General features: G+C 27.4%; 10 protein-coding genes across 25 annotated transcripts; 3 read left to right on the plus strand and 7 right to left on the minus strand.

Moving 5' to 3' along the window:
- Positions 1–507: 507 nt before the first annotated feature.
- On the minus strand, positions 508–19,485 carry LOC132929808 (uncharacterized). 3 transcript variants are annotated; one of them, XM_060995386.1, is made up of 10 exons: positions 18,978–19,485; positions 8,290–8,334; positions 4,685–5,548; positions 4,485–4,615; positions 3,184–3,474; positions 2,677–3,044; positions 1,899–2,606; positions 1,642–1,828; positions 1,293–1,576; positions 508–1,228 (listed from the first exon to the last, which is right to left on the minus strand). In XM_060995386.1, exons 1-9 carry the CDS (start codon positions 19,036–19,038, stop codon positions 1,310–1,312), a joined length of 2,922 nt encoding a protein of 973 aa, XP_060851369.1. In that variant the 5' UTR covers positions 19,039–19,485; the 3' UTR covers positions 508–1,228; positions 1,293–1,309. The 3 variants fall into 3 exon arrangements, with proteins under 3 accessions (XP_060851369.1, XP_060851368.1, XP_060851370.1); XM_060995385.1 differs by having other exon boundaries at positions 4,485–5,548; XM_060995387.1 differs by lacking the exon at positions 18,978–19,485 and adding an exon at positions 15,170–15,188 and having other exon boundaries at positions 4,485–5,548.
- A 12,727-nt stretch (positions 19,486–32,212) lies between these two features.
- Positions 32,213–36,639, minus strand: LOC132930800 (protein arginine N-methyltransferase 1). Its single transcript, XM_060996860.1, has 6 exons — positions 36,474–36,639; positions 34,466–34,720; positions 34,221–34,391; positions 34,023–34,155; positions 32,667–32,836; positions 32,213–32,605 (listed from the first exon to the last, which is right to left on the minus strand). Exons 1-6 carry the CDS (start codon positions 36,507–36,509, stop codon positions 32,222–32,224), a joined length of 1,149 nt encoding a protein of 382 aa, XP_060852843.1. The 5' UTR covers positions 36,510–36,639; the 3' UTR covers positions 32,213–32,221.
- Positions 36,640–37,045: 406 nt separating this feature from the next.
- LOC132930799 (sodium/potassium-transporting ATPase subunit alpha) lies at positions 37,046–53,933 on the plus strand. 5 transcript variants are annotated; one of them, XM_060996856.1, is made up of 17 exons: positions 37,046–37,269; positions 41,933–42,013; positions 42,088–42,231; positions 43,172–43,375; positions 43,522–43,635; positions 47,080–47,332; positions 47,419–47,640; positions 47,714–48,071; positions 48,136–48,268; positions 48,328–48,917; positions 48,978–49,120; positions 49,198–49,454; positions 51,282–51,370; positions 51,534–51,708; positions 51,769–51,899; positions 51,960–52,061; positions 52,121–53,933. In XM_060996856.1, exons 1-17 carry the CDS (start codon positions 37,237–37,239, stop codon positions 52,239–52,241), a joined length of 3,150 nt encoding a protein of 1,049 aa, XP_060852839.1. In that variant the 5' UTR covers positions 37,046–37,236; the 3' UTR covers positions 52,242–53,933. The 5 variants fall into 5 exon arrangements, with proteins under 5 accessions (XP_060852839.1, XP_060852840.1, XP_060852841.1 ...); XM_060996853.1 differs by lacking the exon at positions 51,282–51,370 and adding an exon at positions 50,926–51,020 and having other exon boundaries at positions 37,047–37,269; XM_060996855.1 differs by lacking the exons at positions 43,522–43,635; positions 51,282–51,370 and adding exons at positions 43,790–43,903; positions 50,926–51,020 and having other exon boundaries at positions 37,047–37,269.
- Positions 53,655–57,021, minus strand: LOC132930801 (ecdysteroid-regulated 16 kDa protein-like). The gene is made up of 4 exons (XM_060996861.1): positions 56,812–57,021; positions 55,369–55,479; positions 53,875–54,071; positions 53,655–53,820 (listed from the first exon to the last, which is right to left on the minus strand). The coding sequence occupies exons 1-4, from the start codon at positions 56,900–56,902 to the stop codon at positions 53,731–53,733; spliced, it is 489 nt and encodes a 162-aa protein (XP_060852844.1). The 5' UTR covers positions 56,903–57,021; the 3' UTR covers positions 53,655–53,730.
- Positions 57,022–60,449: 3,428 nt separating this feature from the next.
- LOC132928673 (uncharacterized) lies at positions 60,450–68,521 on the plus strand. Its single transcript, XM_060993498.1, has 6 exons — positions 60,450–61,323; positions 62,113–62,235; positions 62,378–62,521; positions 65,193–65,443; positions 65,944–66,052; positions 66,577–68,521. Exons 1-6 carry the CDS (start codon positions 60,450–60,452, stop codon positions 66,837–66,839), a joined length of 1,764 nt encoding a protein of 587 aa, XP_060849481.1. The 3' UTR covers positions 66,840–68,521.
- Positions 68,522–72,555: 4,034 nt separating this feature from the next.
- On the minus strand, positions 72,556–79,059 carry LOC132929458 (116 kDa U5 small nuclear ribonucleoprotein component). The gene is made up of 13 exons (XM_060994818.1): positions 78,810–79,059; positions 78,514–78,740; positions 78,162–78,445; positions 77,972–78,096; positions 77,784–77,908; positions 77,138–77,684; positions 76,718–77,078; positions 76,477–76,656; positions 75,534–75,711; positions 75,265–75,436; positions 74,784–74,895; positions 74,416–74,714; positions 72,556–72,840 (listed from the first exon to the last, which is right to left on the minus strand). The coding sequence occupies exons 1-13, from the start codon at positions 78,921–78,923 to the stop codon at positions 72,637–72,639; spliced, it is 2,928 nt and encodes a 975-aa protein (XP_060850801.1). The 5' UTR covers positions 78,924–79,059; the 3' UTR covers positions 72,556–72,636.
- Positions 79,060–79,851: 792 nt separating this feature from the next.
- Positions 79,852–80,352, minus strand: LOC132928674 (uncharacterized). The gene is made up of 2 exons (XM_060993499.1): positions 80,202–80,352; positions 79,852–80,147 (listed from the first exon to the last, which is right to left on the minus strand). The coding sequence occupies exons 1-2, from the start codon at positions 80,350–80,352 to the stop codon at positions 79,852–79,854; spliced, it is 447 nt and encodes a 148-aa protein (XP_060849482.1).
- A 599-nt stretch (positions 80,353–80,951) lies between these two features.
- On the plus strand, positions 80,952–90,415 carry LOC132929217 (cellular tumor antigen p53-like). Of its 6 annotated transcripts, none has more exons than XM_060994405.1 (9): positions 80,952–81,071; positions 81,216–81,368; positions 86,068–86,138; positions 86,449–86,581; positions 87,498–87,653; positions 88,743–88,941; positions 89,400–89,619; positions 89,710–89,971; positions 90,034–90,415. In XM_060994405.1, the coding sequence occupies exons 2-9, from the start codon at positions 81,291–81,293 to the stop codon at positions 90,181–90,183; spliced, it is 1,269 nt and encodes a 422-aa protein (XP_060850388.1). In that variant the 5' UTR covers positions 80,952–81,071; positions 81,216–81,290; the 3' UTR covers positions 90,184–90,415. The 6 variants fall into 6 exon arrangements, with proteins under 6 accessions (XP_060850388.1, XP_060850387.1, XP_060850392.1 ...); XM_060994406.1 differs by having other exon boundaries at positions 81,050–81,071; positions 81,223–81,368; XM_060994404.1 differs by having other exon boundaries at positions 81,036–81,368.
- An 87-nt stretch (positions 90,416–90,502) lies between these two features.
- On the minus strand, positions 90,503–91,959 carry LOC132929219 (large ribosomal subunit protein uL3m). The gene has a single exon (XM_060994411.1). It carries the CDS (start codon positions 91,789–91,791, stop codon positions 90,667–90,669), a length of 1,125 nt encoding a protein of 374 aa, XP_060850394.1. The 5' UTR covers positions 91,792–91,959; the 3' UTR covers positions 90,503–90,666.
- A 661-nt stretch (positions 91,960–92,620) lies between these two features.
- Positions 92,621–106,888, minus strand: LOC132928934 (TATA-binding protein-associated factor 172). Of its 5 annotated transcripts, none has more exons than XM_060993888.1 (33): positions 106,483–106,874; positions 105,033–105,086; positions 104,603–104,847; positions 104,398–104,544; positions 102,641–102,771; positions 102,194–102,385; positions 101,315–101,476; positions 101,067–101,202; positions 100,853–100,989; positions 100,278–100,543; positions 99,988–100,216; positions 99,764–99,919; positions 99,528–99,663; positions 99,119–99,462; positions 98,659–98,825; positions 98,476–98,593; positions 98,279–98,407; positions 98,090–98,146; positions 97,919–98,023; positions 97,455–97,614; positions 97,254–97,360; positions 96,032–96,299; positions 95,569–95,942; positions 95,355–95,506; positions 94,863–95,212; positions 94,304–94,404; positions 94,111–94,245; positions 93,895–94,043; positions 93,713–93,838; positions 93,485–93,647; positions 93,276–93,412; positions 93,122–93,203; positions 92,621–93,057 (listed from the first exon to the last, which is right to left on the minus strand). In XM_060993888.1, the coding sequence occupies exons 2-33, from the start codon at positions 105,041–105,043 to the stop codon at positions 92,887–92,889; spliced, it is 5,343 nt and encodes a 1,780-aa protein (XP_060849871.1). In that variant the 5' UTR covers positions 105,044–105,086; positions 106,483–106,874; the 3' UTR covers positions 92,621–92,886. The 5 variants fall into 5 exon arrangements, 4 of the variants coding, with proteins under 4 accessions (XP_060849871.1, XP_060849870.1, XP_060849872.1 ...); XM_060993887.1 differs by having other exon boundaries at positions 106,348–106,874; XM_060993889.1 differs by lacking the exon at positions 106,483–106,874 and adding an exon at positions 106,035–106,283.
- Between the last annotated feature and the right edge of the window lie 37,291 nt (positions 106,889–144,179).

A 144,179-nucleotide genomic window follows, 5' to 3' on the forward strand; every position in this document is an offset into this window, starting at 1 on the left:
CAATTGTTAAGAGGACATACTCTCTGCATGTGTTGTTTCTATCTTATACGACATACCAAATTTTTGTTCACCAATTTCATTATTGTGCTGTTAGTTTTGATATTAGAGTGAACTAACCTTTTATTGATATTATTATTTTTAATAATCTTTTTGAAACTGTATACTTTAAAATTATCATAACTTAAAAATAATAATATCAATAAAAGACTACATGGGACCCTATATAATAATCTTACCTTTAAATTGTATAATAGGCCAATTCACTCTATTATCAAAACTAACTGCACACTATTGAAATTAGTGAACAACAATTTGCTATGTTGTACGTGTGCAAGACTGAGACAACACATACCGGTACTATGTCCTCTTAAGAGTGATTGTTAGAATTTAGATCCAACTACATCATTGTAAATCCTAGTTATGCCACTGTATGAAGCATAATTTATTTATGAGGTTTCCTAAGACAATGAACTTAAAGTAAAAAGTAATGACACAATGTAATCAAAATTAATTTTCCAAACAATTTGTAAACTGATGATAGTTTATTAAAAATCATAAAACATTTATGTTCTTCAACAGTTACTGAATTTATTTGAATTATGTCAGTTTATCGATAGATATTATCAAATTCCAGTAACAGTAGATCAAAAAATAATACATAGCCACAATTCAACTGAGCATTATTGTTGCCACAAAAAAAAAAAGTATATAATATAATTACCTATAGTTAAATATTTAAATCAAATCCCTAAAAAATAAAAACCAAAACACAAATTTAAGGAAGATCATCATGAGAATTGACATCATTTAACAGGCTACATGTTCATTTGTCTTGCTAGTACAATAAATACAATTTTGACCAAATTTAATTGGACTACATTACTATTTACTATATGTATAATATATATTCTTACTTAAATACATTAAAACTTATTTCTTATGCATAGTTTTCCAAATTCTTTATTACATACCCAGTTTTCAAATATTATAAATATAAGTATAGATTATTATTTATATTAATAGATTGGGTAAAAAATGTGTAACCGCTCAGTTTTTTTGTAGTCTGTGATTAAGCCGAAATCCCTTTGGAATACCTCTTGGGTAGTTCTCTTGTTATCACATTTTTCTAGTTGTTCAATCCCTCGAACTCTAGAGATCAGTCTTTTTTTTCACGTTGAGCGCTTTAAAAAATTTCCACACAAAAATTTAACCAATTTTTAACATTGACCTAGAAAATGCATTATGTCCAATCATTATTACATTCCTGTTTAATAAACTTAATAAAAACTCACTCTGATTGATTATATTATTATGTGGCTTTTTGGCTGGCTTGTAAACTTTTTAATGCACTGTCACAGTCAGTAGTATCAATATCATTTAAATTCAACCCTAAGCGTTCAATTTCAGCATATGTTCCAAATGGTATTTTCCCCAAACATTCCAATTTAAGTATATGCATTTTAGACCGTAAATGTTTAGCTAAATGTCCATGAATTCGAAAACCGACTTGGCAATCAGCACATTCAAATGGTCTTGGATTTTTAACAATGGGCCCTTGGGTGGACATCATATTCACCTTAAAATAATTAATAATAATTAAAAATTATAGATTAAAGAGAATTAAATTATAATAATCCTCACCTTATTCAAATGTGAGATAGAGTCCAAATGTTTTTGAAGCAAATGTTTAGTTCGGAATGATTCTTTACAGCCTTCACATCGGAATGGTTGTTCGAAATAATGTATATTAATGTGCAATTGTAATTGACTAGGTTTATTGAATACCTTATCACATACCATACACTTACTCCGCCCATCTTCTAGAATACTAAAATCCAAAAATATTTATTAGCAACAGTTATACTAAGTATTTTTACTGTAAAGCATGACAAAAATACCTGGTATATTTTTGTGATGGACCATTTGTTGTAGGTTGTCGAAACAATGCTTTAGGTTTTTTGGGAGACTGCAATATTACTTGTGGTTTATTTATTTGTTCTGATTCATTACTGCCTCCAAAACGTGAAAGATCCATTGGTTTATTAACCGTGGCTTTTGGACTACTAAGAATCGCATTTACGTTATGCCTCAAATCTGCTGTTTTTTGAATCACCTCTGGGTTATTAAAAACAGTTGTAGGTGGAACAGGTGATGGTGATACTAAGAGACTGCTTCCAGATTGTAAAGGTGGACTAATTTGTTTCTGATACTGATGATTAGTTTTTAGCTCAGACTCAGTCAGTGTTAAAGGAGATTGATATGGATATGATACAGGCCGGTGATCATAAGGCAATATACCAGCTTTCGCGTGATTTGACTGAGGTATTTGTGATGGGCAGACTTGTGAAAGTCTTAATAATGAACGTGCAGCATCAAAATCAGATTGAGTTTTACGCCACCCATGTCTATCTACCGCTTCCTCTTCATCATCTTCATCATCGATATCATCGTCTTCGTCCATATTATCTTCAGAGTAGTCTTCCATATCTTCAGAATCAAGTTGTTTAATATCATCCATGGACATTGGATTTTGATCCTGTTCAACTCCTTTTTTGAAATGTGCTTTTGACTTCATATGTTTCGTCAAGTTACCTTTAGTTTTAAAACTATAAAAATAAAATAAAAATATTATTTAAAAATATGTCATATAACTACTTATTTTTCAATAGATATTACCTGAAAGTACATTGCGTACAAGTATATGGCCTTAAGTCAGTATGGGTTCTGATATGTTTCTTGAGCATTGAAGGCTTTTTACAGCGAATTCCACAATCAGCACATACATATCGCCCCCTTCCCCTGCCTCTAACATATACATAATCTTCATTGGATTCAAACCCTCCAGGGCAGATCTTTAATTTGCCCAAAGAATTAGTTTCAACTTTACTGGTTTGATCAGGCAATTTTTGATGCTTGTAAGATGAATGAGCAACTATGTAATCATGAGATTGACCAGCTTGTATATATCTGTGGTTACGCTGACTTGAGTCATATAAATCCATACCTCTAACACCCAGCACATTACTTCCCATATCGGAACAAATCTATATGTAAAATGTACATTTATCATTCAACTAATATATATTCACATAACAGAAAAATAATAATTATAACGATTTGTTTTTAGTGTTATTACATATATGTAATGAAGTAATTTATAGTAGTTCATCAATATTTATATACCTTCCAATTTGAGTACATTGATATAGTATTAACTTCTGGAAGAATTGTATATGTGGGTTGACATTTGGTCAGCGTACAAAAAAACACTCTTGTTGTACACTTTAAACCCAAATAAGTGTATGCATGGCCATTAAGATATAATTGTTGGTAGCTCTTTTTTGGTCTTGGAGTATCAGGACTAACCATGGGCAGCATACGGTTAGTACTGAATGTTCCTGGTTTGAATGCTAATGACGTTGGTCGTACAAATTTCTGGGCCACTGTACTAGTAGTTGTAGTAGTTGTTGTAATCTAAAAAAAATGTTGTTTGTAACTTCAAGTTATTAAACAAATATAAATTGTGTAAAATATAATTCTTTTGAGAAAATAGAACCATTAATATTTATCATAAATAGGTCTTGTTGGGTTCAATAATACAAATACAATATATAATTCAGTATACATTTTTTTTATAATATATAACGTGCCATACGTGTTTGACTTCATATTAACAATATATTATTGAACCATTACTCAAGGTGATGATGACTGGGTCACAAAATATAAAATCTATAATAATATAGGTATACCTTACATTAATTACTGGTTATCAAAACCATACTAGCACTATTAACTTCAATGTCAACAGCTAACAATATAGTATCTTAAATAATATTAAAAGACTGATTGCTTCAAATTAAGAATAAATGATGATAAATGTTTAATGTTTATCAATAGTTATTGAAATTAAAAACTTATTATTTTTATAAAATTTATTACCTTTTTCACAGCATATATATGTTAAAATTATTTGCTTTGGTTAAATGTCTGTCTTATTAGTAACAAATTATAAACATTTATATGATTATTAATTTGTTATTATGTTGTACAATTAATTTACATTAATATAGATAAGAGAAAGATTTAAACATAAAATACAATATAATAAAAGTTTTAGTTATTAATATAGATTCATTAAAAGAATTGAATTTGATTTAATGATTTATAAGGCCATATGAGTAGATAAATTTAGTTAGTTTAAATTAAAAAGGTATACAAAATGAATAACAAATAAAAAAAATTAATAAGCTATTTAACTAGAATCATATTTTGTTATATAACCCTGAGAATTAACCCAACATTATAATATTTGGATAAATTCCAAATTTAAAAATACTTATACATATTGGTTTTTTAAAGGAATAATTAATATAAAATAATATTTTGTACTAACATTTTCTTATACTTTAAAAAATAATAATAGAAGCATAATTGAATATACCCGATACCCCAATTAATTAATCAATATGCACTATTATTACCTGATGATGAGATGTTGAAACAATAAATTTGTCATCTACTTTTGGTTTTTTCGGAGGTGGAGGATCAGTCTGTTTCAGTTCATACTGAGGTCGGAGTTGATGAGGTATTGCCGTATGTGGTCCTGGAATACCTGGCACAAAAGGTACAGCATGACTACTTTGGAAGATGGCAATCATTTCCTGTTGTTGTATCAAGTTACCGACGCGCAAAACGACTGGTTTTTGTACATCAGGTTCCTTTGGTCTGTGAAACTCAACTAACGGTGTACGCCCTAACAATGGTCCTGGTGATGGGAGTGGCATGGCTACAGTCTTAGACTCTGGATATTTAACTCCATTTGGACTTCGATCACAAATATGTCTGACCAAGTCTTCTTGACTATTAAATTTTAAGCCACACATTTCACAAAAAGGCTGTTCTTTGTTCTCATTACATTTAATTATTTGGTTCAACAGCAACTTATATACACCTTTTAGCTCGGTTTGACCATTTACTGCAACAGGAGACATTTTTTGCTGACATTTTTTAACTGCATCTACCACAGACAAATTCAAAGGTTGAGAAGAATCTTCTTCTTGTTTATTTGGTAATACTTGAACCATTTCAGAAACCGGTTCGGAATAGTCTTCTGGTGTATTAAATTCTTCCGATTTTGTGTGTATTGAGGCCGTACGAAATTTTGGTTTGTATATTTTTGGTTTTACCTCTTCTGGTTCTTCTTTTGCTAGCCGTTCTGTATGGGATTGGGATTTACAGTGTTTCGATAGGTTGCTCTTTGTTTTAAAAGCAAATCCGCACGTTTCGCATGGAAAAGGACGTTCATCGGAGTGCACTTGTAAATGTTTAGCAAGCGCACTTGGCTTAGTGCATACAGTTTTACAATATGGACATTTATGTCGCCATACACCTTCAAGAGAATATTCATCAGTAGACATCACAGGCGCAGGAATAGCAACTTCAGGATAATCGTCCGCCGTGGCAATTTTTTTGAATTTCTTATGTAAGTAGTTTCCACCCGATAAGGGGGCCGAAGGCGAAGATTTGTCAGAGTGACACATTACGTCTAAAAAAAAATAAAAAATATATATATTTATATAATACATAACGTATATAGGCAGTAAGGTATGATTCTATGAAATTATCAACAAATTTGATTATCAAATAAACAATTTGATATAACTACATTCTACAATTTCTAAGGATACCTATTACCTAATAACTTCTTTATGATTATGATTTATATAGTATTTCGCTGCATAGAGTGATAGAAATTTGTGATTAAGGTATTAACATTTGACTCAACTCTATCTTTCAAGGCATTATTTAAATATTTCAAAAAAATCGTCATCGATTCTAGGATTCATTAATAAATATTGGAACGTGACAACGTGTAAAGATTTTACTAACCTCGTAACTTTAAAAACTTTGTATTTTTAACCAGTTGTCCAGTTCGTTCTACTCAATAATATAATTCTAATAATTCTATAGTCTGGGTTACCCTCTGAGGCTCTGACAATATTCATGTGCAATACTGCAATGCTTTGAAGCTATCCAAATTTGTTTCCTTCACTTTATATCATATAAATTTGGTGTTTCACGTTAGTCTCATATTCTCATTCACGATAATATGTATAAATCATTGTTATATATACGAAGTATAGGTACAGTAAATATCAGTTGCTGTCGAGAGAAATATAATATGATAACTAATTAAAAATCTTAACTCATAAACTATTATAATATTACCTATGTTATGACTTTATGAGCATTTAAAATGAGTAAACCATCTTTTATTATATTACTATTATACAATATTTTTAATATTTAAAAAAATATTCCAAATATAATGATAATATTTCTATTTAAAAAAAAAAAAAAAAACATTAATGAATAGTGATCATTCTTGGTTAGTGATTAACGTATTGGATTGTTGAATATTACATTTATAAAACTTATACTTATAAATGTATACATGATAGTTTATTTAATTATTTTATAACATATAATATAATATAAGTAATAAGCATATTATATTATATTATTATGTAATACAGCCATAGGTAGGTACTAGGTAGGTACGAATGGTACTATACTAGTTTCTAATCGATTAATTATATCATTAACCATAATCTAATGTCAAATGACAAATAGTCAATACATACCTACCTAATATAATTATTTTCCTAATGTAATTATTTTTATTTTTTATTGTCATATATAAAAATAAAATCAATTAGATGTATATCTATGTGTATCTGAAAATTAAAGCAAACACGCCAAAAAAAATATGTTAAGTGTATGTTTTCTTATCGGGATTTAGAAGTAAACACATAGTAAATTATACGATGTCGAGTGCACACTGCACATATACGTATATTTACTTATTAGAATGATAGGAAATATTGACCTACCAATTAAAAAATTTAAAGTTAAAGCCTATTAATTTACTTATTTTTAAATTGAAAAAACGATTCTGTTATTATTGGTACACCGTACCACACTACCACCGTACACCTATGGGCAGCGGTAAGTATTGGTAACACCATTATTTAATAAAAATTAGAATTATATATATATTTAAGTAATAAAACAAAAAGTATTTTATTATTTTGTTACAAATTATAATATTTTAGAACAACAATTTAATCAATAACTTTTACTGTAGTATTAGTCTGAAGCCCACCGGTTGGAACTAAGTACTTATACAGAATATAATTTTACCACGTGATGTAAGATGTAATTGAGACTATACAGACGCAGATAACAATTTAGCTTTAAATCCCCTCTTGGTTCTTATGCCTACTGGTTACTACACATGATATGTGCGTAATTACGTTAATACAATAATGAGCTATTAAAATCAAAGTACCTATAATCATTTCACTTAAGTATATAAATTATTTAGTTTTGTTCTACATATATCGCAGTATCTACTATAGGTACATTTAATAATTAAATAATTTTAACTAGGTAACAAAAATACATTCCATTTTATGTTAAGCTAATATTATTTGAAATACACACTACTTGTAGAAAAATTAATATTATGTACTAAACTATTAAAATTACATTCTCATTAAGTTTGAGTACTTCTCACTTAGTCACTTATAATTAAATGCTAATGCTTCATAGTTAGATATCTGGTTTTTCTATATTCCTCTATGACTCGATATCAATAACATTATCATTTATCACGTCCCCCTATCCACGTTGTAAAAGGCTCTTGGTGTTGTCAGCTTAAAATGTTATGAAGTTTTAATTTATAATTTTTAATACAAACTAAAGAACAAAAAAAATATAATATGTACTATTGTACTAGGTATATGTCTATTATTGTATTCATGTGAATAGTATGCACCTTGTATCAATTGTCAGTACCTAAATGGTTACAGTACCCATGTGTTAACTATAAAAAAAATAGCATGGATTATTATTTATCGAACATTGTTTTCTTTTAGAATATTTATTATCTATAATAGTTTTTTCCCCGAAGGTGAGAATAAAAATAATACCTATACATTATAAAAAAATCGAAAATATTTTTCATTGATATAATTTTGACAATTTGCAGGAAAAATTTGTGGGCCAGTTTACAGTTTATAGTATAGTAACCTATAGGCCACTAGAGAGCTTGATTTATTAGTCACTGGGTAAACTAATCAGATTGTTATTACTGACTACTGACTTGTGGGTCATACTTAACGGATAAAAACGCAATATACACGAGTGTATTGTAATTTATAAATATATTTATGTGTAATATTTTATAAATGTATTATTGTAGATAAATCTTTTACAACTCACTTTTGTTCTCGTTGTTGCTGGGACTCATCTTGATCGTATCGTCCACTGAAACGTAAAAAGCAAACACAATTTATAAATACAAATCATAACAATATTCGGACTAAGCAGAAATAATATGTAGCGTATACGACGAACTTGGCGAGGTCAATGGAATTGTACGCGCGAACATTATTTAGTGTATATAATATATAATAATATATAATAATCACTGCTGCGCGAGTATATACATACGCATTCGGGTACGTGGGCAGAGCGCGCGCATAACTTAGACGAGCCAAAAGCTAATATTAGCGTCGTTGCCGAGTGAAAAGAAAGAATACTATTCAAATACCCCACGGGCTCACCTCCACCGCGGACAATATACATATTACGCTGTCAACCGCCGTTGCACCACCTACGTGCAAGTGCAGTGCATCACACCACCGCCGACCGAATTCGATTTTCGGGCGGTCGGTCCGATCTCGGCCAAAAACAACAACAATATAAACACTGCCTAGAAAATAAAAACCTATGAAGTTTGCGAGTGTATACGAAAACATTTTACACTCTTCTCAGATCCATCGTTGTACTACAAATTGCAATCATATTATTATAATGATTATCGCGTGTATTTGTTTCTATTAGTGTATGTGACGGAGTTGAACAATTTCACAGCGCGGTTGTTCCGTTCGGCGCAAAACGAGATTAAATAGGTAACAACAAACGATACAGGCGAATAAGACATGTTTTATTATGATCATAAAAGACCTATCGTAATATACAGAATCGTAATACATTACAATGTGAAGATATTTTTTTCCGATTCGTACGCAGTTCAGGAAGAAAAAGTAACACCGAACGATCTCGCGACAGGTTTAAATTTTTATTTTATTTTACGTTTTTAATCCTTTTCGTTTCTGTTTTCCCGGATCGGCGCGTGCAGTAAGACTGTATCGGCGAAAACCGGTTTGCCATCTGTCCTCAACTGCCTATACGTACACGCACCCGCGACAAGATATAATAATATAATAACAACGAAGATGATGATAGTAATAGATATGCGACGTTACTAAACTCAAGACGACGACCGCGAGGGGGTCGTAACAGTTTTCAATTGGCCAGTGGTGAGAGGGATTGCGACTGGGGGACGTTTCGACTGTTTCGGGTTTGAGCGCCAGTGGATGGAATTTTTCGCTAACGACCGTCTTCGGTTTTCTGGAAAGGCCTACTAAAGTCTTTTGAATCGGGACTCATTGTATTTATAATTATTTTCCAGCGCTTTTAATGGCAACATAATATTATATTATGATGGAAACCCTAGTTTATTATCGATTATTATTATTATTATGTTATTTATACGCCTTATACGCATTCCATTCCCATTTTCCATTCATAAACAATAATTATATATATGATATGACGTACGTACAATATACGGTTCAGTTAGTGTGTGTACATTCACGTATTCTACTATCTTTGCAGTGCAACACGACTCCGGCTAAAAAATGTACCAACGTAGTTTCGATATTATAATTCCGAAAGCTTCTACAATAAGATTTTGTCGTTTACGTTTTTCACAACGTAAAAGAAAATTAAAAACAAATAAGACATTATAATACTTGAAAACTTAAAATCGTATTTTTTTTAGGTACAACACAGTACGGACGATTGAATGAAAGGTTAGGTTAATAGGATATATTGCAATAGAATCTTTATCTGCGGGCGTAGAATTGTGTTAAGTGAATATATAAATAATTTATATATATATATTTTTTATTCGAACTAAATTATAATATTTACGCGTATGACATCCAGTCAGTTTTTAAACGACTTTTGGGGGCTCTGAGACATTTTATTGTTAAATTAGACACTTCATTGTCAATTTATTTGTATATTCGAACATATTTTCAAATTTTCAAAGAGCTAAACCATTTATTATAAAGTTATAATTATTCAACTTTTTATATATCAAAATATTTGTACATATTATTTTATACTAAAATAATAAATGTTTTTAGGCCTATTGCCAAAGTGTGTTTATTTGTTAAACACAATTTTCATGATTAATTTGTGTGTATAGGTATGCTCTAATTTTTTTTTTTTATAATTGTAATTTGTTCACTAATGCATACCCAAAGTACAGCCCGCGCACAAATAATATTTTAATATAACCTACCTGCTTACTTACTCTTCATATTAGACAAATTACATATTACATATGTAATGTATGGACAGAAATACGAGTAGGTATACGGTATACCCATAAATAATAGCTACGATAAACTTCACAAAATAAACGTAGTTTTCGTTTACGCAGATCATATTTTAGTTTTTTACGCATACATATGTGAAATATTACGTTCTAAATAATAATAAAGTAAAATATCTTATGTATCATTTTGTTCGAACTGATCATAAAAACATACACCTATTATTATTATTAATACCAGATTTTGCTTTCCTACTGCAGATGTTTTTAATTATTAATTTATTATATTTATTAGTGATTAGCGTGGTGTTTAACACTTTATGTACCTACATCATTAATTATTATTAATATGTCTAACTGATATACAATTATAATTTCATCACACTGTTAACGTAATAGGTCATCATAATTTATAAATAAAACTTAAATTTTACTAATAATCATATTCATCAGAAACCTATAAAAATTGGTTGTTTAATATTTATTTTTCAGCCCGTAAGTTGGGTTACGACTCCAACTTTCCATTCTAGTTAATTGTTCTTTTAGTTCCTTAAATATATTATGATTTTTGTTTAAAACTAAGTCTACTCAATTATAAAAGGAGACATAAAGGTAATTTGGATGGTATGAGAACTCTTAAGATGTTTATAACAAAGAAAGTCTTTTATCGTCGATTAATCATTTTTTTAACTTGTATAATTTATAAAAGGTGTTTTATTATTGTTATTTTTTTTTTCAAATTTTAACTAAAATCGATCACACGACAATTCAAATACTGCAGCTGCTGTACACTAAACATTGTTGAGGTTATCTGTCAACTATTTATATTTGTAATTTTAAAAGTGTATAACTCATGCTATATACAAAAGTAAATACTATCTTAATTCATGGTCTTATTCATTGGTGCAAGTTATTTTCTTTTTGATTTTAGCTGGCACTAATCCTTCATAATTTATTATTTTGTATTGTTATTTATTTTACTGTAGATTTGACCCTTCAAACACTTTGGGTCTCTCTTGCAATACTTCTGAGTAGTAATGACAATAATAAAATGTAACGTGAAAATCTTGTAAGATTAAAAACAATTTTTGAAGGTAAGCTTAAGAATGGTGTAGGGATGTTATTGCCCCCTAAAGACTGTTTGGTGAAAACTATGCATACTAATTGAATCTTCACTTTTGGATGAGGAAAAATAATATGCTAAATAAAGTAAATAAACTAATTGAATCCCGGGTATAAACGATAAATATATTAATAATTAGTATATTTTATTAAATATTTTAAGTTCTAGGATTATTTTTAGTAAAATATAAAATCAACCATAAATATACGTATAATACAGAGTCGATTAATTGATATCGTTCATATCATTTTTATGACTTTCGCCAGATAAAAACCATAATAATATAATAAGCTTATAATTAATAACATATATAGGGATAGACTGGATATTTTGGCATTATTAATATCATGAATATACATAATATATTATATACATTTATCAAATTTTTCAAAATTAACATAAAAATCATTTTTAATCAAACATAGTTATAACATTTTTTGTGATATTCCCAAGTTGGAAAAAATGATAAGGAAGGTACTTTTTTTTAAAGTTTGACTGACGCCTGATGGGATTCAGTTAGTATTTAAACGTGCTCAATTGGTAACTCAGGACTCAATTCGTTCTATGAGGTTTAATGACTCATTTCGTACGCAGTCGGTAAAACTTTATTCACCACTCTCTTAAAAAAATTGTACTAAATATTTAAAACATGTGTATTATAATTTAGTATGATTTAGATATATCATATATATATATATATTAAAAATGAATGTTCTTGATGATTTATACATTATATATACATCATTATAATATACCTATCTACATATAAAAGATAGCGTTTTCTTAATCACAATATATACACGTTAATATAACAAATTATGTTACACCGATTCCACATTTCCATTCCATAGCACGCGCGAGCGCGCTTATCATGGACAATGGTATTTAGACATTTTCTCCCTCCATACACAGGTTTTTTTTACAATACTGGACAATGCAACCTCTTGTCAATAGGCACCAACCATTCGCGAGGTACCATATTATATACTATTCAATAAGAATCAAAAAAAGTGTATACCCATAGACATAATATTATGTCCATGTGTATCCCATACACTATATAACTAAATAGATAGTACATTATTTGTATATACCTATGTCCTATATGAATACCTATTATAAAATTAAGGAGGTGGGATATCCAAATCATTAGTGCGAGATGTCCTAAATTCAATATTGATTGTCCCCGAGTAACACATCACACTTAAGTTTACATCGAAAATTATTGTAGTCATTGATAAAATTAATCACTTTCTCCTTTTTTATGCCTATGTATAATCACAGATATATAGTATATATCTGTGTGTATAATATACTCAGAATCAGGCAACCAATATGGTCAAGACTTGTAACAGTTGTAACCTACAGGTTAAAGGTTGATTAAACGCGCAGCTGATTTACGAAGTGAAGTCTTGTTGCCTGTTTGAAGTTGGCGCGAAAATATATATATGTATATACTACCTATACTATAATATGATATACAAGCAAAACATCAATCCAGATCCCCTCCACGACCATCACGTTCACCCATCGGAACGGCATCGACTGTTTACTTTCTATACAGCATAAAAAAAACCTTAACGTTTTTTTTTTTTTAACTGAACGGCGCATACAAAATATAATACACAGTAAAGAGCTTTATAAAATACGCACGGTACACCAACAGGTGACCTTCGCCGCACTTCGCGTTTAATACACCACACCACATCGTGGCGCGCGTATATAATAATATAATTACGTTAATATGACGATTGTGAAATGAAAATGGATTTTTAAAACAAACATATTATGTAAAATGGATGCGTAATTACGAAACTATGTCTGTGGGCTACCGGACCGGGCAGCAGTCGTCTGTACTCGACAGTGCGACTAATTAGTTATTTATATATATATATAAATGAATGTTCTTTCATTATCATTATTATAATATCTAATATGTATTGCCATAATAGATCATGTATACAGCGTGGTGTATGAGACATATATACGTAGATAAATAAACATAATACATACATTGGATATTAACAACACGTCGACATATCTATTACATGCATTTTATAAATATAAGTATATAATCATGGTCGAATAATATGGTTGACTATTGGATAACGAAATAATAATGTTTAATTATTTATAAGGGTGTAGTCTTTGAATCACGATTAACAGAAGAACCATCGTTAGACGATGATACAAATGCGATGCAGTATTTCAGATTTCATTTAAAACCGATTCAATTGAACATCATCAAAAATTAAACCACAAAAATAAAAATAAAAATATAGTAAAAGATAAAACCTAATCGTACGTATAATACACAATAAAATGTGTGGAAGTAAACACCAAACATACGAATATTTCGAATAAATTAACGTTAACTAAAACAATCCATAGTTCTACAGTACGCAAATGACAAAGTAGGTATAATAGCTAACTCTAATATACAATCAAATATAGTTCATAACAGAAAGCAAATCACTGAAAATAAATAATATAACTCGAATAAGTATACTATTTTCATAATTAAATTAAATTAATATTATTTTAATTAAAATGCTTAGTTATATATTATAATAAGCCAATTAAGCCATTATATAAAATCAAACAAAAAATAATATGTTAATAATAATGATTATGCTTTAACACTGTCTATAATATAAAATATTTTTTCGTAAATTTATTTGTATTTTATTAATTTAAAATATAATAGGAATTTTTAATAAATCATACATATAGTAATTCGTGAATTGAAAACTATGTATACAATATAAACGTATAATTTTGTGTAAATAATAAAAGATAATTTTTAATAATTGACCATTTTTTTAATGTATGGAAATGCAATACGTGTTTAATGATTGAATATCGAGTCTTAAATATATTTATTTCAATGTCGCTACTCTATAGTATTATATCGCCTCTAAGTTATCAACTCAAACTACACAAACGTAGGTTATAGAATAGAGAGAAATGAATAGCATAACGGTTGATTTTAGATTATCATTGTATAGGCGTGGTTAAAGTGAGAGAGCATAACCGAAATTCAAAATGGCATGCTAAGTGGTAAAAAATATAAATTCTCGAAGAGCAATGATTTTTCGTATGGCAATAACATAATATTTTTTTAAATTATACGAACCTTTTTATCTATAAGCATCAGCTTACTAGCTAATTACTAATCGAAAACTTAACAAATAGACAATATATAATAATAATAACAACAACAATAACAATAAGGCGATACTGTTGTATTGCTATTGCCTGTGGTTCGTGATTATATTATTATAAACAAAAAATTATTCTAATGCATTTATTTACAATAATATCACTCCTCAACACGCGCATATACCCGAAGTCCAATCGACCGGGGTGGTGTCCACTGCCACATCAATTATCACGTTTAAGAACAATAATTACAATTTATAATATAAAATCTTACAGGAGGACCTTCACACTATCTTCACCGCTGCCATTAATGCTTATTAAAAACAGTAAAACTTCTAAATACTGGACACTCTTGAACGATTAAATATTGTTTGACATTCGAAAGATTAAGAATATAATTTGCTTACAAAAAACGTCGCTAAGTGGATGTGTCAGTCAATGGAAGTTTCACTGAACGTATGTAGACTTGACGGTTTATGCAACGAAATAAACAGCACGACACGACAACGGAATCTGCTGAGCAGGAAACGCAATCATAACAGCGGGTCCACGTGCGCAAGTCAAATGACGGTGGTGTGTACAAAACAATCGCATCATATAAGAGTGGGTTTTTATCATACAAGTATTTAGCGGATAAGTAGAAGAAGTAGGGTAAAAAGCAGTTGGTGAGTCGTAAGCACCAATAATCGTTTCCCCGGAAACCCAAGCGCGGCGATGACGCGCGTCCGATGATATCGTTGACCCGTTGGGCACAGTGTCGACTTGTGGCGCGGTGGTGCAGGTGACAACCGCCGTACAGTCGCCTGCACAGCCGTGCCGACGGGTTCTGAGACTAGACGAATCTCTCGTTGTTTATACACCTCCTGTTCCAACGTGCCGCCCGGCTGGCGCCGTCCAGTCCACGGATAATGAAAACCGGTTGACCGTACACTTACCTCTCTCCAAGCCGAGCCCGGTCGACCCACCACCCGCCGAGTATCCGGTGTAAACCCGTTGTGTGTGTGTGTCTGTGTGTAACACCAATAACACGGTCGCCGCACCTTTTTAGAAAACACCCTCCCGCATCATGACCAATTCTTATAAAAACTAAAAAGTAAATTATTATACACTTATAATACCTAAACGTGATAATATTATACACTCATTTAAACATTCGAATCAAGGACAGAGAATTTTTTTTTCGCCCAACATAATATCATATTAGTCACTAAACGTAGTCGTGCGTGTTTTTTATACTGCAGTGTAAGATCTTCATGTCAAAACTCAAAGGCCGATTTAATATATACCTCTATATATATTGTAACGATAACCTCGGTTGTATGCATCACAATAAACCCGAACGATGATTTTTCGAAAACAGTTATCGACACAATAATAAAATGTATTGATAAATAGAACTTTGTACAATGTCCGTATGAATTTTCGATTACAACCAAAGAACGCGTGAAATTTGCTCGACAGTCGACACTCGACACACATTAAACAATAATAAACAATATGATTATCTATAAATACTATGAATATAAATATCTATATTTCATAAATTAGTATTTTAAATTACAATGCATAAATATTAATAAGATGTATGCATATATCATGTTCGCCATGATCGCTTCCGATTCGTGCGATAATAATAATACATTACGCGGGTAGTAACACTACGTCATAATTAGCTGAATAATAAAATTGTATTTAGTAATTCATTTGAACGTTTACACGTTGTAACGTTTTGTAACTCACCTGCAAATGTTTTATGTCAATTGAACGTGTAAAAATAATAGCCTAGTCAATTTCAAACAAACGGCGCGTAATATGATTTTTATAATAAAATACTCGAAACTGCAACACCATTACAGAATGTTCTAAGCAGTTTAATTTCAACGTGTCCACTTTAAAATAAAAAACGTAAGGTGACTGAATGAAACACTTTTTTTAACGGCTCATCGAGTGTTTAAGACACTAGTGAATAACGAATACGAATAATCGGTACAACAGTACAAGCAAATGAGATGCACTTTTTAGTTCTAGACGGTGAATTGTATGGATTTAGCAATTGTTTGCTGATCATGCAATATAATATAAATTATAATGAATCAAGCTCTAGGTATACCTATATCAAATTAGTGTGAGTAATAAATTGAAGAGGTAAACCGTCGTTCCGATAACGCGGCACAGCGTGTTGTACAATATTATTATAATTTGTCGATAATAATACTTTATGTTTGCACATTATAATATTATTTGTGTTGAACAGGTAAAACTATTGTATAATTAACGAGTAACGCACGTTTTACCATTCGGTTGCAGCCCAAACGCGTTTATTTCAAAAAATGTCCAAGAAAACGGCCTGCAGCGATGGGTCGGCGTTGAATGATGACTAATAAGCTATAATAGTATCAATAACTAATGAGTGATATCTGATAAGTAATAGCTGTTTACCAATTAAACGCATAGTATAGCAGTAATAATACAGAAACCGAAAATCGTCTCGAAGAACAACGTCAAACCGTACGCTGTTATTATTATTACTCATCGGGCCGAAACCACTTGTTAGAATGTCCCTCTCCTCTCGTATCCGCTCGTTCCGATACGCAACCACGCATTATTATTATTATTATTATTATTATTTATTACTATACGATATACCGCGTGCGTGATAGTTGCGCGTTACAATCGTTTACGGCGCGCCGCCGCGCTACGTCACGTACCGAGAGGACGTGTACACACACATACCTGTACATTAAATTATAATATTGTTGTTATTTTTAATATAATGTAATCATGTGCGCGCACACGCACCGAAGACGAGAGCGCCGCGGCCACGTAAGTGGTAGGCGGGTGGGTGTGTGTGGGTAACGCATACGCGCCGCCGTTCGCCGTCTGGGTCTCGCGGGTTATTCACAATTTTATGCGTAAACGCGGCGGAGAACAGGTGCCCGGGAGAACCCGGTTGTAAACATTGGCCGTTTGTGTACGCGCGCGCGCTCGAGCAAGGCGGACCCGTGGCCCCGCAATAGGACGCGGGGACGGCGGCTAGCGTTGTAGCGGCGACAATGTGGGTGTGTGGAGGGGTGGGGCGGTCGACCGGTGTGTGGCGACCGGCGAGGGGAGAGGGACGACGACGCGATATGCCAATAACGCAATACAAGGAACCTTGGTGCCGACGACGTGGCCGTGACGCGGGGTAGGGGGAGGAGGAGACGACGACGACTGTATAATGATGCACGCATACATGTATGTATATAAATACATGTGTATGTGTGTGTGAGAGTGTGTTTTGTGCACAGCGGCAACGTGGGAATAATGTGTGTGTGTGTGTGTGTGTGTGTGTTGTGAGTAAGATTCCGCTGGGGACTCCTCGTGACCCGTTTGACCGGGGGAACGGTAGTGAAGGGCGATGAGGTGGCGGCGGACAGTGCCGGGGATAACAACACACGCACAGCGCCTGCCATGGCGATGTGACGGCGGTGGAGGCGGTGCAGCGGATGGAGGCGGTGTGGCGGTCGGACCGGGTCAGGGGGAATCCGCACATTTCTCCGCGTACTACAGTACTACAGTGCATACTTCTACGGTAACTATACAATATACCGCGTGTCGAAAACCAAACGAGAAAAACATAAATATATATATATATATATACATGTACACAGAACGCAATAATAATAATAATAATAACAATAATATACCGTTTGTTGTTGTTGTTGTTGTGGTCGTGGTTGTCGAACCGACGACGTGTGTTATGGTAGAGCGATTAACCGCGGCGAAGAGAAAAATGACCGCCAACGTTTATGATAATAACGTAACATAATATGAGAAAAAGACGCGGTTAAAGGTCAAAATTGGGTTTCGCAAGCCGCAGTAACGTATTAATATTGTATGGTTGATTTGCGTTTTTAGTTTTTACAGTCAGTATAATTGGTCTCGTATACATCACGAAGCGTTAAAATGTTTTCGAATACATATTTACATATAACTAGTACACTCTGACGGATAAAAAGACAATTTGACAATTTAATATTTCATTTCACCGCATCCATTCGATTGAATCTTATCGCGGGCATCCGGGAAGATTTAATTTTTACCGAACAATTTTAGTGAACTCGAATCCACACGACTCTAAGTCGGTGCACTATACAGTGAAAAGCGCATATCATTAAGCAGTATATTGTTATTATACAATCGTCGTGCGACAAGAAAGATGAATCCGATACTTACATTTAACAGGGACTTCCCCTGGAAATCTTTTTCGCAGCATAGTTTTACATGCCAAAGACATCCGGATCCCGGATTCCCAAAAAAGTCACCGTCAACTGTGTGTGCGCAGAGTGTACTCGGTGATGACCGCAGTTTGTGCCCATAATTCCGGAGTCATCAATCGAACCGTAAAACAATATATAATAGGTATTAGGTACTGTGAGTTGTACCGAAGAGAACGAAATCAAAATCAACGAAAAACAAAACAACAAATAAACAGTAATAATAACAATTAATTTTTATTAGATAAACAACGATTAACGGGCTTCTTGGGGAGGAAGAGCGAATGAACGACAACGATAAATATAGAAAATTGATCAGCCGACGGAAGCACTAACGACATAAGCGGCGTGCTCGCATACTGAACAAGTGTTTACTACTGGTGGCCGAGACCGTCGGAACACGGGAGTCGGGACTTGGGGATAACGACGACGACGACGACGACAACGACGACTACGACTACTACTACAACTGTACTACGGTACGGCGTACGTGCGCGCGCGGGGGGAAAGGCATCGGGCGGTCGGTGCGGCGGTGGTAACGGGCGATCGCGGTCGACGGGCGGACGGGTGGCGGGGCCGCGTTCCGATCGTCTGGCCGCGCGGCCGGTGGTGCGGCGGGGGTTTGCGCACAACGGTGGCGCCCGTTTCCGCCCGTCCGTCAAGCCGTGTGCGCGGTACCCGATAAACACGTGTTGGTCCGGATCGCCGTGACTGACGCGGCGGGCGGGTACGGGGCGGTGTTGTTGGGAAACACTCCGGGATATCCCCCGCGCAGCCGGCAACACGCCGACGGCCGCCGTGCTCGTGCACGCCACGCGACCGCAGCGCTGTCAGGCGTGCAAGTCGGACAACCGATCGACTCCTCGGCCGTCGTTGTCGCCTTGGTGAACTGACCGCTTTGGGCGCGCTCGGAGTCTCAAGTCTCAACACAGAATGTGCGTGTACCAGTAAGCACGCAAAATAGAGGTATACTGCGTAGGTAGTTGATTTTGAAAGATTAGAAGAAAAAAAATAGTCGGGACAATAATATTTCGGTCGATCGACGCGTAACGGCGGACCGGATAGTGAAAACTGCGATGTTTTTTTCTGTTATGTACAAAACGTATATAAAATGCCCGTGACACATCATTATTAACAACACGAAACAAAAACCTCGGGCTCTGACAATGGCCCCAAAACTGCCCCATAATTGTTGCCTGTAAATAAAATCATGATAATATGTATTTAATATTTATAAAAATACGTAACCTTTTGCCGGTTAATCGTCCGCTAGTACATTCAACTCCACTAATAATAAAAGTACAATAATTATTGTTCTTTCATAATGCTTCAGCGATACGATTTCAAATTTAAAATGCAACAGTTTATGTTTTACGTTAGTGCGCCGTTGTATTAATAGAGTATTATTATTATTATTATTATAATCGTATAGTGCTTGACCATAGTTTTTAATGTTTTTATGTAACTCTTAGTTTTGTTTACGGAATCTCTCTAGTTATCTTTTAATTTTTATGGCCACATTTTAAAATAAAAATACTTTTGCATTCCTCGAAAAATTTGATTTTAGTTGTTTAATTTGAATTTGCTACTCATTGTAGATTATATAATATTATTAACTATTTTTCAGAAATAAACAGATTGCATTCTTAACATTCTGATAATTACTGAAAAAAATTCCTTATAGATATAGGTACCTACATAAATTATAAATATTATATTATTATGTATATTATATATATAGATTATAGATATATTCATGTTACAATTAACACATTCAATAATAAAATACGTAGTAGCACTAATGACTGGACTGAAACCTCATGATACATCATATTATATAGGTAATAAGTACACATTAATATATAATATATATATATATATATACGAGTATTTTATATATACAGTATTTTACATTATATAATTGTTATTGACTTTCAGTGACATAGCCAGGATTTTAAAATGGGGGGGGGGCAAACCCAAAATACTAAAAAAAACATAATCAACAATTATTAATAATATTATAACAGTTCGTTTTTATATTAAGTTGATAAAGCCGATGGGGAGGCATGGCCCCCCTCATGGCTACGGCACTGTTAAGGTATGCGTGTATATAACATAATTATAGTGTTATAATAATAATTAATAGTTTTATATATTTCAACTGTGAAACACACTATATGTAGATTATTTACGCATAGACCTGATTTATATTCGCTTCGCAACTAAGCTTACACGCTATAATACTAAACACAATTTACGCGACTAAATGCAATTATTATCATTAATTATAAAACGATGGGTATACCTATAATATAATCGTTATCTGCGGCTATCCGGGCTATCATCGCATAAGTACTGACTACTGAGTATCAATCACGACTACTGTTTAATCTACTGCAGACACACACACAACAGGCGTGTTTACGTGTATCATTAGCCAGACCAACAAATTTAAATTGATTCATAACTAAATAACTAACTTTTAAAAATGTTGTATGTAAACTTATTTCATACTAGGAACTTTACCAAAAATTAACATATATGAGATTACTCAAAATTTGCATGTTCAAAAAATATATAATTTAATACCACGATGTGTTGATGTATATATCTATTAAGAATACCTATTTAAAAAATTGAAAGACAGTTTTTGCTTTAATTTGATAATTTTACTTACTATATAGTATATAGGTTACCAGTTATTACTATATACATAATATTCTATAACATTTTTTTTATTTACATTAATAATTGAAATCTTGAATCTTCTACATCTGAACTAGTAAATAGATATTTCAAATTTTACCCTATCTGGCCTACTAACCTCTTTGAGTAAATGTCATTTCTTACTTTTCAAAAAAATTTGATGTTTCAAAAATTATCTGCAATTTTGTATTTTTGACAAATCAACATTATATATTAATTTTCGTAGTGGTATACCCAGGGGAGATTAGGGGTTATATCCTGCGTACAGAGCCATGCCGTCATAATTTTGCGCCTTCTCAAAATTTGCGTCGAGTGCACAAGTCCCCTTGCCCCCTACGGCACGGCTCTGCCTACGTAGATTGTATTTTTGTTTATATTACCTAGTTATATATTATACGTGAATTCATTATAATTAATGGACTTGTGATGCACATTTAATATGCTATACAGTATACACAGTACACACTATATAGTTAATAGTGTTAAATTAATGTTAATACTCCATTCCCTTGACAAATTAAAATCGCATGAAGTGGACAGAAATATGTTTTTCAACCCTGTTCCAAGTAAAAATTAAAATTTTCGAATAAAAATGTTTACGAATATAATGTAAAGAATACCCATGATCGCGCAAACTGAGAGTTTTGAAATTTATTCAACAATCCTTCCCTTTATTTAGAATGAAAAATACATGTAAATGACAATAGCACAAGATCTCATCAGTCCCGTAATATTATAAACATTAAAATTAAAAACTTTTGAATTTTTTTTGCGAATATAAAGCATCAATGCTGTGAACATTCAAGCTTGTTTTTTAAATTTACACGACACTCCTCATCCTCTCATCACAAAATCAAAATCATACAAAGCGGCCAAACGCCAAAAATTATGTTTTTCCAGTCTTATCCAGGTAACAAATGTTATTTATGAATATAAATATATTGTACACCAGGGCTCTCCGACCTACTGCACGCCAAGCTAATTTATGTTTTGAAAATAATATATTCGTTTTCATTGTTTTTAATTTATTAATTTCTGACTAAAAATAAACAATAAAATAAAAGGTGTTTATTTTAATGTTTTTCATAACGACTTATAAGTTATAATAGTCAGACTTATATAAGTATATAATATATTATTTTTTAGGCTAAGTTAAAAGACATTCCTAAAAGATTTTAATATTTTTCAATTGCATTGGATCTACCGACGACTCTTCAGACTCCGCACAAGTGCTTTATTCATCCGTTGAGTCAATGAATCTTTTGAAATAACTGTAATAAAATTGGCTGCCAAGTGCCAACCACTCAGACTCTGCAATACAAGACAATACATGTACTAGTAACTAAATTTTTCTGAAGGTAAAAGAAAATATTTTTACTTAGGATTTTGATTTTAAAATTTTAAAAGGCGTAACAACTGATGAAGAATGCAACATGTGTGGAACTTAAAACAATTTTGTTGGAAATATGTATTTGTAAAGCTGTATTAAAGACTGGATCAACAGAACCAATGGCTATTCACTGCAATATCCACTTGTAAGCTTTGTGTGGGAAAATGACCCAATAACTGAAGTTATAAATATATTGTTTTGATGCATTGTTCAGAATGTAAATTATATTCGAAAAAGTGCTCTCAGTCACCGTCAGTTTAAGAACTTTCTCGCTGAAATTGAAAGCGAGTACCCACTACCCAGATATTCCCTATCGGCTATCACCTTATCATTTTGAAGTTGGTTGATTCAGCACTCAGCAAAGATTATGTCTTGAAAGCTTTTCGAAGCCTTAAGTAGTAAATTTTTAGATTATTGATACTAATATTGTTTTAAAAGATCTAACAACGGTTTGTCATATATTCTAGCCTATTTATATAAGTCATCTAATCAGCCTATACACTCAAAAAGACGTAAAATAAGTTTTTGTTTCAAAAAACTGTCAACAATAGTGACCATGGGCTATATGAAAAAATGTGACTTTTTTCGTTTTTATATGTATATTGCATATGTTTAAAAAAAAAAAAATTATATTCTATTTGCATTATCTGAGTGAAGGAATTAATTTTGATTTTCGTATCTTCACATCCATTATAATTAGGTGTTGCCGAAACGATTTAATATAAATATAAATCGAAAAATATAGAAAAGTCACATTTTTATTTCTCATATGACCTACGGTCACCTGTTGTCGGTTTTTAAAAAAAAACTAATTTTACATATCTTTAAGAATGTGGGGTATTACTGTGTTAGTTATACTTCTACAAATATGCTAGAATATTCAAGGAACTACCGCTTAATTTTTTAAAACAATAATAATTTATAAATAGGTTAAAATATTTAACGGGACGGCGCTCCATCTTTTAATAATACACTAATACATTTCACTATTTTACTGTGGTCTGGTGGTGGAAAAATTTTGTCTACTTAAAAATGTAGCAGCCTTATTTTAAAATTAAATTGACACCCCTGAAATATCATAAAATAGTTTCAATTTAATCCAAAATATTTTTTTAGAACATATTATTCGTATAATCTAACTCATTCAGGAACTAATTAGTAATTATATAGTTAATAAAAGCGGTTGACTAATCCAAAAAAATTAAATAAACTGCCAGTCTTACTGGCCCCGACACTCTACCATTACTCATTAGAACATTTGAGGTATCAACAAAAAATTGGATATGTCTACTCGTAATTTCTCTCTTTACATCTATGATATTATTTAATATTTATTATTATATTTACTAAAACCGGGTTATCTAATAATGTAATTAATGAACTTGTACTTTGTCCCCTTTACACTATTTTACGATTTAATCATTGCAATACTCATGACGTTGTTGATGTTAGTCGGTGGTGTACTGATTTTAGTATAAACTGGTTGTTCTCATGGCGTCGACTTCCCATCTGTAATAACTCAATTGAGTTATTATTTATAAAAATTAGTGATAAACTGATAAATCTTCCTCTTTAGTTATTGGTGCTGTTTATAGTCCTTTACTTCTGATATACATAAATGTTTATAATATACATACATATTAATATTATTGATGTTATGTTAATAATACCTAACAATTGTGGTTCATAATTTTTTTTTCGTGACTATAATTTACCTAATATTAATTGGCAATCTGTTAATGGTTCAATATTGTCTCTGCTGTTGCACGTGCCGGTTCTCTAGAATTTAATGTGTTAGCTAGTTTGTCTTATTTAAATCTTTATATCCGGTCGAAAGCAATACGTGAAATTCAAAAATCATAACTCGTATATCCTATATGTACAATGTTACTTTTGGTGTTCCTCAGCCTTCAGGGATTCCATCTGGCTCCTCTTCTTTTTAATATTTATGTTAATGATATTATAGACATTATAGTGTTATAAATTTTCATTCTACTGTGCCTTTGTTATATCCATTTTAGATAATATAATTAAACAATTTGGTCTCCTTACACTTCTGGTCCAATTCATTCTCTCAAAGTGATTCAAAATCGTTTTTTAAGATTTATTGTTATAGTAATATACATGTAATATTCAACGTATGCCTCACACAGTCACATATCATACAAACTTTTACAATTATGTTTGAACTTGATACACTACAAGTTAGAATGATATAACATGATATCTGTTTTTAATACAAATTATTGAATGGCTAATGGCTATATATTATTTACTGTCCAGATCTATTATCGAATTTAACATTTCTTGTTCCTTGTCATATAACTAGACGATCGATAATTTTTATGTGCCATCTCAGCGTATATTTCATATGGTAAAAGCTTTCCTTTAATTAGAACCATGCAATATATAAATAATTTTAATATTGATATTTTTATTTCATTATTTTTAACCGTCATTTTTTTAATCTTAGTAATTTAATCATTTAAATCACATTGGTATCTTTCCCAACATTTTATTCTGTTTATTTTTATTATGTTTTCACATACCATTATAATTGGACTCACCCGTTTAATCATAATAAATAAATATAGTATCTAGATTCTAGACAGTTGATACAAACACATTTACTCTAGTTTCAACAAAGATTTATGTTTTAAAAAATTGCAGTGCTGTTTAGAAATAAAAAAATATTTTAATTTAAAATACCTACGATAGTTAAAGAGTCAAAGAGATCAATAAGACTTGCTAATGAAAAAATTAATATTTATATGAATTACAAATTTTAGATACCTAACAGCCTGTCACTTTACCTTGCCCTAGAAAAGCATTTGACCGCATAGATACGCATTAAACATAGTCATCGAGGATTTAAAAAGTGGTTGGAGTGATTGAATTGTATATTGATGAAATGATGACTATATACACCTATTAATTATTATATATAAAACAAGTAAATGTGTATACATACCTAGCTATGTATTATGTATAATATATAATTACGATATTGTTTTTTGAAGAACAGTAGAACACTAGTATCGTTAGAACTTTAGAAGGTATACCGTATATACCGTAAACTACTACGGGCACTACGCAATAAAGCCGAAAATCGGCATTATTGCAATGATAAATGACAATAATAGCCTGTAGTAAATTTCACGCATTATATCTATTGAAGCATTTGAAGCAATGCAGAACGTACCTGATGACGATGTGTCGATGTACACCTTTGGAGTTTGATTATAGGAATGATGTACTATGATATGTATAAATATAATATTGAATGTGTATGATAATATAATTATACACGAGCTGCATAGCATATTAATGATTACGTATATATTATACACCGCAGTACACACGCGATATAGCTGATAAAGGCATTTCGAATTGACGTAATTAAATATAAATTAAACGGATCTCAAATTTTTCCAAAATATAATACTTCCACAATATAATGTATAATAATGTACCTATCAGCTATCTATACGGTTTTACATTACAGTGGTTATAGGTCAAGGAATTATAAAAAACTAATAAGCACTCTGAACGAAAATTGTTTGCAGTTAATATTTAATAAAAAATCATTTGATACATTTGAATCATTATTTTCGAATGACCTATCGTTGGAGGGAGTGAGGGGAGATTCTAATATTTTTATCGTCAGCTATCTTCCGGAATAAAAAAACTCTGCGTATGTGCCACTAGTAAGTACTAATAATATGTCTTGTATAATATAAAATGGGAACCGTTTGGGCTTGATAAAAAATAAAATATACATAAACATAACGGATGAGATTTTTGATAATATCAATAATATTATCGTCTGTAAATAATGTGAATCGTGTGCGGGTAGTCGGGTACCTATACTTATATAATAAAAATATTATTGTGTACATAATACGGTCGGAAATCCAAAGAAGTCCAGGTGAACCTCGGCATCAGCAACGCAGTTATCGGAACAACTCGCACGAGTCGACGTCCCTCTCTCTACGCAATACGGCGCATAGATAGATACTTACCTACAATATAAAAAAAAAAAAAACCCATAAAAACCATTATTCACCGGCAAAACTCGTTCCGTGACTTCTCATCTGCAGTAATACCATCGGTTACGTATTACGCGTATGTATAGTATACATATACATTATGTACATGTTATACGAGTTATCATTATAGCACCGCCGCAGCGAGTAACCGGCTGACTAACCGCGACGACGACGACGACCCACGTACCATTCGTGTGACCGCGTGCGTCGCCTACCGCAGCCATTCACCGTTTGACGCCGCCGGTCATATTATATTAGCCAGCACCACGCGCGCCGCGGACCATCGAGCTCACGCGAATGACGGCGGCGGCGGCGGCGGAGTCATAGCAACCTAATCGCGCGACTACGCACTATATACGCATAGTGAATATAGTGAGTATAGTGACCATACGCTATGCGCAAGCTACATTATAATACTATATATATATATATACAATATATATTTAAGATTTATATTATGTTGTCGACTGCAGCGACAATAACATTTAACCACGACGACCGATCGAGATGATGAGACTACGCAGTTTTTCTATATGCAGTGCGTATGTGCAATTTTATGTCGCGCGAGAGGTTTTCATGCCAACGTTATTATTTATTTTCTTGTTATAACTATACATCACAGGACCGAGACGACGAGACGTACTTAGGGTAATGAACCTTAGCGTCACTTTTTGGTTATACCGACATAATATATTTGTACTTATAAATACCTACAATTATTAATATTAGGTATTTAGGTTTAGGTTTTAGGTATACTATATAGGTAATACACTAATGCATATATGATATATATAGCCATATAAAGTACCTATACCTAATACAGGTTATATTTAACCGAAATTATTATCATTCGAGCTTAATTTAAATCATTAGAAATTCATTTTTACTGTCTATATCTATTGAATAAATAGGTATATTATTAATAGTTTCCTCATATTAAATGTAGGTATCATATTACAGTATTACATGCATAGGGCCAAGAGGGTGGCTCATTTTTCACCAAGTCACTAATACCTAGGCACCTACGACCTACCTGTAATAAACAATTTTTTTGTTCTTAACGAATTTCCAACAATTACTTAGGCACTTACTTTTTACTTATATAGTTATATCAGTATCGACAATATCAGCTACAGTAAGCCCTATTCATATATCTCACCTAAAATGATACGTTCTTTTTTGGTTAGCCCCTAATCTCAACCGAACATTTCAATTTTAATATAGTTATACCAACATAATAAATAACATGTTAAGTAAATTAATAAAATATAACTATTAATTTAAAAAACTACTAATATATACGATATACTTATGTCTTACGACTCCTACGTGTATTCTGATGGACATGTATTAAAAATTGAGTACCAGCCATATGACTATTCTCCAGTCCTTTCTTCTCTACAATTATTATTTTCGTTGGCTGATAAAATAGAAGGTACCTACAGGCTACAAGTTAATTTAACTTTTCTTTCTATTTACTCTCAGGTAAATTGACTACGCAAATCTCCTCTCTTGTATTAATTTCAACATCCCTACTCTGGTTACACGTAATATAACTACCTATCCATTTTATATTCCTGTCTATTTATAACACAAATTATGCTGCTTATGATACACTTGTAAGAATGATGAGGATTGCCAATACTGAGCAGTCTCCTTCTCCTTCTCATCAATATTCTATAACTATACGTATACCTACATATTATCTTATAAATATTTTTCTGTTCATTGTCAATTTATGTTGTTTTCTGTTTCTTATATAACAATAAATTGTATTTTAATATTCAATTATGTGTACTTAAAACTTAAATATTTTTTGTTATAACTTATAAACCATTTGGTCATCAGTCCGTACTTTCATTAAATAAATAATAATAATTTACAAGTTTATGTTTATATTTTTAATCTAGTCAATGTATTCAATGGTAGCAAACTAGCAAAGAATATATTATAACCGAGATGTAAACTGTCCATTGAATTTCCTCTTTGGCTCTTTGGGCAGTTTTAAACAATGCCACAATGGGTGATATTGTGTCATTGTGATATGTTTTGGTTGGGATTACCGCAGTCGGTGTTCGGAAAAAAAGCCCCGTACCAACTAAATACATTATTCGTTATTTTATTATGATTTACATAATTAAATATAATCATTAGATTTATTTATATAACACTTTTACATAATATCTAAAAGTATAGCTGCAATTTACATTTAACATTGTTGATAGGTAATTGTCATTTGTCATATTTTGTACCTACATAAATACATAATTTAAAAAAATTAAGGGTAAAAATTTAATTAGTTTAAAAAAATGTTATGGTAAAAATATAAATTAATTTAAAAAAATTTTAATCATATATAAATGGCAATTATTTTAAATTTTAGATTCTGTACGGAGTGATCGTCGGGAAAACCCTTAAAAAAGGTTTATTATAAGTTGTACTTATCGTAGTAAAAAAAAAAAAAATCAAAAATTGTTAATCATTTGAAGTTCAAATGTTTACGAAATGTCAACATCGCGAAAATTTGCAAGGAATTTTGAAGTTGAAAATTCATAACATTATTGTGATTTATACTGAACGTTAAAAAACTCAACACAATAGATTCTCCATAACTTTTCTCATAACTCCCACCTCACCGAAGATTGATCCTAGATACGTGTTTGAAGTCATATATTCCGAGGAAGGTTGTGAGTTGTAAAACCACTTTTCTGGTTGGATTATAAAAAATATATTATATATGAATTACTTAGCTCTGATGATACCTATTCGTCTCAACAGTCAACATTGTTATTAGCAATATTTATCATGGAAGTTTACGAGTTTGTATAGTGTCATTGCAGAATTTCGAGTACCTATAATTATCAATTGGTAAGGTGGAGTAAGGTACCTAAGTATTGTTATGTGTATCTATATTTTAAATGATTTAAGACTTTTTTCCGGTGATGTTGCATATAACATGTAACTATGTAACCATTCAAAGAGGGTAGATTTGATCGTACCTGATATGATGAGCACACTTCGATTTAGTTGAGTGTACACCTTTTTGACTTAACCACTATCTACTTCGGAGCTCAGAGCTACAAATAGTAAACCAGAGCAATAGTCAAAGTTTTATTTCAAAGTAACATAATGAATAGTATTATAGTAAACCCATAGATTATGAAAAAGTGGTCTACCTAATTGTTAGTGAGGTAGCAAGAAATATCTAAAGGGACTTCCAGAGGTACACGCAATAGATAAAAAGCAGAATACATTTTAATTTATTTATTAACATCATAAAGTGAAAAAAAATACATTATAATTCAAATGTATTTATTTTTTTTTAAAAATGTAGTAGTAGGTAAATTTACTAATTTAGTAGATAGATGAAGTGGGTACCTATCAATTTAACCCTATACTTCTCTCAAGTCTCAATTATTTTATTTTAATATGCAATAGTAATTTTGTAGTTGTATTCACTGTATAGAATTCTTATGAAAATTACTACAATTACCTTTACTGATACGTCATACTCATTTATATTGAAATTATTAAAACGAGACCTCACATAATTTATTGTAGAGCATGACAATTAGGCAGTAGTTAATTATATTTCAGTAAAATCTTTATATTTATTACTTATTACATTAATAGAATGTGACATGATAATGATAAACCTTACATACAATTGCATATTTATGATAATAAGAATGAAAAAAGTGATGTGCAAGTAATTAGCATTAAACTTTGGAAGTTTGACAAAATTGAATAATTAAATGAAAAATAATGATTTTAGTATTTTTTTATAACTCAAAATATAGTATTTATAAAGTTAGTAAAATTTTGCCATTATATTATAATTATTTAATAAATATTGAACATTTTTGATTAATTTTAAACTATATAAAACACAAACTAAATTATTATAATAGTTTATGGTATTGATAATAAGATTAAAATAGTTACAGTAATGTTATATTATGAAAGAATATTATAAAATATATATACTAATAGTTTTTTGAAAAAGTAATAAGTTCAACCTACCTATATATAATATTAAAATGTATAAAATAATAGAATAAGCTAATAACTGAACACCTCTGTTAAGAAATGTTGTCCATCATATTTACATACATTGATTGGTAAACATCCTCTATTCCCATTACCAATGAGGTAAACATTCACCAGATAAAATTGTTATCAAAAATATATATTGAAGAAATGAAGACAATTTTATAAATCATTACCCTGCGATATTAAAAGGATGACTAAAAATGTATGTCAATAAATATATATTTTTTTAAAGTTACTAGCAAGCAAACTTTATATTACACAACAACAATAAATTGTGATTTTATTATAAATATAATTTTTAGAGGAAAGATCCAATTATTTTTGCAAGCAATTTATATGAACCATACCAATCAATTTAGTTTGCTTATGTCGATGTCTAGTATCAACTCTAGTTTCGCCCTGGGTAACTAGTAAAATTATTTTAAATCAATTAATTACCTATAGTAAAATAATAAATTCAATCATATGAATTATAAAATTTAGTAACCTAACGTCGGTTATATTTAATTATATTTCTCAGTTAATTATAAAAAGAAAATATAAATAATTATAGAAAAAAAATACATAAAATTTAATACCATATTTCTTTTTATATATAAAAGCCAGACTAAAAAATTAAAATTAGGAACAACAAACATAGGTGAATCCAAATAAAATCACTATTATTAAGTTCGTAAGTTACCTATATACAATGAGTATTAAAATTTTTTTCTAAGTAATTATTTTAATAATATACAAATTACAAGATATCACTTAATTACGGTAAAGTGAGCATCTAATTAATATCAATTATAAATATAACTGATGTTGGAAAATCGAGGAAGAGTGAATAAAAAAATATATATTAGAAAGAGAATATCATAATTAAAATTACTTCTCAATGAATGCTATTTTTGTTCTTCAATTAAACATAATTGGCATTGTAAATATTTTTATCTTAAAAGTTAAAAGTAATATATATATAAAAAAAATTACTGTAATAAAAAATAAGATATCTTAATGCTATTAACGCATACGGTATTTATTAGATTCGGTCACATCGTTCACATCATTTTTAAATTCGATGTCAATAACAAAGTCCATATCTCGGGTATTGCGTTCATTAGGAGACATTGAAAAAGTTCCATACACCTCATCATTTCTTTTCACAGTTAAATAGTTATCCAGGTAGAATACAGTTTGTTTCCAATGTGTATATGGTGATTCTGGAGCAGTTGAAAATCCAATACGTTTATGACATTTGGTGAACTCTACAGTAAAATAAGTAACCAATGCATGCACATAATCTTGGCGACGAACTTGAAGATTAAACGGAGCAGTAAATGTTAAGTCTTCTTTTTTTACTGTATATAAATCTACTTCTTTTAACAAACTTGAATTTGTAACAACCTAGTGATATATATAACACTGAATTAATATCAAAAATGTATTTAAAATTTATTAATTTTACCTGCTTAGGTTCTACACAGTCTACTAATGGTTCACTTATTGCAACATTACGTATGGCACTCATATTAAATCCATATACATTTTCCCACCAGTTAATTTTGTCATCTTTGTATTGTCTATCCTCAATACCAGTGATGAACAAATTTGCACGATCAGGAAACAGCATTCCATCTAAAACAATACAAAACATTAGGTAAACAATATACACGATTCTAAATAATTATGATAGCCACATAACATTTTTCAGTTAGAATATTAAAAAAATTAATATATTATATATTTATTTTATAATAAATAATATTAATTGTATACTATAGTAGTATAATAATTAATAAAATAACAGTATAAAAACATGAATATAGCATAGAGTTGAGCCAAGCCCATATATAATATGAGGGGGAGAGTCTGTTATATTATAAATATGTATAGACAAACTAGTATAATTGTACAACTACAGTTTATTAGAAGTATTTGTACATATCCTAGTTTCCCATTAGTTAACATACATTATCGTAAATTTTAGAAAATAACAAATGTATATGTTATGACAATTTTGTCGGATGACAAGACTTATTCAGTTAAGAACTACAATTTTTAGCCAGTTATGAGTTCAGTCAGTTTTTCAGAAGTATTGATTAAAAATATAAATGTACTAAATGTATTTAATTTGATTCTGTTTTTTAATAACTGTGTATCTGTTTACTGTTACATTATAATTTCATACAGAAAAGTTATTAGCTATAAAACTTAATAAAAAAATATATGTAGATTAATCCGAGTGTTGTGAATAAGTCAATAACTGTAAGTTATTTAATCCAAGTGGATGGAAAAATGAAGATTAATTAAAAAAGAGATTACAAAATCTGCAATCAATACTAAAAGTGTTGTCGAAAAATCTTTATCCAAACATTTAGGTTTAATATTCATACTTGCAACACCCTGTCAGTAGAACATTCATTTTAAACCTTAAGAAAATTAGCTGCAATGAAGATTGTTTAACAAGTTTAACTTTTAGCCCACTGAAGTATCTCAATAAACATTAAAGAAATAATCAATACAATGTTCCAGAATGCCATGCAAGCTAACTTGTTTTTGATTTAAAATTGTATTCAACCATTTTTTCCATAATAATTATAGTGTATATACATTATTATATATTTAGTACTGTATAATATTATTATTAAAATAATGACCCACCCCACACACAAATTGATTATGAATTAGTGCCTGGAGTTGACTTTATTTTTAGGTATATCAGTATCCAATTTTAATAATGTTATGGTTTAACAGAATATTTTTTTTATAAATATCTTTAGTATCTAATCATATTTTTTAAACATAATACAATTTATCTTACCTTCTTTCAACCACTTGTCTCTTGCATAAAGTACAGTATCCAACATAGATTCATAAAATAAACAATAGCCCATCCACTCTGATATAATAATATCTACCTTAGTAATACCATCAGGTAATTCTATTTCTTCAACCTAAACAAATATAATACAATTAATAAATAATGTCTAAATACTTAAATAATATATTTATTTCTTACTTTTCCTTTGATTATTGTTACAATGTGGTCTAGATGATTATCCGCTACAATTTGTTTAGCATATTCTACAATGTTGGAACACTCTACGCCTATTACTTTGGCTGCGCCAGCTTTGGCAGCAAACATAGATAAGATTCCAGTACCACATCCAATATCCAACACAATTTTACCCTGCAAGCAAATAATTTTAATTTTTTTGTTGTTTAATTTTTATGAATATAAAAGGAATATTTGATAAAAATTACCTTAAGTAAATGTTTATTGTAATACATAGAATTTCTATAAGTGAGAGTTCGTACTTCATCCTTTAACATCTCTTCGTGTATGCCAAAATGAGCATATGAATCAAAATAGTAGTCCATTGAAGTCATATCACTAACATTTACAGATCTATTTTTTAATCCGTTTGGTACAGCTAATGCAGACGACGTTTCAGCAACATCATCATCATCAACCACATTATTATCCATTATTACTTCCATAGGATCGATTTTAGTATCCTATTAAAATATTTAAAAATAGGTTGTGATTTGGTGAAAAATTAATTATAAGGGCATCTGGATGAGCATATAATATAAAAAAAAACTGTCATCTTCAAATTGTTATTTCTTGTAAAAGTCGATTGCTCTGTAAAAATAATGACTTATGACTTTTTAAATAATATTCTTATATCAATAAGCCGTTAAAAATGAGCATGAACCTGTTTAAATAAATCCATTAGCAATTTCTACAAAACTATTAGGAATTTTTTATAATTATTAGAATAATTTAATATGTATGATTTTGAGACATATAGTAAGGTTGATATACTTATTAAATAGTTTGCTTAATAATATAGTGATTTGCAATTTCTATTAATTTATGACAAATAGATTGAGATTTTGGTATTTTTTAGTTAATCTTGAACTATTAGGCATAATATTAATTTATATATCGGTATGAAAATATTACAGAAAAGAATATATATAATAATTAATAATATAATTAAAATTGGAAATTAGTATAAACACCATTTTTGAAAGGTCTTAAATACTTAAATATATATAATGGTAAATCAGTCAACATAAACAGAATCTTATGAGAACTAATTGAAAATAGAATATTTTTATTTCACAGTAACGGATGGGAATAGTTGTTTCATTAAAATAAGAAGTCCAAATCTCAAAGAAAAATTTGACAAATCCTTATTTACTGGCCTTAAAGATATGTATTATGATAAAGAACTACCTAAACAATTGGTTGTTGGCGGAAGATGTAAGAAAACTAGATGTTAAAAAATAGAACAGCCACAGCATAATTTCTTCAGATAAAAAAATATATATTACAAATAAATAAAAAATTACAAATGATTGCTAGAAAACTTATGAGTACAATGACATTACTTAAAAAAAATTTGGAATGGACACATATTTTTAAGAAAAGGAATAAAAGTAAACATTAAGAATGTTTGTTACTAATAATCATGTAAAATGTTAGGTATATAACTACACAAAACAATCGGTAGATTTTATTATAGATTATAACAGAACCTAAATTAAATATGGAGCTTAATATAGAATACTTAATTTCATTAGGTATTATATGTTAATATAAAAGTAATACACGGAAAATGTACTTATATAAAAAACTAAAATGTTAAGATAGGTAATTATTAAATACTTATATTAATATATTTTATTTAAACATACTAACATGTTAGATGAAACATTGAACCATTTTGTTCAATTAGTAAGTGTAAGTTTAAGTGGCTGGAAAAATATGATTTAAATTAAAAGTTAAAAACCTTTTAAATATTAAATTAGTGATGTTTTTAATAAATGAAATGGGTGTTGAAAAATATGAAGTATTGTTCTACCTACCCAATATTTAGATAACCGTAATTCTTTCTAAAGAAAGCATTACAATCTCTAACATAAATGTAAAAATAGGTACAATAGTAGTACTTAAACTCAGATTTTTTCTTAACAATCAGCATTTGTTTCACAATATACTGTGATTATTAATTTTTAATTTGAGTAATAATGCACATGTTTGTTTGGAAATTTTTAAATTGAAATAAAATTGATATCAATTACAGTTTACTTTAATGTTAACATAATTTGTAAAATACTTAACAATTTTTGACAGTGATAAACTGTCAGTAATTAAAAAATTTATTATAATGTATTATAATGGAAGCATAGTGTTTGAGTTGATACAAACACACAATTTAACATAGCTTGATTTAAAATTATGGATGTGTAAAGAACTTACAGCATTAATCCCGGCAGACGTTTGAATTTGAGACATTATTTCTACGTTATAAATAAGTGACTAGCTACAACCAAATAAAATTTAATAAAAATTAATAATTTATATTAAAAGTTAATACGAAAAAACCGCATTCGGTTGGATTACAAACATTACAAAATAATGAGGAATGATGAACAGTGGAAATGGAAAACATATAACTTATTGAAGTTGGTAACGACTACATAACCGCATTATTCTTATGGTTAATGCCTAACCTCAAAATTAGGGTACGTTTGGTCGATTTACGTCGGTTATAGTCATTGATTAATTAAATTCCATATAAAAAATTAATTTAAATCTAAAATTCTAACAGTTTTTTTTTATTTTTTCAATAAAAATAAAAATATTAAATTTAGTTAATTTGTGTTCAAGACGTTACGACCATTATCTCCGATATATTGATTTCTTTTCTTCTTGCACACTGCCATCTACACGCCAATATGAGATTATCAGCTTAAAATCCGCCAGTGGCAGCAGTGGTTATAAAAAAAGGGTGTAATACTATAAGTTGTTTACAACGTTTTGTATTTGTAAATGCTAAATACTAAATAGTTCTTAGTTGATCTTATACACTTGTTCGTGATACTGTTAAGTATTGTTTTGTTACTTTTTCGTACTTTTATTATTGTTTTGAATTTTTACTTTCGGTTATGAATCGCTGATTCTTCGAACAATTTTGATAAGAAAAGTTATGAATAAGTTTTTGTAATTAATATTTTTTAAAATGTCATCGTTAGCATCAAAGGATTATGATCTGGTAAGTAGTAATAATACATTTTCATTTACGTAAATCGGCACATGAAGGAATTTTTGGGCGGGACAGGTGGGTAGGTTCACTGCCATTATAAAAATTATAAACCTATTAATTGTCAACACAAATTATGTATTGACCAAATATTAAATTTATTTATAAATTACTATAAAGTTCACAATAGGTATTTACTATTTATACTGTATACAACATAGAGCCACACTAAATTATTGATTATTTTTTTTATAATTATGTGGCTTCAAATTATTTAAGCCAAGCCTTTAATGGTTTCATATTATCACTTTATTTATGTACTTTCAATACAAATATTATTAATAAACCTATTAAATACACCTATCTGAAGAATATACTTTTAATGATACAGACACCACATTTGTATAATTATAATATATTATGAAGGCACCTAGGCGGCTAGACAATTGCATTTTTTTAACATGCAAGTTTATTTTTGTTTTTAATATTTAAAATGAGCTATTTTGTCAGTTTTTATTTTAGTAAAATTGGAAAAAAAGATTTGCAATATTTTACACAACAAAGTAAATTAATCTTTTGATTTATAAGTTTATTTTCATAAACTGGTTTTTTGCAATATTTTTATTTACAAAAATGTTGTAGTGAATATATTATATTAAGATGCCATTCTAAAATTTTACAATTAGATACCTTTTATTTTTGTTTTTATAATATTAATTAGGTATACAACCTATAGATTATGTTATATGGTTTTTTACAATAAATATAAGCAACAAATAGGAGTTGCAGTGACTAGTCTTGAATGAAAAATTCATCCAGTGATGGAACTTTACTATTTTAATGTATTATGTATCTATGTAAATAATAATTTGTGTTATTTATATTTTACTTTCTTGATTTTTAATCAAGTAAGTATAGTAATTGAAATGAAAAAAGTATGAATTTTTAAAATTTCAAGAATTTGTGTTAAATAGAAAAATGATTAAAATGTAACTCAGTTACAATGAGTAGATAGATAATTAAGCTAGATTTAACATAAAATATTAATGAGAGAGATCTGATATCACACCTAAGCGGTATAATGATTTGAATCCACAAAAACGTTGGCGCGAATGGTCCCAAAATTTCTATTTTTTAACTTTTCTCCAAAACTATTATAGCTAAAAAGTTGGTTGATAGCTCATTAAAAAGAGATTATCAAGAAGATACAAAATCTGAGATCAAACATTTTCAAAAAAAATTATTTAATTTTTCATAGTTTAAAAAATAGTTATTTTTTGCTAGATTTTCATTTAGCATGGTAGATTACTAAAACTCGAGAACGGATTTTGTTATTTGGGGTCTTGTTAGGTTCATATTGGCTAGGAAAAGTGCTGTGAAGATTTTCAGAACTTTATCTTCAATTACTAACTCACTATAAAAATTTTTTTTTGAATCTGTGAATTAACTATTAAGTATAAAGTTCTTAAAATCTTCACTGCACTTCTCCTAGCCAATGTGAATCTAACAAGACCCCAAACAACAAAATCCGCACTCCGGTTTCTGAGATCTACCTCACTAAATGAAAACAAAAATAAAATACATTATACATACCTACATATTGCATACAATTAATAAATTTCTAAAAATTGAAATTCAAGAAAGTTTACATGCCGATCTCTGACTTAGCATTTTTTATTTGAATTAAAAATATTTAATTTTTTTGTTACTATGAAATGGATTTAAACTGAAATACATCATTAAATTTTAAAAATATATTTACTAGTTCTTAAAATAATGAATGTTCATTATAGTCCACTGTCAAAGCTAAAAAAACTAATATTTTTATATTGCATGCAAAAGTACAAGTCAGTTTTATTGAATTAGTTACTTAAGTGTAAAGTACATAATATAGTGCATTACATTATTTTTGTAATTTTATTTTATAGAAATATAGAATAATATACTCTATACAGTAAAGTATTATCATAATAAATTGTAGCATGAATAAGAAATGTTGTGTATAGTCATACAAATTCAAAAATTAGTTTCAATTGAATAATTGTGGTGTTCAATTGATGTTAAATCAGTTACTAAATTTAATAGTTGTTACTTGTTATTGCATTTGATTAAATTTGTTAATAATATAGGTCTTTATTGTTACTAGTTAGTGCAATATATTCAATATAAAGGTAAATACTAAATATATGTAATGGTACATTTACCTTGTGTAATTATATTAAATTGCCAGAGATTCAGGTGATTATCCCTCTCTCTTTTCACCACTTCCAGTTTATATAAATATTGGTTTATGATGTTTTAAGAAAAGTTATTACAAAAATTATCTAGGTTTAGTCTCATAGGACATTAAATTAATAAATATTTTCAATGTTTTACTTTAAGTAGTAGGTAGTTTTTATTAACTATATTTTCCATTTTAATTTAGGTACCTCTATACAATGTTTTTTATTGAAAACATTTTTTTTTTTATGCTTGATAATTTGTCCTTTTATTGTGTTCTCAATGTAATTGATAATAATAATGAGCTCTTGGCTAGGTTCCATGATAATTTGGCATACTAAAAACTAATTATATATTATGTTTAATAAACTACATAATATTATATATGCATTACAGTAACATAATTGAGGGAATCAAAGGTACTGTAGATCTCCCTGAATTTTCAAAAAAATTTCTGTGTTCTATACATAGGTGGAACTACTGCCTGGCCAGCTAGACCTTAGCTGTAGTTAATCGTGTCCCTTATTAATATATATCGTATGTATAATATATTAAATATACATAATAATATGACATATTATACAAAAAATAAATAAATATATTTGAAAATAAGTATAAAAATATTCAAAATAAATATTATGATTTATTTTTTAGTAAAACACAACCATTAAGATTTAGCTGAAATTATTATCAGAAGTATTGGAAATTCTGAATATTGTATTTATTTTTAAAATATGTAGTATAACGTAGAACGCACAAATAATATTATAGTATTTTTTTTATTGCTTTTACCCAACTTAAATGGTCTCAATTATAATAATGTAAATACTATTATTGAAGTAGACTATTTATTTTTTGAACTTCTTTAATAACAGTTTCTTAAATGGTTTTTAAAGATAAAATAATAGAATACTTTTAAAAAATAATAGCACATCATTCTATGTATGTATTACATAAGATATATATCTTGCTTATTGACTATATCCAATATGTTGGTGTGGTATAATATTGTAGTGTGCTAATCAATTGATGTGCAGTAGTGTTGTAGCGTGGTTTAAATAAAATAAATAAGATGTTGCAAATATTTGCTAAGTGTATATTTATTGAAAAATATTCAAAGTATAATTAATGGTAAATTATTTTAAGTGTAATTTAATTTAAAAAATAGGCTAAGTCGCCTTTATAATTATAATCATATTTTATTTTATTTTGAAATTATAATGATACTATCACAATCATAAATTAAATTATTAAAGTATATTTTAATATTTTTTATACTTATTAGTTATTATCAAAAATTTAACTTAAGTGAGTTTTTATTCCTCTTTGTTAAATAGTTAATTTATATGTATTGAATTATTTTAATTGCTGTTTGACTTCTTTTTATAGCTATATGTACTATATGTCTATATATGTTTAAAAGATTGGAACACCACCCATATAACTAATGGATAAATGTATATTCAGTACACATTGTTATTTGTGTCACCTATGTATTCAAAATAGATGCTTAACTGACTATAATATGTTTGGCAGCTTTTCAAATAAAAATATATTCCTTGTTCTCGCTTAATTCTCATTTAAAAGTAAACATGGAATAATTTTTTAATGGTTTTTTTTTGATTACTTATGAGTAGGGCCCATATTCATATAGTCAATATAAATCTATAAATATGCTAAAAATATAAATGATTTTTTTTTAAATTAACAAACTAGTTTTGAGTAAAAATATTACACAATTTAAATATATTATGTATAAAAATGTTTATTAAAAAAAAAAAAAAAAAAATAACATTTTTAATGACATTATTATTAGTACCATGAACATCCTACTATTCAGTACATAAGTACATAATAAAAATACGCGTTAAAATAATTTTAAGTTGATGATACTTGCTAGTCATAAAAATAAAGAAAGTCTTGAAGATCAACATCCAAAACAAAAATATCTCAAATTTCTATCACAAGTGTTTTCAGCCGATTTAGATGTAAAAAATGTGTCCATTTTCACTGTTTCCAGCTTAATGAGATTTTTGTTTTGATAGGGTGAATTCAAATATGTATTTGATATGGAAACAAAGACATTTTCCATGTCACCAAAGTTTTTGTCTTAACAAGATTTTATTGTATTATATTATAAAAAATACCCTCAAAGTTAGATAGTTTTCATTTTAACTTCCTTCTTCATGTAATTTCATGCTGATGTTATCTTAAGTTAAGCTACAAAATTTATTTATTGTATATAATATAGATTATAAATATAATTTGTTAAAAAAAATGTTTTAAATTAAAATTGTATGTTTCTAGAATTTAGACATTTTTGGCAGTTTGTATTTATTTAGGAAATATATATATATATTTATTGCAATTACATAACTTCTATACATTTGCTTTTGAAATTTATTTATAGCAAAGGTAAATTTCATTAAATTAACATTTTAAATTTTTACCTTAGCATGGAAGAACAGACTCATATCGTGTTGCTACAGTTCCATCTCAGTTTGATGATAATAAAACAGTAGATGGAAAACCAAAAGTATGTAACAAATTTTTCTTTTACATTTTTATTTAAGTGTAGTTATATTTTAAAAATTGTTATTATTATTTTAGACAAGACGAAAAGCACCATCGTCAATTAGTACCAAGTATAGTCATGCTGAAAACTTAGATGAGTTGAAACAAGATCCATACTTGGACTATCATAAAGTACCATTAGATGAACTTTACCAAAGATTTGGAACACACCCTGGAACTGTAAATATATATTAATTTAGTATTTAAATTTATTATAAATATTATGTACAATCAAGAATTAAAATTGTTAAAAGGACAGCAGTTTTTTTGATTATTACTAAAAGAAATTTATTTTAGAGTAAAATCACCTATTTAAAAAATAATAAAAGTTAATATTTTTTAGGGTTTATATATTGATTTTATATCTTATTATTATTTGACTTGATATTCAACTAAAAATAAAAAATTAATGTTGTAGATTTAAGTGGTAAATAAATTGTTTTATTTTATTTATTTATTTATAAATCAACGGGTAAACACCCTTTAGGTAAATATAATGAATATAATTGATATATAAGTGATAATTAATAATTTTACAAACTTAATAGATTGATACATAATTACGCAATAATAGTGTTTTAGTTTTTCCTTTTTAGTTTTTTAAGTTGATATGTATCAAGTATAACTCTCTATCTTCGCCACAAGCCTAGCTTACTGAAGATAGATAATTCAAATGTACAATTAATGTAAAACTGTATATTTGTTTATTTTAAATAAAAAAAAAAATAATAATTAAATTATGATAAAAAAAACTATATAATAATAATAATAAAATTAAAAGATAAATAAGTGTGGTAAATTGAGTAGGAATAATTGAGAAATGTAATTAACATAAAACTCTTTGTACTTTATTTTTGAATTGATTTAAGGTAAGGTGGAAGACAAATCAATGTCATACCTAACATATCCTCAAAAATATTATTCTTTACACATTTTATAAATGTATACATTTTTATTGATAATAAATAACAATAAATTACATATTATATCGTCAAATTTATTGGTATAGAAAATCTTAATTTAAAATATAACTTTTAATTTTAATGTTTGTATAGAGTAACCATGCAATACGATCTCATTTTGATTTTTGTTTTAATAATAATTTACTATTTTATATTAGGGGTTAACTCATGCGAAAGCTCGAGAAAATTTAGAAAGGGACGGACCTAATACTCTGACACCACCAATTACAACACCTGAATGGATAAAATTTGCAAAACAGATTTTTGGTGGATTTTCAGTATTATTATGGTGTGGAGCACTTCTGTGTTTCTTAGCTCATACTGCAGAAACTAGTACTACAGAAGATCCAAATGACGATTATGTAAGTTTTGTATTTTTTTTAATTGAGACTTAACTTTTTATAAACCTGTTTATAAATACCTGCAACCATGAAAATCCTAAACTAATTAAAGTTGGTTAAATATTTATACAATGTTTTTTAAACTAACCCTATATTCTACAATCCAGTTTTACTTGGGAGTAGTATTAGTTGCTGTTGTCATCATCACAGGAATCTTCTCCTATTATCAACAAGCTAAATCTTCTGCAATTGTGGATTCATTTAGGAATTTAGTTCCTCAGGTAAGGCAGAGATAGCTGAAGTTAATGTTTTGGTGTGGTTAAGCTTTTTTATTTTTATGTACGGTTTTTTGTAGCAGCATGATTGTGGGTTTATGTACAGGTGAGAGGTAGTTACTTATGCTTGTTTTATATGCTAACTTTTATTTTATCGCAGATTTACTTAGGTTCAAGTTTAATAGTTGTTATAGTAGTCACTGGCTTTTTATCTTACTGTCGGCAGTATAATCAAGGTGCAATCATCCGATCATTCTATGAAACAACTTCACAGGTCTGTCATCCTTTGTTTAAGTTGCTTTATTAAGAATACCAAACATAATACCAATATTTGTTGTCTTTTTCATATACTCACATAACATAAATCTATATTTTTTGTTGCTTTTTTAATATTTTTATATCAGATATATTTTGAATTAAAATATTTCATATACTTTAAAATTAAAATGTTTTTAATTTAAATTTGATAGCAATATGCTAATTTAATTCAATACTAAAAAAATATTCCATTATAGTAGAAGCTGTTTATCAGGAACATTTTTGGACCAAGATGAAATGTGTCAATTAACCGATTATTTCTAATAAACGATTGGTTTTATTTATTTAAAAAAAAAACTTATTATTTTATGTTATGTATGTAAAATATGTATCTATTGATGTCTTTTTTTTGTGTCTAATTACTTAATGATCATGCTTTTATAAGAAAATTATTGCTTAAAGCCTTTTTCATTCACTCTGTCTACAACTTTTTCTTTTCTGACTACCACTTTCATTTTCCAGTGTTGCGTGTTCATTGTTTAAACAATCTTTCAAAATCCTAATCAATCTGAAATGAGAAACATTTAATCGAGCAGCAGCGTCATGTAAACTAAATTTTTAAAGCAGATCGTATAACTTAAATTAGTTGCATTTTTGTCCTAAAATTAAATCTTGGTGTTTAGACATTTTTTGATTTTTATAAAATCAAAACACTAACCATCTATATGTACGTATATCAAAGCTGAATTTAAAAAATCATAGTAAAAAAAATATAGCAGGTATTACATTAAAGAACAGTAAAAATAAATGAAGTTAATTGGACAAGTGGAATTCAGTATAGATTCATAACGACAGTAAAGATAAGATAATGTAGTACCGTAGTAGTACTTTGGCTCTAATTATTTCATATAACCGATGTGTTGTTTCAATAATTTGATTGATTATCAATGTTTTAATATATAACCTGTCTGTTCCTAGGCATTTTATTTTAATAACACCGTTGTATTAATTATCCTAATAAACAGCTTCTACTGTATTTTGCAAATGAATTGTTAAAATAAATTAGCTATACAATCATAATATTGGGCCAACTTCATTTAGATACCCCCCTTCCCCTAACTTTGTTCTATAGATTTGAAAAATCAAATATTTATCAATATTTTGATAACTAATTGCATATAATTTAAATTAATTTAAAATTTCCAAATGAATATATTTATTTTTTGCTGATTTTTTAATTATATTAAAATTGTATTTATTTTAATGATGCCATAACAGATTGATTCAAGTACATATTGAATATATGCTACAAATTTAGAACTAAAACTAAACAGTAATAACAAATATAATAAAGTGGAGTAATGGATAGTTGTATCTTTAGAAAGGATGGTAGGGTTGTTGATGTAAGAATCACTCCTTATAATATATTAATGCTACATTTGCAAATTCTAATTACTTATTTGCAATATTGGAATATTTTTAAAATTAATGGGTAAAAACGGGGGGGCCAACCACTGATATATTATAGACTACAACATAAATATATTCTATGAGTATATAAATTAAAAAAAATATATTTATAAATAGGGTTACCATAAATCCAGATTTGAGAAATATCCGGATTTTACAAAGTTAACCGTTTAACATAGTTGAAACAAACATGATACAAAAAGTTATGTAAAGTGACAGATTTTCGTTTTCACTCAGTATAAGTGTATAGTATGTAATTTATATTTTTTCCCGGAACGTCACGATAAGCAACTAGGTACCCATTATTATTGCAAAAAAAAAAATCGTTAAAATAACACAATTTATAACATATTTAACCTAATAACTCTTATGCAGACATTTTATTCATAGATATAAATAAAATTATATTAATTAAATTTTACCCCCCCCCCCCTCATACATTTATTATTGTTTAAAATATTAAAATTTGAAAATGTTCATTTGTTTTAAAGACTTAGTTGCAAATTTAAACAAAATTGGCGAAAGACTAAAATAGTTCTTGATTTTAAATTTCATAATAGGTAAATGAATATTATCTCCAAAATTTAAACTCAACAAATTAATTCTGTTATATTCAAATGTTCAATGTTATGCGTTGTAAGATAGAAACAACAAATATTGGTGTAAAGTCATCTTAAACAGTAACATATTTATATTTATTTAATACTACACATACATTTATGATAGTTTGAATAATACATATTTTTTTTTTATTTAAAACTATGAATAATCTAAGTTTATTGTATTGATTATTTTTTAAATACAATTTAGAAAAGCTTAATCTATAAACTTTTTTATTTTAGTCAAAACTTTTTATTAAAATAATTTATCTAGTACCAAAGTACTATATAACTTTTCATATTTATATAAGTGCTGTTTAGTTAGCTAATTTTATTTTTGCAATATTGCTTGTATATTTTTATTTTAAAATTATCTATGTAGTTTATTCTATATATATATTTTAACTTATCTTTATTGTAGTTAGTAGTTGCGGTGTTTTTCAAAATCTTATATGTTTTTTTCTTTTGTATATTATAAAATTGTATAGTTCAATGTATCCTTTATTACTTTTTAAAAATAATATGTTTCTTTTAAAAATAACCTTGAATTATAGTTTAAAATAGAACAATAAATATTCTTATTTATTTAAAAGAAATAAGTCAGTATTTAGTTAAAATATTTTAACTCATCATTTTTTTTTTTTTTACTAATATTAAAATAAGCATTAATTATTATGCATTTACATTATTTAAAACTATAAGACGTCTATGAATTTTTTCAATTTAATTTATTTAATAATTAATAAAATTCATTTTTATATACTTAAATTTTAAAGTATTTGATCCAGTTTTAACTTTTTAAATCACTACACCTTGAATATTTCAATAATTCAAATTATTTTTTATAAAATTTAAATTAATTCAAATGTTTTTTATGATATATGATAATGCAATTATAAGTTGGAGACTTGAATGGTTATACAACTATTAGCTTATCTCTCTTAAGTTATAATTTATGTCAGTTTTTTGTAACTAGATTTATAAACTAGTTATTACTAAATTTTAAGTATATTTTGAGATATCATTTTATTTTAATATAATATAATCAAATAGTATCTTTAAGGTGTTGGAATGTAAATGATATTATAAGTTATTATGTTTTAATATTAAGTTATTTAAATAGTTTGCTGTGGTCATACGCCAAGGTGAATCATTGACATTACGAGCTGAAGATCTTACTCTTGGTGACATTGTTGAGCTTAAGTTTGGAGACCGTATCCCAGCTGACTTAAGAATTATTGAGAGTCATTCATTTAAAGTAGATAATTCATCACTGACTGGTGAATCTGAACCACAAAGCCGCACTCCAGAATTTACTCATGATGATCCTTTGGAAACTAAAAATTTTGCATTTTCTTCCACTCATGCTGTTGAAGGTTTGATAGATGTTAAAATATTTTAATGGCATTATTTTATTAATTATTATTATTGTGAAACTAAAGTATAAATTGATTTAATGTAGGAACTGCTAAGGGTGTAGTTATTGCATGTGGAGATAATACTGTCATGGGAAGAATTGCTGGATTAGCTTCAAGTTTAGATAGTCGACCAACACCAATTGCAAGGGAAATTATTCGTTTTGTGAACTTTGTTAACATAACTGCTATAATTATTGGAATATTATTATTCATTATTGCATTGATGATGGGTTGTTATTGGTTGGATGCCATTATTTTCATGATAGGTTTGTCATTTGTATATTAATGTTATAATACTTTTATAATTATATCATTATTAATTAATAATGTGGATTTTAGGTTTTTTGGTTGCAGCTGTTCCTGAAGGTTTGTTAGCTACAGTAACTGTTTGTTTAACATTAACTGCCAAGCGAATGGCATCTAAAAACTGTCTTGTAAAGAATTTGGAAGCAGTAGAAACACTAGGATCAACTTCAACGATTTGTTCTGATAAGACTGGCACTTTAACTCAAAATCGTATGACTGTTGCTCACATGTGGTTTGATAATCAAATTATTGAAGCAGATACTACTGAAGATCAATCTGGGGTGCAATATGATAGATCTAGTCCTGGATTTAGAGCTTTGGCAAAAATCGCAACACTCTGTAATCGAGCTGAATTTAAAGCAGGACAAGATGGTGTACCCATTCTAAAAAAGTTTGTCAATATTATATAAAATAGTATTTTTTTTTTCAAAGAACTTATTTAAATGTTTTCTTAGGGAAGTAAATGGGGATGCTTCAGAGTCTGCCTTATTGAAGTGTATGACACTTGCTCTTGGTGATGTAATGTCTATCAGAAGACGTAACCGTAAAGTTTGCGAGATACCTTTTAATTCAACAAATAAATATCAGGTGATTCGTTATATTACAATTAAATATATAATACATTATTAATATAATTTTGTATTTAGGTTTCAATCCATGAGAATGAAGATTCTTCAGATTCTCGACATTCACGATATTTATTAGTTATGAAAGGAGCTCCTGAACGTGTCCTTGATCGTTGCTCTACCATATTTATCGGGGGGAAAGAAAAAGTTCTTGATGAAGAAATGCGTGAAGCATTTAATAACGCTTACTTAGAATTAGGTGGTCTTGGTGAGCGCGTCCTGGGTTTTTGTGATATGTTATTACCATCAGACCGTTTTCCTAAAAATTTCCTGTTTGATGTCGATGAACCTAATTTTCCATTAAGTGGAATGCGATTTGTTGGTTTAATGTCTATGATAGATCCACCAAGAGCAGCAGTTCCAGATGCTGTGGCTAAATGCCGTTCAGCTGGTATAAAAGTTATCATGGTTACTGGAGATCATCCTATTACTGCTAAAGCAATTGCAAAATCTGTTGGAATTATATCTGAAGGAAATGAAACAGTTGAAGATATCTCTCAGAGATTAAATATTCCTATATCTGAAGTAAATCCAAGAGATGCTAATGCAGCTGTAGTACATGGTTCTGAATTATTAGATTTGCCTCCAGAGGTTTTGGATGAAATATTAAGGTAAGCAGTTTTAATATTACCCTCAGAATTATTTCATTAATTTAATCATTATTATTTTAGATACCATAAAGAAATAGTATTCGCAAGAACTTCGCCTCAACAAAAATTAACTATTGTTGAAGGTTGTCAAAGAATTGGTGGAGTCGTTGCTGTAACTGGAGATGGTGTTAATGATTCACCGGCACTTAAAAAAGCGGATATTGGTTATTACATAAATTATTAAATAAAATATTATTGCCATCATAAAATTTTTAATTAATTATATATATATATTATTCAGGTGTTGCAATGGGAATTTCTGGATCAGATGTTTCAAAAGAAGCAGCTGACATGATTCTTTTAGATGATAATTTTGCTAGTATTGTTACTGGCATAGAAGAAGGACGTTTAGTATTTGATAATTTAAAAAAGTCTATTACTTATACTCTTTCATCTAATGTTCCTCAATTATTGCCGTTCATTGCTTTTATCATGCTAAGCATACCATTGCCTATTGGTGCTATTGCTATATTATGCATTGATCTTGGTACAGATATGGTAAGCATAAATATATATTGTTTTAAATATTGTTACGTTGACAGATATTTTCTTTGGCAGAATGTTGATAATTATTTGGTTTGACGTTTGTTCACTACAGTTTTGATTATAATTAGGCTAAACATATGAGGTAAACCATTGACTTTTTTTTATTATTCTAGAAACTGACATAATTTATATCTAATCAGTTTTATAATTTTCTTTTTAATTTACTATCTCCATTAGGTTAACAAATAAATTTAATATTTTCATTTAAGAATTATTGAATAATAATTAGCTACAAATATTAATAAACTTAACTTAGATTAATTAACATTGTTTTTTAATGTGACATTAATTGTCTTGTAATTATTAGTTGTAATTTAAGATGATGTGATATATGATTATGTTTTCATATGGTAGTGTGCAAATATAGTAAATTAAACATTTTTAACAGTGATAATCAGTGGTGGATCTAAGATTCTAAGAAAAATGTTATGGTTGTGTTATTAAATTAAATCTGGATCATGTATTTAAAAGTTGCTTACCATACAATTAAGTATCATCAAAATTATTTCTCATAACATCCTGTAGGTGTAATAAATATTATAAAGAAATTTGGTATTACCATAAATTATATGTTATAAAATATCAATCAACTACCTATATCGAATATGATAATATTATGTTATTTATTCCATTTCAATAATAATTTTTAACTCAATTCACTTATTTAAATATAGATAATACTATTACCTATATGTGTCCTTATTCTATATAGGTAATATTAAATGTATTATACTTAGTTTTTGATTGATATTTAGTAATCCATGAACAGTTAATTGTGTAAGTGTAAAATTGTATTTCATTTTTATATACTCTTTTTATTGTTTTTTTTTCATAATTAATATGACTTGATTATTACTCCATCTGTGTATGAAAAACATGATATATAATAGGTGTAAATACATAATTCATAATCATACATTAATTAAACCACATAAACTAGAAATCAACAACAATCTTATGTTTTACTGAAGTTGTAAAAGGCATCAACTTTTGAATACGTGACATGGTACCAGTTAAATTTAGTAACCATATTAGGTTTATTTAAGGGAAACTATTTAAAAAAATATCTTTGGGAATACATACGAGTATATTCTTGATTAAAAAAATGAATAGTGTTTCCAACTATAAGAAGTGATTATGAATATAATAAGCTTGTTTTGACTGAGCTCAGTTAGACTTTTCTGAGTTGCTTATGTGTTAAATCTGCCACTAATATTAATTGATATTTCTAGAATCTAGATTTCAGTAGTTGATGAATAAATAAATAATCATATTTTTTAAATTTGGCCTAAATGCTTAATACACTATTAGTTAGTGCTTAAAATAAATATTTGTCAGTGTACTTAGTGAATATCTACAGCAGAAAATATAGAATAGAAGAAGTAGTTTTTGAACTCCATTAGAATGGGCTTATTGTATTTAGGTTCCAGCCATTTCATTGGGTTATGAGCATCCAGAATCAGATATAATGAAGCGCCCTCCTAGAAATCTAATTAGAGATAAACTTGTGAATAACAGGTGACTATATTATGTAGTATTTATTGTTTTATTGCTTTTGCTTTTTGTTTTTAATTAGTTACTTGCTTTGATATTCTAATTAATAATTAACATATATTTCTGCGTAAAGTTTTTCTGAAAACATTTTGACCATGCTAATCTGTATTCTTGACATATCTATTTAATTTTTAAGCTTTCAATGTAACAAAATAACTAAAAAACTAAAAAAAAAAAAAAAAAAAATGTTTGTGGATGATTTGTTTGTTATTTTGGGACTGCTAGATGCCTGGCATATCACTGGCATTTGAACCTGGCGAATCAAACCTGATGAAAAAGAAACCATCTATTAAAAACCCTCTATTTAATGTCAGGTAAACTCTATATACTTTTTGTTTTCTTTGAATCTCTTCTTTAATGAATTGCTTGGCAAGTAGTTTCTAGCATATAATAATAATAGCAAAATAATAAAATTAATTGTTGATTTAGAGTATTCTACATTTTATAATTAGTAACTATGTTTTTTTTTTTTTTAAGATTAATATCTTTGGCATTTGGTCAATTGGGTGTTATTGAGGCATTTGCTGGTTTTTTCACTTATTTTGTAATCATGGCTGAAAATGGATTTATGCCATATAAATTAATTGGAATACGTCGTGAATGGGACTCTAGAGCAGTTAATGATTTACCAGATTCTTATAACCAAGAATGGGTAAATTAAATTAAAATGTACGATTTGAATCTGTTATCATTAAGTCAATTGTATTTATAGACCTACCAAGACCGCAAGTCCTTAGAGTATACGTGCCATACAGGCTTTTTCATAGCTATTGTAGTAGTACAATGGGCAAATCTTATTATATGCAAGACAAGAAGAAATTCAATCACACATCAAGGAATGAGGTTAGTTAAATAGTAGTAATTAAGTTTTGAAAATTTACTAATACATTGGTCCATTTCTAGAAATATGGCTCTGAACTTCAGTTTAATATTTGAGACAGTCTTAGCTTTGTTCTTATGTTATTTACCTGGAATGGATGAAGCGTTACGCATGTATCCATTAAAGTAAGACATTTTTTATTTTAAAAATTTTAAGTTTTAAATGTATGTTTATACATTTTTAGATGGACTTGGTGGATTCCTCCAATACCATTTATGCTAGCTTTATTCATTTATGATGAAGTAAGAAAATTTTACATAAGACGAAATCCTGGTGGATGGTTGGAGAAGGAAACATACTATTAATTAATTTGAGTTAATCGAGTTAATTAATATTAAATAGTAGCTAATTTAGTTTCATGATCACTTATTATAAATATATTCTTTAAAATGAAAATATTGTTTTAAAAAATATATATTGATCTTGTTTAAATTTCAATTCTTAACTATAGTATGCACTATAACTATTAATATATTTAATGATAACAATATAGGGATTTAATCTCAATAACTTTCTTTATACAGGGTCATTTCAATTTGTATGACAAAATTTGAATGACAATGGTTTAATTTTTTTCTATTATTTCTGTTATTTTCGGTGGTTTATAATGTACTCAATAGTATTTAATATTTACCTTTCACATAAATAAAACATATTATATTGGGTAATTATTAGTAAAAAAAGTATAATATTTAATTAAACATCAAAATATAAGAGTAATTGTTTTTTGTTATTGAACTCATCATATTTTTTTTTCCAGACAATTATATAAAAGTACTAAATTTTATTAAAATTAAAAGCTTTTAAAAATGGATAATATCAGTTTTAATAATGAACTATCTTAATCTTTAATTTGTGCTACATTAATATACTTATATATAAATATGCCTTTAATTGTTAGGAGAATAACTTAATACTACATCATAAATGTATTACTTATTGAAAATCTCATCAAATTGAATCTCAAGCACTAAAAGTATTTTTTCATATGTTGTATTATTAATTATATTAAAATATTAATTTCACTTTTAAATTTTTTATTTTTAAGATAGTAAAATATATTACAATAAGAAAATAAAATTTCACAATGATTAAAATAATATGAATAGCATGATAAGGAATTCACATATTAGCAACATCTTTAGAATCTCTTAGACTTAAAGTCTAATTCTGATATTTTTTAATAACTCATATATGCTTATGACTAATATTATAAATAGTAATAATATTTTTTAATTATCAATAATGTGGTTATTATTAAGAGTTAGTAGTATAGTAGCTCTGAATCTTATAATAACATAAATCATAAAACTTTATACATTATTGAGTAAAAAAATAAGAAACATGATACAAGCTAAATATTGTAATGAAATATATTTTTAAAAACATTTATAATCGTCGTTTATTAACACTTTAAGAATGATTATTATAATATCTTGTATAAAGACATGAGAGAATTTATAATTTGTAATTTTTTTTTTTTACTATATAAGTATGTTTGTATTTTTTCTCTTAATTAATAAAAGTAAAAATATAACATTAAACATAAGAGCTTTTAAAATGTAAAATTATTACTGTTATTTAAACATAATTTAAATGTTTTATGTTACGTTATTTCTAATGATTGCAATATTTTTTCTAAAATTATTTAAGTGTGTTTTTTTAAATATTTATAATTAGTATTATTTATATATTACATTATTGTATACATGCAAGTGTTCAGTAGAAGATCAAACTATATTTGTTTATTTATTTTTAATTAAAATAATAAAAAAAAAAAAATACAATTAAAAATTAATCAACGATTTTTGATGGTGCTTCAAAACAAGTAACAACATTTTTTGAAATAGGGTCCTTTAAACTCCAATGCACATCTACCTTAAACTGAAAATTATAACAGTGAGCATTTTTATGAAGACTTCTAATTATATAGTTTACCTTAGGATATGCTTCAATTATGTATATCTCGTCTTTATAAATATATGGACTGCCTTTAAGTAGAGGACATTTTTTTTTTGTTCCATCTTCTTCGTAGAGATTATTGCATACACTTTTATTATCTACTCCTAATAAGGGTATTGGTATATTTAATGCTATACCATGCACTTCTGCGATTAAATCCCTTACATCGAATTCTAAAATAAAATATAATATATATAAGTTTATTTTAATGCATTTTTTAAGCATTTCTATGTATAAGTACTTTAATAATATAAATATTTAAGAAATCATATTTACTGATCCAGTTACAATTTTCTGTAAACATGAGCCACTAATCTTACGACCATGATAGTATGATACTAAAGAATAAAGATACATTTTCAATCCCATAATAATTACAGTTAGCACTTTGGTTTAAATTACTTTAATTAAGATGAACAAAGTATTACAAGCTGATGATGATCCAATACATGGAGTACTATCATGGTAATCATGAAATTATTTAATATTTAACGGGCCAAACCCAATTACATAAAATATAAATGGATGTATATAATTTGCGCTACATATAACTAAAAAAAAAGGCATTATGTAATTTATGTCATTATTCACCTTATTCAAATTGTAATTTGTGCAACTTTAAAATAACTTTTTTTTACAGATTAATTTTAATTTTAATAGTTACATCTAGAAAATTATTAAAAAAGTACAATTACAGTTATTAAAAAAATATAAAAATCAGTCATATTATAATTATGTGAAGAAACGTATTTAAGTATTCCAAAAATTGAAGTAAAAAATGTGGTGCAGGTTACATAATATTTCGTTTCGTTTTCTATCGTGGCGCAAATTACAAGTAATAAAATTGGCGCAAAATACCATCTCCCGTATAACTAAGTATGAAATTATTAAACTAATCGATTTTTAATTAATTTATGGTTTTATCAATTTCGTCTTTACAAGGAGTGTTACTTGCATAATTAATTACTTCTTTGCTTTGATAAAACCTTTTATGAGATAGACTACCTACTATGAGTATAGTACTCTTACTCTACTATTCTATATATGAATTTAAGACAGTCAATATTTTAACAAAAAGTTTCCGCAGAATGTATAAATCTAATCGCAAACGACGTTTTTCATAAAAAATATTATTGTCTTAATAATTATAGGCCTCATAATCCAATTCCAATGTAATATTTTTCCGTTTATATTGTAATTCAATTTTGAAACCACTTAAACTTTGGAAAATTGCATTATTTTGGAATTTATAAATAACATTCATATCATCAAATTTAATTTTGATAATTCCTATATAAAGTACAGCTTCACGCAGAATTTAGTGGCATTTACCTTATATGGATCACTCACGGAAAGTAAATGATTGTGTTATATTTTGAAAATTACTAAATAAATAAATGATTTTCGTACAAGTTACTAAATTATATAACAAATAAATTATAATTAATACATATTATTATTTATAAGAACCTGGCTTGAATTTTATTTCTATGTGCACAGTACTATTTCGTTTTAACGAGCATCTTGATGTAGTACAATTTTCAATTGTTACTGTTACATTATTTAAAATTTCTTGATTTCCTAAAAAAAAAAAAATAATGATGATAAAATGTAACTATTTGAATGTATAATATAGGTACATATATTCCTAAAGTATTATTCGTAGAATTTTAATTTTTTTTAAATTTATTTATAATTTAAGATATTTCTAGCTAGTTGCTTATAAAAAAATTTCGAGCTTGATGTGTAAGGAAATATTGATAATGTTGACATAAAGGTGTTGGGGTGATAAATTTTGAATCTAGAAAAAGTTCCCTTAAGTAAATAAATAAAATTATTACACTATGTAATATGTTTAAGTATATAGGTTGGTATAGATGTAATCTACAAATATTAAACATAATATTATGATTCATTTCAATTAAAATAAACGTAAATAAAAACTAATTAAATAAATAATTTAAGAAATGTATACAAATTAAAAAATATTGAGCAGCATTGTTTTTTAATGATATGACTTACTATCATTGAAAAATCTATTATACCTATACTTACTTCGCATTATTCAACTTTTTATAAGATATATTTATATACATGTTGAAGATTATTCATAATGTGCATTATGGCCAATATGCAAGAGAACTTAAAGAACAAAATTTTCATTAGGATTAACTACAGAGAGAAAACTGCAAATTTTCAATACATTTTTAGCACTGTAGGCTTATATAGTTAATATACAGAATAGATTAAATATAATCTATTCTGCAGTTTATAGCCTATGTATAATAATATGGTGTCTGTAAATATATAGACTTGTGGCAGGGCGATAACAAACAATTAGGTACCTTCAATTATTCTTCAAGGATAGCTTTTTAATTTTTATCATGAGAGAAATCGACATATTATTAAATTTATCTGAATTAGTAATTCATATACATTAATATATTACCTATACATTAATACATAATATTGTATGAACGCTGGACATATTTTTAAAAATACAATTTTCAAAATAGGGAACTTTTTCGTTTGGTCAGTGACCAATGGTCACGATGAAAAAAAACCACCACTCGCTATCAATTATTTGAGTTTCTGCTCCACAAACAATTTAAAATAGACAAAAAGAGTTTTCCGTACTATCGGACTATCCGTAGTACATATTTAATGTTTTAAAAATAAATAAACAGTTAATTAAGAAATTTTAGGAAAATAATTATAAAAAATAAATATAGTTTATAGTTATATTAAATAATATTATGAGAAGCATTAATATTGCGTCGAAATTGTATTGGTATACTGTGTCTACTATAAACGCGTTATTTAATATAATTAAATTATATCCTATAGAAATTATAGCTGTATTAATAATAAAATAATTATTTAACACCTTTAAAAAATTAACAAAATACTTACTTGAGCCACATTTATAAACTGTAGTTGTAGTTTTAATTATTTGAGGAAATAATATTAATAAAGAACTCAAACATATAAATCTACCAAACATTTTGATAAATATAACCAATGAAATAATAATATAAACACAATAAAATAAAATAATATAAAAACACGATCGACAAAAAAATCAGTACGAATGTCTCCACACAACTAAACGACCTTCTGTTTAATATATTTACTATTTTTCTGTATAGGTAGTATATAGTAGTAGTAGTAGTATATAGGTACACTCCTCTTACTAGTCCTACTACATTTTTTAAAATTACAAACCGGGTTTGTTTTAATTATAAATACAACAAGAAAAATAATTGTACTCATTTGTACATAAATCTGTATTATATAGACAATTTTATATCTTGTTTAATTAAGTGTCTTAGTCGGATTATAATTTAATTACAGATTTTTATGATAAAGCTCAAGGTTACTGTTTTAGTCTAAAAACTGAATTATAAATATTTAAAAATAACAAAATAATAAACTATAATATAATTGTTTTATTTTCAAGTGATTTATTTTATTATTTTTTTACTTCAAACTATAAATAATAAGTAGATACTACTTGATTTGTCAATATAGTAATGAAGTAGTATAATAAGGTATATGCTTAATTCTTGCGCATCCTTGCGAATCACGGTAAACTCGTTGGCACGTTATTTATACCAAAATATAATGATAAATCGGTTTATACACGTTTTTATATTGTTGATTTAATGAAATTTTTGTACAAAAATTATATAGCTTTACGCTTTACGTCTTGATAAATAAAGCGAAAATACAATTTCAACTATTATAACGACTAACATTATGATATAAATATATCGCAAAATATGCTCTTTATTTTCAATTAAATGGTTATTTATATTTTATATATTACACTGCAAATGATTTATATTATTAATAAAAAAAAGGATATTGATGTTGGTTTCATAAGCTCTGTTCATGAGAAAACCAAAGAAAAAAATGTTGAAAAATTGTTAAAAGCCTTGAACAATTTATTATTTTGTGAAAATTCTTAATTCATCGAGTTAAAAATGTTTTAAAAATTTACAAAATTCTAAATATGCTTTAAAAATTCGCAAAATCATAAAATATTCAAAAGCTCCAAAATATTAAATAAATATTATGAAAAATAAAATGTTGTATACAAAAGCGTTAGGACATGAAACAGATTCTGGTACGAATTATTATTTTGGACTAATCAATAACAATATATGCAAAATGCAAATGCATAAAAATGTCGGCCATAGTTATAAATTATAATTATTACATAAAAGTTTTGATTAGTGGCGTAGAGTGGCAAAGTAATGTCCCAAAAAATGTTTGTTGGTCCAATAATCCTACTTACTTACTCAGTACTCATGCTTATAAAGTTATAACTATAAATAATTATAACTAATAAACAAAATGTATTCTTTATTTAAATTTTCTTGTATACTTTATTTATTTTCAGTATTAGTTTACTGTAAATTTTTATTAGTAATTATTGTTTTTTTCTTTTTTCTCATTTTGTAATTGCAAATCATTACCTATATTATTTCGTTATTGTTTTATCTCTCACTAAGTTTAGCTAAGTACTCTTGCCTTTTTATAAGAGTTTCCACCTCAGCGAAGAGCAGTGCTAATTTTTTTCTCTCTTTGTATATTTTTCAACTGTACAATATATTTTAACTAGCAATAAAAAATTATTAAATCTAAAAAAAATTCATTCAAAATTCGATTGTTATTATTATTTATTATTAAAGTAGTTAATCTATATTTAAATTATTCTACATTGAAATATTAAAAATTAATAATGTATGTTATTTAAATAAACTTCAATACAATGATTATTGACAGTTGACACTTAAATAGGTAGCCTTTTATATGTAAAGAAATGTGATGTATCTATTCTATATAAACTGTATGTAGTTGTAGACATTATAGTATATATAAAATGTTTTTTAATTGGTCAATTAAACATAAAATGTTTCATATATTTTTCAAATAATTAATCCATTTTCTTTGAAGTTTCTACTCGAGTCATTTAACACGCTTGAAAAATAACATAATTTAAGACTTAATAATGTACAATTAACGGTTGTATTAGTTATTTAAAAACTTTAAGACTTACAAAATGCTTCTTCTAAAATAAGATATGATTAATAATTAATATGTTATACTTATGTATCTCATTACTCAGGAGTCAGGACTTCAGGAGTAGGTAATATACATTGATCATTATTATTATTAGTCGACAATGTATTATTTTATTTTTTGTTCTATTAGTTTTCATTGGAAATTAACTTCGTAAATATTTTTAATCTCATTCTGTCAACTAAACAATTTTAATTGATATGTATTAAACAACATTTAATTAATATATCACTATATTAGTGACTTTAAATATTTAAAGTATGTAAATAACGAGATAACAAATCATAATATTATTTATTATAAATACATATTATAATTAATCAACTGTTTCCTCGGTGAAAATGTACATACTATGTATAACAATAATCAATAAATTAATTGTATTAAAACCTTTATTTAGATACGGTATCATGTCGAATATAATATCTTTTTCAATAACTTTTAATTTTATAACGTAAGATTTAAGTTTGGACTGCATTAGGTTAGCGAGTAGTTAATCTATAAAATAAGAATAATATACCTACTATTTTTATAGTACGATAAAGATTAGGCCAGTTTTCCGTCTCAATTCTATTAGTAACATTTTAATATTAGATTCTGAGCAGAGCAATGAATGTACTTATTGATTTTATAATGATGTGTGTGTTTTTTTGTCCATTATCGTTTTTGGGAATATGCTTCGATTTTCAACTTCTGGTAGAAATTTAAATCTATAATTAGTATTTTGGATATCAATAGTAAAAACTAAAAAGTAAAGACCAAAAGTAAAAAATTTAAAATAATCGGAAGAACAAAAATAATTTGTTTGTAATCAAATAATGAATAACTGAATAAATTTAAAACATTCATATTACAAGTTCCTATAGTTATTTTTAAAATATTCACATCAGCATTAGATAGACATGAAATATTTTTTTATTTTAAACTTTCATATTTTTTTATTTATGTATAGAATATGTTTTTTGGGTAAAAAAGCTGGAAAATGTAATACAAGGTTTTTCATACGTAGTTCATACTAGAACCAAATATAAATAAATATATATAAACATATTTCGTTTAAATAGACATTAGAGATAAAAATATGATTTGGATAAAAATTAGATATCGTATAGGACGAATAAAGATATTAGTTTATTTTATATTACTATAATTTAAAAATATTGTTTGTGGTAATTTTAAAACTGTACGTATATAATATAATATAGTATATTATAGTATATACTATATTATATTATTACATTTTTAAAATATTTAAATTTATTTTACATACTATTGCTGTTTATAACACAAACATTGCAGATTTTTTTATTTATTCTTTATTTTAATATAATATAGTATTATATATTATTATAAAAACAACATCCGTTTTGTTTATTATGGATACGACGAAAATACAAAATATATGTTATTTGTCACATTTTGATATAAGTTATATCATATAACGTACGAGTATACGAACAAAAATGTTTTGGTTAGTCGTAGTAATATTTGCGACTAATACTATTTTCGAGGATGCAGTGCCGGTGGCCGCGGTGATCGACGATCCATCATTCGGCCATCACAGCGGCTCAGCCGAAGACCGTTTATATTTGAAATACCTGGAAAAACAACTGGAAAAAATAATGGAGGGCACGTCCACAGGTCGACCGGCCGTCGTCAGCACGCCCGATGCGGCGCCGGGAGCCGTGCCACGGAGGTCCGGTCTGTTTTCCGACGGATTTTTCATCCATTACCGCCAGCCGTGTACTATTGAAAAAAAGCCCGCGGCTCGCCGTCGCGTCACGCAACGCCCGAAAAACGCGACCAGCGACGACAGCAAGTCGTCCACTACTGCCGGCGCCGCGCCAATCCTTTTCGTCACCGATGGCGAGTGCGAGTCGGCCAACCCGGGACGGGCGTGCGTATGTCGCATGACCGATCTCCTGGATTTGGTCGTGCAACGGTTGGACGAGGCGGTGATGTCGGCGGACGACGACGAAGACGGCCGTGGAGAGACGGCCGCGTTGAATTGTCGGTCGTTCAAGCCCGTCCCGGCGAAGTTTGTGGTATATCCCGCCACGGCGGCAGCCGACGGCGACGGGACGACTGCACCTGCGACCGATGCCACCGTCGCCGCGGTCCCGGCTGACGCGGCGGTGGTCGAGCGAAAAGGCGGTAAAACCGGCGGCCGTCGGAGCCAGGCTCGAGTCCGTGGTCGGATCCAGGCCGAAGTCTGTCTGAACCAAGCTCGCAGTGGCGTCGGCGCCGTCGAGGATGTCGTGAAAACAACTCCCACGTGGAAACAAATTGATTTCAATGACGTCCTCAACTACCGACTGGAAAAGTCTTCAACAGACGGTAAGGGCGGTAAGAGCTGGGGCCTTGAGGTGGAGTGAGTTGCGGCTCAATTTTTTTCTGGCGAGGCCTCTCAATTTAATTTAATTTTACTAACGCGACGCTCGGGACGGGACTAACGATAACGGTGCAGACTTGTTAAATTGATAAATTATTTGAAGGGAAGAAGGATGTTACCTCTTCTACCAGACCACCTCCATGTATATTTTAAATATAAGAAATAATTAATATTTAATATTTATTATATTTTGGTTACCGAAGAATTTCACTCTCGTACGTACACATGCACATATTTATAACAATCTAAAACTCACTATGTGAAATTTACGGTAACTTACCTATTATTTTGAAAAAATTAGTCAGTTAATTAAAATTTTTATATCATGTACGGAAAACTTGCCATTTTTAATTTTTACTTTTATTGCAAAAATTACGATTTTATCAAATCCTTAGTTTTAAGTTATCAATTTACAGTTAAAAATTAAATTTCTTCAGTGTTTCATACGATTAGTGGACATTTTCTGCCGTATTTAAATCTTTTTTTTTCAGAATTAAATTCAAACCCGTAGGTAACTTAACTTTAATTTTTTCAAAACTTTAGTTCTATAATCTAATACTAATATTATAACCAACATTGTCAAATTATTGTTTATAGCATACAATGCCTATCGAATATAAATCATTTATCCTTTTTCTTCCCTCATTTATTTCACTACAAATATTTTCATCTTCTGAATAATAGGAGCTTCTCAGTCATCTTGTATCTATATTTATTCAAAACCTCTTTTTTAGATCACTACGCAGTGCAATATGGCCTGGTCGGAAGCGACGCCAAAGTCCAATGTGTGATTAACGATAACGGAACAAAAATTAATTCGTTCAAATGGGACTTTAAACAGGGCAAACATAAAACTAGTAAATATGCCTAAACTATCCAGTACGAATTTTAGGTGTTGGTTAAACTGCAAATATTTCACCTATACCTAGAATCTAGATACTTACAGCCACTACTCACTACTATAAACATATTACATTATAGAATGTTTTGTTTTATAAGATTCTACGGTCACCGGCACAGATACGAATATTTTATTGATATTGGGCATGGAACCAGGAGATAGTAAAAATTACACTTGCATACCAACAACAGATGTAGTCGGAAATTCTAAAAATGGCTCTTCCTACAAGCATTACGTTATAGGTACATATGAATATGATGACGTCGTAAGGGTGATGATAATAATAATTTATTATTATAAATATTGCAATAATAATTACCTACACGAACTTATTTTTTCTACTTGAAACTGAGCACACACATTCAAATACATTTTTTTATTAGGTAGGTACTATGTTCAATTTTATAAATATATGACGTATTATACAGGATGTCAGGATGTAAAAAAAATAGCTGGTAAAGTGGCAAAATGTATATAATTAATTATTTATAGCTTTGTGGTTTGATTTTTTTTTACATCCTGTATTATATTATATGTATTTATTATTCTGAACTCGTTATTTGTACGAGTATATCTAACAACAATTAAAAAGTAAAACATTGTAGTTGAATTAATGGCATGCCTATCTTAATAATGACTAACACGTATAGTTGTACATATAGAGCAGGGATGGGCAACTGAAAGTTATTAGAGGGCCAATTTTAAGAAAATTAAAATTTAGCGGGCCAGAGTATAGAGAGCAAAAAAAAAAAGTCATTCAAAATATGCATTTTAATTTAGCATAGAGTATACACGATTGACTTTGAAAATGTATGATGTAATAAATTTGAAAATGTAGCGCAGGCCAGATAAAAAAGGTTCGCGGACCGGATGCGGCCCTCGTGGGCGCCAGTTGTCCACCCCCGATATAGAGAGTAATACATTGTAAAAACATTCATCTTTATCAATACTATATAACATAGCGTTTATAATTACTTGTATATACTATATTTACGTCTTTATTTACGCTATTTTATAAAGCCGTTGAAAAAGCCATTTATGAGATCCGCGGCTCAGCGGTTTACAAGACTCGCGGTGGCGGCGGTTGTACGCATGAACTAACCGTTCACGTACAAAAACAATTACCAAGTTCCATGCGTACCGAACTGTGTTTTGAGGGATCGTCGCGGTACGCATGCAACGTTATCGTGGAAAAACCAAAATGTGCCGAAGACGAAGTAATGCACTATTTATTATATTTATATACCTACTAGGGTCATCAGATGTGTCTGCACTTTCATAGCCATTAAATAAAATAATATTAATATTATTTGTATTTCGTCACCACTTTTTATATTATCTATATGATTTTATCTGTCATAACTACAATTTAAGTTATTTGGGTTTATTCATACCCTCTTGCATTGGAAATTCACGCAATGTATAATCATTGAATTATTATAAATATAATATATAAAATATATATGCCTTTAACCCCTTTAGGGCTCTAGTCTGTGGTTATTTACAATTATAAACTTTTATGCCATACAAATGCACATTAGATGTAAAGATAGGGGGGTGCCAAAATAATGTATGCTACAATTTTTTTGAGGGTATCCTAAAATCTTTCACATATTGAATTATTTTTTTATTAAATCAATAATACAGATAGTTCATCAATTATTCAAGATCAAGTTTTGTATTTTAAAACAGAAATGTGTTGTAAAATTATTTATTTTTTAAAGCGACTAAATAAAAAAAATCTAAACCATCGTGGATAATTTTAAGCCTAAATTACGACTCTATGTGGCTATTCAAAATAGATAAAATAAAAATAAAACTACATATATATTTTATTAAATAATGGCTAATTATATATTTGTCACTATTTAATTATATAATTATATGTAATTACTAATAAGTAAACAATAAGTTCTAGGAGAGGTACTAAATTTATAACACCCCTTCCCTTCACTAGAATATACAGAAGCCTAAAAATATTCATACATATAAAATATACTGTATCGCTGTGTTAAAAAAGTTTTGTAATTTTAAAATAGAGAACGATGGAAATAAAATATTTGGTAACATTAAATGATAAATCCAATTATTTGGCTCGGATAAGAACTAACAAGAAAGGTCGAATCGCACTGCGCTACCAAAAACTATTGGCGAAAATATCGAGTGTTTTGGGTTCAAACCTTAACAAAACGATGACGGTTCCAAGTAAATATTATGAACTCTTTCTAACACATACATGAACAGAGGCATATTAAAGAGTGGCTACAGAGTTTGGGGCCAAGGGAAACATTTTTAGACGTCCCTAGAGCCTAGAGCATAATAAATATCGAGTTAATCCAGATCGCGTGATTACTACGATAATATGCTACAATCGCATGTTATATAATGTTATTCATGATTCCTTTTAAAGTTTTAACAAACATAAAGTATAGTACATTTCAGTTTAACCGATTTTGTATCGTTGGTTTTAATATTAGAGAGAATTGACTTATGATCAAAGATAAGAACATTTTAAATTATTTTTCGTAGGTTTTTTGTAGCTGTACAAAATTATTAAAAATTCATAGCCACAATTGTATTTTATATGCATTTGAAATTCTGCAGATTTTTACAAAATTATGTAAGTATATTATTTATGTTATTGGAAAATATTAAATCAACCTATCATAATACTAAAAGTAAAATAAACAACTTAAATGGTTATATCAAAAAACATATAAAATAGACCGCCTCCGCTCAGAATCGTATTTTGTAGATAACAGTCATTGAATTTAAACTTAACACGTCCGTTTCAATGATCCACTTGACACCCAATGTTACATCAAAGCGATACATACTTGCCTACTTTTTTTTATCTTGTCTAATCTCTTGCTACGTGCATTCTCAGAATTTCCATATTTTTTTGTTTATCAGTAATGTCCAAGTTGTCGTTGATCGAAACAAATTTTGAACCTGATCACATGAGTACAAAAAATTTTGTTTCTTGTTCATCGGGTTTCGGCATTCGGGAGGTGTTTTGCGCTGCTTGTCCGCCACACCATTACAGTCCGGATAAATCCATCGAATGTTTTAAATGTGCCAAAGGTTTTCGTCAACCGGTCGCTGGATCAGATAAATGCGTCAAGTGTACAAATATTTTTTCAAGTGGCTGTTACGAGTATGTGGTAGGTACCAGTATATTACACTATGCACTATATAATAACGTAAAAATAAAATCTATTATTACTTCGTATCATTTTTATTAGTTTGCTCATCTTTTTCCTAGATAATATGCAGATTATAGGATATAAATATTTGCATTTAGATTTTATAGATTATCTTTGTTATACTAATTAGTAATTCGTATAAAATATTAATATTTTTATTTATAATAATTATAAAAGGGTTTGATGGTTTGAAACCCTTTTGGAAATTTTTACAAGTATAGAATTACAATAGTTTAATAAAGGTATAGGATTATTAAATTACAATAAAACTATAAGAGTTTAGGTAAATAATAAGTATGGAACATATTAGATCTTTATGATTTAATATTCATAAGTTCATAACAATTACATTTTATATGGAAATGAAAATGTACATAAATATTATACATATTTATATGTATGTACTTATCTAAAATTATGATGTCATATCTAACTAAAATATTTATATTTATTTGCAGAATGAAGTTTCACCGATTGTGTATTATGTCACCTATTTAATTTTTTTTTTGGTTCTTTTATTTATGGCGTGTTTCTGTGCGTTTTATGGCCGTGAAGAGAACGAACAAAGTATGTACAAATTAAAATAATTTTTAAATTTTCTTAATATTTCGGGAAGGGGGAGGGTGCAACCTCCTCAGTCTCTCCCTTGCTACGCCACTGATACCACACCATAATATTAGATTATTAGTAAATACTACATCAGTAACTTTTGTATCTTTATTCTTTAATATATTGTTATTGTTATATAACCTAACAAATGTATTATTATTTAATTTAACAAAAACAACATAATAAAATTATTCATTGTTCATTAATTCATTATATTATATCATTATATATAATGACTATGACATGCACACGTTATACACTTTACATAATTTAATAATAGAAAAACATGAAGTGTGTTGAATGACTGTTTGTCGCTAACAACGACGGTTAATAAATACGGTCCCTAATTCAAAATGTCGTATAGTTTGAACAAGTCATTTTATCCTTTCCCCGCTAATAATAAAAATGCAAATATTTAGTTAAATACATTAAATTGTATATGACTGAATAAACTATTTTAATTGCTATTACATATCTTTCAGGCATAAAGATAATGCCGAGGAAAATTAAGAAAATATTTAAAAAAAAAAATAAGTACAGTTTGCTTACCCAAATGGAAGATACAGCAGATAGCGGCAGCGTTATAAGTAAAAGCTATGGTAAATTAAAAAACCTATTAAAGTTTAAGAAAAAGTCAAAATCTGAAATAATCAATTCAAAAATAAAATTCAATAACGTACACGAAAATTTTGATCAACAAATTCAGAATAATCATGTTACTGAAGAAAATAGTACGACTAATTAATTTTTAATTTTTGTATGCATAATTATTTAATACGTATTTTATCCTTATTATTGTATAGTCAATTCCATCTAAGAATGATTTGTATCATTTGTGACATAATCCTTTTATATTGTAATAAAATTTATTTAGTCTATGTTCACTGGACCACCAATAGGTATGCTGCGCTCGATGACATAACTCCATCCCCTGCAATTGTACATTATGCAAAATAACTTTTATAGACATAACAACTTATATAGAGCTTAAAACCAACGTGTTCATACTATAAAGTTATAACAAATAGCGGCACTCTATTATAGTGTGTATACCAGTGGTGTAATTTGGTCATATTTTTTTTTTTTGGGGGGGGGGATGTTTTTATATTTTACTTATTCACCCCCCCCCCCCCCAACAAATTGTATTTAATATTGATCATAATAGCTATAAGCATTTCCTTTGAGTACAACAAACGGATGTACCTACTACCTACGTCAGTGGTTATTAACCGGTGTTCCGTGGACTTTGTATAAGTGTTCTGCCAAAATCTTAAAATCAGTAAAAAAAATATTAAAAAATGTATATAATTACTGTTGTATTTTACGACTGTGTTCCGAACTTTGAAAGAGTAGAAAAATTCAAATATTTAGGGGTAAATATTAATGAGAATGCTGTCAGTCACGAAGAAATAAGACTAAGACTGGTAGCGGCAAATAAATGCTACTTTGGACTAGTACCCCTACTCAAATCAAAACTGCTATCATGGAAAACGAAAAATAACGTGGTACAAAGTTCTGATAAGACCGGCAGTACTATACGCCTGTGGCGCATGGGCAACAACAAAAACGCATGAAAATAGACTAGCTACGTGCCTACGTTTGAACAAAAGGTTCTTAGAAGGATATTTGGGCCAAAAAGAAACACTCTAGGGGACTTCTAGTTAAGGACAAACCGAGAAGTAGAAGAACTATATGGTGAAACAAATATAATTGGAGTCCTTAAGAGTAGTAGACTGGGATGAGCTGGACATGTGTGGAGGTCCGAAGGATCTATAGGATTAACCAGTGGCCACAGGCTGGAAGCCGGACTCAAGAAGGCCGAGAAGACGACCCAGACAGTGGTGGAAAGACAGATTTATAAAAGATGCATCGAAATTGGGAATAAACGACGGAAAAGAACTAGCTTAAGATAGAGATAGATGGACGCATGTGGTTGTTGCGGCAATGGACCTAAATTCATTAAAGTAAATTTTTTAGTATTCAAGTAAAAATGTCGGAGTGTAGGATATTAGTGGATATTACCCAAATTGGTACTGGTTTGTTAAAGATCCACCGCGGCAAGTGAAAACTTTATAGCTCCACCAGTCAGGTTTATTATTTCCTCACCATCCATAATAATAATAAATACACGGATTTAGATTTATATTTATTATTAGATTATTAGAGTTATTAGATTCATAAATATCAATAAATAAACTCATTATTTTGTGTTTATATTGTATACTATATGGCGGAGAGATAACAAACCTAAGTTGCAGCTGTAACTATAAAGTTGGGCTATAACATTTTCACTCAACAAGGCGGGGCTATAACAAACCAGTACCTCCGAATTTTTTTCAAGTTAAAATGTTATTCGTGTAGGAGATTACATTTGGCATAGACGACATCTACAGTAAAACTAACGTGGTTTATTTATAATAGAACCCTGAGAGCTTGAGACGATGATCTAGCTTCTGTACTTATAACGTTTTTCTTAATTTATACTATTATTACTACTACTAATAGTAATACTTTATTAATACTTATTTAAATAAACAAAAATACACTTGTAATATATTTTTTTAATACATTTAAAGTAATTTGTATAATGCATTATTTTGAGTTATTTTTGCATTTTTTTTTAAATTTTCTTGAGATTACTCAGCCTTAGTAATAACTATTATTTTCTTGATTTAGCAGGTAACACAAAAATTAAAAAATGGTGTTATTATAGTTATTACAATCTTGGTACCTATTTAAGTTTATTGATTCAAAATTATCTTTTAGTAATTAGTAACCATATAGATTTCATTAAAAAACAATAAAAAAATTAGGCTTATTAAAAAGTTTTGGTAGGAACTTTGTCCTTTGTAGACGAGACTTCTTTAAAATTATTATATTGATCACTGATTAGCTCACAGTTGGAATAGGGATTTTTCGTAAATTACACTCAAATTCTTTAAGTCAATTTACAATTACACACAGGAAAATTATATTAGCACCCCCAAATTTAAAACTCAAGTTGTGTCTATGAGTTGAATACCTGTATGGCTGTACTTAGATGAAATAATAAAAATGATAAAATACGTCAAAACGGATCGTTGCAACTTTCGATAAGGTAAAACGGCATACAACTTGTGTGTGTTGACCGAAAACGAAAAATGTCCAATTTAATTTTTGTAAACAGCCAAGCAGGTAAATAACTATTTACGCATACTACGGATATTTACATACCTAGTTACACAGATCCAGTGAAAATAAATATGTATTTGGCCATTTGGGCATTTGGCGCTGTGTTGAGTAGGTGCAAAATGTAAAGGAGACTGCTGTACAAAACTGTATCTTATTAAATAGGTATGTTTATAATGAGTCATTATTAATGACAGTAGGTTAAAGTTAATAGTTATATAAACTTATAATACCTACATAGGTGTATACTGTATAGGTGTATATAGAATATAATATAAAATTATATACAGAATTCTAGCTATACTAGTTTTTTATACTAATATATACCTATAGAAGTATAGAAGTTTATGCATAATTATAATATACATATCCGGCATATGAATAGCAAAGTAGGTACCTATGTAATATATTATATTACATCAGTAAATTATATAAGAATATTGAATAATATATAATTAGAATTATATAACAATAAAAATAAATTACACTGAAAATATAGATACAGGCATTGGCGCCGAACAAAATTCTGAATGGTCTATTCAACGGATGCGCCATAGCTCTGTACGAATAAAAATATTTTGTGAATCCGTAGCTCTGCAGCATGTACCGTATTTCCGCACGTTTGTAAAAATTAACCCACCGTAGTTCCACATTCTAAAAATATTTTTAACACCAAAAGTCCATATGCCATAAAATTAATTAAGATATCCCTATATCGGTATAAAACCATGTTGAAATTAAACTATTATACATGCAAAGCCATATCTAATCATTATTGTGTTCAGATTAATTTCCCATGTCTTTGTGACTCAACGAATCGACAGTGATCACTGATCAGTTCTCTATAGCTATCATCATCTCTGACTAATAATTATTGAGTTATTTAAGTTATTACGAATGTATTTAATTAAGTTTTATTTAAACATGGCAAGTGAGATAATAAGCGTTATATACCTACTCATATATAGGTAGTCAACGAAAAAATGTGCTGTTGATGAAAAATAATTATAAATATTCCAAGTATACAGAATTAAAATCCGGGGAAATTGGATGGAAATGCATACAAAAAACGTGTAAAGCAAAATTATACACAATTGGCGTTGATAATAATTTTTCGCGAGAATCAGGTACACATACATGAAAATATCGACAGTAATATTATAATTGTTCGACAAACAATTAGTAACGGGATTAAACGAAAGGGACTTAATTATATTACTGATCGTCCCTCCAAGTTAATAGAATAGAATTTGAAATAGCTAATAGGTAATGTAGTAGCGGCGTTGACTTTAACATGTAAAGACAAAAAATTAATAAGAGATAGCATTTCTCGTGAACGTCTACGAAATTTACCGAAGCTTCCAAAATACATTTTTGAGGTAAGTACATGAATGTATAAATAATACCATGATTAACTAACTTAGTTAGTTAATCATGAATAATACTAAGCCGAAAACGGTTAGGATCGAATATTTTATTATAACAAATTAATATTTTTATATTTTATTAGATAATTAGTTTTTAGTTAGGTATTATTAACTGAATTTAAAATAATTGATAAATAAATGTTACCTACTTGTTAGTGATACTGATACATAGTTTAGATTATGTTGTTTTCGTATACCCATACGGTAGGCCATACCTATCTAATATTATTTGTATTTAACTTTAATAACATATTATATTGTATTTTGTATTTAAATAATAAAAAACTTATGTGCGGAGTTAGGGTGATTTACTGATACATTATAAAATGGACATGATGTCGACAGCCATCTTATTTAAATGTTACCACTCACACTACCATAATATTAGTGATATCGTGATTTATAGGATAAATTAATTTATTATTCCTATACCACACCAAACAACACCAAAAATTTGGTCTGGTCATGGGTCATGACCAGACTTCAACCCCAAATTCGGTGCCACTGGGTACAGGTAAGTTGAAATATACCTAAATTGCCAAAAACATCAAATTATTTATAGTTATTAATTAATAAAATGTACATATTTATATTATATTATGACTGCAACCCTCTCGGTTCTTTCCCCGCGCAAAACCATTTTAAATTTTTGCTATGTTTTACATGTGTAAGACGGAGATAACATAAGCTGGTGTAGCTTCCTTTAAATCAGACGTATCAAATGGGCCCGAATAGTCGAATAGTGGATGCTCGGGGATGTGTAGGCCCCGAAAATTATTGAACATCTTTTAAATTATAAAATACTTATTTTACAACAACTAAAAATCTTGTAACTTGAAAAAATTTTTTTTTCTGAAGTTTGGTTAATAAAAAATAATTTTTATTCTTACATGCCAAATGTTGAATACATAACATAAATTACTATTAATATGTGATTGAATTATTATTGACCATCGTAAAAAATATGTTTTATACTTAAGTATTAGTATACAATTTTTAAAATTTAGGAAATGTTAGCGTATTCCTAAACTTTATTTTTTTTTCAAATTATATTTTCATAATTCAACAATAAATTGTAACATATTATAATCAAACAGACCGTACTTGAGTATTTCTACAAATCTTGGCTATAGAATTTTTGGACATATTAGACATTATTATTTATTATTGTTTAACAATAATAAGAATGGCAAACTTAAGACACCTTTGTAGTGTTATAAAAAAAGATCATAAAATATAAAAATACTAATTTAATTTAGGATTTTTTAATAATTTTATTTTTTAGTATTCAATGTATTTAAATTTGTATAATCTTATGGTTATTTGATTTAATTATTCTTTTAAAGAAATTATTTGAGATACAATAATACTGTAATTTATAAATAATAAACAAAAAAAAAGTTAGCAAAATAACTATAGGTTATTGGGTATGTTAACTATAACACACATAGGACAAAGAAAATTCAATCAACTTGTACTTGTAGATGATAGATATGCAGTATGCACTGAAGTTAACTACATAATATTAAACTACTTAACTAATTATTATAAGTTGTAACCTTTTAGAATAGATTTTAGATACAATGAGTTAGATTAGGTTGTCTAAAAAACAATTAAAATTGAACTACAAATTGTTGATTTGTATAATTTTAAATTTGAACTATAATCATCAGAGAACATAATTGCAGTATATTTCAACAAATATTTCTTTGGCAGATATCATATTAATATAACAATTTTATAATTGTATATTATATAAATTATTCCCATAAGTATAAATTAGATATAATATATTTTTTTTATTATAAATTATTACATCCAATAAAATAAATTACTTTTGTTCTTGGTAAAAAAAATCATTAAAAATAATGCTTTAATTATTTTTATTTTACATATATTAATACAAACAGTAAAGAAAATGTATAATTTTATCAAAACTAAAACTTATTACATAGGGTAATTAAGAGATACATCTTGTCTGGCTAATTCTAATAACATAGGATCGTCAAAGAATTTATTTATGGAAACATCCTCACTTAAGCCTTTTCTCCTCCGAGTTTTTACCATAAATTCTCGAGCCAGATGTGTAGCGGGTTGTGGTTCCAAAGGTTTGATAACTATACTTTTATCAAGTGGATCACCGGGGACAATCTAAAAAATTAAAATAATAAGTTAATGATAAATAATAATAATCATTGCATGTGCAGGGTTTTGTGTTGGGTGTAGCATATGTTTTTAACTGGCTCTATAAAACAGCTTGCTTGTTAACCTTATTATGAATATAAAAAATATAGTAAATAAAAAGGTATAATATTTATACATGATAAATTTATATAATATATTACTATACACTTATTATAACATTAAACAAGGAATAATAGGATTTACAAAAAATAAAAATAAATAATAGTATTATTATTTTTCATTTGAATAACTCAACTGTTTTATTCATTTATAATTTATCTTTTTTTGTTAATATTATTATAATATACTGAATATAGTAATTACTAATTAGGTACCGTTGTTATTAAATTCAATAATAGGTAATCTTAAATACATATTATATACAATATCATAGATTATAAATACTATATAGCCATATAGTTAAAGTAAATTGCATATGTTTCTAAGGGTGTATAATTATAGTATTTAGAAGTTGTTTTTATTTACAACGGTCAAAAACCCAGAAAAAAATAAACAGTGCATTGATGCGGATGATGGTTATAGATACTAGTCTACTAATATAGGAGTATCTAATATCTATATCCATGGTTGGGGAAACGCAGAATATATCCAATGAGGAACAAAGAATAATAGTATTGCAAAAGTAAAAATCCTTAAAAATAACACATTTATATTGGCCTTAAGTTATTGAATATTTGTATCTTAAAATTATTCATTCTATCCATACCTCCAAATAAATATCCACCAGCCCACGCCTATATTATAATAATTATTTATATTTTAGATTCTGAGTAGAGCGATGAATTAATTAATTTTACAATGATGTATATTTTATTTATTTTATGTCTGTAAACACAATAAGTAATCAAGAAAATGATCCAATTTTCAACTTCGAAGGTGATTTTGGATAGCAAATTAAATCTGGTTTGTACTTTTTATAAGTCAACATTAAAAATTCCCAATACCTATTTTTATAATCGGAAAAAACAAACAAAATATGAAAGAAAAATGAGAATTTTTATGAAAATCCAATATTATTATTAAAATAATTGTTTTGTTGCCAAAATGGTTACCAAAATATAGACATTTTCCGCTCAGAATTGTTTTTCATCATATACAATAGATTATAATTGAATTTAAATTTAATAAAATAGACTATCGTAATCTCATCAATAATGATAAAATGTGTTTTATATTAAGTTAGACTTTATTATTCAATAAATGTAATACTTTTTACTAACTGTGAGTCTCTCCTCAGAAAAAATCAAATTTAAAACTTGTACAAAATTAGTATGAGAATATATTATATTCAATTAATTCAATAAATTGATTATTAACCAATATATATATGTCTTAAAATGTATAAAATTCTAATATTTCCAGAAAAGCTTTTATTTCACAACTACTTTCTCGTTAAAATATCAATAAAATATTCATTTTAAATAACCCAGCTTATGAAAATATTCAAAATAAACTTATTATAAAGGTTATTAAAAACTGTGTATGTTTTGAATACTAAAATGTATAATATAATTTACTAACCTGCCAATGATGGAATACAGACAAACAAAAAGCTTGACCTTGAGTATGAGTACGTAAATCAGTTTCAAAACCAAATGAATCAATCGCAGGAATAAAAGCTTTGATGGTATAAAGTGGTGATCCTGGAACAGGAGCATCTTGTGTTACGTGTCCTCTTCTCTTAGCCAATACAGTATATACAGCAGAAACACAATCTGCTGGAGCTTGGACTTCAACATACAGATATGGTTCCATCAACCGAGGTGTTGCCATAAGAAATGCTGAGTAAGCTACTCTACGAGCAGTTGGAATAATTTGTCCTATAATTTACCATTTTTTAATACATAATAATAAATTAAATTATACAAAATTTAACTATTACTACTAACCTCCTCCTCTATGTAATGGTTCAGGGGCAATAACTGCATCTAATATTTTAAATTTAACATTACGAATTGGTTCTTCACATAATGGTCCCTCTCTAGTACCCCATTGAAAACCCTACAATTTAAAACAAATTATTATTTTAAGTCTCAGCCTAAAAAAAATTATTAAGTTAATGAAGTACAAATAATTTAAGCCTGAAATGGAAGTTAGTCCGCTAAGACAGGTTAAGATTCTTTTAGATAAAATACAATTATCATAATTTTTAAGATACCACATTGGAATGAAAGTAATAATTATTAAGCAAATTTGAGAAATACAAGTCAGGGTTAACTGGTTTAGAAAAATAAACTAAGTGGAAATAATTGAAAAACAAATTAATAGTTTTTTCGTCTACTGGAACAACAATAATATTCGATAAAACTATTATTCAAATTATGTACTAATATTGGTTTTATAATAACTAATAAGGTATAAATAACTTACTTGAACAATAGAATCCTTAATAGATCTAAGAATATTTTTGTCAACTTCAGATGGTAGAGTATCATCTACAAGAATATTAGGGCCAGTAGTATCGGGACCAAATGCCCATATGGAACGAGCTGCAAGTAAATCCCAATCATATTTAGATTGGAAAAATTCACCAATTTTTTTCCTTAAATAATAGAATATTTACTATTAAATAATGTACATTTTTCAATCATTTAAAATACATAATTTAACAAAAATATTAAAAACAAATTATGTATTACTTGTCCCATGCAATGTCAACCACTTGGTTTTCAATATCTTCAGCAAGGCCTTTTTCTAATGGTTCTGCAATCATTGTTATCTTATTGCGTTTGTTTGGAGTTTCAGCAAAACATTTTAAAGATGATGTATCAACAACAGTTTCACAAAAAGCAACAACTGGATCTGCCACTTTTATATCTTTAGCAAAAATAAAAATTTAGTTTTTAAGTATGCAATAATCAGTGTTGAGACTTATCTAGATATTTCATCTAGATAGTATTTGTTCATCTTTTATCTTATCTAGATGAAAATTTAAATATGTATCTAAGGGTTATCTTAGATTAAAAATCGGTATCTTTTTAGTAATTATCTAGATAATATTATGTGTAAACCGATATTTTTTTTGAGCGCCCTGTATGCATGCAAGTTAATATTATGGTCTATGGACTATGGAGTCCATTTTATAAATAATTTCAATAGTAATAATGTAAAATATAATAAAAACAGGATCAACAAAAATAATCTACGAACGTTATAACTTATAAATCATAATATAGAACTATCAAGCTTATAACATGAAAAAATTAATGCCCACTCTATAAATAGACCAATATTAAATTAAATTATTATGCCAATGATAATAATATGACGTTATATACGGGCACTGGGTATTTTATACTATTCACGTGATCATCATTTCAATTATCATTGATAGGTATAATAATTTCCAATACTAAAATATAAATTTAATTGTTGGTTTAATGAAATTATTTTAAATATTTAAATTGTCATCTATTTTTTATCTAGATCAAAATTTTTTGTATTTTATCTTATCTGAGATAATTAAAATACATGTTATCTTATCTTAATCTAGATAATATTGGAGCAATAATCTTTTATCTATATCTAGATAATTTTTGCTTATCTCGTCTCAACACTGGCAATAATGCTAGTTATATTTACCAATTTCTGAATACATCTTTCTTAAATCGTGCATTACACAATCTAAGTACAATTCACCAGTGCCAAGTATAACGTGTTCGCCAGATTCTTCAACACGAGTAATAAGTAGAGGATAAGACTTATTGACTTTTCTCAAACCATCCAACATTTTGGGTAGTTCAGATGGATTTACAGGTTCAACTAGAATGTTTTTTGTTAATATATTTACAAAATAACAATTTTAATATTTTTTTTTCTTTACCTGCAATCTTTATAACAGACTGAGTGTTGAATTTTAATGGTCTGAATATATATAAATCGTCAGTTGTTATTAAATCTGTTATTGTTGCAGTTTTAACAATTGGTTGGTCAATGCCTTCAATTAGAACCCAATTGCCAGCTGGTACTCTATTTACTTCAACTTTATATCTAGCTTCATGTACCCATAATCTTCCAACTGTCATTACTCTAGAATCTTCTTCATCAACCAAAGAATAGTTTTCACCTAAAACTTTTACTTCTTGTCCAGCATGCAGTGTCCCACTCATTACTCGAGCTAATACTTGGAAGAAGGTACAATCATCAGTAGGATACATTTTAGTACTATGCACCATTAAACGACCCTAAAAAAATAGTATAAAATTTAAAACATAAAATAATATTATATCTTAAAGAAACATACATCTGGATTGCAATCAAGCATGTCCTTAGCTAGTTCAGTGTCTTGAGGACCAGTATAAATTGTATCTATTTTATTTTTTGCATTTTCCGCTGGTGAAGGTATATGATTAACACACATGTCCACAAAACCACTGAGATCATTTAAGAAGCGTCCACAAACGAGGCGTAATAGTGGTCGTATATTAATATTCATTTCACGTTTTGTTAGTTTAATTCCAAGTTCATCCAAAACATCAGGGAGAGTCGTGTCTACATCACCAATTACTTGAGCAAATAATTTATATAATGGTTCTAATATGAACTCAACAAAACTTCTTTGTGCGCTGTTATGAGGAGATTTTTTGGAGAATTTTCTAGTTTTCGGATTAAAGTAAACATCACCCCATAAAACTTTTGAAAAACTGTCAACCTTAACATTAGGATAATGATTTGCATAAAGTTTAGCAAATGACTTTAATGTGAAACAAACAGCATATTGAGCTGATGCAAAACAAACATTTCCTATAACTGGTGAAACAATGCGCGATGGATCATTCTGCGAATGTAAACTGTAAAAAATAAAAAATAATTAAGTATAGCAGTTTAAAAGTAAAAACAATTCAATATAATTCTATACAATTATAGAGTAATTTAATATTAGTTTATACCTTAACAGGGAATTTACTTCATCAATTATATGTTTAATTTTGTAATATGCATCTTGAGGAGGAAGTTTAAGCTCCAACATAAGTCTGTCAATTTTATTCACACAAATAGTAATTGCAATTTTCTCCTGAATTAAAAAAAAAAAATTTAATTATTTTTTACTAACATAATTGCATAGTTTTGTACAAACTTGTATAGCATGTTTTATCAGACGTTCTGTATTTAACATAACACCCTCTGCAGCATCAACAAATATTACAGCTCCATCACAAATTCTAAGGGCAGCTGTTACTTCATCAGAAAAATTAACATGACCTAATCAACATCAAAGTTTAGATTTATAAATAAATATAACAATTTAAATTTATAAAAATTATTACCAGGTGTATCAAAAATGTTCATTAAGTATGATTTAGAATTAACATCAGGTAAAACTAATGTTACAGGAGTTGCTTTAATACTAACACCTCTTTGACGTTCAGTCATTAAAGTATCTGTGTAGCGCATCAAATCAGCATCTGCTGAATCTAAATTTAATTGTCCCAAGTCTGGATGGGTTTGACGAACTAAACAATCTACTAAGCTGGTCTTGCCGTGGTGAAGATGTCCAACCAATGCAACATTTCGCACTAAGCCTGCAACATCCATTAAATCTGCCAAATACCTAGTTACAATAGTAACATGTAATTGAATTAATTTTAGTTTATATAATATAAAACAAACAAAATTTACTCCATATTATATGTTGTGTTGGGCAAATGTTGTTCTTTGATTTGGAAATTATGCTGTTTAACAGGAGCAACCAATGGCACTGTCAATGGTAATTCATCTTCTTCTTGAACTAATGTTTCCACGTCAGGACCATACACTTCAACAGCACTAGGATAGTAACGTTTATCTTCATGTAAAACAACGCTCATACCCGGTTCTTCTGGTCCATCTTCACTCTCCTCAATCATCTACAAAAACAATGTTACATTGCACATAATTACATAAGTATTGAATGTATTAAAAATGTATTTAGTTACATCAATGTCCTGAGGTTCTGGCTCAGGAGACGGCGGCTGTTCTTCTTCCTCTTCATCAGATTCCAATTCTGGTCCAATGTAATTACCAAACTCATCATAAAGATCAGAATCCATATTATGAATTCAAAAGCTCAATATATGCTGTAAAAAATAAAAAATCTATTCGATTTCTTATTAAACTTATTTATTAATTAAATTATTAAAGCTAAATATCAAAATTATCATCAAAACATCAAATAACGAATGAAAACGAATAATTCTAACATAACCTTCAAATGTAGATGTTTTTAATATTTGTAAACAAAATTAATTGGTATCAGTTGGTATATGTTATCAATGGTTTGTTATCTATAAACCTTGATGGTTCACGGCACGGATCCATATGGCCGTGTGATGATTAGTAACTATTTTAAATTTTCGCGGTATATATTCTGAGGTTATGCACCTTACGCAGAATAATATAAGATAAAAGATATTTTATTATATGCCACTCATATGAGTCATCATATGTTCCAAACCCTAAAGATTGATCAAAAATTTGAGTAATTTGACAAAAGATTTGACTAATTATATTATAACTTTATTATTTTATTTTTATGTTCTATTCTAATTAAGTTTTTTTATGGAGTTAAAATGCTTGCTTGTTGAACACCATACGATAAATGATAATATGTAATAATAACCCCAAGGTGCCCACTGTTCACTGTTCAGTGACTTTAGTAAAGTTGTTCATCGGCAGAGTAACATAATACTACAGGGGTCTGGGTCGAAATCCCGACAAATCACAATACCGACAGTTTAAAATCCCGACAAATCACAGTACCGACTGTTTAAAATCCCGACAAATCATAATACCGACAGTTTAAAATTTATACTATTATATTCGTTAATCATTATTTAAAAATTTAATTTAAAAACACAAAAAATTTTTTATTATATTTAATATTTATATACATCATAATTTATATTATTATTTTCATTATTGGATTTAATATTCGGCATGTAACCGCCGATCGTCATTGAACAAAAAAAATATATAAAACTATATCGATATATTATGAGCCAAACCCCGTAAAAATTCTAAGACACTCCTATTTGATATATCTTTATATACCGTCATTATTCTTTTCTCTCTGTCAATTATTTGTTTTTTCGGTTTCGGTTTTGGTTCTCCACGATTAATACATTCAATTTCTAAGTCAACTCGTTGTTGTTCTTTCTGAAGCTCCTCTATTATTGTATAAACTCCAACATGAGGTTTACCAACCAAAGTTGACCAACGTCGATGCCAAGCTTCGACAATATTTTGTGTCCTAGGAATTCCGTGGTCCATTAATTCTGACACAGACTAAAGTTTGGGCGGAAAAAGTGGATCTGTGCGTATAATATTACCATTTCTTTGGTTTCGGCGACGAATCCGGCCATGTACATAATTGTCTTCAAACCATTGGACAACTTCTTCAGCTTCAGGAGGAAATGTCGCTTTAAGCTCATCAAATGCTGCAGGTATATTGTCAGATGGAATAAAAGCCAGGGCAAGCATTTGTCTTATTTTTAAACTAAACTCTTCGTTTGTACCATATAAATTCACCAAGCCAGATGATTGAATTTTTCTCCAAGTACTTTGAGATAAATGAAAAAAACATGCCTTGTTATTTTATATATTTTGGCATTTCCTTTTTGAGATGGGATAATTTGACATATTTCACTCATAATAAAAAAAACGCCTAACTTATATTTAAAACAAAGGTACTATACAATTAACACGCAAAAATACGTTTGTTCATTTGAAATGTTCAATCGTTCACTGAGACTCTGGACAAATAATTGAGCCTTTTAGATAATATAGGTACTAAATTAAACTTTATAAGATAAGATTATAGGGTGTTACCACTGGGTATCTTCCTTAATCTAATTATTCATGTTATTCTTAATTGTCACCTATCAAACCTACTTATTATACTATGAAAATGTATAGATTGTAGATTACTTCAAATAAATAGAAAAAAAAAAAAAGATAAGATAAAATTATTTTATTTTGTCGATATTTCAAATGGTCGGTATTTTGAACTGTCGGTATTTTAGACGGTCGGTATTTTGAACTGTCGGTATTTTAGACTGTCGGTATTTTGAACTGTCGGTATTTTAGACTGTCGGGATTTTGGTTTCAGGTTTTTGACATTCGGGATTATCATTGTCGGGATTTTGAACGCCTTCCATACTACAGTGACCAGTTGCAGGTTGCAGCCTGCAGGACCGCAGGTACATTGTCCACAGAATAGATACCAGCCTGCTGTGACAATACCCAGAATAATATTTATTATTTATTTTGTCATGGTATCCCGTATATTATCATATCCCCCCGTAATTATCTTATCACGTATACACTGTCTTATATACATACAGGTTACAGGTGCATGTGTGAAGTTTTTGTGAAATTAACTTAATCTTAATGGTCATTAACGGCATAGTCGGTGTCCTATGATATTAATATATTATACTGTAGAAACGCTGCTTAAATTTCCATCTGAATATTATATACATTTCACGGATTTTACGGTAAGACATTATTTTAATTTATGTTTTTCGTTATGACATATTATGTCTTTATTTTATTTACATAATTGTGTTTTCTCTAAAATTTTTGCACTTTTAATAAATTATTTTAATAATTAAAAAAATACACAATTTTTAGTTATAGAGCACATTTATGTTTTTAGTTTTGATTTCCAGCACTATTTGTAATTTTTATAACATTGTCACTTGTGCTTGATAAATTGGTTAGTTTCAGTTTACTGTACTAGACAAATAATTTTATATTCTATTTTTTTAAAGTTTATAGTGCAAAAAAAAAAAATATTACATTATTCTTTGTTGAGATGGTTTAGTATTTGATTATTCATATTCCATACAAAAATTGTTAAAAGTTATATTTGTGTGAGTTAAAATGTTAAAAGGTAGAAAAATGGATACCGTTTTGCTTTACATAGGATGTTGAGTTTAAGTTTAATAATCGGTAAATACACTTGAATATTAACTAACAAAGCTAAATGAGAAATACTGAATGTAATTTTGATATTTTACGCATTTGTAGGATTGGAAAAAGACATGTGGGTTATATATTTCCTTAAATCTTTATTATTACTGTAGTGTGTCTAATCCATGTCATTATTAATTAATACTTTTTGAGAATGTGCTTCAAGTATAAATTACTAGTAATTTTTTTAAATATTTTATTGTTAGGCAGTTTTATTTATTGTGCTACTCGTATGTTTTATATCCTCGTTACATTTATGACTCATTTTTAATATTAGTTTTATAATTAGTATAATAATATAATTAAAAAACAAAAAGTAATTGGAGTTTAATTATTACGTTTAAAATTTATAGTGTGTTTTCCATTTAAGATGTAGCAATATAAAAATAGATTGTCTAATAGATAATAATTTATTTAATTGATTATAATTAAAGACCAGATTTATATGCATTTTAAATTGTAAAATATGTATGCAAACATGCACTAAAAAAAGTTAAAATATGCAAGAAAATAATGCAAAACATGCAAAATAATTTTTGATTATTACAGCTATTAATTTATTGTAAAGTTATAAAATCAAAACATAAATTATGAAAAAACAAAGGTCTTGGAAAAATACTGATTGATTTTCCTCTAATGTTGACTGTTGATTAACAAATGTTTGTTTAGAAGTGGGAGTTTTCGAATATTTTTTGTGTGAAAATGATTTAACGTGCTGATCAATTTGAAATTTTTTTGTACTACAACTACTTTATTACAATATTGACAAAAAACTGAATTATTATTTAAGGTTTTGAAAACCTCACCTGATTTGTTATACTGTTCAATCCATTTTCTAAGTGCTGGTAATTTTGAACTTGGACACTTTGGCATTGTAAAATAACAAACACAAACAATGTTATATAAAATGTACACGTTTTTATACTACGTTGGTCGTTGACTATTGCCGAATGTATGCTTCAACTACAGTCGTCAGTCTATCAGTTTGTGTTAGTATTGTAGTATTGACAATAAGTCGATAATGTTAGACAAAATCGATAAGATAAAAATATAGGAAAACCAGTATGCAATGAACCTACCTACCTCCAACTAATACGGAAACGTAATATTATTTTTTTTAAATTATTTTCAATTTTTGTATTGTGGACAAATTTATATATAATAATCGTACATACAATTATAAAATTTAATTTAATTTAATTTAATTTAATTTATACCTGGTGTATATGTATTATGCAAAAACATGCAAAATAAAAATTTATAATATTATTTCTTTAAGTATGATTGATGAAAACACATTGATTACATTTAATTGCTTATAAAAATATGAATATGCATTATATGCAAAATCTGGTCTTTAATTATAATATTGTGATTGTTAGTGCTGTTACTTATAAGTAAAAATAATAGTCCAAAAATTAAGGGTCTACTGTATGATATATAGAGTACAATTCAGTCTTGGAAAAGTATCTGTTACACAAATTGTTTATGCATGTTGAGTGGCTTGGTCAATTGATAGTTGTTCTTAGTTATATTCACGGCTTTATAATTCACTTGGGTATCAAGGTAATACTTTATTTTTATACATAGTTATTCAACATTTTGATTTTTATTGAACATTGCATGCAGTTGACACATAGTCGTAGGTGTGATTTGAACCAAATACACAATACAAGATACATCAAATTTATAAGGTACTTCAAGTGTTAATATAAGTAGGGTTACCATTTGTATACTTGCCACATTCAGAGAATAAGTAATTTCTTAATCATCTATCACCTGGTTTTGTTCAAAATATTTAGCACGATTAGGTACTTATCCATTCATATAACAAATTCAAACATTTTCATCCCACATCTCCTTCATTTCTTTACATAATTTTAATGATTTTAAATTTATTAAGGACATTGAAAGATTATGATGATTAATTATTGATAGAAAACCCAAATTCAGTGTTTTACGTTTAGAATAAAATAATATAATAATCAATGTTATGATTATTTTTTTTTTTTCCCCTATGCCGTAGCTTCCTTGACAGATATCTGTGATTTCCCTTGGAGCAACGATACACAAGTTTAATAACTCAGGTTTATATATATTACTTAAAAAAAACTTTACAATTTATACTCACAACTAGTTAATTACTGTAATAGTATTAGCTGTTATTTTATTTCTTTAGGAGACAAAGAGATTTATTTATTGATAACCTTATTGACTGTTCTGTTGTAAGACCTCTATACATTTTAAAAGGTTGCTATAAATTATCAAAATCTGTAAATAATATATAATTATTGATTATAATTTATATGTGATAAACGTAAAAAATGTTTAATATATTATTAATTAGTAAGTAGGTATCTCTATTCACTATAAATAGAAAAATAACTGCAACATTTTTTATTGATAATATCAGTTTACTATTTGTTTTCTCTCTCTTTATCTCTCATACATTATAGTAATAGTAAACATGCATTCAGTAGAATTTATTAGTCTTGTATTGTTAACATTATTATTAAAGTGAATTAAAGTGATTTGTCATCAAACGTAAAGTTAAATAATTATCTTTGTTTGTACGTTGACTTTATTACAAAATTTTACTTTTTATACTAGTTATGAGTAGTATGTAAAATATTATATTTTCAAAATACTCATAAATTGCAGATTAATTTTTTTTTTTTTTAAATTTTAAAAGTGTTTTATTCAATCTGTTACAAAAAAATGAATAATAAGAACAATTGAGGAAGTAAATAGATAGTAAAAAAAAAATATATAATAAACAAATAGATAAAGATGACAGATTAAACAGAGTGTAGAAGCCTCTCCGTGGAGGTACTACGATAAAAAAACATGACTAATGAGTATTTAAATTGAATATTAGTCTGTCAGTAGGTTTCTACACCATTTGTGTTTGAGTCGTTTGGGAGGATTTCGAGGGATAGTCAAGGAAGAGATAACATGCATGAGTGGGTTTCTGTGGTTTGAAAGGCGATTATGGAGTCTTTTGTGGTGTGTTTTAGCCACATCAGCGACAAAGGGTATGGAGAGGTAGTGATAGACTGTGTGATTGGAAACATAATATGGTGCTTTAGTGATTTGTCTATTAGGGTTTTGGATTGATAGGTTTGTATTCTATTGATGTTAGTAGGTTTTGCTAATCCTCAGAGCTGTATACTATAGACTCATATTGGTTAAGGTTAGGTTAAACTGGTTGGTTAAGTAGCATTTTGTATATAAGGAGTTTGTTGTTCAGATGAATATATTTAGAGGTCAGTAGGTGACGTAGCTGGCGGCTACGATCATTGAGCATTAAATGTTTGGAATGTATATGAGGAGCCCATGTGAGCCGGCGGTCTAGGGTTAGTCCAAGATATTTGACGTTTTGAGAGTAGGGTAGAGGTTGATTATTGAGGAATAGTTGTGGACAGTCTCTGGGGGGTAGTGTGAAGGTAGAGTGGAGCTATTTCGTTTGATTTAATTTCAGGCCCCATTCTGCGTACTATGAGGCTAGTAGGTCAAAATGGGTTTACATAAAAGAGGCAGCTATATCTGGGTCAGAGTGGGATGCAAGTAGTGCTTTGTCGTCCGCAAACTTTGCTACTATTGTGTTTTGAGTAGTGGGTTGGTTTGCAGTGTAGATGTTAAAAAGGAGTGTTACAAAAATTGCACCTTGCATGACATTTAAGAAATATTTGAAAAAGTTGTCCTTGAAGTGGCGATTACTATAAGATATGATTTAATAAGTAGGTAAAAGTATGGGGGGAAAATTGCTTTAATTTTGTGGAGAATCTGATGTATTGTGGAATGATTGTGCCTAAATCTGAATTGAGTATTGGGAAGGTTTTTTTCTATGATTGGTTGGAGACGTTTAAGAATCAGTTTTTCGAGAAATAGGATAAGAGGCTGATTGGTCTGAACAAGCAGATTAATTGAAATATAAAAAATTTTTAGTAAAATTATTTTCAATTACAGCCTCTTAAAGTAACCTATGATAGCAGTTAACCACCCCCTTATATTAATATACAATAATAATATTAATTGTGTTCTATTTATTACAGTTTTTATTAGATTTATGTATAATTTATATAATTTAAAAACTTGTTTATTTGTATTCCATCAAAATTTTAATTATATAATATTAAGTTACCTGTCTTATCTATTATTCTTTGAAATTTAAAAAATAAAGTTAGTAAACAATTTGTTTGGACATATTTTTTGTATTAGATGGATGATACAAAACTTCCTGGTCTATCAGAAATGCAGAACTCTAATGAAGAAATATTTAATTTTAATGCGTAAGTATAAGCATGTTTTTTTTTTAATTTTTTGCACTTTGCACGCTTTGCTAATTATTTGCTTTTTCTTATTTAATTTTAATATAATAATTTAAATATTAAAAAAAGATATTAATATTATGTGCTATTTATTTTTAGATAAAATTTTCGAAATATTTTATAATTAATTCCTCATTATGAACATATCTAAAATTAAATTAATTTGTATATGAAATATTAACATTAGGTAACCTAAAAGTTAACATTTTATAGCTAGGTTTATGTACATTTTAAATTTTTAATATGTATATTTTATTTCTATTTTTATTAGTTGTAATGACAGCTTAACACCATCACTATTACAGCAAGAGTTTGATGGGGTCTACATAAATCAAAATGATATCAATGAATATTATTTTTCAATGGAAAATGGGACGATTGTAGATTTGAATCTTCCGCAAACGGTAACTTTTAATTATGTTAAGAACAATATATTTAGATAAACATATATAGGTAATCTGTATAAAAAATTTGAGTTATGTTGTCATAATTAACTCGCAAAATTGTTTAAGGACAATTTATGTTTGTCCAAAAGTATTTTCTAAAATATATGTTGAAATATATATTTTTAATGTCTATAATTTAAAAAATCATGAAAATTGATCTGCTGCCTAGTAGGGGGTCAAATGTCAAGTTTACCTTTCAGTCTTAGTTGAGTGGGCACTGTAATGGATGTGTTAAATTTGAATTCACTGTTAAATTAATGCATACTAAAATTTTTATAAGGAATCTTTCTACATTTTCAAATCATAGAAATTAAAATAAAAGTGTACATTTTTAATTACAAAATTATTTTTATGTTTTCTGTATTTTAATAAATGTTGTAATACTGAACGCTTATAAAAAAAATGTGGCTATGCATTTTTGATATTTTTTAATTGCTTTAAAATAAATGTATGATTAACATTGTACTTTGTATTCAATTTCCAAGCTCTTTTTATTGCAAACAAACATTTAATTCTATGTATAGAAATCCAAAAATAAACTAAGATTTAAATAATCTATAAATAGCACTGTAAAATGTTAAATTTCTAAAATTTTACATCTTGTTTAGGAAATTTATGGACAATTTAAGACCATAGTTAATTATTTTTGAATTGTTATATTAAAACAATGTCTATTTCAGTTTAATCTGGTTTCGTATCAAAATTCTAATATTTTTTTTTTTGTTTCCCTAATAATTTTAAGTTATTAAAATTTTTTATTTATGACTTGATCTGTAGGTTCTAATTTTCTAACACAAACCTTTTTCAATCTTAATGATTGATGCATTTTTATTTTTCAAATCGTATTACAGCATATATTTTTATATGTGTTTAGCCTGAAAAAGACCGAGAAAATCAAGAAACATGTGCTGCTGGTTCTGTAAAATCATCACCAACTGGTATTATTCCGTGTCAGGATGAATTTGGTGGTAGTTTTAATTTTGAAGTATTGTTAGATTCCAGTTTCCAATCATATCGTCAAAAATGGATTGTTTGTATTATGTTTATTATTAAAATTATAAATGATCAATAATTTTAGTATTGTTGCTACGTATTATCTATCTATCGGTTTTTGTTAATATGTTTTTTATTATTATTTTAATATTAAATTAACATCAAATATTTGTTTCTCTAACTGAAATAAGATAACTCTAATACCAAATCAAGTCAACTATTTAGGTTAACAAATGATTACTGAGATATTTACCGTTGAGATCAGTATATGAGAAAAAATTGTTGTCCGCAACACACAGTGATTAATAAATAAGTTTGATTTTTTTTAGTACATTTCATGTTACTTTTTCATTATTATTTGGTAATAACCAATCCTTTAATTTTCTTTCGGTACATCATTAAAAGCATCTTATAATGAAAAAAAACGAGAACTGATAATTGTTTTGATGTAGCTTTTGAACTGTGGTAAATTGTTATCGTATAATCTTTGATCGATGATTATATTGTGTCAAAGCTTATTTATTTTTAGAGGATGCAACATACAACACTTTATACCTTTATATATTGTCTCAATCTTATAAACGTACAACATGGTAAATTTGCTTTCAATAGAACTGATTTTGTGCTGTTAACTTTAATATTTACCCAATATCAAACTTAAAGGTAAGAATATAATTTAGGGAATCTCATAGGCTATGTAAAAAACTACAAATTTAATATGCTCATAACCAACTTTAAAGTTTTGATATTAATAAAATCCTACAAGATGCTCTAGATTTTATTTTCACTTTTAAATTTGATAATGGATAAATTTACTTTTAATATTAAAAGTTTACAATTTAAAGTAGATTCTGTGAATGCAAATTTGTTATGGTATACTTTGTTAAGATGGAGACAATACACACGGTATGTAGCATCCTTTTAATTATACCGATGATGAATAATAATAATATTGATATTATCATGCTATATCCGTAAATATATTTTTTAAATAAGTTATAGTTGAGCACAATTTATGTAGCCGATAGATTGCTTGTGTATACTAAGTAGATCAAACGTAACAACAGTACCATAATTTCTGTTAATTATTTAATAGTTATATTTTTTCTAATTTTATTTCCTCTAGTATTCAGTGAAACTACAAAAACTTTTCATTGATATAAATAAGGTACTACTGTTAAATTTTAAATGTGATTTTGAGAAGATTGCCAATAATACACTATTATTTGTACGTGCTATGCCTATGTATAGTTCAGCGGATTATTTAAAAGAACCTGTTGATCGTTGTTTACAACATTTATCACCTATAGATCAGTTTAACAAAGGTAAAAAATGCAGTTTTATATTTTTTCAACATTTTTTAATAGTTATAGGTTGTTTTAACAGTCATCAATGAAAACTGAGAAATCACAATTTATTCTTTAAGTATTTGATTATAAATTAATATATGATAAATACAAATTAAATGGCTAATTAGAGATTATTTAAAAATTACTGATTTATTTCAGTTTTTATTGATAATTTTATACTCCAAGAATGAATATATTTAATTAATTTTGTATTACAGTAGATTCTTATTATGTCAAATGTCAATATGTTTTTTTTTTACCTCGATTGAATGAATTAAAATTCTCTTGAAATTACCATTTCTAGAAAACTCAATATGTCAAACTTTTTTTTATTTTCCTAAAGTCTTGATATAATGAGAATTTACTGTATATATATTTATAATGTTCTTTTTCAAATTCATCATAATAATACAGGATTAATATTTTAATTATAGGTATTACTCATTTAGAACATGTTATACGTTGTGATAATGAAAGTACGACCTATCATATAGATGAAGTTAGTAAGCGTAAAAGCGTGGTTACACTTTTATCTAGACCTGAACATGAGTCAGATAGCACTAGATTATCCTATAGATTTGTATGCAAGACTTCTTGTATAAGTGGAATGCAACGTCGTCCTATAATTGTAATATTCACATTAGAAGATTACAAGTGTGTACTTTATGTCTATAAATAATAAATTTACAACAAATATTTAAGACAATTTTAAAATAATAATTATTAACATTTCTGTTTTTATAGTGGCCAAGTGCTTGGCCGGCGTGTACTTCCAGTAAAAATTTGTTCTTGTCCTAAAAGAGATATGGTACGTGAAGAAGAAGATACTCATTTAAAAAAAAATACAGTTTTTCGTCGAACCAAGAGGTGCATTTCACAAGAAATTAACCATCATAAGCATCATCGCCATCATCACAGTGATCATGAAATTCCACCAGCTAAGATTATTAAATTAGAGTCTACAACATTGGCAGAAAATATAACTGATAATACATACACATTACCGGTAAGTTCTCATATTTAATGATTAATTTACATATTATCTAAAACTTGTAGTCTTATTTTCAGATAAATTATACAACCAAAAAAAAGGAGCACTATAAAATAATATTAGAAAATATATACTCTGTAATTAGTGGTGCGTCATCTCTTCATAATATTACAGATACACAACCATTACTTAAAGACTTGAAATCTAGGTTGGACAACCTAAAATGATTCTGGATTTTTGAGATTTATATTATATTATGGATATTTTTTTAAACCTTAATAATTTGTTATATTGATAAATTAATTATTAAGTACCATAAACGTTACAATGTTTTTTTCTACATTTTTGTGAATTATCTTATTGTAATTTTTTATTGATCAAACTTGATCATGCATTTAATATTATATTAGTGTTGGCATATTTTTATTATTTAACATAAACAAGTTGATTTATATTATATTTATATATATTTTTTTTAAATTAAAAATGAGAGAGATAAAAAGATTTGTTTCTGAATTGTAATGAAATTTAGTACTCAATAGACAGTTACTATTTACTCTTTTTTTTTATTATTATTATTCTAATGAAAATATAATTTAGAATAATATAACAGATTTTCTCATTCTTTGAATATGTTTTTTAGATGTGTAAAAAACAATTTACTTTCACAAAAATATTAAAACAATAACTATTTTACATACATAATACATTTATTTGTCTTCTTCGAATGTTATAGTTTGGTCAGTGAATTTGTATAAATTTTCTTTATATGAATCTAACTGCTCATCATCTACAACTTTGGCTGTTGGAAATGGTGGCGGTGACTTGTGCTTTCTTAATGGTAGTATAGTATCATACAAATAAACTATTGAATTTGTTTCTCCCGGCGATGCTACTCCTTTTACCCATATGACATTATATTTGTGGTTGATTCTTAAAATTTCAGCTCCCTTGTGTAACCTGTATCTATTACCCATATGTCCGGGCATTTTTGTTCCGGGAAATATTCTACCCTTTTCGCCGCCGTGGCCAACATTACCACCTCGGCGATGGGATTTGGTTACACCATGGGTAGCAGGCATACCGTGAAAACCGTGCCGTTTCATCACACCTTGAAATCCTCGATCAATGGTTTTTCCACGTACATCGATAAAATCTCCAGGCCGAAAGTGAGAAGCTAAGAGTGGCGTACCAGGTTGTAGAGCAGCTTCCGGAGAAACCATGAACCTGCCAAGGTATTTTTTTGGCATCATACCCTCCCTATAAAATAATCCACAATATTGTTTCGTGAAATATTGGGGATCGGCGCTTTCGGCGCCCACCAACAGACAACCTAGTTGTTTCTTGTGGTTAGGGCACGTATACGGTTTCCTCGGCGGATCGAACTCGCCGGGCGGGATGTATTTGATTACATGGTTGTCAATGACTTGCAGAAGGGTAGTGAGCACGCTCTTGCCGTTGTTCAACCACATCGGATAGTTTCCCAGCTTGCGAGCAATGAGCCCGGTGCGTTGGAAATTGGGATTCCATTCGACGTTCGCGCACTCGACGGAGTCTTCGTTCAACGGGGACCGCACGTCGTACGTAGATATACCGTGAATGACGGCCGGCATGCCGAACTTGTCGTGCACGGCCTCCTTGATGAAAGACCGGTTGTCTCCGGTAAGCTGTTGGTCGTCTTTCGCCCGCTCCCGTTGCAAATACCATAACGGATATTTGATACGCGGCGCCCGGACGTTGTGTGCGGTGCGCGCTTGATACGCCATCGGTCCGCTGAACGTGATGCGCAACGACGCCGGAATATCAAAAACGGTACGTTTCATGATTTTCGACATGTCAAACACTTCGCGATATTAGATATGTATTCGACTAAACTACGGCAAAACTCATGAGTCGGTATAATTGGAAATTTAAAAGTTCAACAACGTGAACTCGTTGCGAACCATTTCGACGATTCGGTTTGCGCACTACAACTTACTGGTTATGCGACGGGCCGAGTAGGCCCAGTTATCAGTGTAATATTATCAATCCACCTTGGAGATATGGGACATGGTGATAATGGTATCACCCAATGCTCATCTTTGAAGCACATGGTGAATACTGTCACAGAATATCATAGTATCAAACATCACAGAACCATTGTGAACTGAAGTGACACACTATGAAAGACAGAAGTTAGGAACATAGGCGTAATTTCAATAAAAAAACTGAGGGTGCTTAAGCTCTGCGTTTTCCGGGCATAGCGTTGAATATGATATTACTAATATCTTATATTAATGCTACTGATTGTGATATTAATGATATTATAAAAAGAGTATTTGAGGGTGCTACTTTTAAAATTGGGGGTGTCAATACCCTCTAAGCGCTCCCCTATTTGCGACTATTGTTAGGAACATAGAAATAAAGTTGTGAATGAAATACTTTTTTTGTAACTTATTTAAATATTATTCGAAGAAGAGTAAAATTGTTATTGAAACCACCTCAAAGTTGTAAATTTAATATCTTCATCGCTCCACCCAGAATTCAAAATATAATGAATAGGTCTTATTTTGAACTCAAGTTATAGAAATGTAAAGCAATGTGAACGAGCACAGAATTTAGTGAATAAAATTTGATATTTAAGTGATCCTTTTAATTTTTTTCAATGAAATAAAACACTTCCCATCACTTTAAAGTAAAATGTGATTTATTACATTAGTACACGAAGATTGTTTGTAATCAAAATGTCTACAATACAAAAACATTTATTACATTATGAGTACAAAATACTATAAGCAATTAAGATGTTAAATAATTATAGTTACATCCAAGGATTATAAATCTAAAAGCCTAATTTTTGGTTTGTTTTCACTAGGTATAAATTATTATCTTAATTAAAAAAAAACATAATGTTAAATAAATAACAATATAAAATCAAATTCATAGTAGGATCAGGTATTATTTAGAGTCTGAATAAAACCATTTAAATCATATTCATCATCATAAATTTTGGCATCCCAGAGTTCTGGCAAAGTTTCAAGAACAGATTTAATGGAACCATATGAAGAATTGGTTTTCTTTTTTTCTTTCGACGGATCATCCAATGAGAATAAATCTAATAACTAAAGAAAATAAAGAGGATAATTAATATTTTTTAATATTCCCTAACAAAAAGTTGACACTTACTTTATCAGTTCCCATTGTTTGAAGACTTGAATTCTCAGAAGATATCACTGTGTTAGCAGTCTTCAGTTTAAACTTTTGAAAGCTAAACATAAAATATTAAATAATATATAAATGAATGGCTAAATTTTATTAATTTACTGATCACAATATATACTTCATTATTTTTTCTTCTAGCGTTGATCTTGTAATTAAACGGTATACATTTACTACTTTTTTCTGACCAATACGATGTGCTCGATCCATTGCTTGTAGATCTTTCATAGGACTCCAATCATGTTCTACAAAAATTACCTACAGTAAATAATTATTTTATTAAGTACATTAGTTTTAATTTTAAAATAAGTAGTAAATAATATATCATACAGTATCTGCTCCAGTTAAATTTAGACCCAATCCTCCCACTTGAGTGGTCATTATAAGAGTATCAATGGACGGGTCAACATTAAAACGATTAACAAGTGAATATCGTTGTGATACAGGCACACTTCCATCAAGACGAAGGTAACTTACATTTGGCATATGAGCCCTAATAATATATAACATTTATTTTAATAATTTAATAATTAAATAAAGTTAAAAAATATAACTTACTTAAAGAGATCATTTTCAATGATATTTAACATGGATTTAAGTTGACAGAATATTAAAGCTCTGTGTTGACTTATGACAGTTTCATCATTACTGACTAATCCAATACCACAGTCCATTAAAAGTTGTCTAAAATAATAATTCATAGAATAGAAAGTATACAAACAACAAAATTAATTACTTACTTTAAGGCTGGTAATTTTGCAGCATGTTGAATATCAGTTAGACTAGAATTAGATTCTAAAATTTGTTTAGTTATATTAGAATACTGAGGATGTTGTGGAGTGAGCACTAATTTTGGATGATTACATACATTTTGTAAATAACGCAGTGCCTATAAAAAATATAATTAATATTAAATTGGTTCATAAATTGAAATCTAAGATAATTAAATAACTTACCTGAAGAATGTTATTTTTATTAGGAGGATGAGATTTTTCATCAGTTTCACTATCTGATAAATGTTTATGTATATGTGTTTTTGAAAAATCTTCATAAAGTTGTTGTTGAATAGGACTCAAATCACAATAGTAATCCTACACATAAAATATAATTTTTTAAGACTTTTTTCTTTTCTTTTAATTTTTTATTTACCTGAGTAATTTTAGCTGGCAAATCACTTAATACATCTTCTTTCATTCTACGCAGAACGAATGGTAAAACTTGACGATGCAAAGCTTCCATTGCTAAAACACCTAAGAAATTATAAAAATATACAGAATTTATTTTATGTTTAAAAAAGTAGAAAAAAAATATATTTCTATGTTATTAGTGATATTTTTAGGGGAATTTACAATTCTTTAGAATATATAAATAACAATTTATATAATATACATAATGATACAATTTTATGCTTAATGTTAGCCAAACATGTTTTGATTTAAATAAAAAATACAATGTTTTGTACTTCATATGAAAAATCATGGGCTACTAAATCAGGTTTAAAGGATTATTTGCCTACTATTGATTCATAAAACATTAAATGTCTAATGACATTGTTTAACCACCACAGTAATAACAATATTATAATATTTAAATAAATATGTATATATAAATTATTAAATAATTTGAATGGTTGTAACTTATATATTATTTGAATTACCTGAGTAAATAATATGAAATGTTTGATTACAACTATAAACATTTTACTTACCATTTTCTTGTTCCTTTGATGAACACTTTGCATCACGACTTGCTAAAATTGGTTTGCTATATTTGGCAGCAAATTGTTTTTCTGTTCCCAAAAATCCGGGCATTAAAAAATCAAATAATGACCATAATTCTAATACACTATTTTGAATTGGAGTGCCAGATAATACTAAACGATGGTTTGCTTTTAATTGTTTAATGGCTTGACTTGCTTTTGTCTTTCCATTTTTTATTATATGACATTCATCTAATATGCAATAATTGAATTTTATTTTTGAAAAAAAATCTATATCTTTACGTACAATATCATAAGATACTATAAATAAATTATAATCATCTGCATAAGTTCTTAATCTGAAATAACAATTTAGAATTTATTAAAAAAATAATATTTATTACTACTTAAATACTTTATTTAATATAATATATTAGTATTAAAATTACAATACATTGTACAATAATAACAAACTAAATAAAAACATCATATATATTTTACTTTTGTCTTTCCACAGGTAATCCAGAGTATTGTAATGGTCTCAATATGTTTTTTGGAATAAATTTTTGTACTTCATGAGTCCAATGTCCAATTAATGTAGGAGGACATACAACTATAGATGGCAAAGGAACTGAATCTGGACTACCAGTTTCCTAAAATAATTTTTTAATATAAAAATATGATAAAATTAAATAATTAATTGTTCATTTATTACCTTATGCTTTTCATTTTTATTGTAATGATCACTAGCAAGTATACATAGTGATTGTATGGTTTTTCCTAAGCCCATATCATCACATAAAATTCCATGTAATTTATACTTATTTAAAAAAGCTAACCAATTTACTCCTGTCTGTTGATAAGATCTTAATTTAGCATTTATCATTATCGGCACTTTAAAATCACTTATTTGATTAGGATTAAAAAGTTGATCTAAAAATTGTCTTTGTGATTGAATTAATGTGTTTGTTTCATCACTTAAATTTGGAGGAACAGGTACACTGCCATCGAGTGGCATTAACTGAATCAGAGTAGCAAAACATTGTGAAGACATTTTACGAACACTTTCTTCTTGATCACATAATCGACCTAATATTATAACACCAACATTAAAATACAATAAAACTTTTTGTCATTAATAAATAATTTATAAGTATAATATAATTAATTTAATTTACCTAAAAGTGGAATGATTAGTAAGACAATGTAAGGAACAATGTCAAATTGCAACTTGTCGACAATACACACCACTGCTTCAATAGCTCCTTTTCGTTTAACATCACTGTCAGGAGCATCGAGGAGAGGCAAGACATCATTTATAATAGTTGTCATTGTAATTACGGGATCTAACTCGACCGATGCAGCTAAACAGCGGGCACTAATATGCCTAACAGCAGAATATGGATGAACGAGAAGTTTAGAAAAAATTGGCAACAACTCCAGAAGCTAGAAAAAATAAATAATTAGTTTATACATTTAATAATAAAATAATATGATTCAAAAAGTCATCACTAAAGACAAAATATTATTTCAGATTAATTATAAGACACTTTCACCAAATATTTATATCAACATTTTCTAGCTATGATGTAGTTTTAAAAATGTTTTGTGCTATTTAACAATATTTTTTGACTTAATTTATTTGATTTCCATTTTTATACTGTAAAATTATATTTTACAAGTGAAAATTTATAACCTTGAAAATTAAATACCATGTTCCTCATAAATGAAAATAATAATTTTAGTTATTAGGTATATTATAGTTCAAAATATGTTAATCGTTTAAATTTTAAACTATTTAGTATTTACTATTATATATTTTGAATACATGAAAATAAAAAAAATATTAACACTTATTTTAAACTATTTATAGTATTTATTCTATAATCTATGGTGATACTAAGAAAATATTGGGTTATTGCTGTTTCTGTCATTGTTACAAGAGGGTCAAGGAATATATTTTATTTTTTATCAACAATAATAATAATATAATTTTCATTCATATGACATTACTTATAAGCAGCTATTATGAATAAAATTGCGGTTATTAAAAATCCCTATACCGTGCCTATTTGTCTGTTATATAATCAATGCTACTATACATTAAAATTTAGAACAAATTTTCTGTTAATTGCACGTTGAAAATATTTTAATAAATATGATAAATTTGTTAAAATTATTTAAGAGGATATTATTATCTGCATGTTATCTCTGCCTTATATTTATACAACACATCAACAACAAATTTAAATTTAGAAAAACCAAATTTATTAATTTTGATTTTTTGAATATCAAAATTGATAGTATTTACTATTTACTTAAGTACAGATTATTTCAAACAGTTCACTTGTTTAATAAGCAGGTATAAGCTAACAATAATTTTAGTTAAATTATTATTACCTTTGGAACAAAACATTTGTGCATTTTTGAACAGACTACTTCAAACACTTGTAAGTTTTTAATTAATTCTTGCGCTTCTTCGTCTTTTTCTTTTAAAGTATTCATATCTAAAATGTTAATATTAAAGAATAAAAAATTAATTTAACACTTTTGCTTAATATATTCAATTATTTATTTTTATTTTTTATCTACGAAACTCACTTGGATCATTTATTGGAAATTGTATATTTTTTATGCTGTTATAAACTATTTCAATTAGCCTTGGCAATTTACTTTCTAAATGTTCACTAAAATATGAGCAAATAGTTTGTAAAGCATATAATGCTCCTCTTTTTTGTATATTATTGTTAAGTTTTTGTTCCTGTAACATTTGAACACATTTAATTAATATATAGTTTAGGAAATAATAGTGGTTTTTTTTATACAATTAAAACATAATTTTGTTTTATAAGGTTACATAGAAAGAGTCAATGAAATGTATTGAAAATAATAAGATAAAAATGTGATTGACTTTATATGAAATACAGACGTAGACATTGATCCATAATAGTATTCTAATATTTTTATTCAGATGTGTACATTGAATCGAGCTGTTAGATATTAAAACTCCATAATATTGTGTAAATTTCAGTTTAAAATTTAAATGTAGGAAATACAATAATAACCTGATCTTTGTCACTTAGCACAATTTCTACATTTATATCACAGTGTATTGGTGGTCTTCCCGATCCTCGCTGTCCAGTACGTTTCATTAATAATTTTTCTGCATTCTGTAATAAAATAATTTCATTAATGAATATTTAATAATTGAAAATAATAAATATATATATATTTACTTGTAATAATTTCTGATGCATGAGAATTAATTGATATTTTATTCTATCATCAGTACCCTAAAATAAACAGAATAAATATATTAATTGTAAATTTTACAATAAATAATATATTAACAATTTTACATATGTAAAATAATATTGTGCAATTAAATAAAAATATTAGGTAATTTTAGATGATATTTTACTTACTATTTTAGGCGTAAATTCTGGATCAACACACAAAAAAGAACATAGGTTGTTTATTATAGTTGTGTTAGGGCATGAAGAACGATTAATACATAAATCCATTAAAATAGCTAAATGATCAGCTGACCAGCGCTAAAATAGATCATTTTGAAAAATTAATTATTAATTAATCAAATTAAAATAAATATTTAATATATTACTTGTAACATTTCATTTGATTCTTTTTTAATAGATTCCATTAATGGTTTAACAATAGGTCGTATTTTTTCTGGTAAATATTGAAGCATTGTTAATGCACCCGCTAACGAAGCTTTAGTCCTAAATTGAATAACAATATAAAGGAATAAATATAAAATAAAAAAGTATAAAAATGTATTATTTACGATGTAGTTAAAGACATGAGTTCAGAATGTATAAGCTTATGCGCTTGATTCAATGAAAGACGCCTATCTTCAAGTTGATCAAATATTTTTGGTTTGAGTTTTTGTGATGAAATCAATATTCCAGTTTCTGGTCCAGTAAGAAGTTCAATGTGTTCCAAAGTTACGATCTTAAATAAAATATTTGTTAACTTTATTTTTATATCTAATTATAATTTAATATATTATGATTGTTTTAATAAGGTAAAATTAAAATTAGTAATTTATTCCTAACAAAAATTATTTTCAGATTAAATCATAGAGTAATATCACAGAAATTTGATTATTTGATAAAGGAATAATTATATTTTTGAATAGATACAAATAATACGTATATGTATTATTGAATATTGTGTAACATGTTAGTTATGAAATTGTATAAATAAATAATTATTAAAATATTCAATATTTACTTGAAATTTACCTGATTTAAATGTTGTGGAGTCGTCAATTTATAATGTTTCAATGATGAAAGAAAATCGTGAGCGTCTTGTATAAGCTTTGTTATAGAAAATGACATTTCATCATAGTAAATCATACGATTCATACAATCTGTTACTTTTTCAGCTAATATTTTTGAAGCTAAACTATCTAATTTTTGTAATTTACACCATTCTGATATTACCATAGAAGTCATCTTTTGTTGCATAGCTACATTAGATTCTAAATTACTGATTAATAATTTTGTATAGCATGTTACAGGTGATTCATCTTCATTTGTGTAACAAATATTTGGTGCAGGTTTTATAATATAACAAGATAATAAACCTAAAATCAAATTTACATTTATATTAATAAGTATTTATAAATTTATTTATATATAGAAAACATACCTAACATTTCTGCACCTAAATGTCTTGCTCTAATGGCATTTTTTTCTCTTTGGTCAGTAGGGATAGCTTCACTTCCGCCAATATAGTATTTGACATCTATACTTGCCTCGCTTGCAAGGCTAGATACATTATCTACCTTGATTTTAAAACCCAATGTAAAGTTAGAATATTTAATATTTATATTAAGAAAAAACAGCATTTAGGATTTAGGTACATATTAAGGATATAATTATTACTTTATTAGGCCCAGTTAGAATATGTTGAATAATATTAGATGAATCATAAGGTATTTTTTCTGATTGCATGGTCATTGCCAACCATAATCCTATGTATGGACAAGCAGCATTTAAAAGAGCTGTTAGGCTACTATTTAATATTAAATTAGTCCAAACCTAAATTAAATATAAATTGAATAACTAAAAAATTATCTAAATAGTTCAACAATTTATGGAAAACATACTTTTTTTATAATTTGTTGTATTTCTATATCTGGTTCAGACATTGCTCTCTGAAAAATATGCCTCATAGCATCTTGAAGTAATTTTATATCCTCAATATTATCAGCATACGATAATTGTGGAGTTGAAGTTAATGTCATTAAGGATTTCATAGTTGCTAAACGTACTTGAGTTGCATTATGTGTTAAAAATGACCAAAGCCGAGGTAAAACATGAATGATTGGTTCATTTCTAAATGAAAAATAAACTTAGTTTTTTATTAATAAATTATGAAAACTATTATTAAACTTACGTTAATAGTTTACCAGACGGAAGGCTAAACAATGCAGCTAATAAAGTCATGAAGTTATAACAAGATGCAGTTAAATCATCTTGAACAGCCAACATTTGCCACAAAATGGATATTACATCAGATGCCCATTTTTCATCACATTTAATCATAGAATCAACTATTGGCAATAAAGCAGATGCAGCTACAGCACTAACATCATCTACTGTATCCTTAAGAGCTTTAGATATAAATGGAAAAGATAACTGTAATATTTTTTCAATAATATCCTGAAAAAAGAAAATGTTAAATAAATTATGAATATATAGAAGACAAGGAGGATTAAAGCCAAAAATAAAAAATTTATAACTCATAGTTTTAACTAATTAAAAAAATGTTAAAAATAATGTTTGTAATTTTTTCTTTTAAAAAGAAATATTTGAATTAGAAATTAAAGTCTTGTTTCTGAGTGGTTTCTTTACTACTAAGTAATAAAATGAACTTAAATTGTAACCAATATGCACATTATTTTAATTTATTTACAAGGAAATAGAAAAAATGTGTAAAATACTTAATAGTATTAATATTTAATAACTTACTTTTCTAACAACTAATAAATACTTCAGTCCTAATAATCCACCATGTCTGGTTGTCCAATCAGAGTGTTGAATAAGTTGTATAAGTACATGAATTATGTTTAAAACATTTTCTTCAGACATCAATTTAACAACAAAACCTATAATTTACATAAACGTAATATTTTAGTGTTATTCTTTTTTAAAAATAATTAAGTACTTAAATAAGTTTATATACCTAAAGCTTGAGCACATGTTTCTCTAACAGGAGCTACAACTTGATCACCAAGAAAATCACCAAAATGGTCTAATGCAAGAACACATAAAAGTCTTAGTCCCACATCTTCTAACCATGCTTGATGATGGTTTTCCATCTAATAACAAATTAAAAATTAATAATTATAATAATGTAGATATAAATATTGATTATTAATAATTATAATCATACTTATATTATAGTATATACATGACATTAATTTAACATACTTGGTCTGAAGGTAAATTACAAGCTTTTCCAGCACCTCGACCATGGTGTTTAATAATTTCACGAATAGCTGTTGCAGCACCATGACGTATTTCCCATTTAGTATTGAATAAGTCTTTAAGTAAAGTATTTATAAAATCTTTAAAAGGCCAATCATTTTCAACCTTTATTAAAAAAATAAAAAAAGAATAAGTATAAGTATATATATATATAATTTTACAGATAATTTTATATCGAGGAAATATTTTTATATTGCAATTTTTTACTTAAACCATAGAAAATTTTAGTATAATAAAGCTACTTAAATATAATTATAAATTAATTTGAAAAATAGACAAATTCAGTTTTTTTTTTTTAAATTTTAAATTAAATTGATATAACTAATATAAATAAAATATAAAAATGAATGTTGTTTGTCATTAAGCGCATAACATGAAAATGGATGGAATGATTGAGTTAATTTTTTAAAAGAAATGTTAGTAATAGTTCAAATAAGATTTTTAATTAAAGAAAATTTGAAAAAAAATTATGTGCTTTTTTTTAAAAATTAGAGAACATAGTATGATTCTTTATGCTGACCCTTAAGAACTGAGTAAAAAGAAAAGTTAGTAAGAATGCTAAGCAAAAACAAGGAATAGTACAAGTGGGCAATGCAATACGGCGGGTCGGAGGCTAACAATGTCCACAATGTCAGTTTATGATGAAATAATTTCAGTCTTATAAAAGAGATGGCTTTTATTACAGGTAACTAAGTGCACAGAGACTGCTAATAACTAAAAATAATTGAATTCAATATTTAAACTGCTTAGAAAAATGTAAAATTAATTTTAAACTTAAAAAAAATTATCTTTAATGTTAGTGTAATACAATTCTACGATTACCTCTTCACTATTATCAATTAATTTAATTTTTTTGTATGAATTTGAAGCTTCAGTATAACCACCATCTAAAGATACTGATCTCATTATTTTGTTATTCAGTTCATTTTGGCGGGCTTTTCGTCTATCACAATTAGTTTCTCTGGAACTTTTATTTAAATCAGTATCTGTTTTTACTACATCACTCAATTGTCTCTAAAAAATAAATACATGTGATAAAAAATTAACAACCTTATTAACTAGTTTAAATTAATATAAAATACATTATTTAGAAATTTAAAATTTAGTTGATATGTTATACAAATATTGTAATCAAAATGTAGTATATAATGCATTCACAGTTCGTGGGATTTTTTTAACAAGGTCATAACTGAGTTGTTTTATAAATGCGAATACAGGTTCCTCAATTCTAATATTCATGATATAATATACTATTTAGTAAATACTAACTTTTAAGTTGGGTTGACTAGGAATTGATGAAATCATTATATCATCTGATGTAATAATTTCTGAACCAATAATTTCAAGTCCCAAAGTTTTGTTAATAATTTTTTGTTGATCTTTAATAATTTTTTCAGCATCTATAAAATAAAATATAAACATCATTATCATTCATAATATTTATTTAACGACCTTTGAATATTAAATTGAATACATTAAACATGTTATATTTGTATACAAGATTGGAGGCACAAAAATGTTTTAAAAAATAACTTGAACTTTAAACTGTATAAAGTCTATTGACTTCATTAAAGTCACCAAATGATCTTTTAGTCAGATGTTGTTTGACGCCTTTTGGCTACACGATAAAAATATATAAATAATAATATTATTCAAATACTTTGATACTTTATTTTAATATTATAGTATATTAAAAATAAGAAACACAATCGGCAGCCGACTACTGCGCATGTGCGTGACTTAACAACACAACAGGCATACAGATAGTTTAGGACAAACAGGTGTTGTCTAACCACCGCCCAACGTAAACTGGTCGCCGCCGACTGTGTTTCTTATTTTAAATAGACTATAGTTTTAAAATAATTTTGTACAGCTTTACACATTTTATTTTATTTTTACTTTAAAAAAATATACATACATAGTTATCAATTTTAATAAGTGATTATGTTATTGAGTAATAATGCCTCAAGGATGTTTTGAGTATTTTTGAAACAAAATTCATGATTTAGGCTTTAAATAAGTAATTATTTCAAATAACAATACAAAAGTATTTCCTATTCAATATTCATGTTTTATTGAAGAAGAAAATTTTACTGGATAATGCTCACGAAAAAAAGGTTCTAACCAATGTTGACCAAAATAAAATTAATAAAAAACAATAGTAAAAATAATGTTTTAAGATGTCATTTGCTATACAAAAAAACGATATGATGGTCTTATCCACCATGAACATATTATGAAAAAAAACAAAAATTAAGAATTTTTAGCATAAAAATAAAAAATACAACTTGTTTTTGGTATTCAATCATGAACTCAATTCTTGATAAGATAGACAATTTATGAGGCCTTGCAGTTAAATAATCCGTATTTAGTATAAATAATGGCTGTATCATAACTTATAAGTAAATGGAATTTTTTTTTTTAATCTATCGTGCAATAATTGTAATATAATATTGTACATTTATATTTATTTTAAATTCCTTTAAACTCAAATCATTTTTTTTTATCATGCTAGGGGCTTACTGTTATTTGAAACAATCAAAACTGTTTTTGATTGTATATGATTACAATTTCTTTATCTATTATAAATAAAAAAAATATAAAATCTAATTATTTGCTTAACTTAATTTTTCAAAAATATTTAATGTAATATATATATATATATATATATATATATATAAAAAAACATGATAAACTTATATTCATTTTATCAACAAATGACTCATTTCAGATAGCAGTTTCGAATTAAATAATTCTGAGGTTTAGATTATGATTATAATATACTCCAACACCAATTTTAAAATATAAATATAAATAATAAGTAATTAAAATAGATTTGATTATTTAATTAATTTATTGATGATTGGAAATATTTATAAATAAGATAAATGGTTATTAAAGAATCATCAGATACTGATATTTACAAAATTGTTACTTATTTACAAAAGTAATGAACAAATATATCATTTAAATTTGATTAAAATGCAAAAAATTCTAATAATGTTCATTAATATGTCAGAAATTACCATTTTCTGATGTTACTGGATTATCTTGTTCAATATCTGGGGAAGCCATCAAAGCAGAACAGTTCATAATAGCAGTTAAATCAAATGTATCAAAACATAATTTTCCATCATTTTCTTTTTCATCTACTTGTAAATCGCTATACGGTTCTAAAAATATAATATCAATATAAATAAATATTTCAACAATAAACACTATCCTGCATACCTAATTTAACAGGAGGTAAACCACTAGGACACCATTGGGGAATTTGTTTAATTACAGCTTCAATGGCTTGTGAAGCTGCTATACGAGTTTCCCATGATGAATGTCGTAAATATGTAGATATACGTTCTAATAAAGGTTCAAGTTCATGAGGATGTAGCCTCACCACTTGTCCCAGTTGATTTGCTGCTGCTTTTCTTGTAACTGAACTACTTCCTGTTTCTAATAATATGAACAGTCTATCTAATCTGTAAAAAAATTATTTGAATGTGATAAATGTTTTAAAAATACAAGTATAAAATAACATAGGTTGGTATCTATTTAAATAGTTAAATATTAGATTTAAATACGAATATTTGATAATTAATACATTTATTTATAAGTTGTAATATTGTCATAACGTTGGTTATATAATAAATGGAATTAAAATTACCTTGAAGTCATTTTCTATTATTGATAAATTTCAATGTTAATATCATCTATAAACCTGAAAAAAAAAAAATTAATGCTAAAGTAAAATTATCTAATTACATTATTGTTATATGCTGAGGTTATAAGTAAAGATTATATTATTGAATACCTACTTACAAATACTATTTTTTTTTAATGTTAAAAAAATCAGAAATGCTCAATTACTAAATAGTCACTTTTCAGATGAAAATTCAAATTGAAAATATTAGGGAAACAATGCTTTCAAAACAATATTTGATTTCTTCAAATATTAAGTACCCGGTTAATTGACCATGTATGACATATATTAGTAGTTTATAAAATTGTACATGTTCATTATTTATTATTTGATTAAAACTACCAATAATATTGTACTAAACCAGTACTAAATTTTCAATTTTAAATGGGTTTTAATATAATTTATTAAAACGATATATTTATATTAAGTTTTCAATATATTATTTTATACATGTCTTGGTGTCATACTAATATGATATCATACCGGATGTCTATAGAACGGTTTCTGAATAGTTTGGACACAATATAGTCACTCTGTGTACCAAATGAGTTTTAAAAATAAATTTCCTCGCGAAAAATATTTTACGATGGTAACGTGTGTTTGGAGGCCGTGTCCTTCGACTATCGAATACGCGTCACGCATGTTAACGGAATTTAATTGGCAATGTTCAAAAGTCGGTGGGTGGCGGACTAACAGTGGCGTCCCATCAGTCGCCAAAGCCGTTTAGCCACCTTAAAACGCACAGGAACGCACAACAGCCGATCGGAGGGAGACCGCGAGGGGAGAAGAGGTAACCGAACATTTTTAAAACGGGAGATTTATGAGATCGGAAATTTTAAAGGTAAACACAGCTAGGCAAATGCTGTTTCCCTGTTGGATGTTGTATAATGTGCTACTGTATTAGTAACAAGTAATAAACGCGTTATTACACAATAAATAATAATAAGTAGGTCAGTCGAGGTGTACCTTTTTTCTCATGACATACTTGGTCTCGCTAGTCACTACTCACGGTTACCTGCCTTCCAGAGACAGTCGTCGGGTGACGGGTAATGGTCGTGGTGCGGTGTATATAGCCGTAAATGGTAAAAACAAATGTAAATAAACAAAAACGGTAATGTAATGTTGGTACCATCAAAACTACACAAATACAAACACCGTGACTTATAAAATAAACATTATACAATAATAATTAATTAAAAACGTCCAGATAAAAAAAAAAAAAGAAGAATTGTGTATTATTAAATACTGAAAAGGTTTCCCAGTGTTTTGGGTCTTTTACCTAATCGATAACGCATCGGTCACACGTCGGTGGACAAGCGGTAGATCTGTCTAATCATCGTTACGACGCCAGTTAAATAGTAGGTGAGTTGTGAATAAACTATAATATAGCTGTAATTTTCCGATGATCACATACGTTTATGTCATTTTATAACTGATATCCGCGGGGACGCGTTTCGACTGACTATAGTTGTTGTTCCGTCGGCGTGATCTATTTTATAGTTCGTCCTGCGTGATACCGTTGTCGGGGTGGATCGATGACGAATCAACTGCGTTCCGCCACCATTTGTAGAGGGCGGTGAACGGCAAAACGGTGACCGCAAAACTTTACCTCCGTGGCGAACTACGACAACTCGTGAACAGCGGCTATAGACGCGAACGACGGCCATGTCGACCGGATGAAAGTCACATTTATACTGGCGGCCATTTCCACGGGGAACGCCGCTTTAACGACTGCACCGGTGGGCGGCGGTAAACGGACGCGTTTGGTGAACAGCTGATCAGCTGTGAGCTGTCCACGAACGGGGCGATTGTGAATAATTGTGACGTACACTACGCTGTACGACTATTCTTTTTAAATCTTTGGTGGCTCGCCGTCGCTCGTGTCACTTCCGTTCTCTTGCACAATTCCGACTTCCTATCATATGTGAGTTGGGAAACTTGGGCATTGGATACAACCTACGTTTTTTTAATATTATCGAACCGATATTGTTGCGTGTCGCATGGTATAATCGGATGTTTCGATTTGCTTTTAATTCCTTGTCGGCGAAGCGTTAGGTTTATAATTTATATCACAAATTTTACGTATCTTATCGTTATTTTTTTCAAAGTGGAAAGGTAGCGTTTGCTGCTTGGATCATATATAATAATATCATAGAACACTATATCACATATATAATATGATTTTAATACTTGCTACAGTGGCCAAAATACGTGTTACAATCGTGTTTTGAATCATGTATATCTTAGTTCGTGGTGGTTACAATCATAGTACGACCGTAGAAAAAACATCGGTGTCGGAGATAACACGAATTTCTTGCCTGTTAGTGTTATCTGAGATAATAGATAATAAATAGTAAATACATCTTGCAGGATTTATTTTTATTTTAGTTCATGACATAATTACTTTAGATTTTGAGCGAAGCGATAAATTTACGGATTTTATTATGTATTCTTTTTTCGTGCGTTTACATGCGTTTACATGATTAGTTAATAGTTGAAAAAAATGATTCGACTTTCAACTTTAAGGGTTGTTTGTGGTAGTAAATTGGATCTAATTTGTGATTTGGAGAGGTAATAATGAAAAATTCCCAATATTTTTCAAAATGATCGGGAAAAACAAACGAAATATCAAGGAAAAATAATATATTTTACTTTTAACCAGTATTTGACAAAATAGATTATATTTTTTTGGTGCAACTCAACAATAAATAACCTAAATAACCGTAGAAACTTGACATATTTACCAAATGTGTATATTAAATTAAATTAATATAATATAATTTTCAAAATATTTTATTTTTTAAAGCTATTTATAGAAATTTGAAATTTGAAATTTTTTTAGTTTTTTTAATAGGTATATGTTGATAAAAAAATGTCCTAATTTAAAGTGGTACTTACTTGCCAAATTTTTTTTATAGGTTATTTGATTATTATTATTTATTAGCTTGAATAGCTTTAAATGCTTTAATAGTTTAAATAAAATAGTGATGAAATAATAATAAAATATAATAAATGTATTGAAATAATTTGTAGTACCTTTATTACTTATATTATGCTGTTGATTTGTGTATGGTATAAAATCTTATTTTATTTAACAAATACCGCTAGATAGCGTTATAGTTATCGTTATTATAACAGATGGCAGTCATATTTAGGAAATTGTATTGTTACGGTAATACAATTAATAGTAAAATAAATTACTTTTATAGAAATATTAAAATCGTATCATGAAATGTACTTATTAGTGATGTAGATAAACAAACCGTCTCTGCTCTGAATCTTTTTTTTTTTTTACACAATCATATTTAATATTATTGAATTCAAATAATATACTCATTATAATGACCCACTCGATACTTAATGTACAACAGAACGGTACCCACTTGTCTACCTTTTTTAATTTATAATTAAGCTTTGATAATCTGATATATTAGTATCTAATCCTGTTTATATATTTATTAAATAATTTAAAGGATTTGCTTTTAAAAGGTATGTGCAAAGGTCGACTAGGTCGATTACAACAGATGTAGGTATTATAACCAAATATATCCAACCGAACTTAAATTACCAAACCTAAATTAATTGGGACAGAAAAAAATGTGTGTAACAACAAACAATTACCTCTATATTATGATTTATGAATGTACACTCATATGAGTATTTTAAGTAGATAAAAGTCAATTGTTATATAGGATTTCGTTAAAAAATAATTGCTCTTCTTAACGGCACCTCGAGTAAATTACCAAACATTAATTAAATAAAATAAACACGTTATTAATAGGTATAATAATATTTATAAACTATTTTATAATAATATAAAAACTAATAATTAAAAAAAAAAATATAAAGTTTTTATAAATTATTAAGAGTAAAAATAAATACACCAAGAATTTATATACTATTTATGATAAGTTGGGTAAGATATTAGCATAGTGGAATAAGATTTGGGTTGTAATAAGAATTTTTCTAATATATTGAGAGAATTGAAAGGAGAGTAATTTTTCTGATTGTTAGGTTGATTATTAGGTTTTAGGATGAGGATGGTGGTAGAGTACCTATTTTAAAACAAACTCAAAACTTTATAAAGTCCTTATTTTAATTTTTCAGCTATGTTTATAATCTAAACTAAAAATAATAAAATACACATTCACCCATATCTTCTACTTCTTTTTTATGCTTTTACAACTCTTTTTTTTGGTTTCCTTTTTTGAATCAAATTTGTAATAAATATATTTTTGGTTTCTATTTTAATTTAATATATATATATATATATATATATACATATATGAATAATTAAATTAACGAGTGAATAACGTAACTTGTTTGAAAAATATTCAAATAATCCGCATCATTGAATTATTCTATTTACCAAACTAATATAGTGTAATATATTCAAATAGAATGAAAAGTATATAAGTAAAATATACATGTACCCGTACATTATTATGTGTGATGAATATGAATGATGATAACAGTTTTATTTTGGTCAATTGTTATTTTGAGGATTGAACATACGATATTTGAGTATGATTTTAACGACTATAGAAAGACACTGCGTTCTTAGGGCGGGGCTAAATAGGTACAAGGAATACGAGGTGTATAGCCCCAGCCTTAATTTTAAAATTGTCAATTCTAATTATTACTGTAGACATAGACATAGTACTACATAGGTCTGGCCTCAAATTGTTAAATCAAGTTCCTGGTATTTTTTTTTTGATGTTATATGTTAGTAATAAATAATATTAATTATTATTTATTATATAAATTTTAATCTGAATATATATATTACAGTAATACAGTATATATATATGTTTAATGTTTCAATTATTCGTTTACCATCATACTCTAGTTTAGGGATTTTACTAGCACTTCCCGGTTATAAATTTAATCCAGAGCATAGGGTGGAAAATTTACGACACTAGAGGAGCGAACGCAAGAAAAAATTTCGGTGGGGATTTTTAAAAAAAATGTACATAAATATCATACTATTCATTTGTAGGTCAGGTAATTTATTTTTTGTTCCTGATATTTCGGAGGGGGTTTAACCCCCACCCCCCCTGTGTTCGCGCCTGCGACACTATAGGTACCAATAATTTGTTTTTTTTTTGAAGCGTGCCACTAAATCAAGAAAAATATTATATATAACTATATAAGTATATCAGAAAAAAAATGTATTTTTTTAAACGTATTAATATACAAAATGTGTTACAAATACCTAACAGTCGAAAACTGAAAAGATATTCTATATCATGGTTAACTTGTGGATTACCCCTTACATTGATGACCGATGTATGCCTTACCTTGATACACCATCGCAAAATCTTTCGAAAATGGGTGATGGGGCTTGTAAATATACGTATAGAATTCTATAAACTCATTTTTCCGAAAGATCGTCGCACTTTACGCATTTACAAACGGCGCGACGACGCGAAAACGGTATGATCGAGAACCGAATGGCATAGTGGACGTGGAGAAAAAGGTATTCGACGACCGCTTTTTCCTGAGATTGACTAATCAACGACGCGGAAATCCAACTACAAGTAAACAGTATAATATTTTCCATTTGCCACTGGTCAGCTTCTAAAAAATCATTGAGAATGGAACGTGATGAAAAACGATTGGCAGTCACTAACATTTTTCTTTAAAACCAACAAATGGAAAAATATCAAATATAAATTCGTTGATCATGGTACTTATTACTGATATATACATATTGTATGCATATTGTATAATAATATACGGTATAGGTATTTGTGACTCAGGAGCAGATAAGCGCTAACTATGCGATAATTTCATTTGTCATTCAAAAGAAAACACCGCCGTCATCGACCTTTTGCTCGTGTTTGCCGCTTCGTTCGATTCTTGATTAAAACGTTTTTGTGTCGTCCGCAAATGAATATAATATAGTAGTGTTTGAAATGCATAGTCGTCTTTAAGTTTTGCGAGGCCCAGGATGAATAAAAAATGACAAAGCTTAATATTATAGATGAATATTGACAAAATATAAAAGTAATTAAATGTCATGTACAGACTAAAAGTTAAAATATAGGTAATTATTTCATATTTGTGTACCTACATAAGTATGTAATTAGTAAATAAATTGACAAAATAAAGGTACATATACATTCTATCAGTTACAGAATTAAATAAATTCGACCGGGAAATTTATTTGACCTGCAGACATCAAATTTGTTTTGTCCTGGATGTATTAATTAATTTAGGGTATAAATGAATGCTTATTTTGAAGTTTTATTGATGAAACTGTCATCAAATTATTAATTTCTTAGAAAATTAACTCATATTTTGCGCAAAAAACAGAATACTTACATATAGTAAAAAATGTAAAAAGTTTTTTTTTAATATAATAAATCACTTTTATTTTAAATAATATAAATTATGTCTTCAAAATCAATATTATTTTATACATTATTATTTATTATTTTTTACAGCCATAAAACAGGAACGCCTCTAATTATTAACTATAATAAATAACAGCCCGTTGTACTGCGAATTGCGGTCCACCAGGAAAAGTCAACTACTGAATTTTATAGATTTAGTTATCAATGTTATCATACAATTCTTGTTTGACATAAAAAATATTCAAAACACTCCAACAGTAAGAGTCATCCTGGTATATACATGTTAACAATAATAATTTATTAAAATGAGAATAACCTGTGTCTTTATATATTCACACGCAGAACGCAGGATCCATGATATTTGATCCTTAAAAATTAACATTATAACGGCCTTTTTTTGTACAATTAACCTAAAAAATTATGCAGGGGTTGGTTTTGGTACCTTTAGTCTATACAATATTTCAACAATGTGATACTTTTTTCTGCCATAATTTAATTGTTGTAATTTGTCATCAAGGCAGCTGCTTATATTTTATAAAGGTCTGAATCTATCACTGCAGTTAATTGTGATACATATATATTGCATGATGCCTGTATCTTTTTTTTATAAAACTATTACAAAACTGTGTATATAAGAACAAACTATGTATGTATGATGTATCTAATAATTATTAAATTAATAATGAACAAATTAATGAAATGTTACTTATATTATATAGTCATATAGATAGGTACCTAACTATAAATTTTACAAAATAATAAATATAAATACTTAGTACTTACCAAATCTTCTATGATATCGAAACTATTATTTTTGTAACAATGTTGATTGTAATCTCACAAAAATAATATTTTAGCATATTAGTATAGCATATAGCTATATTTGTACAATATTTGGACAATTTTAAAATCTTAAGTACCATTTTTGTTTTTAGTAGGTAATTTGAATATTTGAATATAATATAATATTTAAGTATTCAGTGGTTTTAATAATAATGTGGAGCAGCTGGTTTGGACAATGAAAACTTTATTATATTACCATAAAAATTGAGTTAAATTAAAAATGAATTTTAGACTATGACTATTTTTATCATTTTCATTTATAAATATACCTATCGAAATATACTTAGATTATTGTACACGGTGCATCATTATACATACCTATACATGTTGAATACGTGAATTATAAATATTATGAGAATTTTTCTTCACCTGATTTGTTTACTTATATGCATTATTTATTTACTTATATTAAATTTATTAAAATATTGCAGTATAGATTGCATGCTTTTTCATTGATGTATATAGTTATTTCTATTTTTTACATTATAAACAAATCAATATTTCTATATTTATTACAATAAGTATCAATTGTTGTTTTAATATATGTATTTATATTTACTATAGTTGACTGTAAATTTGTTGGCACCGTCTGGTACCTACCTACCGTTTTCAGAAAATGTTCACTAACTGGTAATGTTGCGAACAATTTACAAACGCTATACTAACATGGACAAAAAGCTGAATGTTCCCTTACAGCCACCCACAGCGAATGACTTAGAATATAAGTATATTACTAAATGATAAATCCAAAAATACATCAGAAAATAAATTATGATATATTAGCCTTGGCAATTAGCGTAACATGTTGAAAACCAATGTGGCGTTATTGTAGCATCCGGATGCTAAGCTATATCTGACCACGATTGCACATTGCATTAATATTAATTATATAAAATTGTTATCATTTTGATATTAGTAAAATAAAAAAAATTATACCGTTATATATTCTTGTCTCCACTGGAATGAAATGAAAACTAAAGTTGTAATTTTTAATTCATATTGAAGCACATTCGATTCATATTTGGAATTCATGAATATAATGAATTAAATTAAAGTTGGGTCGGGATTAGGGGTTTTATGCGTTATACTAGTGGTTCAAATTGAAAACAGAATATCCCAGTGAAATTAAAAGCTTATAAGTTATTATTTTATGAATATGGTAAGCGAGTTCAAACAAAATTAAAATAATTCAATATTTTGAATCTACAAAATGAACGAGGACATCATTATAAATTAACTATGGTATTATTACACCGATATATAGCACCAAATATGCAGAATATTAGTGTTTAAAATGCTTAGGTAGTAATTTATTAATAAATAATAAAATTTGATTTTTTTTTTAACTCTTCGTTGTAATATATATAGTTTTCGATTTTTTTCCTTTCAAAATGATTCAATTTAATTATCAGTAGTGAATAGTCAAAACTATTAAATGCTTTTTCGAAATCTGTAAAAACAGTATCTATTTGAGATCCTTCTGAAAAAGACTCGATAATTTTGTGTTTAAAAATATCTAAATTTGTTATAGTAGATCGTTTTTTACGAAAACCATGTTAAACATTAGATAAAAACTGTTAATGATATGAGATATTGTTTTATTCATTAAATTTGAAAATATTTTTGTTAATATCGAAATCTTTGAAATGGTGCGATAATTTGTTACAGAAGAAGCGACCTTTCTTGAAAATCGAGGAAATATATTCAGTTTTCCAGATATAAGGAATTATAGCAGATTTTAATGACTGATTGAAAATAATAGTTATGAGGAGTGCAAGAATAAAATGATATTCATATAAAAATTTGACTGATAAATTATCATGGCCCATCGCCAGATTTGGTTTTAAATTATTGAGTTGATCAAAGACATCTGTAAGTACCTATTATATTAATATTATAAATACAGAAATTCATTGGTTTAAGTAATAAGTGGACAATTTGATAGGGGTATAGAACACCTACATATGATACATATACAGGGTGATTTTTTTTATCATAAAACACTCATTATTTCAAAAAGTATTTATGTTTTTGAAAACATTATTTTACATAGTTTCAAGTTGTTAAAAAGTCTACGTTTTTATTAAAAAATTATATTTTTAAGAAGAATCACCCCGTAGAGTATATACTTGAAAAAAAATTATCATAAAGGTCATTTATATCTTGCACTTTATCTATTATTATAATTAACATTATTTGAAAATGGGTTTTGAGATTTTTTGTATGAAAATTTTTTTAAATGTATTTAAGATAATTGATTATTGAATTTTGTACATTATTGTTTATGACGTTTATGTACCTAATTAGTATAGTCCCTGTCTCTTAATTTTTTAAATTTATTTCTAAAGTTGGAAAATTTTATATAATCAGAAATATGATTTGATTCCTTAAAAGCGTAATTATATAATTTCTTTTCTTTAATAATACATAGTAATTCATGGCTAAACAATTTAGGGAAATTATATAATGAGTAGATAATGTAAATGTTGGAATAAATTAAATTATAATTGAAAAAAATGTTTGAGTAAAATAAATTTATATTAGAATTTATATCGTTGTATTGATAGACAATCCATTCATAGCACTCATTTTAGTAATAATTTGTTTATAATTGGCTTTATTCCAGTCAAACATGATTTCAATATTGGTTAGGTTATTAACACAACGAAAGGGCGATGAATAGTTTATAATAATAAATGAAGGGTGATGCAAATCAACATTAGCAATAGGTTAACTATTTAATGATATTATATACAAGAATTAGAGTTTGTTATGACATAATCGAGCAAAATTGTATTTATATTCAAAACATTATTAATTTGTTTAAAATTTAAAAACGAAAAATTGTTTAAGAAAACAGAATTTTTGTTACAGGAAGCTATGGATGGTAAATTAAAATCACCTAGCAATAGAAAATCTGGTAAATTCACGTTGCAAAGGAGTACGATCTGGGGAAATACGTATATCAGTCCATTTAGGTGATCTACGGAGTTTTATTTGACCACGTAGAACTGAAAAAGTATCACCGGTATTTGAAAGAGTGATTTTTAGTGGACAACGGGGATGTTGCAACATGATTTTTGATCATTGGTAGATTTAAATCAACATCATTCAATAAATAATTTAATTGTGCCGTATTTGAGAAATAGGTAGGGTTCTTAGGATTATATATTATGTCCAGGTAAATTAAAAATAATTTCATTTTTAGCTTTTGATTGATAATCATTAAATTAATTTAATACCTATTTAAAGATCTAAAGCTGGAGAATGTGTTTTGCGTTTAAGCGAGATAACATTTTGCTCAAATAAATTAAAATGGTTTTTTAATTGACTGTTTTCAGTTTCTAACTTTGAGAACTACGAGTATTAGCTTAAATATTGTCAAATTTTGTCTTAAGTTCATCGATTTTCTCATTAAATGATTTTTAATGTTTTACCTTGATCATTGATTGCATTTATTGATTTATTTCAAGTAGACTTAGGTAATTATTTTATTCATAATTTATAGTGTTTGCAATATCGTTTAATTTGGATTTCATTGTGGGGAAAATGTAAAAGTTATAAAATAAGACTAAATAATGATAATACAATTAGCCGATATAAAAAATGAACATTTAGCCGAAAGCGATAAGCGAGCAATTACATTGCATTAGCACATAATACGTCTGAACTCTCTGAACAGTTATTAGGTCACACTATTACAACAATATATTATGAATTATGATGTAAATAATAATAAATAAATACTAACATTGATTATAAATACTAGTATTTATAATTAATGGTACTAATATAATAATTAAATAAATGTAATATTTTTGGCAAAAATCAATTTAATCTATCATATTACTATTACTATAATAACAATTACTAATATAAAAATATTATACAATATACTTAGTAATATAGGTCGATACACTGTCTTCGCCCCAAATAATTGTGTTAGATTATCATGATTTGGATTTATACCGTTTATTTTCAATCACGATGAAATTTTTAAAATTGTAAATAGTGTCCGTACGTTTGGCGTGGTGTCCAACAAAGTAATTGGTAAAAACCCTCGGTCTGGTGTAATTTGTTCGTTGTGTTTTAAAAACAAAACCAAGTCACAAAATATAGTTGTATCCGAATCCGTGGCTTTTGCTTGTTGTTTCTCGTGTTTGCAACTTCTAAATGACCGCATTAGAGACAATATAAACACATTCGAAGAGATACAGGGCATATTATTGAAAACAATTAATGAGAGGTATAGACATCCGCTGTTATTTAAATCACAAAATTGTTTCTTAGATCCCATGTTTCCGGCAATGAAATCGACAACTGTTGTATATACAACCACGTTAAATAAATACTCACCAAATTATGGTGAAAATTACCCTTACTTGAATTTTTCAATAACTTGTGTAAAACTTATAACTGGTCGAGTGGCAGCAGCGATAGTAACAGCAGCTATAGTACTATGCCTTATAGTATGCTTCCTAAAAAACCCAAACGTGTAACTTTTTCTAAATCCAAATAGGCTTATTGTTTTTATGCACTATGCCACTATTATATATCATACGCGTCAAATATAATCATTGTAATATTATTGTATATATTTTTTTTTATAAAATTTGATGTGGATATATTTAACTATTTTATAATAATCATTTGTACTTTTATTATTTGTATTTTTTTTAAAAATAGTTTGTAATATTTTATTAGTTACATATTATGTCGTATACGTCATGCAATGGCTTGACGTATAGAATAGGTATTTCGGTCTCCGATTTCCAAACCGTCAAACAAGTAGTATCGATAAAATAAATATTATATAATAGCACAATGAAACAATAATTAAAAGATATTAAAATAAACAGTTGTTAGCCGTAACACATCATGACTCCCTGATCACTCCGTCTTTTCGCCGTCGTCGGTATATATACAACATTACAACATATACATATATTATACAGATATTATATATGTTTTTAAAAATTTGTATAGGTATGTTTAACTATTTTATAATAATCACTTGTACTTTAATTATTTGTATTTTTAAAATAATTTGTAATATTTTATTAGTTACATATATAATATATAATAATAAGACTGTCTATATCCGTAAAACATATTATTATTGTTATTTATAAAAATTATTTTTTTTCCATGTGCATATATGTATAACTATAAACAAGAGTTTACTACTATAACTAAAAATTGATATTTGGTATTTTTTTAAATTTTCATACTAAATTTTGATAGTGTCTCATAATATGAGACATTATATCATATGTCAAAAACATATTAATATATTTATGTTTTATAATTTAATTTATAATAAAATGCATGTAACGATATATAGTATGGATGGTTTGAGCAGCGTAATATCTATCATTATGGTTTTTTTTAGTATTTGTACAGGCTGAAAAAATAAAAAAGTATAAGTAATAAGTATACAAATTGATAAATATGTGTGTGCGGCTTTGGGATTGTAGGACCAAATTCTTATCGACGTGCGTGCGTAAATTATTGTATAGAAACTCCACCGTTGAACTTATAATACGAACATACATTATATACACCCGATATCGGTATATAGCATTATGTGTGTGTACATGATGCGTGTTCATAATTTCAACGGGACCATTATTAATGGGTGGAAGTACGGATGGTTGGCATCAATACCGAAAATGTTTCAATGTTTTCCGCACATCGAATTAGAAAAGTGTACACGTCTTATATATTTCACTATTTTATTGCTTTTTTATACAGTTATTAATTTATAGTGTATATGTGCGTGTATGTGTGTAATCACAGTTTTCATCACTACTTGACCGTCTTATCTTTTCAACGTTAATAAATACGCTACTTTTTTTCAACAATGGTTGATGATTCAAAATATATCGAGAACCGTTACTAAGCCTTGGACCACAGCAAAAGTCATCCAGATCGCATACCGCTGCCGAGCAAAATTCGCGCCAAGGAAACCATACGTTTGTGGAACTATGATGTTCACGAAGTTTCGACCATCAGGTATATAATTAGAGATGTATCTAAACTTGAACATACTTTTTTTTCATTGAAAATTTCTGAAAATTTTAGCTTTAATGTATTTTTCTTGACTTATTAATTAATTTTTAATATATTAAATTAATTTTTAAATATATTCAAATACTTTATAAAATTTCTGTTTCATTTTTATTTAATTGTAACAAGTATATAATATCAGAGTCAAACAAAACACTTATAATAAAAAAATTATAATTTGGGTAAAATTGTGAAAGTGACTTAAACAATAAATTATAAAAAAATCAATAATTGTAGCAAAACGATCATACACTCAACATTTATATTGATGTAAAAATACAACATTTTTAATAAAAGAAAAAAATGCACATTTATTACCGAGTTAAATATTATTTATTGATATAATATATTTTTAATTATTTGTATTTTGAATTTACTATTTATTATGTTCAATATAATAACACCAAAATAATATTAAAATGGGTATAAATGGTAATAAAATTATATAGTACATAGTTAAAAATATAATTATGAATATATGAAGAATAATATAATTATAAGTTATAAGTTATAACTATAACTATATAATATCAAAAGATTTATTTGATAAGAAATTAATATGATAAATTATAAAATTTTCAAAATTTTCACGAAAATGTATATCACTAGGTATAATACTTCGGGTATTGAAGAACATCCGTATTTAAACACGTCGTACTTTCGGGCCAGAGAAAAGCTATAACAAAACAAACGGGCCGAATGGGCTGCGTCAGAGGAACGCGACCGGTTGAAAGAAAAAGCGGAAAAAAATCAAAAATTGGAAAAAGAAACCGAACGCAAGAAAAAATGGCTGAAAAAGCGGAACGTAAAGAAATACAATTGGCCAAAGAAAAAGAAAGAGAAAAACGTAGAAAATTATAAGTGTCGTACGCGTTTAAAAAAATGATTAATTAATCTCATCATTAAAATACACACGCACGTGCATATTAGATAGTACTACGTCCAACTATAACGTCCAAAAAATACTACCTCAATTTTTACCGTTCACGTGCACAAATTCTCGACAATACTACAGTCCTCGTATGCCGCCGATTCGTACACACCCACATTGATTTCATTCAACCGCAAACAGTCACCGTTGCTGTTTCTGATACATATTTTTTTGGTAATATTAAAAAAAAAAAAAAAAATTCAGTAACAATGTGTAAAACCTACGAGTGCAGAATCAATGACACGCTCGTCATAATGATCGTGGTGATCGTTATCCAGGTGAGCTCCAGAAACGACTCCGAGTCCAAGACAAATCACAATAAGATGTTGAAGCGATCCATGGAAATTGTCAAAACCACAAAACACGACAACGACATTGTATTTCGAAATCCATGTGTCATGTTTAAAAACCCTCCTAACTACTAAATACTCTAAACATAAAATTAACTACCTATAATACGATTATATTATGGTGACTGTTAATGTTAAATATCTGTATCGGGCGGGACAAAAAGTATTGTATCGGACTCTATGTGTACAGACACTATTATAATATTATATACACTTTTATATTATGGCGACAATATTGCGACCCTTATTTTTCTCTGAAACGTTTAACAACAAAAATAATAATAATAATATTGTCAGGATATATATATATATATATATATATATATATATTATAATCTATTATACTTATATTTTTTTTTGGTAACGGGAATAGAATAAAACAATTTACTACTAGTATACACTAAAACATTTTGTAAGATTTTTTTCGGGTACGACGTCTATGCCGTCCCCAATGTCTATCTCATTCTGTATAGATGTTATTACCCTAAAGCATACATACTATAGTGCGGTTAAATTAAATGAAAACTTAACATAATATCACATTAATATTGTGTAAGGGTTTGAATTTAAAATTCTAATGAAATTCGTAGAAATCATGATTTATTTTTTTGACATACCTATTGTATAGGGCGTAAAAACAATTATTTATCATTTAATTTACATTTAACTCATCCATTACAGTGATTTACTCAATGTTGAGGTACATCCAATACCTACTGACAGTATTAAATATTTTATTAATTTCAGCAGGATGTATATTATATTATGTGGTCACATAATAAGTATACGAATTATCTCTATTATTTTTTTATAAGGAAAAATTGAAAACAGCACAAATTTAATTTTTATAAGATTTTTTGTCCCCCCTCCTTTAGAAATTCTGGCTACGCCACTGCACACACACATTGGATAATAATAATAATATGCATTATTATTATTATAATCGCTGGCTGTTTACGCACGTATCATCTCCTCCTCGACTCGCGTGCTCGAGTAATAGGACTCTCCGGACGACGGGTGTCAAATGCGATTGGTCGACAGTTGATTTTTATTATCCAAAATATGCTTATAATAATAATAATAATAATAATAATAACTAAACGCTAAATACACTGATGCGTTTGCAGGATTCAGTTTAGATTTCGAACATTGCATGCGCGTGTGTGTATCGCTGCTACTGACATATTGTCACATTTTGAATTTCTTGCATTTCATTTAACCAATCGTTTCTCGCCCGGGCATAACATAAGCAGTTTTCAAGTCGATTTCACACGAGTTTCAAGTGTGTTTCAAGTAATCGTTTTATTACACTAATCACAATTCCAGTATAGCATTATTATCGAAACACAGGTGGTTTTTTCTATAATATATAATTTTTTTTTTTATGATATCGTTGGATGTGCGTATGTGTGTGGATGCGTGAGCCTTTGTCAAATACATATACATACTACTAAACTAGTACCCCTCTATCCGAAAAACAGACTTGTACGCGTGAGTAAACCAATACGCGTTGTTACAGTAAGACCCGTTGGGAAGGTGAGAGGGTCTGCCGTATATAAAAAAAACATATATACATATATATATATATATGAGCATACAATGAAGGATGATTATGAGATACGATGGATTCGTACGAGAATCGGCCAGTTGACATCGACATCATCAGAGTACAATTTTGACGTTTTCCATTAGCAGCTTTACAGAGGATTGTGGACTTCTGTCGCCTCCGCACACACACACCAAAACTATTGCTGGTGTCGCAATCAAATCTTACCCTCGGATAAGTTTACCAGGGGAGGTAAGATTTTCCTAGGATATTTTTACCCCCATTGGGGGTATGATTATCCTAGGTTATTTTTACCGGGGGTAAAGATAACCTAGGAATATCTTACTGGGGGTAAAATTATCCTAGGAAAATCATACCCCCCGGTAAGAATAAAAAACACTAACAAATTTTGGGGAGGATTTAAATCCCCCCCCTGTTACGGCCTTGACCTAATCTAACAAACCTCACTGTGTACATGAAACTAGGTTCAGCGTCTGAGTGAATTACTTTATGTTGGTATATACATATGTATAGGTAAATACATTTTTACTCAAATTATACACACCCACCTACCACTTAAATATTTTTTTTTAATGTAAATAGGGAGCAGCATGGATGGTAAATTTCATCATAAGTAGGAACAAGGGTAAAGATTTGATGAATTCTAATTCCACAGTTTAAAGCTTATTCCATTTTTATATTTTTTATATTTTATGTGCACGTGCGTACATTTTCCGTCATTTGCAATGTTATACTCGTCAAACGGTTGGCCAGTGATGGAGATCATAATTTTTTTTATGTAACGGTACGTATAATAGTATAGTTTTCATAAGAGCGATTGACCACAGCGATTAGAAAAAATAGTTTATCAATTATATTTCACTGAGTACATAATGTATTATAATACTATACTATTCTGAATCTCGTTATTCAGTATAAAATAAATATTGTTTAAATATTGTATGTCGTTAATTGACATTTTTAACATACATAAATAAATTATATATATAAAATGTAATTGGTAATTTTACAAAATTATACCAAAATATACCTATACAAAAATAAGTAGTTACATAAATTGTATTTATATTTTGAGAACTATCTGAATGTGGCTATAAATCGTACAAATGTAAAGTTTAAACTTAAACATAAACAACATAATATGAGTTATTATACACATATGTAAATTTAATGCTTATCCCTTTCTCTTTTACACGTTGCATTTTCAACGAGTTCTTCGTTTAAAGCATAATATTGTTCTACTGTACTATACTTTGTAGACATCAAAGTAAAGTTACACAACATGTTTTAGATACCGTGCAAAAACTAACTGGCACATGACAAGAAACTATTAACAAGGCATTTTCCGGGGAATATTGTGTTTGCCGATGGAACTTTTATTAGACATTCACCTAGTGTTCTGATTGATGTAAAGGTAAAGGAAGCAAAATTACTATGATAACGTAAATATAGTTGTATTTGGATTTTCATAAAATTATAAAATGCTATATTGTTTTTTTAAAAAAATTGTCAGTTATTACTTATAAACATTAAAGTATAAATAATTGTTGGTAAAAAATTAAATAAATTGCACGATAATCGTATAACTAAAAACCTTATTTACAAAATGACTATTTTTGATATAATATACCATGTATACTGTAGGTGAGTTAGGGGTGTTAAATTTTATTTTATTAGTAATTATTACCATACTTTATAATGATTATTTAATCCGTGTACTCGCAACGATATTATTGACATCAGAGATACATTTACTGTTCAAATTATATTTTATGTAACAGGATATGAATATAAAAAATTAAAGTTAAAAAAATCGTTTAATCTAACATTTATTTTTGAAATACATTTTTAAAAGAAGATTCATAACTAGCATAATAAAAACAAATAAAAGATGCTTAGTATTATGAAGTAGTCATTTGCTAAGAAACTCTCGGAAACTCCTTACTAGTTGTTATAAAATTTTTGTGATATATTCATAAAGTTACATGTTATATAACTAAAACTAAATTAGTTATAATTTATCTGCGTATATATTATCATATAATCTTCGGGTTGATTTCAAAACAGTCAATTTGTTAAATATACCTATTTTTATTTTGCATCTGCACTAGTTAATAGTCAATATATCATATTTATAACTACGAACCAGTGATGATTATGGTATTTAATACTTACTTACCTTCAAATATTTTTTATCTTTGGTAAAACGATTCTAGATGAGGTTTAAAATATCCAGGGATAAAAATTAGCTGTTATGGCATATACAATTATAAATAGATGAACTGAAGATTAATATAATTAAATTTATTAAATGGGATATAAATATTTCGTCTTAAAGGTTAAGAGTAAGGTAACATTTTTAATGGTTACCAAAATGGTAATAATGATATTAATCTAAATTGCAAGACTTTTGAATTTAATAGGATCAATGTCATGCAACATGTATAATAATAATAATAATAAAGAATTTTAGTTTGAATATACACCAACAAGAATGATTGAGAGTGGTGGAATTTGAAGAAGTCGTTCACCGTATGCTTGTTAATTACAAAACAAATGATAAATCTTAACATAATACCAATAAACATATCAAGAAACGAGGGTTAATATGCTAAGATGTAAAAATACTAATGTCGTTTAATATTTATAAATATGAATTAATATACACATAGACATTATGCGTATGGTACCTACTTAGCATACAATTAATTCATTTTTTCATACTTGCAACATAAATGGAAAAAATATAATTTTTTTTTATCATTATAATATATCTAATCAATCATAGTCTAAAAATAATATGTTTCAGTTGTTTTTTTAAGAAAATTGGAAATAACGTTTCCAACGTAAAAAGTTTCAAAGATCATATAGTTTTTATATTTTAAATGAAAACACATCTTTAACAAAATCGTCCGAAAGCGTTTCTCCAGTATGTGTAATTTGTCTGGATTTTCATTATTTTGTTACTTTTTAAATCATCAATAAATAATAATCACAATTTATAGCATGATTTTTTAGTATACGTATTACTTATACATATATAATATTATTAATTGATTCGCTATGTGCTCATATCTGAATATAACTATTAAATTGATTATTTTTAAATTCGTTATTTACTTCTATTTTTTAATTTTTATTATCGGTAATGGAAGTGGTAAAATTGAATTTCACTTGAAATTTAATTCTTATATGAAATTTTATTTTCAAAAACTAGTAATATTTTCATACTAATCATACCCATATTTTTTTGTTTCTACAATGTCTTATTATTTTAGTTCTTTACTATAACTAAACTATTAAATTTATTTTTATGATTAAGTATAAATTGTGTTATTATAAAATATTTGTATTATTTGCTAAAAATATGCATTATACTTTAAAGATGTCTATGTTTTATGATTTTAAAAGAAAAAACCGTCATCACTGTCTACTGGTTCTTAAAGATAAAAATACTATCAATCATGCTGCTGTTGTCATAATTATAAATTCATTTTTATAGAGATAACGATGTATTTATGTTATTAAGTGTATTCATATTAATTTTACTAAAATTTTTGAATACTGAATTAAATTCGTTCTTTTTAAGAACTTTTTTTAATTTAATACTAAAAGTAAAATTCTTAAATAATCATCATTTAAATGAAATATAACGATAAATTTAAAGAAAAAGTTTTTAATTGACTCTATTTGATTTAAATATATCTGACAAACACTCTGGTTCTTAGTTTAAAATTAAATTTCCATAACTTAATAAAAGGAGTTAAATTTAATAGATTTAGTTACATTAATGTTTTAACGGATATTTTTATTTATTTATTTTTTGATGTAGCAATTTATCAGCTGCAATACTTCATTGGTAGTTTTTATATGGAAGTAATATCGACTTGTATGTTGGTGATTGGGTATTTTTTTTATCACTTAGGTAATTATAACTTTATTTATTGTATGTATTTTTCAGTCATAACGTCTCAACTGTCTGATATTTATAAAAATATTATAATAAAGTCTTACGTTTCATGTAAGAATATATTAATTTTACTCTCACTTTGTATATTTTAAATTGTAATAAAATTAGATACTATCTGAATAGTTGACATCACAAAAGAGTTCTCAGAATTTATTGGTTTATTCAGTTATAATACAACTTTTATATCATCTCGTATTGGTTTGATTGGGTATCTGGGTTTACATTCATATTAGTTATTTAGAAGAAATATTGTCTAAATTGAGCGTATTTTTTATCTTCCTGTTTAAATTGATTATTTTAATAGTTGTAAAAAAGTACTAATAAAACTGTAAGCTATTTTTAGTTAAAAATAAATAAAAATTATTAGCTCATAATCATAGGTAATAATTTTAACAGTAAGATCTAGAATTCAAAAAATAAACTGTTACTTAAAATGTTTATATATATATATTTTTTTTACATATTGTTATAGTTTTGGTGAATGAGAAGGTGGTTTATGAGGTTTGTATGAAGAAATCCATTGATGGAACTTCGTGATGTGTGGCTGTATTTAATTATATAGCAGGTCACGATACCATTTTCGTTTCAGTTGTCTTTTGAGATTGTTTGGTATCGTATGAACAGATATGTCGGAGATGAGAGGATTGCGATGGTTGTAGAAGTTACAGTAAATATGCTTGAAGAAAGTTTTAGCAACATTTTGTATAACTGGACTCAAGAGGTATATATAAAAAGTGTAAATTGAGACAAAAGTAAAAGGGTGCTTTGGTAATTTTACGAAGAATTTTTGATTGCATATAATATTACAGTTGCTCAATGAATATCTTCATCATTTGTGTCGATGGTTACATAATATATTATATTATAATGGTATAATATAATTAAATAATGTTAGTTGTAGTGATGAATAAAGAAAAAACATTATCATCAATCTTTCTACATATATGTAATACATTTTAAATACAATTAAATATTTAAATATAAATTCCTGTTGAATAATTTGGTCTAAACATTGTCCAATTTTAAATGTTGTGGTATATAAAGTTCAAAACCACGTTTTGTATTAAAGCAATACACTGTTAAAAACTGTGTTCACATGTGAATTTGAATTCATCAAGCTTCTGGCGTCCCTAGTGTAATTTATATTAATTGAAAGAATTAATTAATGTATTTGTTAATAAGAGCTGAAGTCGATATTTACCCATCAATTGTCGAGATTAATATAAAAATGGGCATTTGATTAGTATAAAATTAATATATTTTTACACTTACAAAATGAATGAAAAGTAAATTTTTTTTATTATTATTTATGTATGATCAATCAAAGTATAAATATAATATGTTTCAGTTGTTTTAAGAATATTGTAAATAAAACTTAAATTCACAATCAAAATGTTTCAAAGATCATAGTTTTAAAATTTAGTTAAACAATTTTCTTAGCTATTGAGATTATGGGTAATTTGTAAAATAATTTTTAAAAGTAGTATCAATTTCTAATTATAGAGAGTACATTTTTTTACTGCCACAAAATGTCTTAAAAAATAACAACGTACTGTAAATTTATCTTTACATAGAATGAAAAAAAAAATTTATATATAATTATAGCATGGTTACATAAAAATATTAAAATAGTTAGTTAAATTGTAATGCATATATTGTATTAGATGTATAATATTCGTTTCTTCTACGTTATATGTAAAGACATATCTTATAAGTGTTATAATACATATTATATTTTATGTATAAATTTATGTTTGACGTTTCTTCTAATATATTTTCATCTTTTATAGACATAATATCTGCATAATATGTTGCCCATATAAGGTAAATTTATTAAACTACAATTTTTATAATATTTCGATAATGACAACCTTCAACAAATTAATATATTCGTAACTTAGTGGCTGCAACTATTTAACTTAGCTTAAATAATTAAAGCTGCAGTGTATATGACGTAGAGTCTATATCCGTATACTGTAGACAGTTTAGCCCTGTGAATACTAATAATCGTGGTTTATACTCGGAGTGGGATGATAGTAACATCAGATGTACGTGCTTATTATATGTGTATATTGTATGTAGATATATAAAGAGCATCTACTTGATGGTTTATTGCTTTTCCTATAAATCCATTTGTACAAATATAATATGCGCACATGTATACATGACACTACGAGAATATTATTTTTGAGTCTGGCAGTGATATTATGATTTATATCCAACAACAATTAGGTCAATTGCGTTTCTTTTGTAATAATAATAATTGATAAATGATACCAAAAAGACCGAAAATTAAATTATCTATTAAAGTATTTAAAAAATTGTAGTGGTTATAACTTATTATAGATACCGATATTTAAGATCATACAGTTATTGTTATTTTATCTGATTTTATAAATATATATACTATTTTTTACAATACGATATGTATAAATATTATATTATATTTTTAATAATATATAGTAAAATATTATGAATTATTTAATTTAATATAATATAATATCTATAGTTATCGTTGTTATGTAATCCGTTTTTCCGGAATATTATTAGTATGAAAACGTTCATAATGCGATTATGTTTTCATTAATATTAACTATGGCAACACGGCGCAATGAATAGGCATTTCAGCTACACTACTGTCGTGGTTTTCTCGGTACCTCATTATTTATAACTTTATATGAGTGGTTTGTTAAGAACAGAATATTATGGTGTAGAGTATAACACACGAGAGTAAAATATTAAAATAAGTGAGGTAAGATTAGTATATTATTATTCCTATACGTGACTAATTTCTAAGCTGAATGATTTAAAATTAAGAACTGGCAATACTTTTTATTTTAAATGACAAGTTTATAAATAAAACTAAAAATTATAATGAATATTTTTAATTTTTATAAATAACTATATTTTATTATTTTTATTAAAATATACATTTATTTTTAATATGAATATTAATTGATTTCAAGAAATGAAAAGGTATCAGACGCACTCATCGTTTAAATTAGCAATTTGACTTCCATAAATTCACTGGACTTATTATAATACCTATTTTAGAGATAAGGTAAATTATCCAAATAAAATGAATACGTTACATTTGTTTGTCACTTTAAAAATCGAGTGATTATTGCATTTTTTTGTAATATTCATAAGATTTTGATAATACAAATCGAGATTTTTAATGAAGGACAAAACACAATAATGATAAACTAGTTACTCTAATTTTGTCAATACAATAATATGTTTTTTATTGGTTACTTTATAGTTTATAATATATTTTAATAAATAGATTGAGTATTTTTGTTTTACATTTGATTTATTTTTATAATTGAATCTTTTAAAAAACAGTTAATCAAGTTTTTAATTTTTTTAAATTAAAAAAAAGATAACTTATGATTTCATGAATAATTAGTTAAAATTATTGTAATATCTATACAAATTATGATTAAATTTCATTTAAAAAAAATAATAATTTACAATTAATATTTATCGATTTTACTTATTTTTACTATAAATTTAATAAACTTATTCACATCATTTTTATTAAATTTTTGTATTTAAAAATTCAAGATAAAAAAAATTTCAGATTGCTAGTTTTTACTAAACTAAAAAAAAAATTACCTAAAAGTTAAGTATTTTAAAATTCTCAGAATTTATTTTATTGCATTAAACATTTTTTTATAATGTTATAATGATGTTATATTATAATATTTTTAGTGTTATAAGTCACAACTACTAACCAACTACACCAGCTGCGGGGTGCATTATGCGTAATGCTATAATCAGTTTTCCAAGAAACTGTTAGTATAAAAATAGATTTGAGAGAATGTTCCACAATACATTTCTGCTATTAATATTTTTATATTTCCACTTGCAAATCGATAATACAATAAAAACAAAAAAATTATTTACATAATATTTTACATAATATTTTATTATATTATTAAAGGTAATTAAAGTTGGCTAAATACACTAAAATATAATAGGCCTTAAAAATATACCACCTCCAAGGTTTTATAAGAAGAGGTGGAAATAGCCCACCCTAGACCCATTAACTATACAGGGTTAAAATTCACACCATAATATTTTTCCGACGTGCCTCTCTCTACAGCCAATAAAACATTAACAACATAATATGAATATTTTATTGTAGCGTAATAAACGAACGCGTAATTTGGCATATTTTCATAGAGGAGAGGAGACTTTGTAGACAATTATTATTTGGTTTATCAGTATATAACGTGTGTGTTATGCTGTATTAGATTTGTTTAAGTTTTTGTAAATATATTATATAATATATAATTTTTTTGTGAATAAATATAATAATATGATGGATTGTATAATTTTTTTGCTGAAGCTTAGCATTTAATTAATAGTTTTCATATTTAATTTAAAGTGTAAAGAAGCTTCTTGCGAGTTGCATTAATTATTGTAGAAGCTTTTAATTGTTACTCTTAATTAATTAGAATGACACTAATTACATTTTAAAATAATATTTATTTTATAACTAGATGACTCTGACCTCGGTTAGCTCCACTTACCAACTACCCTAGGTTTTGATATAGAAATAGTAAAGTATAATATTCACGATAAAATGAAAAACTTCATAGGATGTTGTATTAAAATACTTATTTAAAATATAATAATATTATAATATAAATAGTTATTAAATATCTATTTCAATACTCGTGGCATTGTTTTTTTTATATATTACTAGGGGATTCTACCTTCTGCTTGATTTTCTTACCAAACTTTTGGAAGGACAAAAACACCCTAGCAGTTTTACATGCGACTCTTTGCTTTTTAAAATTTTTTTTATCTTTTATTTAAAATATTTAATAATAAAACATTTGGAAAATTAATTATTTAATTTTTTTTTTAAATTTAATATTGATAAACATTTTTTTTTTGGGGGGGAGGGTTATTGGTAATTCTTTGGCAATTATTAGACAATGAAAATTGTAATATTTTATAACCTTTAATATATTGAAGAGATTCACATACAACAATAAAACGCACGTATAAATATTATACATATAAAATAATAGTTACATTAAATTAGAATTTAAAATGTATACGTTATTATATGACGTTTAGGTCGTTTAGGATGCATCATTATTATTTATTATGTATATCATATTATTTTATAACGTATTTATTGCCTTTAAGTTTTTAATAAACAATCAATTGTTCAATTTAATATATTATCTACAGTTATGAATATGTCAGATTGGGATTGCATGTATTTATTTATGAAATACAAACACTACCAAGTCTTAAACATTCTGCATGAATCATTATAATTACGATTTAATTAATGCTTAATGGTAAGTGCATTTGATTTGTTTATTTATATGTTATTATATAATATATAATGTGTATAAATGGATCGTCTTTACATTCTATTGTAGGTGCTTTGAGTCATGTTTAAATTTTTCATCAGTTTTCTGATTCGGTTAAGAATGTCTTTGATCATAAATTTAATATGTTACTCTGTATTTGATAACGTAAAATAAATATAGATATATTTTGCACAACATGAATGTTTAATAATTACACGTATACTTTCAATTTTAGATTTTAGAGTTTTGATTTTATAATAGTTTGTGTCTTTTCAACTTTTGGCGCAATAAAATACTTTAAACTTCAATTTGATGGTGGTTTACAGTAGAAAATCGGATCTAGTTGGTACTTTGAGGAGGCGGATTGAAATTGCTAAAAACGGCAATATTTACATATCAAATTTTTTTGAAATAATCAATTTTATTATTAAAAAACGAACAACCTGAGGCATTTGAAATTAGTAGATAAAATAAAAAGTAAATAAAAATGTAAATTATACTACTGAATTTTAATTCTGGCTATCAATGATTTTAATATACATTTTTCGTACATAATGATTTATCGTTAAATTTGAATTTAATATGTTTATTACAGTGATCTAAGACCTACTCAATTAGGAAATAAACTGAAAATAAACCATATACATTAGACCATATTAGAGTGACTTCTCTGGTTTTTCTATTAATCGCGTAAGGGTTTGGCGTTTATTTATATAACACTATACTCGTACATAAAATAATACAGAAAAATATTCCCGATCAATATAATGTATTTTGTAAACGAACTCATGCAAATAGTTTGTCGAAAAAAATAATCTATATCTTAAATGTTTTGAGATAACCAGCCGTATTAAGAATTTTCCATTGCTAAGAAAATGCATTAAGACTGTTCGGCAAATCTCGCAGATGCTTTCGAGCTGTTTGCAGACCATATTACGCATTGTACTGATCATAACATTCCCTTTCCATTACACTTCCTGTTTCTGAAACTGGCATAGCGGTTTTAATTACGTTAAACGTAAAACTTTAATATTATTCACTTGGTTCGTTTTCCATCGTAGCAATCGTACTGTTTAGTGTGACGGAACTTAGGGCGGAGAAGGACATATGGGTTTAAGGAACAAGAACAAGAAGTGATTATGCTCTCCTCTGCCAGTATTTCATTTTTTATGTACTAAAAGAGAATTTTAATTTTAACCTACACACATTTTGGTATTCATCCAATTATAATACATGTCTTGATTTGAAACACGGTGAAATGTTTAATAGAATAATTTGTAAAATGAACATTTTACTATGCGATGATATCATCATGCAATGTTAAAAGGTTTTTGTTCTTCTAGTAGAAATAGTTTATTAGTTAATGTGTATATAATTATTTAAAATTTAAAATTATTAATTTATGTTTATTTATAATTACTTTTATAATTAAAATTAAAAATCCTTCATTTTAAAATTCACATATATATTATAAAACCATAGGATATTATCAAGATATTTTATTATTTATTTAAATCATAAAAACTACGTCTGATTTGCTTGAAAACATACAATTTTTAATTCATTTATTAGTTATTTAATATTGATGCAGTACTAGTTAGCGTACATATTTGCAATAATATTATATAATATACAATATACATGTTATTTATCTAGGGATTTTATTTTAATTGGCATACATTTATTAACAATATAATATATAATAAAAATAAAATATATTAATAGAATGCCACTCGTGTATGCATTAAAATTTTTACATTATAATCTACTACTATAGTACTTTATTCATGAATATTTTTAATAAATGAAAATACTTCGTTTTATGCTTTAAAAATTGAAAAGACCAAATAACAAGAACCTAAATGATTTTTTTAATGTATCGATATGATGTTTATAAATTGTTTTTTATATTATAAATATTATTAATATATGATGATAACGGTGTCATAATTAGTAGATTTGTTTAATTGATCGGTCGAATAATAGTCATCCGTATACGAAAAAAATTGTAATCGAATAAAAATGTTCATAAAAATTACTATTGATACCTACGATATTTTTCATATTTTAATTATAAAATATTATGATAAAAAAACAATATAGAAATTGTATTATTCTGTGTATTAATAATTTAATGTACTATAAACAATATGTTAAAAATAAAGAAATAAAGAAAATATTAGTATTAATAATAGATATTTCAATTTCATATTTCATATTTTAAATTCAAAATTCAGTTAATTTTTTTTTCATATGAAATAGCTTTATATAATATATATTAATTTTAAATTTCTATAAATTCAGTACATATATAACTCGTCTTATTATACCTATTCATAGAGATTTTAAATACTAGGATAAGAAATTGAATAAATTTAATACCTACATATACGTTTGTAGTCATAGAAGTATAAAAATATAATTTTTAATCATGATTATATTAGAGTTTTTAGAAGTATTTTAAAATGTGATTAATCTCTATAAAAATATAAAAATTGTTACGAGTATTTGAACAATATATTATTTTGTAATTTTAGATGTAGGAAATTGTAACATTATGGATAGTTTTGATGGACATTTAATCACCGGAAGGAAATGTTTTTACGATGGAACTTACTCCTAAAACTTAAAACCCTATTAAATAGAACTTTTTGTTTTTAAACATGAAACTGTATAATTTAATGCGTTTATGGGTGTGGGAATAATCTAAAATACAATGGAGAATTTCAGCTCTTCGCAGCTCGGGAGGATTTACTACGCTAATACATTTGACATTTATTCGAATTTATTTTCACTATAGTTTACGTATCAATATGTAAAAATATATTAATATCGTCATTATCATCAATCATCATCATAATCGTCGCCATCGTCATTAAACTCGATACTAGCTCAATTTCAATACACTTATAGAGAAAAATGTTTTTCGTATCGGCAAATATTTGTTTACGGTGTTTGTGTTAGATATTATAAAACATGTACGTATACGCGTGTGTATAGTGGTGACATGAAAAATAATTAACTTTTTTTTGCATAAAAAAAAAAAAGTCTCAGCACACAAATAACGGATGTATCTATATGTTTTCCAATATTATACGTACAAATAATTTTGCCACGTCATTTTTTGTTCTATAAAATTCGTAGACTTGAGCTGATGATCCTATTAAAAAGTGTTCGACGACGACGGCGTCGGCGATGTGGAATGAAACAAATAGATAGCGATTCCGCGCTAAAAGAGGACACACCGCTGCCGCTTCCGTCCTGGCTGCAGCCGAGGCGCGATGCCGCCGAAAAGGAATATATAGTAAGTATATATGTAGTACTATAGTGTCTAATCGTAATCACTGAGCGCGCTTAAACGTCTAATGGGATACCCTTGTTCGTCTGCACGCTCATCGTGACTCCTTAGTAGCGGCGGCGTCTGTACACCGGCGCACGGGCGCGAGAGACGAATGGGGCTTTAACGCGGCAAAGTCGTTTACCAGAGCCTAAGCTATATTAATGGACCTCCTCCCCGGGATAGGATGCTCCATTGACGCTCGAAGGCTCTGCGCGCATTATATAGTATAGGTGAAGTACAAATAATAAAAGTAAGCATAAAGTATAATTTAATCGAACGGCAGAGAAATACACACAGTTCGTACATGATAATAATATGTACGAGTATACGTATACATTACATTATGGCCTCCGTTTGATCTTATTGTGCGAAGTATTCATGGCGAACTATTAAAGAGAGAGAGAGAGAGAAAATAATGCGATTCGTTTATTATATATATATATATATAAATATAAATATAATAGGAATTTGCTTTGCGTACAGTTCGGTGCCCATGGATAATAATGATTTTTTTTCGCTAAAGAAGATTATAATGAATTTAATATTAATAAGTGGTTTTTTTTTTTTTTTTATTTTGTATAATTTAATACAACAAAAAAAAGTATTGCTTTGCTTTTATATCCACGACTAAAATTTTAAATGCATTTATAGTGTTGATACAAAACGACAAACGCGTATACGTTAATATCCGTATTGATGTGAGTTTGAATGTTTTGCAACTTAAAAAAAAAAAAAGGTTTACTTGGTAATTATTTTACAAGTATTGAGAATTATATTTATGTATTTTGTTGTAGAAATTAAATTATTTGGTATACAATATTTATAGTGGACCCGTTGTATTTCTTAATTTTTAAAAATATTACAGCATACTCTCTTTATTTTATGTATTGAACTCACTATATTTTCAGTAAAGTAAATTATTAGTTTTCTATAATGTACCATAGTTGAGTAATTTTATATTTTTTCCAAATTAAAAATTTACAATAATTAAATACATTATGCTACATTAATTTGTGATTTTCAGTTTAATTTGTTTAACTTTTATAATAACTAAGTTTTTTTTATTTTTTATTAAAATTGTATTTTTGGTTTTGGTTTATACTAATTGTATAATAATACTATTTCAATATATTAATCGTACATATGAAACCACATTTATCAATTTCGGGAATTATTAGTATGTAATATTTTAATGCATATTATACCTAAATACAAATATTATTTTAAGATACATTAACTAATACGATCTATAAAATTAATAACATTTATGTCACAGCTACCCTACGACTAAAATTTAGTAAATTAATATTTAATATGAACAATGTATATCATAAAAAAGTAAGAAGAACAGATGTAATATAATTCCTTAAAAATCAGACAGTCACATGGGACTGGAGTACTAAATAACATTAATTTTTTGAAGTTCTTAAAATGATTGGATATTTATAATTCAATTTAATGCGAAAAAAAATATTGTAAATACTGACATACATTTTTATTGTAAATAATTTATCGTTCTATGCCTTATGAACTTAACCACAGCACAGTTACTAATATTTTTTTAGATAAATAAAAACAAAAATTAATGTCTATGTGTATTGTGTACATTAATAAATATCGAAAAAGTTGCATTGCTGTATAGAAATTGTCGAGTGTATCTCGTTAATTATCTCTCTTAGCTCCACTAAGAATACTAAAATTATAAAATATTTTTTTTATAGGAAGTTAAATAAACAGACTGCTTAGAATACAACCAAATTATTATGTGCTTAATTAAATATTAAATCCTTAGAATATAATTATTTATACTCTTACTAGCAGGTTATCTTATTGTTGGAATGTAAGTAAATTCAATATAACAGAAATGCCGTAAAATGACTATATGCTGTTAAATGTTGTTACTTATCATGCGAATTTGATTATACGACACGGTAATACAAATATTTTTATTTTTCCAAAATTGAATTTACGGAAATGCGATCCGTTGTTATTCCTATTTTTATTTTCCACTCTACCCAGTTTCTTGACCCACGACATAAATTTAAATAATAATTTCACTTTAGCTATGCACTAGGAAATAAGAATAACAAAAATGATTTGGAACAACTAATAGCTATAACATTAAACTATCTAGACGTGTTTTTTCTTTCTTTTTTTGACACCATTATTTTTGTCTAAAGCTTCTATTGGGCTTGACATACAAAATTCTTTTAGTTGAGTTTTACAGATGAAATGCAAGTATAGAAACAGAATTTAGACTGTCAAATGTTTTTATAAAACAAAATTTGGTTTGAGTCCTATTGATTGAATTTTATCCCATTTGTATGTATATTGTATATTTATGTATTATAATTCATTAAATTACTTTAAGAGTGAAATCGCATGTCTACATACTATTGATATAGCTCATGATACTATACAATAGACACATCTAAAATATCAAAATTCTTTACACTAATGCTAATCAAATATCTTGTGGTTATTAATTAGTGAAATAATAATTATAACATTTTATTTTTATAGTCAAGTAAACAATTTTAATCATGAATATATTAATTGTTTGTTTAAAAATCAACAGAGTTATTTTTTCAAACAATGCTAATCATTACTTTTAGTATAAATAAAATGACACAACCATAATTAATAATATTATTATACGTTTGGTTACTTGTACGTAATTTTATTTTGAGTTATTTTACTTTTTATTTTGAAAATAAATATTTTATATAGAAAAAGTTTGCTAAATTATATTCCCTAAAGACATTGTAGGTTTAAAATGTTTTACCGTTGATTTGTCTTTTTCTCGCTTGGATGGAAATGATGAATTGTGTCGGCTACAGCATATTTTTTTTTCTTACGACATAATAGGATTACACTTTATTTTCCATTGCTCTCATCGCTATTTACGAATTGAAACCATTTTAATAATTTGGATTTTCAGCACAAGTTGACAGCAAGCAAGTTTCATTTATATCATCAGGACACTATTCTAGGAAATAATGTTAGTGGATACCTTCATAAAAATACACATTTTATCTGATGATTCTGACTTAATTTTAAATTAAAGTAGGTATTTTAGTATAAACAGCTTTTCAAAAAAAAAAAAAAAACTATTAATAAAACTGTACGATACAATTAGTAATCACTTAATGTGTGTTTTATTTTTTGTTAATTTTATCAAAAACTATGGGAATTAAATTAAAACAAACGAAGTTTTAAATTGTTAATATCCTACGTAAATTTGTTTTTAAAGTTAGTACCAATGGTAATTGTTTGATGCACATATTTATAAAAAGAGCTTTTAGATTCAAAAATTTTATAAAAGTAAGTATATACTATACATAAGTATCTGTCTACATCCAAACATAAATATTTTCAATATGAAAATTGTCTGGATACCTGTTTGAATAACAAAAGTTCAAAAGGCATGTTTTCAATATACCATGTTTTATATACATTGTTTTTGTTATTATTTTAATAATAGTTAGTGTATGATTTAAAATATATATGTTCATTATTATTATTATTAAACTATTTATATTTTGTAATAGTTATATATTATACTATATTGTATAAGTTTTATAAGTATTTTAGATTTCAACAACTTGGTAAACTTAGATTAAAAACTTGGCAAGAAACATATTACATTAATAAAATTATTTATATGGGAAAAATTTGATCATTGTATAAATACTATTTTTTAAATTCAAATACCTTTATCATTCGATACTTAGTTATTATATGTTTACTCTTTTTACATTAGTAATCAAATTTTTCTATTTTTATGCGATTTGAAACTATCAAATGAATCTGTGTACTGGTTTGATGTACAGGAATTAAAAGTGATTGTTAAACATGTCTTTAATTTATATATTTTTTTTACACCTATAGTACCTACACATTATTGTCTTAATACAGGTATGATACCTATTTTGAACTCCGTTTAAAAATTAGGTTATATTATAGCTAAGCTGAGTCATCTATTGAATAATTTTTCAAATTTAAAGTATTCACAAAGGATGGCGTTCAAATTCATGGATTAAAATACTTCAAATGTAGTTTCATAAACACTTTTACGTAGCTTTGAAAAACCGGCACTCAAAGGTCTTTAAGCAAATATAATAGAACTCGATTTACAAACATACTGCTAGAACTTAGTCGTTTAAGAACTTCGACAGTACATCGAATGTTGTATCATGATACAAGATAAATGAAAATCTATACAGAGTGATTCAAAAATCAACTTTCATATTCATATAATGATAACAATTATTTATCATTATTACCGAAATGCACGTGTATGGTCACCAAAAATAGAATGATTTGGTATAAGTTTGCACGTTTGCCTTATTGCAACCGGTACGTGACACAGGTCAGATTCGCGTTCTACGTAGTACATAGATCCGGTCACACAGTTAGTAGGTTAATAATAATTGTACACCTTCCGACCAGTAACAAAAAAATTTGGGCACCCCCGCAAAAATAAAAAATGGGCCCCTAAAATATTGTTTAGGTAGGTATATTAGTTTAAAAACATTAATCTGATATAGGTAAATCACTTATTTTAATTAAAATTTTGTTATGATATGATAAAAAATAACAATATTTATTTAATATTATACAATTATTATTTAATGTATAAATAACTAAATTTTACTGAAATATTTTATTTAAATTTAAAGACGATGTTAATGTAAATATTATATCAATAATAGATTATTATAAACATAGTTACATATATTAACACTAATTTAATTTGAAAAAAGCAATATATTCAATTTTTTTTCACGGGAATTAAATTTACTTTAACCAAAGGCCCCAAATTACCGCCCCCCACCGAAAGTTACGTCACTGCTTCTGACGTGACACAATGTGTAGTATTCATACGCGGCGATCGGCTAGTTCTTGCGTATAGCAGCGAATACTATTCGAATGTGCAAGATAACACGTAATAGATAACTATGATGTAGTATATTATAACTGTAAAGAATTACAAAATGGCAAAATGCAACATGGCGCATTTTACACACAAAAACATACTTTGAGTGGCGAGAATAGGTATTGTAACAACATATGATTATAAATAAGTTAGTTTTATAATTTACACACACGTGTTTATGTGGGTTCAGTGTACCGTCAAATAAAATACGTTTACTTGATATTACTTTTGTATTACATTGTTTGTTCTCATACACTATTGCGTGTAATAAACTTCATTGGCTGTGAGGATATTTTTTCTATTTTATTTATTTCTTTATTATATGCATCGATTACACAAAATACAAGATTACTGCTGCCTGCCTACACCAAACACGTTGGTATTAGACAACGCAAAACACATGGCCAATACTGTCATTCGTTATTCGATTCCAAATTGGAAAAATGGCGATACTACATATACCTTTTTTAAATTCATCAGGTGCTTGGTTTATAAAAGAAAAAATTAAAAAAACAATGAGCTGATTATGAACCAATAAAAATTAGGTATACGTAATAATATTCTGTTAGTCAATTTAATTGTATATTTAAAATAAAATATAATATTGATCAATCAGAAAAATAAATTGTTTGTTAAGAAAAACGTTATTCTTATTATTTTGAAATAAATGATTGTCTCTATGCCATGGACAAATCACTTGTTTGTTTTTAATTAACAATGTTGATTTTGAAATATAAAAATATATTATTTAAATGCAGCTAATACATTTTTTATGGGATTTCATAAAAAAAAAAAAAATGTTTACTGTGTGATAATTGGGTTTGGGATTACCACGGAATTTGTCCAACACTATCAATATTATCGTATTATTTGATAAAATGATCCATTAATGTCTGAAAATATGGAATGTGCTGTTCTCGATGAAAATAACTAGTTTAGTATCTGATATTTTTCTCGAAGAGAACAATCCTATATTTCTGTTCCTTCAAGTGAAATTGTTACTGTGGAAAATTGCAGTATTAATTATAATGATTTGTGTGTACATGAGTGTGTATAGCAGACAGCACTTAACAGTGGTTAGATTTGTTGCTTCATATGTAATACTAAGGATATCACTTAAAATAAAGTAAAAGTCTCAAATCTTGATATTTTTTATTTTTATTATAATTATAAAATAATATATTAAAGTCTAAAAATTGTTTAAATTAACATATGTTAATTATACATGTATACGTTGTGGTTGATAGTTAACTCTGCAGAATCTATTTTTTACATTCCAATTAAAATAAATGAAATATTCTTGAAGTTTTAATACAATTTTTACCGTATTTGGAGTAGGTACTTATGTAACTTATTTACTAAATCTTGTAAGTCATAAATAATAGCTAATAATATTAAATATTAGTGTTTATTTAAATACATAAAATACAACTACATATAACCAAAACGCTAATATTTCAGTAATAATAATTAGATAGACTTAAATTACAGTAAATAATATATAATTGAAACAATAAAATAGTTTTGATTTATTATATTATATTATATTTATATAAGTAAAGATAATAATTTATCAGTTACACAGAAAAAATATTCAATATCACTAAATGTGTTTGTTCTTAACCATTGAACTATATAAATTATGAATTAAGTCGTTTTTATTATGCGTTAGAATAAATCTTGCGAATTTATAACTTAAAAGTAGAAATAATTAAAGCAAACAAAAAATTAATTGGTTAATTATGTGGAGGCCCTCATAAATTGTTATAAAAATGAATACAATTTTTTTTTTAATCTTTAATAGTTTTCATGCAGATAAAAAAATATAATTAAAAATAAAATAATAACTAAAACAATATTTCAAATGCATTACTCGATTTAAACATTGTAAATTAATTATATGATAATTTATATATATAAAACATTTGTTAAGGTATAATTGCTATGTTTGTTATTTATTAAATTATAATTGTCTGCAAATACGATAAATAAGAAAACAACAACTACCTTATGTAATATAGAAAATGCGTTTCGAATAATAGTAAGTCCAAGTCACAGGAATAGTGTAGTGAGTTAAAAAAAAGAAATACAATTTAATTTTTACAGAGATAAAAAAATATAGAATTTAAAAACGCTATCCAGTATTAGAAACATTGTAGAAACGATGACATTGTAAATAAAATGCAAATAACATTTTTTTGCTCTTCCTTTGTTTTGCGGTTATCGAATAACTACCAATATATTAAGATATAACCTTCCACAATTTTGTAGTATTATGGGTACACGAGATTGACGAACATTCTATTATTACAACGACATAAAACATGTTAAGATCTCTTTAGATATCTACACAAAGTATCTCATGGCCGTTAAATAATTAAAATACAAAGTGCCTATATTTTTCTAACATAAAATATATTTTATTTGGAATATAATTCTATAGTTGTATACTAATTTTCCAATATTTGAGAATGGAACGAGTTTAACAAATACCCACCAAAACAAAAATTATCAATATAATAATGTAATTTCATATCTAATAAATTAATAACTATTATAATAACATGTTGTTATACATTATATTACAGTGTTAAAATTTAAAAAATTATAATTTAATGCAATATTATAATATTTTATGCACACATTCAAACTGAACGAATAGAAGAATTCAAAAGTTTGTAATTTTTAAACGAAAATATCAAGTCAATGTTATATCGACGGCGAAAAGGTCAATTAATGTACTGTAGTAACCGCCAACAAAATAGATATTTTAACTGATGATATGGAAAATAAATAAATAAATACTTCTTATTCTCGAGTAACGTAATCATATCCGGATGAGCATCCGCAATAATATAAGGGGATCACCGGACGCACAGAGACCTCGTGATTACGTACGCCTATTGCTAAAATGATAAGCCTCTGATGGGTTTTTGCGGTGATCGGAAACGTCGGTTGGACGCTCAACACGGGCCATTAAAAATCGGTGCAGAAAGCGTTCGATGTTGTCGCGTTTGACTGCTATCGGAAGTCGTCGGATTTGTTCGGACCAGCCGTGTCTGAAACGACGATCATCAAAGCTTCAATATCCTTGTGAGCGTTCACCTACGGCCACCCGCGGTCCAAGAAAAATGTCCCGTGGATAGGTTTAGTAAAGTTGATATATTATTATTATTTTTGACATTTTAGTTCACGACTATCGCGGTAGTTTCGCTGTGCTATTTCCTCTCGCTTTGTTGGTACATTTTACGCGTATATAATATTATCATTGCAATAACGGCGAGTCCCTAATGTCATTTCAGCGTTTTTGCTCTATCTGTAGGTTTATTTCACGACAGTCCCAAAACGTTAAATCTCATTTTTGATGTAGGTATAAGTAATTCATACCTATATCATTTTGTTGTACAACAATTAAATCTTATTTATTATTTTTTTTAAATTGTTAGGTTGACAATATTTAACTCATTATACTATAATTAATATTAATATTTTTAATTTATAAATATAGCACGTTTAAATTAATATTGACTTATGCATCCTAAACGTGTCCAGACTTCCAGAATAAGCTGTTCTTTATTATAATGTTCTGAAATAAAACACAATTATTGATTTATAGTTTTTATATTTTACATGTTGTAAAATTTAATATTTAAATGTCTCATTGTTATTTTAGATTTATTAATTTAAAAATTTAAGATGTTCTTTACCTATAACGTTTTATCAAAAAAAAAATACAAATTTTTTTAGTAACATTATGATTTTAAAATAATTGAAGACACTGTGTACAATTTATAAAAATGCATTAGTATTCGTATAATAATGACCTTTAAAAATAATTGTTATTTATTTCTACGAAAAGAACTGATGAAAGTATGAGATAAGACAAAAAATGTGTGGGTGAGCATTATATTTTGATTTGAAAACAAAAAATAATATTTCGAAATGGCGAATTAATTTTATAATAACAAAATATCTAAATGAACAAAAAAGCTTATGGAGACTGTTGTCTTATATATATATATATATTTAATAATTTATATTTTTTCCGAATTTAATCGCATAATGCTTGTAACTTTTTACTAATAACACAATTTTTGGGGATGGTTATCGAACGATTGAGAAGGTTATACCTTTTTGGCTGAACGATTGAGAACACTTAAAATTAACAAACAAGGAACTTAAAGGTCAATAATTATAATAATCTTATACAAATATACAATATGGGTACCTGTCATCTAATAAATAAAAAGATTTGGAAAAGTATTCATAGTTATACTTAATAATATTATGAACTTATAAAGATATGTAATATATATTATATAATGTATCTATATGTATAAAAATGTAATAAATATGACCTATGTAATTGCAAATGAGTTACGGTGTATCATATCGTATGTGGTATCTAAGTTACTAATACTTCCGGTTAATCCGATAAAAGTTCGATGAATATCAACACATTATCGTGCTCAAATATTATCGTTCGACAACAATTATTAAATTTGTCAACGTTGGAAAAAAAAAATGAAAATCGAGCGCTCTCAATTGTATTTTACGCCTGGAAACGATATTCATCCAGATATGTATATTAAAATATCTCAGTATAAATTATATTCACACCCAGACCTCAGTCACAATGATAATACAATATTATAGAATCTGTAAGAGTTTATATATTTTTAATACTATTTACGTATTATTTAAATAGAATGTGTGCTTAATTATTGGTTACAGCGTTTGATCGTGAATGTTCCTACTTTTTACTCGAGTGCAGAAAAGTTTAAATTTTAAAGTTATTTTTCTCCTTTATCAAATTTTCCAGAAATAAACAATAGTTACAATCTACATGATATATTTTTTTTGTATACTTAATGCCTAATAATTATATTTTACAATATTAATATAATTTATAATAATTTATATTTAATACGTATGTTGTTAAAAAAGAAAACTACTACTGTTTTACAAATTATAGATATCTTATTAAAAATATCAGATCATGAATCGTTTATTCTTTCTCAATGTCATTATGTATGTTGTAAAGTATAATTATTTGAAAATAATACTATGTTGGAATAATAATAATAATAAAAAAAAATAGCAAAACTCAAGGCATCTCCTTTGAGACGTCTCTGATGACGACGACAACAACTACAGCCTCTAAATCGCCGCGTCGTCTCTCCATTTGTATACACTTTTTCGATATTAAATTTCACACGATATACCATAATATTATATTATATTTTATTTTATTTAACTTTCATATCGTTATATAGAATTTCGCTTTACATTCGTTATACGATACGCGTATAGTCGACGTTCGGCGAAGTGTGTCACACCCGCTATAGTCACCACCACCACCACCGCCACCGCCACCGCCGCCGCCGCCAGAGAACCCGAATAT

The sequence above is a fragment of the Rhopalosiphum padi genome, chromosome 4, assembly GCF_020882245.1.
Source record: "Rhopalosiphum padi isolate XX-2018 chromosome 4, ASM2088224v1, whole genome shotgun sequence".
Lineage (NCBI taxonomy): Eukaryota > Metazoa > Arthropoda > Insecta > Hemiptera > Aphididae > Rhopalosiphum > Rhopalosiphum padi.

Excerpts from the sequence above, each read along its gene's own strand:
- LOC132929808 (XM_060995385.1), bottom strand. The coding sequence starts at position 19,038 with ATGTCTTTGGCATGTAAAACTATGCTGCGAAAAAGATTTCCAGGGGAA. Across the intron at positions 3,045-3,183 it reads CAATGTACTCAAATTGGAAG|ATTTGTTCCGATATGGGAAG; the intron begins GTATATAAATAT and ends TTTTACATATAG. Across the intron at positions 2,607-2,676 it reads TGTACGCAATGTACTTTCAG|TTTTAAAACTAAAGGTAACT; the intron begins GTAATATCTATT and ends TTATTTTTATAG.
- LOC132930800 (XM_060996860.1), bottom strand. The coding sequence starts at position 36,509 with ATGTCTCAAATTCAAACGTCTGCCGGGATTAATGCT. Across the intron at positions 34,392-34,465 it reads ACAATAAACATTTACTTAAG|GGTAAAATTGTGTTGGATAT; the intron begins GTAATTTTTATC and ends ATTTGCTTGCAG. Across the intron at positions 32,837-34,022 it reads AGACAAGTGGTTGAAAGAAG|ATGGAATGCTGTTTCCTGAT; the intron begins GTAAGATAAATT and ends GTATTGTTTTAG.
- LOC132930799 (XM_060996853.1), top strand. The coding sequence starts at position 37,237 with ATGTCATCGTTAGCATCAAAGGATTATGATCTG. Across the intron at positions 51,709-51,768 it reads ATTCTTATAACCAAGAATGG|ACCTACCAAGACCGCAAGTC; the intron begins GTAAATTAAATT and ends TTGTATTTATAG. Across the intron at positions 52,062-52,120 it reads TTACGCATGTATCCATTAAA|ATGGACTTGGTGGATTCCTC; the intron begins GTAAGACATTTT and ends ATACATTTTTAG.
- LOC132930801 (XM_060996861.1), bottom strand. The coding sequence starts at position 56,902 with ATGTTTGGTAGATTTATATGTTTGAGTTCTTTATTAATATTATTTCCT. Across the intron at positions 55,480-56,811 it reads AGTTTATAAATGTGGCTCAA|GAAATCAAGAAATTTTAAAT; the intron begins GTAAGTATTTTG and ends TTTTTTTTTTAG. Across the intron at positions 53,821-53,874 it reads TAATTGAAGCATATCCTAAG|TTTAAGGTAGATGTGCATTG; the intron begins GTAAACTATATA and ends TATAATTTTCAG.
- LOC132928673 (XM_060993498.1), top strand. The coding sequence starts at position 60,450 with ATGTTTTGGTTAGTCGTAGTAATATTTGCGACTAATACTATTTTCGAG. Across the intron at positions 62,522-65,192 it reads CTACAAGCATTACGTTATAG|TAATGTCCAAGTTGTCGTTG; the intron begins GTACATATGAAT and ends TTTGTTTATCAG. Across the intron at positions 66,053-66,576 it reads CCGTGAAGAGAACGAACAAA|GCATAAAGATAATGCCGAGG; the intron begins GTATGTACAAAT and ends CATATCTTTCAG.
- LOC132929458 (XM_060994818.1), bottom strand. The coding sequence starts at position 78,923 with ATGGATTCTGATCTTTATGATGAGTTTGGTAATTACATTGGACCAGAA. Across the intron at positions 78,741-78,809 it reads CAGAACCTCAGGACATTGAT|ATGATTGAGGAGAGTGAAGA; the intron begins GTAACTAAATAC and ends TTGTTTTTGTAG. Across the intron at positions 78,097-78,161 it reads GAACATTTTTGATACACCTG|GTCATGTTAATTTTTCTGAT; the intron begins GTAATAATTTTT and ends GATGTTGATTAG.
- LOC132928674 (XM_060993499.1), bottom strand. The coding sequence starts at position 80,352 with ATGCTTGCCCTGGCTTTTATTCCATCTGACAATATACCTGCAGCATTT. Across the intron at positions 80,148-80,201 it reads TCGCCGAAACCAAAGAAATG|AATTAATGGACCACGGAATT; the intron begins GTAATATTATAC and ends AGTCTGTGTCAG.
- LOC132929217 (XM_060994405.1), top strand. The coding sequence starts at position 81,291 with ATGATATTAATATATTATACTGTAGAAACGCTGCTTAAATTTCCATCT. Across the intron at positions 86,582-87,497 it reads ATTTGAATCTTCCGCAAACG|CCTGAAAAAGACCGAGAAAA; the intron begins GTAACTTTTAAT and ends ATATGTGTTTAG. Across the intron at positions 87,654-88,742 it reads CATATCGTCAAAAATGGATT|TATTCAGTGAAACTACAAAA; the intron begins GTTTGTATTATG and ends TATTTCCTCTAG.
- LOC132929219 (XM_060994411.1), bottom strand. The coding sequence starts at position 91,791 with ATGTCGAAAATCATGAAACGTACCGTTTTTGATATTCCGGCGTCGTTG.
- LOC132928934 (XM_060993888.1), bottom strand. Across the intron at positions 100,990-101,066 it reads AACATGTGCTCAAGCTTTAG|GTTTTGTTGTTAAATTGATG; the intron begins GTATATAAACTT and ends TGTAAATTATAG. Across the intron at positions 95,943-96,031 it reads ACTAATCATTCCACTTTTAG|GTCGATTATGTGATCAAGAA; the intron begins GTAAATTAAATT and ends TTATAATATTAG.